Source organism: Chelonia mydas, chromosome 9 (assembly GCF_015237465.2).
Source record: "Chelonia mydas isolate rCheMyd1 chromosome 9, rCheMyd1.pri.v2, whole genome shotgun sequence".
Classification (NCBI taxonomy): Eukaryota; Metazoa; Chordata; order Testudines; family Cheloniidae; genus Chelonia; species Chelonia mydas.
In genome coordinates, this window is record NC_057855.1 from 2508138 (window position 1) to 2634515 (window position 126378).

Consider the following 126378-nt stretch of genomic DNA (forward strand, 5'->3'; position numbering starts at 1 on the left):
GGTTCTGCCCACTTACACCAACAATTAATTTGGCCCCAGATGCCCACCAAAGGCAGGATTCCTGTTAGAGCCCATCTTTGGAAGCTATCTAACCTAACTTCCACATAAACACCTTACTCCTCCTGCTGCCATCACTCGTTATTATATTGGGAGACAGAGGAAGGGTGGTAGGAGGACAGAGTGAGTAACCAGCAAAAATAAATCTCCTGATATGTGTATCTATTGCACAGTGATCCCAGCTTTAATCATAAGGTGCGGAAGGACCGGCTATAGGAGACACTGGGATTTGTGCCCAGGTGTGTCTCGGATTGACTTCTGCATCCTTTAATAAGTCACTTAAACTGATCCAGGGAAATGTTTTCTCCCATCTGTAGAATGGGATCATCTCACCCCACTCCTAGGCTTGGTTTATCCCACTCTGCTGGTTAGAGAGAACTAGAAGTTACAGAGCTGCCGGAAGGGACAGCTGGCAGTCACCGCAGCCCCTCACCAGTGGGGTGCTGCCTGCTGCTGTGGGGCGCGGGGCTCTTTATAGCTGATACAGAGGGTGTTTTCTGTCTGCCTCTCTTTCACTTCATTGCTGTATATGGGGGGAGGGATAGCTCAGTGGTTTGAGCACTGGCCTGCTAAACCCAGGGTTGTGAGTTCAATCCTTGAGGGGGCCATTTACGGATCTGGGGCAAAAATTGGGGATTGGTCCTGCTTTGAGCAGCGGGTTGGACTAAATGACCTCCTGAGGTCCCTTCCAACCCTGATATTCTATGATTCTATATGGAACTTAGTTCCCCCTTTGTTAAGATGTTAACGATAAATAAAATGAAAAAAATGCTGCTGGATAAAAGGGGGGTCTAAGGGGTAAGGCTTAGCAAGGCAGGAAGGAGACGTGGTCTTGAGACAAAGACAGAAGATTGGGCCTCTGGAGACCTGGGCTTAGTTCCTGGCTGTTATAGGCTCTCTGAGCAGTCAAAGAGAGACCGAATTCTAATGTTGACCTGCCCAAGTTCAGACAGTGGCAGAGAAAGTATTTCTAAGTCTCATTTTTCCCCCCTCCCCATTTGTAAAACGGAGATAATTACATTTATCTACTTCATAGGGGATGTTGTGAGGCCTAACGAAATAATGGGCCTGATTCGCCTCTTATTTATACTGGTGCAGGTCAGGAGTTACACCCCTGAAGCTAGCATAATTACTGCAGTGAAAATGAGAGCAGAATCAGGCCCAGCATCTCAGAGGTGGGAACAGAATTTAGCGATTCTTGGTTACAAGTTCTGTTCTAATTCTTCTAGAATAGCAGGTTGGCCTTTTCTTCACAAGAAGGTCTGCTGGGAACTTCCAAAAGCTGTTTTAAAGTTTGGCAAACTTTAGCAGTCCTGGCAAGTTTGGATTAAGTTAAAGCACTTCCCAATGCCTCTAGTTTTCTAAAATAATTCTAACACCAAACCCTTTCAAATGCTTTCAGTACCCAAAAATTTTGAACTACTCAATCAAGTTCTTTCAAACTTGGCTTGTGCTGTAAATCCCAATGAGATCCAAAAAATAAGCAAAGTTTGAGAAAAGTCATTTCACGAGTTAAGAGTTAAGGTTGTGTATACAAAATTTCTGATCAAAACATAAGGAAAGTATGTGAGAGTATACAGGTATTTCATAGATTCCAAGGCTAGAAGAGACCACCATGATTGCCTAGTTTGACCTCCTATATAACATGAGCCAGGGAATAATTAATAGGCAGATTTTTTAGAAAAACATCCAAACTTGATTTTAAAAATGATCAATGATGGAAAATCCACTAGAAACCTTGGCAAGTCATGTCAATGGTAAATAACTGTCACTGTGGCATTGACATCACACACTGGGAAACAGCAGCCCAGGACAGGGATAACTGGTGAAGACTTGTCAGAGAGGGAACATCCACTTTTGCAGAAAATCGCCTTGCCCTGGTTGAGGAAAAACATCAGAAAAGAAAGAAAAGACAATCAGGCAGCAATCATGGCCCAGCCCTGTCTTCCAACACCACCTGCAATGTCTGCCAATGAGCCTGTGGCTCAGGGATTGGACTCCTCAGTCATCAAAGAACCTCTGAACAATAAAACCTGTGAAAGATGATCCTCGACCTCGAGGAAGCGCCAGTGGTGACTGTCCCTGTTAAAAATGTCCAGTCTGAATTTGTCTAGCAGCCACCCTAGTCCCAGCTGGGCATTGACCTGCTCAGCCCCTGCCGCTGCTTTTATTTGAGCCAGCTGGGCTCTGATTGGCTGCTTCCATGTGGCCTTTCTAGGCAAGACCTGGAGAAGCCACCTTCTGGACTCTTTTTCTGGGGCAGGGAGGACCACAGGCCCTCCAGCAGGGGGCCACGATGGGCCAGGTACATCCCATCACAACCCATGTGACCTTCCTTGACTGCAAGATTGTGGCTTTGGGGGCTTCTCACAAAGTGTTCTTAATCAATTCCCAATTACCTTTCACATTTTTCTGATTAAATTCTTTCTCCCAGCTGATTTGGCTCATTGTTTTCAGCTGTATGAAACTGGCCTTTTTAAAGTACCAAGTATATGTATCACTGGTCTGGGAGTTATTCTGTTTGCATATTATAAATGTGATCAAGTCATGATCATTTGTACCTAAGGTACCATTCATTTTTAATTTGGTGACCAGTTCCTCTTCATTTGTCAAGCCAGGGTCCAATATAGAATTCTCCTGCGTTGGATGCAACGCTTTTTGAGTTAGGAAATTCTCATCTATAATATTGAGAAATCCCAAAGATGTTTTAGTACTGGCAGTGTGAGACCTCCTGCATATGTCTCAGATTGAAGTCCCCCACAATCACAGTTTTTCTTCCTACGCATTATAGATAGATGCAAAAGGAACCAATCTTCCTGTTCCTTTGTGTGATTTGGTGGTTTGTAGCAGCCACACACTAAAACCACATCTTGTGTTTTGCAGCAAAGAGTCCGGTGGCACCTTATAGGTGAACAGACGTATCGGAGCATAAGCTTTCGTGGGTGAATACCCACTTCGTCGGATGCATGTCAACTAGATCAAATGTAGCTACAAAAGTAGAACTCAGAAACGTATGAAGCAATTTTTCTCAAGCTTTCCTTAAAGCTTGAGAAAAATACATCACATAAATACATCACAGCTGGCATGGGGAAAAAAGCAGACAGGCAAGATTTCAGCCCAAAAGAAATTAATTTGCCATAACTATGAACAGAAGAATAAAGGCAGTTGGAATTAAACTTCTGCTACTGTACCTGGTATAATAAACACATTCTGGGTCAATATAATTATATACAATAAGTTTGGCTGTAAACACTGCTTGTGTTTCTTGCCTGTATTCTTCTTCATTAGCTATTTGCATTGCATGTCATATTTTAAAGCATAATACATAGCCAGGTTTGGACTTAATGACATTTGGCAACCAGCTGTAAGCAGGTCTGAGCAGTCATTTGCACTCTATCTGAATGATCACTCAATAGGTTAAGAAGTTTCCCAGGCTGAATGTCCTGTAAGCCCAGCAGTTCTCTTGGCAGCCTCCCTAGCCATGAAATCCATCATAGTCACAAATAGAAAATAACAGGTTATGGAATATCACAATCTCATTATGGGATGTCATCCAACAGTGCAAATGCATTGTTCCTGGTGAATTTCCAGAGAGCACAGCCCACATGGCCACTCGCATGTGATAGATGTACAGGGTCTGGATTTATAGTGAAACATGATTTACACTTGTCAGGACAGTGGCAAGAACAGACTGCAGAGAACACGAGAAATACTGTTGAGAGAGTTTCTCCTTCATGGTCTCTTAGGCACAATAATCTCTGTTCTGAAGCAGGAGTGGAAACTGTTCTCTACTGTTATTCTGACACAGCAGAATCTGTGGAATAATGATTGCCCTTTGTATTTCATTTTTGGTGAGCTCTCAGCTTTGTCTTCCAGCCAGGAAATGAAAAGAGTGTTACCAACATTCATTGAGTGAGCCTTGCAAAATACTTGTGAGCCAGGTCTGTGGCTTTGGGGAGTGTGTGAGTGGCCACCAGGCTGAAGCCTGGGGTCTCTGAGACGTGTTTATTTCACTGCCAACTGGGAAAGGACTGATAACCTCATGAACACAGTCTCAGCAGTCAGCTCCAGCTATGCTGGGAGAAATCCATTCCCAGGAGGTATTGGCTCCTACAGTCCAATACTGCATTCCCTGCACACCCAGGAATTTCAGTCCAAAAATTGGCTTCAGCCCTGCCCCTTGGGGACTTGGAGTGTGCAAAAATGCAGGATGAGGGGCTGCTCTGATCTTTGCTGATGGCTGTCTGTTCTCTGTTAGCTGGAGTGCCCTGGAATGTAAAATACTCTAGCCACACCTTCCCCAGGCTCCAACATATCCCCTCTGCCAGAGCTTCTGGGAGTGTGGTGGAGGAGCGGGGTATGCCAGCTGAGAAGGGCACAGCGTGGCTTTCTGCTTTCTTCATGCGGTGGTGCAAAGGGAGCCGAACGGGCTAAAGGATTAGCCAAAGTGCTGGCGGAGACACCTGCGCCCTGTGAGCTAAAATAACTAACAGGTGCTAGTGAGGAAACAGGCACCAAAACAATGATTTGTACCTGGGCTGGCACTTTCCTGGCACAATAACAACTTTGTTTAGTACTTTGTCTCTCTGCTAGTCAGAGCCCCAAGCCCTGTACCGAGGTAACTAATATAGCTGTGGGGTTAATACCTAACTAAATAGCAGCGCTGGGTGACAGAGCAGGCGTAGGCGGTGGAGAACAGGTTTCTTCTGATATATGATTTCAAAACAGCGTGAGAGTGGAAGCAGTGAGGGGCTCTGGGGAAGCTGCTCCATGTGATAGGCGGTGCAGAGGAGAAGGCTCTTTTACCAAGGCCGGGGGAGTGTGTGAAGGGTCTGGGGGGGGCAGAGGTAGGTGAGCAGAGAGAGCTGAAAGGGCAGAGAGCCAGAGACGCAGCAACCCCTTTGATTGCTTGTAAGGAGTTATTTTATTAGACTGGAGAGGGAAGGTGCAAAAACAAAGCTCCAATAACTGGAGGGGATGACTCAAACCCAGGAGGAGACCAGTTTGTTAGGGTACACCCCTCAGCAGGCGATTCCCCTCTCCTGGCCTCCCCGCTGTATCCAGCTTGCCCCCAGCTTTGCGGGGGCTGGAGTGGTCTCCTGGTTGAAGGCTAGTGGAAAGGGTCTCTCAGGCACCCAGCTGCCAACCCACGCTGGGTTTTTACAAGTTAGAGCCCGCACCTGAAGCCCCACCTGGAAACTCCCCAGCATCCAGGGCCGCTCCTGGGGGTCAGCACGGCGCGCGCTCGCTGGGAGGACTCCATTTCCGGAGGTGCTGCAGTTGCAGAGATGCTGAGAGCACTTGGCAGTTTACCAGAGGGTTACACAGCACAGGCCCCACATTTGGCTTGGTTCATGTGCTAAGCCAGCACCAGCGAAAATCCCCAAACCACGGGAAAATAACATCTCCCCCTTGACAGAGGGTGGGTGAGCGCAGCAACGTCAGCTGTCTAACACAGTCAGCACCTTTCACCCAAGCTGGTGCAGGAGGATGCCGTTACAACCTTCCCACGCTGACTCTGTCCCCTGCACACCAGGGGCATCCACCTCCAGGGAAGGCAGGAGCACAGCTTCCCAGAGAATCCCTGCTGAGGGAGGGAACGTTTCCTGGCTGTATCGGTCACTGCCTCTTCTGAGCCAGTGCCAGATAGTCTTTGGGCCAGTGCTGGTCCTCCTTCAGGCTAGTCAAAGCTGCTTTTCAATGCCAAATCCTCTGCTCTGGCAGATTCTCCACTGGCTGCTAGGGCTCTGCTCTGGGTGGGTTCCCAACAGTGGAAACCAGCAATGCCTGGCTCAGTGACAAATAAACAAAGAGGAACAACCTTCCATAGAAAAGGCCAGAGCTAAATGGGTAGCGTTAAATCCCCCGAGAGAGAAAACACAACAAAACAATGCCCAAGGAAACCCAGCTCCACCCGGTGCCCAAAATAAAAGAGAACAGAGCTCCAGGGGTCTGCCGATGGTAGGGAAATGATCTACACCGGCTGGAGGAGTACAGCTTAGCTCAGCAGAGGGCATGGCTGTCCCTCCAGGGAAAGTTCTCAAAGCATCTGGGGAACATTCACCCGCTGGGTGAGCAGAATCTATGGTGCTGTTGCATGGTGACTGCAGCGGAGGGAATAACGGTGTTTTTGGTGCTCTGGCAATTCCAGACAATCCAAAAGAGTTTCACTTTGGGTCGAACTGAAACCAAAACTTCTTGAAATGTTCAGCGAACCCCAACGCCAGAGAACATTTAGAGTCAGGGAACAAAACGCTTCATTCGACCTGTCTCAGAAATGTCCTTTCGATGATGGGCATTTTAACAAAAGCGAAGGAGGATGAGAGTCACGAGAGGGCTGCGAAGGAGGAGGCCGTGATGGTGGCGGTGCTTAGGGGAAACAGGTTAGGGTCTTGAAAAATGTTTCGGTTGTGACAGATTGACATTTGCAGATGAAAACCTGTGTAGGCAGCTCCTGGCAGGTGTGCGCTTTGTTGTTGGGAAGAGACACCTGCAGCTCACGTTGAAGCAGTGGGTGCGTCGCCACTGCAATAAAAGACCCACTGCTCGGGCTGCGGGGCTAGAGAATTGCAGTGTAGATGTTTGAGCTCGGGCTGGAGCCGGAGCTCTGGGACCTTTGCCCCTCGCAGGGCTGTATCGCAGCCCGAGACAGTGGAGCTAGGCCAGCCCCAGGTCTCTCGTTGCAGTATAGACATACCCAATGAGAGCAGTGGGGCCTACAGCTGTCCAGCAGTGAGGGATATGGGCGGGGAAGGGAGCTTGGTCAAGGTGGGGGTAGAATTCAAGGGGAATGACACAAGACCTGGAATAGCTTCTAAGGGGCATTAGGGCCCCCCCTACAGCCCTGCCATCCCGTGGGGAACCTGCAGGAGCGGTGTGCTGAGTTCTAACTGAAAACAGTAGGCACCCCCTGTGATGGGATCCTGGGGGTGCAGCCTGGGACTGTGGGACCGCTGTGCCCCCTAACTCTCTCCAGCCTGGGCTGTCTCTCTCAGCGCCTTGCTAGTGACCAGCAGCAAACCCCTCCACTCAGCACAACCACATGTGGAGCCCCACACCCAGCTAGTTTACATGAACGCTCCCAGAGCCACTCCTGAATCACACAGAGAAAGGCACCAGAGCCAGATCCCTCCAGATCCCAGCTCTGTACCCCAGTAACATACCCTCTTGCACTGCTCAAGATGAGCGGGGCAAATTTATTAATTGGTTCCCCACTTCATCAGTGGAAAGTGGATATACACTAGCCTTTGCAAAACCTGAGTAGATTTGCCACACACTTCATACAAACTCACTGGTAAAGATAACCAGTAAAACTAGTTTATTGGCTACAAAAGATAGGTTTTAAGTGATAGCAAGTGAGAGGCAAAAAATCAGAGTTAGTTACCAAAAGAAATAAAATATAAGCACATAGTCTAAAGTCTCAACCCTATTAGACTGGGCAACAACTAGACTAAGCAGTGTTTCTTACCCCACTGGATATTGCAGTCCTTAATATGCAGATTTCACCCTTGAAATCTGGACCAGTCCCTTCAGTTGGAGTCTTCAGAGTGTCATAGAATATCAGGGTTGGAAGGGACCTCAGGAAGTCATCTAGTGCAACCCCTGCTCAAAGCAGGACCAATCCCCAATTTTTGCCCCAGATCCCTAAATGGCCCCCTCAAGGATTGAACCCTGGGGTTAGCAGGCCAATTCTCAAACCGCTGAGCTATCCCTCCCCCCTTTGTTGCTTGCAGCATAGGTGGGTGAAGGAGAAAGGCCCCGCATGTGCCCACTGTGTCTGTTTTATACCCTCAGTCCATGTGCTTGGAAAACACAAGTCCAGGCCTGTCTGGGTGGGCATTGCTCAGCCTCCAGACAAGGTTAAGCAATTCCCCTGGTGTGGCCTCATGCAGGTGAGTCATTGAATTGTAACTCCCTTGCTGGACAATGGCTATTGATGGATTGTTTCACACGACCCTGAGAGTTGGTGACTTTCCTTGCTGCTGCCTCCGGGGAGCTAATATCTGTCTGATTCCCCAACTCACAGCATGTTTTAGTGATAACCACACAACACAATTATCATAACTTCATATACATTAATTATATACATCTATGGATAGAGAAATGACCTTCAGCAGATCTTAATCTTTCCCTGACACCTTACAAGGCATGCTTTATATGTAATATCACAATTATATACAGATGAGGAATGGGGGGGTTGCATGGTGCTTCCCCAAGGTACAGAATGTCACACACCCCAACTCCAGACCCCTACATGCACTCTGGCCAGGGTCCCCAGAGCGCAGGGCTTTTACATCTTGGTGACGTATCTCAACACAGACTCCAACCCAACCCAGCTCAGGGAAATCAAAGGATGTCTTTGGCAAACTAGGGCACAGCTGGCTCTAGGACAGTCCTCCTCATCCTCCAGCCAATTGCCACTTCAAAACCCTGGCCATTTCAAGCAAAAATTAGTCCTTTCCGGCATTCCAGAACAAAGCATCCATGAAAGTCAGGGCTTTTCCGATTCAGAGAGCTAGCTTGTGCCAAGGCTGGAGTGAGCCTCAAGCTGTTTCCAGGCCAGTTTATGCATTTTTGATAGGCAACCTCAATGGTTCTGCATGATTTTATCTTGAACTCAAGCACCCCCTAGTTTTTGGCTGAGTTTCCTTTGAATTCTAGGGATCACGCAAACCCTACACTCAGTCAAGCACTGTGGGTCGGGGGTAGGGGGCAGAAGAGTGAACCCACATGAACTGGGCCTGGAAAAAGGGTTGGGTGAGAAGTGAAAACCCTGAGTTTGGTCAGTGCTGCGGCTCCCCACCCCACCCCATCGCCTGTATGAATGGTATTGTCCCTGGGGTATAATGCTGTTAGGGAGCCAACTGACCTTCACTTTCCATTTCAGTTATTGGCATTTTCTTTGCAGACAAGTCTTACTTGAGTGCTGCTTTGGTCTGGTTATTAAGGGGACATAAAATCAGTGAAGGGCGTGAGAGAAGAACTACTGAAACACTGAAGAAAAATTTGTGGAGAGGGGAAATCGATAGCATTGCTTAAGCCACTGTCATCTGACAGCTGTTTATTAATTATAGGTATCACGCACCAATAAATTGCTCCCCGTTTTTACAGCAGGGCAGGCTCAAGTTCACTGTATAATCCAATTGATTTCCTGTCCCAGGGAGACAAAGTCACATGATCACACAGCTAATGCCAGAGCATCACTAATGCCGAGGAAGCTGCAGGTCACATAAGAGAGAGCCCGCAGACATGGCTACCCCTTGTGAGATGTCAAGGAGAACCTCGCACATTCTTAGGGGTGCCCAAATTTTGCAAGACGATGTGCCCTGTCAGCACTTTGCAGGAGCTCAAGAGCCACACCTAATTTTATATCAATGTGCATAATTTGTAGCAAAACAAAAATTGACCCACACAGCCATGTGACGGAGCTGTAACCCATCTAGTAGAATACACACATACAAAGCATCCCCGAGAACTGTGCTGTTCGTACTTCACCTCAGTATCTAATCTTCTTGAGAGAGAGAAGTGAGTCCTGAGCTTTGATCATGGGCTTGAAATACGGGCCTTTCGAGTCCAATCCACACTTTACCACTGGCTCCCTCTGCGAGTGCTCGGCCCTTTTGAAATTCAGACCATTTACTGAGGTACCCAAACAAGAGCCTAATTTTATTTTATTTTTATTTATTCAGAGTCAATAAAAAAGAGACCTATCCAAGGCTCTTGGTGTGTCCTTAACATAACAACAAACCCCAGCAGCAGGAACTCCTCCAGTGACTTACAGGAAAGCTCCTTTCCAACCTGCACCGTTCCGGGAATAGGCCAGCAACCCACTCCAAAATCCCTGCTCAAACACACGTCTCTTGCAGCACTCCTGGAAGATCACCACATTCAGGCTATTTCGGAGCACAGGGCCTAATTTCTGGAAAGCGTGGTCTTACCACAGAAGCTTCCATCTGATCGTGTTGACAGTGGGGATGTTATTACCTCCCTCCCTGGGCAGGGTGTTGAAAGGGGAACTTAGCCAGAGCAAAGTATTTTTCTCTTAGATACTGAGAGAGATTTTACGACTCCCCCGACTATCCTGTTTTATTACAGCACTGCACTTAACACCTCAGATAAACCATTGAATGTGACACTGCATAAAGCCATTTATAAATTACTTCAGTGTCCGAGCCCCCTGGGAAGGAGGCAGATCTTACATTTTACAGCTGGGGAGTCTGAGAGGTTTGATCAGACTTGGTGCAGAATGCCCTCAATTCCCACTGACTTCAGTGAGAGCCCAGGGGGACTGAGCTCAAAGTGACACCTGTTAAATCCACAGCAGAAGAGAGTGCAGACATCCCGCCCCTCGGCCCTGTGTTTTGTTCACAAGACCATTCTGCTGGGCCTTTTTATTTGGTTTCTTTGATGTAGCACTGCTAATTTCTGGTCCTGCCTCATGGCACCTCATCCAAAGCAAACTGAAGTCAGTGGGTTTTGGATCAGGCCCTAAATATGCTAGAGACTGTTCCTGAATAGCTTTCAGGGTAGCAGCCGTGTTAGTCTGTATCCGCAAAAAGAACAGGAGTACTTGTGACACCTTAGAGCTTATGCTCAAATAAATTTGTTAGTCTCTAAGGTGCCACAAGTACTCCTTTTCTTTTTGGGGATACAGACTAACACGGCTGCTACTCTGAAACCTGTAAATATGGTCAGTAACTTTCATAACGCTGTCACTTTTTTCTGCTCTGCAATAACAACAAAACCTTTTGTGTCCATCTGAAATATGGCCAGGGATATATCGGCCTTACGAGACCCTGGAAGGCTTCCAGTGTTTTTCCAGTGTGAGAGTATTTTCATTGTCGAAGGCCAGACATCTGCATGGTGACTGTAAGTTTACATTAGACAAATGTTTGCAGTGATGCCCAGTCTGTCAAATGGGGCTGATATTACTACCCCACAGAGAAGCTGGGAAGTTGAATTGTGACGTGCCATGGAAGGAGCTCAGATACTGTGGGGCGGGGGTGAGAGAGATTTGTTTAAGGCTTCACTAGGATTGCAAACCTTTCTGCTAAGCCTGGGGACAACGTATGGTCTCACGTCCACATTATGTGAAACTCAAGAGACCAAGATAATCCTGGTGGGTTTGGCTGAATTTCACCTCCTGAAAACACTCCTTTTCCGTGATGCCAAAAACATAACGGCTAGGCTGCTGGTATCCCGCGAACACAGTCTGTCATTCTGACCAACGCTGTTTCAGGGTTTCCTTGTGTTCCCCTGTCTGTCTGTCTCCATCTGGTGTCTCTTGTCTTATGCTTGCAGTCAACGTTCCCTCTAATTTTTTACATCCGTGTGCGGAATGAATTTTGTTATGTGCACCAATATGGCGGTGATGTGTGGCGGGGGTGGGGCCGAGGGGTTTGGGGTATGCGAGGGGGCTCAGAGCCAGAGGGTTAGTGTGTGTGGGGGGTGAGGGCTCTGGCTGGCTCTGGGATGGGCCTGGGGCAGAGGGGTTTGGGGTGCGGGAGGGGCCTCGGGGCTGGGGGTGCGGGGCTCTGGGGCGGGGCTGGGGATGTGGGGTTTGGAATGCAGGCTGTGTGGTCTGCAGTGGGGAGAGAGGACTCTCCCCAGCCCTCTCTCGCTGCAGCATCCCAGGGCAGGTGGAGAGGTGCCTCTCCCCGGCTGCGGCAGCTCCGGGGCTGGGGCCAGGGCGCCTCTCCCCGGCAGCTCTGAGGCTGGGATGCGGGACAGGCACCTCTCCCCATCTGCATGGCCCTTGATAGTCTGCTGCATGCTTTACACTTAGTTTGCAGTGTAAGCTCCTTGAAACAGGGACCATCTTTTGTTCTTTTGTTCAGCACGTAGGTCTTGGGACTCTTAGGCACTACAGTTATACAAATAATTAATCTCCCACTTAGATCTCAAAATACAGCTTAAGTGGAACTCAAGTGGTGCCTGGGTATTGTGCTAGACCTCTGCATAGGAGTGATTTCACCCTTGGATTGATTTGATCTTTGTTCACATAGTCTCCCCCAACCCACTCCTACCACCCAGTCAAAGCAATCTTTGAGCAGCACCCTTGTCTCTCAGGAGGAATAGCAGGAGATCATAGAATCATCACAGAATCATAGACAATCAGGGTTGGAAGGGACCTCAGGAGGTCATCTAGTCCAACCCCCTGCTCAAAGCAGGACCAATCCCCAACTAAATCATCCCAGCCAGGCCTTTGTCAAGCCAGGCCTTAAAAACCTCAAAGGAAGGAGATTCCACCACCTCCCTAGGTAACGCACTCCAGTGCTTCACCACCCTCCTAGTGAAATAGTTTTTCCTAATATCCAACCCAGACCTCCCACACTGCAACTTGTCCAAGTTTCCACTTCTTGTAAGCTTCCTTTATGTGTTTAAGCTCACTGTAGATTTCTCTGTTAAGCCAAGCTGGTCGCCTGCCATATTTGCTATTCTTTCTGCACATTGGGATGGTTTGTTTGTGCGCGCTCAATGAGGCGTCTTTAAAATAAAGCCAGCTCTCCTGGACTCCTTTCCCCCCTCATATTAGCCTCCGATGCCACCGGTGAGCGGTGGGCTGCACTGGCAGAGCAGTGTGGGGATCCGAGCTGGAAGAGCAGGGAGCGCGGGAGTTGAGGAGTGAGGTGTATTAACAGAGCACAGGCTGGAGTGGTGCTGCAGAACTCCTAGTTCCAATCCCCGCAGTTAGCCTCGCTCTTTCAGGGGCGCTAAATTCCCGCACTTCCCCACCCCCAAGCCACCTCAGTGAGAATCCAGAGTCCGGGGGGGTCCCACTTTAACCCTTCTGAGGATGATGGCTCCTGTTCTGCTCGTATCTGTGGCCAAAGAATCAGTCACTTGAGGTAACACTCTGACGTGTACTTTGCCCCACAGCATCTCAGTCAGATCCGCGGGAGAGGCTGAGTAGCTTTTATTCTGCCACCCTTGAGAGGAGAATTCTCACGTATCGTTAAGAGGCCTACCTAAAAGCCTACGGGTCGAATCCTTCTCTCATTTACACCAGGATAAATCCAAAGCAACTCTGTTGAAGCAAATGGAATTTTCACCAGCGTGAGCGAGCGCAGAATCAGGCCTTACGATCTGTATGTCACGGGCAGCAAAATTAATTTCTTTTAACACTGGCATTATTGAAATGAGCCACATTAGCATTCAACCAGCATCACCAAAGTGTTGATACCAGGTCTGACAGCCGCATCCTCCCCTGCCTTCCTCTTCTGCTGCTGCCCTGCCTTGATCTGGGCATAGCTGACATCAGTCCTGGAGAGATTTCAGCAAGTTTAAGTGCTTGTGACAGAAAGAGGAAATTGCAGGAGTCCCTGGCAAAGCTGCCATGGAAGAGGGAGCAGAGCGCTGCCAGTATCTGGCCCGGGAGAGAACATGCACATCCTCAAATCCAGGGAAACAAAAGGAGACGGATGTGTTGCTGCTTTTGCAATTAAAGAGACATTGCAATCATTTAGGCCCCAGTTGGATTGATCTTAACACTCTAACAGTCCGGTAGGGAAGCATCTCGAGACTCCAAGGCCTCCAATTTCAGGCACACCTCAACTCAGCTGCCACTTTTACACCACACAGGTTTTCAGGCTGAAATAATTGCAGGTGCATCTTATTGGACTTATGGGTTTAAACCAGTGATTTGCCGGTACAGTTAGGGAGGTAGTTGTCTGCCAGAGCTATCTAGCTCAGCTTGCCTGCTATGCTCATCACCGTGGTACCTGAGCACCTTCCAAGTGCTCTAAAATTCTCCTGCAAGAATTTGAACCCACAAAAGGTTGCCCTTGAAAAATCTTCCTGAGACTGCCAAGAAGGTTGCTAATTGTGCTCCCCACTGAGCTGAGAGAATCCCCAGGTAGCCAGAAAAACCACCTTAAAACCTGCTTTGCACTTCTGGGGAGCCAGAGATCAGTCTTAATGGCCCAAACTGTGATGCGGTCCTCTGGCCAAAGAGGTGAAAAGAAGACCATTGCCCTACAGTCCTCTTGCCAATGAGGTTTGTTTCATTTTCGAGTCAATAGAAGGCTAATAAATACCAATGCAAGCCCCACAGAGTGGGCAGTTTTCTGTTACCACTGAAGTCTGGAAGCACACATCTCATGATGGACCTGGACAACACTTCAGGACTGAAGAATGATGCATTTGCTATTTCTTTACTTGAGAGTCTTGTCTCAGGATCCTGTCTCTAGCAGTTTCCAACCTTTCACAACTAACCTACGTCCTATGTTTGTGCGACGTGCCACCCCTGTCACGGAGCCTGATCATATGCATCTACTGTCTGATGATGATAAGACCCAAGGAGGGTGAAGTCTCTACGATTGATATTCGGCCTGAAATCCCCAGTGGTTTTTGCTTGGGATACAGTCGGGCTGGCCTTGCTGAAAGCCTGATTTATTATAACATTGTCAGTAACATTTTACAGTGGATTCCTGGTTTCCTTGATTTATTCTTCTGCCCATGGATGATAGAGTGTCTTTCTTCATGTAGTGGTTCTGTTCTTATGCACTGGCAGCAAGCACCTTGTTCACAAGATCCGGGTAGAAGAATTTGAGAGCTGGCTGATTCAGGCTGAGTTTGACTTCTGCTCTTGGCACCTGCCAGGCTCTCTCTTTAAATCTGGCCAGAAATTTGCCCAGGCCTTTTAAAATCCACCCCTGGCAGTGCTCTGCCACTTGGCAGGATCAGATCAGGATGCAACCTGGGACCTCGAGGGCCAGAGCCTCTGCTAGTGAAAATTGGCATCACCCCACTGAAGTCAATGTAGTTGATTTACACCAGCTGACAATGTAGCCTATAGTCCCTATGGGCCCACAGACAGACAGACAGACAAAGAGACAGGCTCATCCCCTCCAGCAGGCGGCAGCAGGCACACAGAGAGACAGACAGACAGACAGAGCCCTAAGGGATAGTGTCAGCCCATGACCTGTTTCCCTCCCCTTTACCCTGCTCTGGCAATGTACATAGAGACACCCTCCACCCCCGCGAGAGCTCCCCCGGCACAGGGGTCTCCCCAGCAGGTATCAGTGCTCTGCACTAGCCCTGCTTCCACCTGAGGAGCACAGAGTGGATGGCTAGACTCTGCTTTCCTGTGGGGGGCCATAGCAGGCCTCTGGATGGCCCCAGGGTATGGGAATCACAACGGTGGCTCAAAAATTGCTTTAACGCCCCTCCGCTGCATCCCTGCCCCAAGTACAGGGAGACTCAGGCCCCTGGGGTCTGATGATTTTCAGGGGTGCTGAGCACCCGCAGCTCCACTAGCAACCCAGCAGGCGGGACGCACACCTGAAAATCAGGCCTTAAATATCTGCGGTTGGGCACCCCCCCCCCAAGGAACACCCCAAACCAGTGGGATTTGGGGGTAAAAGACACGTCTCAGGCTTCAGAGGGGATGAGTGTCAGAGCCAGGGCTAGAACTCAGTAGTCTTGGCCTGCCCTCCGGTCGCTGGACCATGCCTGGGAGCGTTCAGCCATTCCGAGCGATGGATTGAAAACTTGGCCTTGATTTCAACGAAACTCCCCTCTGGCTTCTTCACGATTGGCCGACTGAGACCCAGAGAGGCCACCAAACGGCCACGGGGGATCACTGGGCTAGGTTCAAACTGACAATCTAGAGGTGAAAGGTTCCTCTGCCAGTTACCAACACCTGCCCCCCCATCCCTTCCCTGGTGGCTGACGTGCTATTTCCCTGCCAGTGCCCACAAGGGGCACAGAGCACTCATTCGAGGAGAGCGCTTGCATGCTGTGGAGCAGAAGGGCTTCCCTCTGCGCAGGGCGAGGGGTCAGCACAGGGAATGCACTTGCAGAAACAGTGACGTTTAGCAGCAGTACAATGGAAGCCTGTTTGCTAAAGATTTAGCTAAGGATTTAATGCTGCTTGTGGGTGCCATGGTGCTTCTCAGATGAGGAAGGGGGAAGGTCTAGCTAGCAGTTAGATTTGTTCAAACCCATGTGCCGGCCTCTTGCCTTCCTACCCCTCTACAACCAGCATGATTTTATGATTTTCTCCAGTGTGGTCCAGCAAACATAATCTGAATGCCGACAGACCGACAGCCTTGGAGAATGAACCCCCTCTCCAGAGAACTGGCGGGAGTGGTGCGAGACAGCTTGGCTCTCTTTTTTCTGTCCACTGGGCTTTCTGGACACTTCTGTCTCAGACACAAAACAGTCCCACCATTCCAAGCCCCAGTCCCTGCGTTTGAAACCCCTTGGACCGTAGTGTTCAGCTTCCCCTCGTGCCTGTGTTTTGGATGCTACTGCTGTTGTTTCTGCCACTTCTGTACATTTACACTGAATGAGAGGTTACACCCAGCCCATAACAAGGAGGTTTAGCCCAACCCACAATAGTATGTAGTGTGAGGAGAGGTTCCTTCGGCTGTTGATGAGTCTCACCGGAGAGACAGCAGAAGTCCAGGCACACCAGACATTTATATCTAGCCTGTTCAAAGCACTGGAAAGCATGTTGCAGGAAAGAGGCTGTGGAGGGGTAAGAGGATGGGCGAGTGCTCGCCCCGCTCTGTGTCCTAGCTTTCTGTGAATACTAATAAAGGAAAAGGCCACGTATTTCCAAAGACTGGGGTGAAATTCACCCCAGCACAGAGGGCCAGCCCATGTCCTACCACCCTTTCCCACCTGCCCTGTCCCTCCACTAACTCACTGCATGGGGTGAATCTCACAACCTTGTGTACAACATTGACATCTCACCTGCAAAAAAGAGCTCATCCTTCCAGTGCAAGAATGGGTCCAAAAGCAAGAAAGAACTGCCACAGCCCTGCCCAGGACAATGGCAGTCCCCTCCTCACCCCCCCCCCACCCCAAAACCTGCCCCTTCTCAAATGACAATGATTCCTAAATTAACACCAGGAAAGGAAAATATTCACATGTCTTTGGGGTCTCAGCCAAAGCCCACTGAAGTCAAGGGGAGTCTTTAAATGGGTACCCTTAAAGAGCTTGCAGTGTCGTGCAGTAGCCTGAGGGATCAGAGCATTCTTCCGAGAAGGGTTTCACTCTAACAAGGCACTGCTCTCTGGTGCTGATGTGATGGAATAGGGGGGAAGCACACAAATAAAAGGGTTTCCGTTAAATGTGGCGTGCAAACAGTCCCTGCGAGAACAATCGTGTCATCTCTTCTGTGCTATTGTTACAGGGCAGCCCACAATCATTTAAGGAACAGTCCGCATCATCTTGAAATGAATTGTGATGCAGGCACTGAGGTGGAGTGGGCGAGGGGGGGGCCCGCGCTGGGATGTAAAACAGCCTGCTTTCCAGATAGTATTTTGTAAATTAAAATAACTGAATGGAAGACACGTATTAAAAAAAATCTATTGTACTCAGTGTACTAGAGCAAAACTTCCACCCTTTAACGCTCATTAAAATGCAGCCAGAATTAATAGGTTGACTATGGAGAAAGGGGAGAGATGTGAGTCCTCCTCTTCTGACAATGAAATATTAGATGATTGTGATAATACTACTTGCCTCCTCAGCACCTTTCATCTGGACATCCCCAAGTGCCTTACGGGTGAAGTTCGTTCCTGGGCCGACGCAAGACTTGCGTGCCACAAAGATGGAACTTAAGTCTTCAAACCAAGGCTTAAGTCTGACTCTTCTGGAGCCTCACCTTTGATCTGGCGTTCTGTGCTGGTGGGAAACTTCATCCTTAGGTTACTAAGGCTCCTGTTTAACCAAGCGCTTAAGTACGTTCTTATGTCCTCCGCAGGCTTTACGCATGGGTTTAAAGTTAGGCATAGGCTTAAGTATTTTTCTGAATCAGGGCCAATGCCTCTCACTGCCTCCTCAAGCCCATAAAATCTTGTTTTGTAGGTGGGGAAACTGAGGCACAGAGCAGTACAGTGACTTGCCCAGGGGCACACAGCAAGTGAGGGTGGAACATAGACTAGAACAAAGATCTCCTGACTCCTAGCCCCCTGCTCTAGCCGAACAGGCAGCACTGTCAGAGTCTCCCTGACCTTTTTGGTCTATGAAAAGAGTTCTGCTAATTTCATAATGCATTCAAAAAAGTCTTTAAATGAACAGAAGCAGAACTGCAATACTCCAAATGAGCTCCAGTCTTCCTAGGATTTTGGAGCATTATGCTGGGCCTGGATTTATGGCCTTACTCCCTTATACAGAGCTATCATTCATGCTTTGCAGCAAAGATTTAGCTTTGTAAGCCATTTGTTTCTGAACTCCTTGTGACCTACTTACTTTAAGTTTCTGTTGCTAAGTGGCTGGGATTAAAGATGGTTGGAGCAATGATGTAACCAATGTCAGACTTTGAGGCTTTGTGGCAAAATGGGACACCAATATCAGCTGTAGGTCAGGGCATTTTGCAATGAACCGCCAGGTTAAATCAATCACTTTGCAATAAAGATGACGAGGAGCCAGCAGGCAAGTATTTTTCACATGGCTAATTGATGCAGTAATTCTAGCAGGAAGCCTTGCCGTTGATGAGCATAAACTACACCTCTCCATAACAACTGGAGACACAGCAGTAACAAGCGTCTATGACAGCACATTATCTGCAGCCTTCACTTCTTCAGTAGTGCAAGAAAGTGCTTCTTGAAGATAGTCCAGTTACTAATTAGCTTCACATAGCATCAGGTGGATTTTACTTCCACATGACTGGTAGGACCAGGAAGCTTCCAGTGGGAGAGGTGTCCTAGCAGGAGGTAAATGAACTGGGCAAAAATATGTACACAAAACAGCACAGAGAGTTATGGAGTCAGGACTCCTGGGTTCTCTTCCCAACTCTGCCACTGGCTTTCTCAAGCTAGTTACTTAGGTCCAGCACCTCACGAGGCCTTCGGCACTGAACTGCCATTGACATAAATGCGAGCTAGGCCCTAAATCCCTTTGAGTACCTGGACCTTAGCTTTCCTGGGTCTCTGCGAAACTGGGGCGAGAATGTTTAGTCACAGGCTTACGGGTCTGCAGATGGAAAGTGCTACACGATGTAAACTGTTGTTAATATACTATGGATAATGCTCAGTCCAGGCTCTAGGATAGGACGAGGCTGAAGGGGCAGGCATGACAAAGCACACAAGGCAAATGTTTCTAGTAACAGAACTAGGACACCTGCATCTGGCAGTTCTAGTGAGTAATCAGATTTAGAACAGAACTCGGTAACGTATGGAGGTGCCCTCCATAGTCGGTAGTAATGCTTTGTGCTTTTAGATCACAACCTCTTTACTTCCCCAGGGAGATAGAAGTCACAACTCCAGTTTTCTAGCTGGGAAGTGTAAACCCAGAGGGTTTGTCTACTCTGCAGTGTAAGCACTGAGAGGCTGAGTGACCTGCCCCATTTCACACAACAGGTTGGCAGTAGAGCCAGGAACAGAATCCAAGGGTGAAATTCTGGCCTCCATGACGTCAGGGAGAGAACTCCCATTGACTTTAATGGGGTCAGGATTTCACCCCAAGAGTCCCGACTCCCAGGTCTAATCTCAACTTGCTAGCCAAGTGTTTAGGTCCCATTCCTCCCAGGTGTAAGCCGTGGAATCACTGGACCATCCTTGGGGCTGTAACTCCAGGGATGAACTTTGCCCTGTGTTGCTAAGAACGTTATAGATGTTATGTCGATGTTTTTATGAGGCTCTGTTTATTTTTCATCCCTCATTTGTCCTCTCCCTAAGGCTACACATCAGGTTCCCTTCAGTGTCTATCACATGGGTCAGCACGTGTGGAGCTCAAGGATACGGCAGCATTTGCTCCCTGCAGGGGTTGAGTGCAGTGGACTGGAAATAGCCGCTCTGCATTGTGGGCGAGGTGTTCAGAACACCTGGAGCCGGGATGGCTCTCGGAAGGGTCCTCCCAATGCATGCTGGGACAGGACGCCTCAGGTGTTTCGATTAGTATTCTGGAGGCAAGCCAAACGAAGTTCCCTTTAATTCTGAGCAGTCCCGTGTATTAGCAAACAGGGCCTCCACAAAGCTCAGTCAGTGGAGTCACTGAGGTTGCACACGGCTCTACCGGAGGGCAAAGTTTGGGATCTTGCTCTAAAAATCACAAACACTGGACCTAGTCCTGGGGCCCACACTCTGAGTCAAGCTAGAGTCTGGCTAGAAGCCAGGGGAGCTTTGCTAAAGGGAAGACTCCTGCAGTCAGCTTTACGGTTTGAAAGTAACGAAGATGAATTTAAATGGCTTGGTTTTCCCCGTTTGAAAAAGTCCTGTGGAATGTAAGAAAGGAGACACTGACTGGGTTCTAGAGCAATTACACAGTGCGTAATAGAGAATGAGATTTTTGGAACAACCCTATGGGATTTGATAGCAGGGAGCGAATCCTCTATTGAATTCTGTAGAATGCGCATGGGGGGAGCCAATAGACAGTGGTCACTTTCTACTAAAGTCTAGAGGGCTTGTCCATAAAAGGTATTTTAAAAGCTATTTACTTACAAATACTTGCAGGATTCTCTCTTGTAATTAATCCAAAACTCTATTGATAATGGGTGTTAACTAGGGTACGTAAAGCAAAACTAGAAAGGGAAGAACAATGGTCAGGTTTCAATGCTATGTGAGAAAGTCCCCACTTACTCAGGACCAGCATGGAAACTACGAGAGCCCATGTCCATATCCCTGTACATAATCCCATCCTATGGGGCCAGGCTAAACAGAAATAAACTAAGTCTCCAGTGGTGCAGGGGGGCTCTGTGCAGGCAGACCCCTGTACCCACCCAAGCCCCACGGCTCTGAGCAGGCGTAGGGGACCTCCTTGGCATCACACCTTGCCCGATTGGGATGTAAATGGATAATATTGAGCCACATTGCTCCTGTGCATGTGTGTGTGGAGGAGCCCTCCTTGCAGGCTTTCCTCCACACCTGTGAGGGAGAGGGCTCAGACTCACGCTCTGAGGCGGTTCCGTGTGAGCCCCATTGTTCTTCACATTGCTATTATTAGTACCAAGCATTATTAATCGCAGCAATTAAAACTCTGCATTCCCATGGCACTTTTTATCTATGGATCTCAAAGCGTTTTACAAAGGAAGGGAAGAGTATCCACAGCTCGGAGATGACTAAGTGACTCTCCCAAGCACAGGCTGTGTTTCAGTGGCAGGACTGGGAATAGAACCTGGTTCTCCGCAAAACCACTGTCCTGGACTATCCTTAGAATCACACACAGTCTCCAGCAGAGCCTGGGCCCAGGCCATGGCATCAGAACCTGCAGCCCTTCCTTTGCTTCTGATAATCTTAAATGTTTAGAGCCAAATTCTTCCCTCAGGTACATGGGTGTAATCAAGTAGCAATCTGCCACCCAGTCAAGAATGGACAACGACACATGGATGCAGGGGACCAGACTCCAAATACAGGGTAGAGTCTGGCTCAAACCATAAACCCTTAGGGACATGGACCATCTCCTTATAAAGCTTCTAAAACAATGGGGCTTTGGTCTCTAGGTGCTATAAACAATAAAACCCCCCACTGGGGCAGGTTGTATCTGCCTCTGGCAGATAACTGCAGGGTCTGTTTCTATTTTACACTTTAGTCATGCTAATAACATCTCATTGAATTGGAGCCCCCATAAAAAGGAAAGCAATGTTGCTGTGTAACTAACATATCCCCCCTTAACGGTCTCTTTTCTAAGCTGAACCTCCTGTGGAAGCTCTTCCATACCCCTACCTTTTCCAGTGGATCTTTTCTGGGATGGGGCAACCAGGACTGCACACAGTATTCAAGGTGTGGGTGTACTATGGATTTATATAGCGGCATTATGTATTTTCTATCTTATTATCCATCCCTTTTCTGGGAGCAGAATTTGGCCCTTATTTGTGCAATGATTTGCTATCTATTCAATATTAAGAGCGAGGTTCTCTCCAAGTGAGGCATTTGGAAACTGTTTAGCACTATCCAATTCCTAACTGAACCCCCTGCATCTTCCCCTCCCTTTCTGGGGAATTTGTTCTGTAGCGAACACTTTTCCTACCAGCATGGAGCATACATAGAATCACAGAATATCAGGGTTGGAAGGGACCTCAGGAGGTCATCTAGTCCAACCCCCTGCTCAAAGCAGGGCCAATCCCCAACTAAATATGCAGTACTCAGCCCTCCAGATCAGATCCCACCATTATGAGTTCCTGGTGCCTTAATGACCTTAGTGCTTCAGGGCATGGCACTTCTGATGGTGAATACTTTGAAATGTCACTTCTTCAGCTAAATGAGTGACAGCAACATCGTATCTCCAGGGCTTTCTGCTCTGTTTTAGCTTCCTGGGCTTTTCTAGGGGTTTCTTGCATTCAGTAGTGTCACAGGGGTGCAAGAGCACAGCCAGGTCCCAGTGCCATAAGGGGTTAAGTTCAGCACCTCTTCCTGCTCCCCTGGCAGGAATGCTCAGAGCAAGGGCTATAAAGTGTCTGCCTGATGACGTACAGGAGGGTCAGGCTTGACAGCTAGGCTCACATGCCCTGGGTCAGGTGATATTTCTGTTCCCTTTTCTGCATATGTTCATTTATTTTGCTTGCTTGTTACAAATATTATCCCTTGAGGAAAACACCTTGCTGACTGCAGCTGTTTTCTTTTCAGCTGGCTCATCATTCCACCGGCTGCGGGGGCCACACTGAAACAAGTCTCCACACTCCTGTGTTCTGCCAGAGCTTCTCTGTTTGTTTAGAAATGGCAGCTAATGCCAGCAACAGAACCTGGACGTGCTGGAAACATTCAGAACAATGCAGCTGCCAGTAAACTTCCAGCCCTCTTCCCTGCGGCTACAGGAGGGGCTGAAGAGGAAGGGGGAAAGCTGAATTTGTGTGTCGGGAGCTGAGGTTTGGGCTCTTCCAGCCAGGTAAAGTCCACATGCCACGGTGGGAGAACAGCAACAGCTGGATGCACCTGGCCTGTCAGCTCACTTCTAACATCATGGGACAGTCTGTTTTTTTAAAGATAATTAAACCAGGGAAAATGCTACAAAGTTCATGTTGAACTTCTCCTGACATTCTGTTCCTGTACACTGAAAACCAGTGTGTCACAAACACCTGGCCTTGGATTACAATAGCTTGGAACATCTCTTGTTCCCAGAGGGACTCTTCCAGACGTAGGGAGCTCACCTACCCAACTGCTTCCAGAGACCCAGCACATTCCACAGCCCCTTCTACAGGGCAACACAGCAACGTACATGTAATGGCATGGCACCCGCCTTCTGGCCAGGTGTGTCTGCACTTCTCTCCGTTTACGGTGACCCCTTCTGGCAGTTTCTAGTGACTCAGCCCTCTGGCCAAGTCACACACAGTCTGTACAAAGCAGAACTCAAACAGACCCCTTCAGGGGGATTAGTCTACCAAAGTCTTTAAGCACTCCCGGCCTGGGTAGGGGGCTGTGCCCCCAGTGCTTCCTTCTCGGAGGCTCTTCACCCACTCTGGTCTGTTCTGGCCCCTGCTCTTCAGCTGGGCCTCTTAACAGTTCAGATCCAGCACAGTGGGGGAAAAACCTAGGCCCAACCACTATTCTGGGTCACTGCCCAGGGAAAACAGGAATAGTAGCCACACACCACCACGTCCCTGTAACAAAATTGCTTTCAATTCCCTGGGCCGCTTCCCCAGAGCCCCAGCCTTCACCCTTTCCTCAGGGCTCTCTTATGTTCAGGCCCAGCAGCCAGCCAGGAGCTCCTTCTCACTCCCCCAGTCCCTGCCAGCACTTAGCTGTCCATAGTGCTGCAGTTCCTTTTAGCCAGCCAGGAGCACTCTCTACACTCCTCTGGCTCCAGCAAGGAAATTACTCTGGGCTGCACTGCAGCTCATTTTATACTAGCCTGCAACCCTCTGATTGGCTAGCCCCTTGCAGTCTCCCCTCCCGATTGGCTGCTTCCTGCGCAGTCTCTCTAGGCTGCTTGGAGGACTTAGTTCCAGTGCTCCTTTCCTGCGGTGGCTGTGACAGAACCCTGAGGCCTCCAGCAGAGGCTCTCTGGGCCTGGTCCACCCCATCACAATATACAATACTTTAGTAAAGGAAGTGGAAAAGATTCCCTTACATCATTGGAGTTATAGTATAAACTGAATTGAAGTACACAGAATGTAACCATACAAATTAGAATTTTGGCCAGGATCTGGGCTCTATAGGCCTACTGTTATGAAAGCATTATGGGCTGGGTATTCCCCTGCTTCGCACCTCATGTCTTCATTCACCCCAGTGCAAAGTGAGTGTGAACTGCTCCCAAACCAGAATTTGTCACCCACACAGAGGTCATGCTTGGCACATGCTTTGAACAGGCATGAATAGGGGTAATAACAGGAAGAACTGGAAGTCTTGATACACAAGCTAAATTATTACTTAATTGGCATCGCTGATGGTGGGATAAAGCGCATGACTGGAATCTCGGAGTAGGGAAGTTCAGCTTGTTCAGGAAGAGCTGGCAGGGAAAAAAGGGAGGAGATGTTATAATATACCTCATAAGAACACAAGAACGGCCATACAGGGTCAGACCAATGGTCCATCTAGCTAGTACCCTGTCTTCCAATGCCAGGTTCTTCTGAGGGAATGAACAGAACAGGACAATTATCAAGTGATCCATCCCCTATTGCCCACTCCCAGGTTTGAGCAGTCAGATGCTTAGGGACACCTAGAGCATGGCATTGCAACCCTGACCATATTGGCTAGTAAACATGCACAGAGCTATCCTCCAGGACTTACCTAATTCTTTGTTTAACCCAGTTATAGTTTTTGCCTTCACAACATCCCCTGGCAACAAGTTTCACAAGGTGGCTGTGCACTGTGTGAAGAAGTACTTCCTTATGTTTGTTTTAAACCTGCTGCCTATTAATTTCATTGGCTGACCCCTAGTTCTTGTGTTATGAGAAGGAGTAAATAACACTTCCTTTCTTACTTTCTCCTCACAAGTCATGATTTTAGAGACCTCAATCATCTCTCCCTTTAGTTGTCTCTTTTTAAAGATGAACAGTCCTGGTCTTTTTAATCTCTCCTCATATGGAAGCTGTCCATACCCCTAATGATTTTTGTTGCTCTTCTCTGTATCTTTTCCAATTCTAATCTATCTTTTCTGAGATGGGGTGACCACAACTGCACGCAGTATTCAAGGTGCGGGCGTACCATGGATTTATATAGTGGCATTACGGAATTTTCTGTCTTGTTATCTGTCCCTTTCCAAATGGTTCCTAATGTTCTGGTAGCTTTTTTGACTGCCACTGCACACTGAGAAGATGGTTTGGAAAACTATCCACAATGACTGCAAGATCTCTTTCTTGAGTGGTAACAACTAATTTAGAACCCATCATTGTGTATATATGGTTGGGATTATGTTTTCCAGTGTCCATTACTTTGCATTTATCAACAATGAATTTCATCTGCCATTTTGTTGCCAAGTCACCCAGTTTTGTGAGATCCCTTGGTAACTATTTGCAGTCAGCTTTGGACTTAACTGTCTTGTGTAATGTTGCATTGTCTGCAAACTTTGCCACCTCACTGTTTACCCCTTTTTCCAGACCATTAATCAATATGTTGAACAGCACTGGTCCCAGTACAGATCCCCAGGCCCACCGACAGGAGGGGGCTAAGGGGACAATTGCCCTTGGGCCCAAGCAATTTAAAAGGGCCTGGGGGTCCCCAGCTGCCGCCAGCACAGAGGGGCTAAGGCAGGCTTCCTGCCCACCCTTGCTCCGTGCCACTCCTGGAAGCAGCCGGCATGTCCCTGCGGCCCTTGGGGAGACTTGATTGTGACCATCATGGAAGAATTGGCTGCAAATCTGAAGGTGGGAATGGAATTTGGATGACTGTGAGCATGAAACGATAGATTTCATGATTCTAAGGAAAGGAAGGAGTGAGAAGAGCAGAATAAGGACAATGGACTTCGAAAAAGTGAGCACTGACAATCTCAGAGAACTGATAGGTAGGTCCCATGAGAAGAAAATGTAAGGGAAAAACGAGTTCAGGAGAGCTGGCAGTTTCTCAAGTAGAAAATATTAAAGGCACAACTGCAAACTATCCTGATGTGAAGGACTGAGAAGAAGAACAGTAAGAGGCCAATATGGCTCTCTGAGGAGCTCTTTAACGACCTCAAAATCAAAAAGGAATCCTACATAAGAGCGGCCAGACTGGGTCAGACCAAAGGTCCATCCGGCCCAGTATCCTGTCTACCGACAGTGTCCAATGCCAGGTGCCCCAGAGGGAGTGAACCTAACAGGTAATGATCAAGTGATCTCTCTCCTGCCATCCATCTCCACCCTCTGACAGACAGAGGCTAGGGACACCATTCCTTACCCATCCTGGCTAATAGCCATTAATGGACTTAACCTCCATGAATTTATCCAGTTCTCTTTTAAACCCTGTTATAGTCCTAGCCTTCACAACCTCCTCAGGCAAGGAGTTCCACAGGTTGACTGTGCGCTGAGTGAAGAAGAACTTCCTTTTATTTGTTTTAAACCTGCTACCCATTAATTTCATTTGGTGGCCCCTAGTTCTTATATTACGGGAACAAGTAAATAACTTTTCCTTATTCACTTTCTCCACACCACTCATGATTTTATAGACCTCTATCACATCCCCCCTTAGTCTCCTCTTTTCCAAGCTGAAAAGTCCTAGCCTCTTTAATCTCTCCTCATATGGAACCCGTTCTAAACCCCAAAAAGTGGAAGCATGGACAAAGTGCTACCAAGGAGTACAGAACAATAGCCCAAATGTGTAGGAACAAAATCAGAAAGGCTAAGGCACAAAATGAGTTATACCTGGCAAGGGACATAAATGCCAATAAGGAGAGGTTCCTTAAATGCATTAGGAGGAAGAGAAAGACAAAGGAAAGTGTAGGTGTAGGTCATTTACTTAGTGGGGAAAGAGAGCTAATAATGGATGACATCGAAGAAGACTGAGATGTTTATTGCCCATTTTGTTTTAATCTTCATTGGTTAATGGTTAGCGGATACGCCACATGATTAATATTAACAAGGAGGAAGAAACTGCAAGCCAAAATAGGGACAGAATGGGTTAAAGAATAGTGAAATAAGTTAGATGTATGGAGTCAGGAGGGTCTGATGAAATTCATCGGCGGGTACCAGAGGAACTAGCTGAAACAATCTTGGAACTGTTAGCAATTATCTTCAAGAACTCAAGGAGGACTGGAGAAGGGCAAACATAGTACTATCTTTACAAAGGGAAACAAAGAGAACCCATGGAATTATAGACCAGTCAGCCTAACTCCTATGCCTAAAAAGATAGTGGAACAAATTATTAAACAATCAGTTTGTAAGCACCTAGAGGATAATAGGGTTATAAGGAGCAGCCAGCATGGATTTGTCAAGAACAAATCCTGCTGACCCAACCCAATTTCCTTCTCTGACAGGATTACTGGCCTAGTACATGGGGGAAGCAGTACATGTGATATATCTTGATTTTAGTAGGGCTTCTGACATAGTCCCACATGACATACTCAGGAGCACTCTAAGGTGCTTTTTGTTTTTATTCATCTCTGAGGCCACCTTCCTGGAGTCTGAACCCCCCTGCTGGGCAATGCCATACTGAATGCAGCCTCTCATTTACCCAAAGCCACAGGCTCTGAGCAGATGTCTGCCTAGAGACATGCTGGAGTGGTCCAGGGATGCATCTTGTGCCATCAGAGACTGACAGGTTCTTGGAGAAACAGGGCATTTAAATGCACTAGAGCACTCTTGCAAGTGGATTGCTTTTCTTTTTGTGTTTGAAAGCAAAGATACCCAGAGAGCTCTTAGATTTTCATGCTATTAAAGGGGAAACAAATACAAAAGTCAATGGCTTTACAAGCAATCTGTCACAGGCTAGACAATTTTGAACAGAAGACACATTGGGGAGGGTTTTGCTAGACACATACTGGGGAGAAGGTAGAGCTTACAGCCTTTTAGCATTGAAAGCACAATGGAGAAACAATGTTTTATTGCAGTGCCCATGGATGCTGTTAGAATTCCTGGAATGTCAGCACTTCCCTAACCACTCTCCCCCCTTTCCACACCTTTAGAGCACTGTGTTTTGCAAGGAACACATTCAGGATTTCAGGAGACTGGAACATTTTTTTAAAACTTTGTATATCCATGCATCTCCTGTGGTTACACCCCATTACACAACAATTAGGAGAAGAAGCCGGGTCCCCTATTAACCTGATGCTGGATTTTATGTAACTAACGATGCAGGGATTATTATTTTACAAGGCACTGAAGAAATAGCAGATATGGCTAAATCACAGGAAAAGTTACCAGCTGCCAGGAGAATGACGTGTATCGTTTAAAAATCTGTGCCAGGGCCAAGCACTGCAGAATGATACCTGGAGACTAGGGGCCATTAACAAGCCTGGGACAGAGCCTGCCATATGGATGTCTCCCTGATTCCATACAGAGCCCATGAGAGCCCATTTGTAGGCTCTGGCTCTTGGATAGACATTTATCATAGCCTGGGACTTGAGAGAGGATCTTGGTGGCATTTGGCCTTTGTTCCTAGATTTGCTAATATAAATTAGAAATGCTAATGACAGGCTTTCATTATGTGTCTATACAACACCTAGCACAGCAGGGTCCCAATCCTTGACTGAGTCCTCTGTGTTACCACTATACAAATGAATAATAATATTAATAAAACTCTCCAGCTATGCATACATGTACTGCTGTAAGAGAGCTCATATTGCTGATTGTAGACCCTCCCGTATGCTACTAGAGTTGTTTTATTATTCCGTAACATGGGTGCATACCTAAATACTGGGTCCAAAGCCCTTCTGATCTGCGGGAAGTTAGGAGATGGATCTAGGTCAGGATTTGAATTTCACACTGCAGACCCAACTCTGAACCAGAAGATCAGCTCCAAAGTGCCTTCAAACCCTGGCAGAGCTCAGGTCTGGATTCAAACTTTGCAGCTTGAGTCATCACAACAGTCAAATAAACATAAAAATGTACTCAAGTCACAGAAAAGAAACTGAGCAGCAGAAATACTTCCTGACATCATTCACTGAGGCCCTGCCCCAGCTCCCATTGAAGTGCACAAGATTCCGGCTCATGCTGACCGCAATAAGAGTTGGATCAGGCCCTAACTACTCCTTGCAACACCCCAAAGAGGTAGGCAAGGGAGTAGTATAATTTGCACTTCCCAGAGAGGGAAACTGAGGCAGAGAGATGAAGTGCCTTGTCTGGGGTCATGCAGTGAGTCATGGTCAGAACTGGTCTATTGGGAAGACACCAAGCACATTTTTAAATGTGTCTGAATACCGAGGTGTGAGCCGGAGGCGAATGGCTCCAGCTCGAGCCTTTGTGTGCACCAAAGGAATGGGTAACGATGGTCTAAAGGTGCATGTGCGCAGGCTAATGGAGAAGAAGGATGTTCTGGTGGCTAAGGCACTAGAGTGGGGAGTAGGCTGTGGGGAAGTCTACTCCTGACTCTGCCATGGACTTGGGCAAGTCTCTTTGGCTCTTTCCCTGCGTTTCCCCTTGGATCAGGCCTTAGTCTCTCTGGCCCTGATTCTCCAAGGTCTTTAGGAGCCTAACTCCCATGGAAACCAATGAGAGTTAGGTGCCTAAAGGCCTTTGAGGATCTGGGCCTCAGTTTCCCAGGTGTAAAATGAGGATGATGGTATGTCCCTGCCTCACACACGTGCTGTGAGAATAAGCTAGCTGCTGGCTGAGGAGTGCTCAGAGAAGATGCAAACTGATGCTGTCCTTGCTTGCCAGTTCCTACATCTTCTAGCACCCCCAGCACTGGGATGTCTGACCCCTTACAGACATAGGCAAGCTACGCTACTGAGTGTGCTACTCTGTCCCCCTCGACTTGAGTGGTGGCTAGGCCAACACAAGCACAATGAGCTTGCTACAGCCTTGGCTGAGTGAGACAGGTCTTCTAGCTCGGACAGCAGATTAAGATCCGGAGATCCTATGGTCAAGCCCCACTGCCGACAGCCTTCCCAGGGGTGTCAGCTTAACATATATCAAAGGAACATGGGTCTATATGTGTGTCTCTCTGCTCTCTAGGGAGCGTTGTGGTGTCTCTTCAGTATGTGATGTAGGGACATCGGGAAAGGTTGGTAGAAGCAGGGGATTTTGCCAAAGGCACTGAAGTTTGCAGGCACTCTCCTCTCTTCCAGGTGAGAGTTCCAGTGATGGGACAGTTGCTGTGTCCTGTGCATACAACTCTCATTCCTGAAGCTGACATCCTCATGGTTCCAGGGGAACACAGTGGTGCAAGAGGTCAGGATTATGCAGAATGGGCCAGTGCCAGGGAAGGGAATACCTGGACTTGGTATTCAGCAGCTCGAGACAGCAGAGTACTGGGGTGATGGGCTGCTTTATGGGGGAGAGGCAATGTGGTCCAATGGCCTGGGAGTCAGAGAACTGGCTACTATTCCTAGTTCTCCTGTATGACCTTGGGCCAGTCAATTCAATTCTCTGAGTCTGTTTCATCTCCCACCCTTTGTCTGTTTAGACAACAAGTTCTCTGTGGCAGGGCCGATCCCTCACTTACATGTTTGCACAGTGCCTGACACAATGGACCCTGATTTCGGTTGCTAGGCGCTATTATAATATAAATAATAATTCGCAGGCACTGTGTTTGGAACCAACGGCAGCATTTGCGGTCAGTAGTTTAATTCCTAGGAACAGAGCACTGCAGTATCACAAACGCATTAACAAGAGGAGCTCAGTGTGAGTCCGACAGGAGGGGGCGCAGTCTGCTAGCCTGCTCCATTTGGGCTGTGGGCTGCGTTGGTGGTGAAGGGCACAGGCCCTCCATGTTAGGGTGGTGGTAAACAGGTTCTCCGAAGCATGCTTCTCTTCCCACCGGTATCACAGTGGTTCCTAGATTCAGCTTCAGCCAGGCCCTGGGATAGCTGGGGATGCTGCTGCTTCTGTCTGTTGTGAAGATTAGAGCTGGCCAGGAATTAAATGCTGATTTCTCCAAACCCGAACCATTCACAGGAAAGGACCGGCTCCAAACCTGAACCGTTCACAGGCAAAGACCGGTCCCAAACCCAAACTGTTTACGGGAAAGGGCCGGGCAGGCTCCAAACCTGAACCGTTCATGGGAAAGGGCCGGTTCCGACAAATGTTTCAAGCACCAACCTCACCTGAACAACCCAGCAGCCTGGCATGGGACTGGATGGCCCTCAGGCCAGATTCACTCATGTTGGTGCCAGGAGATTCAGGTTGCAGCTTCTTCCTTGAGCTTGGCCAGCTGTGCCACAGGGAGTGGGATTCACCTGCGGGCAAGCAGGGACCTAGAGCGCAGATCCTGGAGTTAACCTAGCCCTCTGGCTGTTGTACCCAGGCAGGGCACTGGGCCAAATGCATCCTTGGAGGGACTCCAGTTACTTCAGCTGGTACCAGTGCATTGCGCCAGGGATGAATGTGACTCAGCCTGTGTCTCTGATAATGATCTCAAGGGCTGTGCAGCACTTTCCTGGCACATCACGGTGTGCTGAGCCAGTTCACCTCAGAGGCCCAGCAATACTTCCTCATCGTGCTCCATTCGCTGCAGTCAAACAGGGCGTTAGACTGTGAGGGGAGTATGCAGGGAGCCAGAACCCCTTAGGCCAGAAGCACCTCTCGTTGCCACTGGTGTAAAGCAGGAGTAACTCCATTTTAGTTAGTGGAGTGACAGTGGTAGAACACTAGAACAAGAGGAGACTTAGGCTCCTGGATCATCCAGTCTGACTCCAGTATGCTGGAATTATTTATTGTTTGTAGCTAAAAGAAAAGGAGTACTTGTGGCACCTTAGAGACTAACCAATTTATTTGAGCATGAGCTTTCGTGAGCTACAGCAGCTGTCATCCTCAGTTTCCCCATCTGCAAAATGGGGACGGGGAATTAATACTCACCTGCCACACGTGAGGTTCCAAGGTTTAGCCTATCCAAGTAAGACAAGCACTTTGAGATCAGGTAATGCTATGTAAATACAAAGAGCTATTTTCTTTAGCATCAGTGTTCTGTGGTTCATTATATTACTAACTGCTCCAGTCTCATTTTTGTTTATTTGCTCAGATAATCCCCACTGCTTGGGTTTATGTAAGGGTTGAATTAACAGCGTATTTATTTAGAGATCTAAAATTGCGCTGATGTGATGAGATAAGAATTGCAGAGGGGATTAACATATACAAGGTGGTGGTGTAACTACTCCATGCCTGACAGTATGGTACACCCCATGGCCACTCGGAACTTTGAAGTGCAAGTGGAAACAGGATGTGGTTCTCTTGCAAAAGCCCAGTCTGCTACTCCTTGAGCTGAAGGAAAATCTGTGTTAGTAGTGCAGGGCGGGCATTTCTGATTGAGAAATTGTAAATGTATAAAATGTATGAGCAGGGGGTTGGACTAGATGACCTCCTGAGGTCCCTTCCAACCCTGATATTCTATGATTCTATGATTCTATGAAACTAGAGATGGGCCAAAGCCAAAACCACAAATCAAACCCGTTTGAATATTTTGGGTTTCCAATTCCTGGATCCAAACCCACCTCTGACTTTAATTCTGGTTCCAGATCAAATCCCAAAGGAAATAGGACCTGTGTCTCAGTTCTAATTAAGCTGAGACCTGAAACGCCAGCATTGTTACAAGATCAGCTGTACTTGAGAAATGCTCCCCAATTTAGGCAGAAATCTTGCAAGAATGGCATATGGGATTTCAGTGCCACTGAACCCAAACCTGAGTCCTGGTTCTGCTTTGACCCCTAACCTAAACATAATCCAGATCTAAATGCCATCTCCTACTCCTCCACCCATCGCTGGTGTATATTGGGAAAATCACCTTGACTACCTTTCTAGGTTTAGCTTAGTTCCACTTTCCTGCTTTTCACTGACTCCCTCAATCATTGACTTCAATGAGATGCATCTGCTCAGCCGGGGACTGAATTTGGCCCTTTGCTTTCAGTCAGTATCCTTGGTGATATAATTTATTAAGTGTTTTATGTCAGGGCTGTAAGAATAAAGGTGCAGTTTAACTGAATACAATGTCATATATTTCTGAATTTCCCAGACAGGAAGCACAATCCTCCCAATGGGTGGACCAAGGTAAACAGCACAGTGTACGTGGCAGATGATCATACAACCCCCAGGACAGCAGACTGAGCAATACATCCTCAGGCTGAAAAATTAGGCATTAAAAATATATATTGAGAAGAGAAGCAGTTAGGTCTAGTGGACAGAGCACTGGACAGGGAGCCAGGAGGCTGGGATTTTATTCTCAGTTTGGCCACAGACCTGCTATGTGACCTAGGATCAGTCACTTCCCCTTTCTGTGTCTCTCTCCTTTTATCTTGTCCTTTCACCTGTGTCTCCCACCTTTCACCGTGCCTGTTTAGATTGTAAGCATGGCACAATGGGGCCGTGAGCTCAGTTGTCCTTCTAGGCACTATCGCAATACAAATAATCACTAATGTCCTATAGAACAGCAGTTCTCAACCAGTGGTCGGAGTCTGCGGACTATGTCTAAGGCAGTGGTGCCCACACTTTTCCTCTCGCGCCCCCCCTTACCTGTAATGGAATGTGTCTGTGTCCCCACCCCTCCCCAGCTGGGAGCGGAGTCATGGCTGGGCCCAGGCCAGGAGCGGAGACACAGAAAGGGGCTGGGGCTGGAGCAGAGTTGGGGGCAGAGTGGGACTGGGTGGTGCTCCTTCTCTGCGGGGGCTGGCCCAGGCCCCACCACACCCCCAAAACATTCCTCCATAGGGAGGCATGCTCCACAGTTTGGGGATCACTGGTCTAAGGGGTCCGCAAAAAATATTAATTCTTTTCAGTCTCTCTCTATATACCGGGGTGGCCAAACTGGCTCGTGAGCCATGTGCAGCTCTTTTACCACTAAAGTGCAGATCACGGAGCCCTTCACCCCCCACATTGTGCAATGCTGTTGCAAAAAAAGTGAACATCATTCTGGGCTGTATTAGCAGGAGTGTTGTTAGCAAGACCCGGAAGTAATTCTTCTGCTCTACTCTGTGCTGATTAGGCCTCAACTGGAGTATTGTGTCCAGTTCTGGACGCCACATTTCAGGAAAGATGTGGACAAATTGTAGAGTCCAGAGAAGAGCATCAAAAATGATTAAAGGTCTAGAAAGCATGACTGTGAGGGAAGATTGAAAAAACTGGGTTTGTTTAGTGTGCAGAAGAGAAGACTGAGAGGGGACATGATAACAGTTTTGAAGTGCAGAAAAGGTTGTTACAAGGAGGAAGGGAAAAAAATGTTTTTCTTAAACTCTGAGGATAGGACGAGAAGCAATGGGCTTAAATTGCAGCAATTCCTAACTGTCAGGGTGGTTAAACACTGGAATAAATTGCCCAGGGAGGCTGTGGAATCTCAAACATTGGAGATTTTTAAGAGCAGGTTAGACAAACACCTGTCAGGCCTGGTCTAGATAATACTTAGTTCTACCATGAGTGCTGGGGACTAGACTAGATGACCTCTCGATGTCCCTTCCAGTTCTATGATTTTCCACCTACCGGACTTGGGCGGGGAGGAGCTTGGGGTTTCTGCCCTACAGTATGACAGGGTGGTAGGGCCCACAGGAGCAGCCTTGCCAGGGCTCGTGGCTTCAGCCCCACTCTTGATGAAGCCCTGAGCTCCAGCAGCTGCCTCCCCCGAGTCTGAAGCCTTGCCCACCACCCTGCCGCAGGGCAGAAGCCCGGAGCCCGGTATAGATGCGCCCAGCTCTGGAACTTCTGAAGATTATCTCATGCGACTCGGAGGGGCAGTACGTCTGGCCACCCCGGATACATACAGCACACAGATTTCCCAAGGGGCTGGTGCCTCCCCTGGGAATTTCCAAAGGGTCCACAGTGAGAAGCGGGTGAGCCCCCGGCTATCGGCCCGACTAGCAGGGGGCCTAGTGGCAGGAGGGAGACCCCCTAGAGTGCTGCTCTGGCTGAGGTTTAATTACAAGCCCGAGTCCTGGGGCCCATCTCCGAGTCCCTCGGCCAGGGCTCGTCCCCGGGCGGTGGTGAGCTCGGGGCTCACCCCTCTCCTTGCCAGGGCGGTGCCAGGGATTTCCCTACACCCTTCCCCCCACCCCCGAATTTCCCCAACACCCCCCCCCCCCAGTTTTGTGAACTAGTTACATGCAGTGTTGCCAATGTAGTGATCATTTGGAAATCTGAATTGAAATTGAAACATTAATACACACTTTAAAAGCATATACAGTGTGTGATAAAATATGTGTATCTGAAAAAGTATAATAGATTTTAAAAGTATGAATACAGACTAGCTTCCTTGTACAGCTTTTGTTTTTATGACCATGTCAGTGCATTCATTTCGGTGATGTTGGCCAACCTAATAATTTCAAATGACGATTTGTAAGCAAAGTGTAAATGAGTTCTCCCTGACAGCTAGTGATGAGCTGCGGGGAAAGGCTTCAGGACCAGATTGAATTTACATCCACACCTCATCTACCCAGGTATCCAGCAAACAGAGCTGCCTTGCTCAAGTGATAGATTTTGGCTGGGGTTGGGTTACAAATCACTTGAATGCAGGGGGGGGTGGGGTGAGGGGGGTGGTAATGACATGTTGTTGTTCTTTTTTCAGAGTAACAGCCGTGTTAGTCTGTATTCGCAAAAAGAAAAGGAGTACTTGTGGCACCTTAGAGACTAACCAATTTATTTGAGCATAAGCTTTCGTGAGCTACAGCTCACTGCATCCGATGAAGTGAGCTGTAGCTCACGAAAGCTTATGCTCAAATAAATTGGTTAGTGTCTAAGGTGCCACAAGTACTCCTTTTCTTTTTGTTGTTATTCTTATTGTCTGAGTAAAGGGCAGTAGAACTGTCCTGAGCCTCTGCTGATTGAGGGCATCAAGAGAGAGGGTGGGGACAGGTGTTTTGCTTGATGGTCTGCATGAGTCACAAATACGATTTGACCTGCCCCTCTCCACTGTTTAAAGACAGAGCTGATTAGGGTCCATAGAAAGTCTTTTGTTTTAAGTGATCACTACAGCATCCGATGAAGTGAGCTGTAGCTCACGAAAGCTTATGCTCAAATAAATTTGTTAGTCTCTAACGTGCCACAAGTACTCCTTTTCTTTTTGCGAATACAGACTAACACGGCTGCTACTCTGAAACACTACAGCTGAAATCACTGATAATCAGGTCTAAGTGCTTAGATCGGCTGTGGGACAGTGTTTCTGTGGCAGAGACGGCCCAGTCTGCACCAGCAGCGCGGTTCCCCCACTGAGAGCTCAGCTGAAATCACGGAGAGCTGGGTGGAACCTCAAGAGACCCACTCGCAGAGGTCACAGTGGCAGGTGGCAGCAGAAGGTGACAGCGCAGGGCCATTGGCAACAGAGCGATGGAGTGAACGGTGGCACAACGAACAACAGTGGCCAGAGCGGACAGTGAGCAGCTGGAGGAATGAGCAAGGTGCCGTCTTGCCCCCGACCTGGGAGGTGAACTCATGTGAAAGCACCTCTGAACTCTGAGTCTCCACTGACCAAGGACAACACCGGTGAGTGTTAATGAGGCTGTTAAGAATGCTGGAGACACAACACAGTTCATGCGAACCAGCATGGCTGTGGCATCCTACACTCTATAAAGCAAGAGATACCACACACTGCAAACTGTTGGCCAATGTTAAGTGCATTGTCACTTGTTCATCCTGAAGTTGAACACTGGTTCCAAACAAGACCAGCAAATGCTCGCTGTCTTTCTGCAAGAAACTCAACTGACTGGCTAGACGCATGTGGTGCAACAGTGAAAGATTCAACAGTTGAAAAAGTGAAGAACTCTCTCACCACATTCAAAAAAATTGCACACATGGCTAATAAATGCACCGATGCAAATGGGCATCAAGTATTAAGTCATTGTGTATGTTATCTTGATGTCAGCGGTAGGCCAGTAGATGCATTTCTAGATGTTCAAATTACAGAAGACACATCGGCTGCATCTGTGACAACCCACATCTTAGAGTTAAATGCTTGTCAATTGGCCCCAAACAGATGGCTGCTTGTGCATTTGATGGAGCTGCAAACTTCTCTGGAAGACATGGTGGAGCACAAGCTTTGCTCAGAGAAAAGCGTAACCCTAGTCTCTCCTATACACACTGCAGAGGCCATCTACTCCAACTAGCACTAGTACGAGCTGCAGACTCTTCAAAAGACATTTTAAAAGCTATAAATTTAATGTCCTCATTATATTCTTTTTTCAGCAAGAGTCCTAAAGAATATCTTGGAAAATATAGAAGATACACTGGGACTGAAGTTCAAATTAGTCCAATCCGGGAAAACCCTCTGGCTTTCTCATGAGCGATCCCTGGCTGTTGTCTTAAAATTACTCCAGCCATTATTACTGACTTTGGAAAGTATCTACCAAGATGGGATGGAGCTAAGTAGTGAGGCTGGTGGATTACTTTTGCTACTACGTTCAGAGAAGACTCTTGCAAGTCTATTCTTGAAACCACTTGGGTCATTAAACAATGCCATCCAGGCATCTGCTACAACAGTAGTAGATCTTTGTTCAGCAATTGAAGCTACATTTGGATCAATCAGAGAGCCATCCATTGAAAAAATACTGGAAGAAGCAAAGACTTCAGTCCAGAAGTTGACGAATGAAGGCATTTATATTGAATCCTTAAGTGAAGAGGACAAGAAGTGTTTGTTAAGACAACTGAAAAAGTACACAGACTTGATTCTTAAAAATCTACAGCAGCGACTTCTAGATTCTGCTCAACTGCTACGTAGCTTTTACAGATCCCTGTCCTATAAAACACCGACAGTTGAGTGGAGTGAGGCTCTACCAGCAACGGGGCTGCCATGTGCTCAGGACGGAATAGAGAATTTGAACACAGAGTGGACGATCATACGACAAATGAATGAAGATTTGACTTCAACCTCTTTTTTATCATCACTAGTGGCTCGACCCGATCTTTGTGCTCTGTTTCCTGGGATGAAAGAAGTAGGAATTCATTTCTTGCTCCTCCCAGTCACAACGGCTACAGTGGAGCGTTCTTTTGCCTCATTGAATAGAATTTTGTGTTCTGAAAGAAGTCGCCTTCTGCCTGATTATGTGAATGAACTAATGAGCATATCACTTGAAGGAATGGAAGTACCAGACACATAAGAAGCCACCAAAGATGAACGCATTTCATTCAAGAAGTTAATTAACAGAGTTGTGCAAAATTATAACAAGAAACCAAGAAGGATGTAGATGTTGTGCTTCATAGAAGGCTTGAGTAGCCAACTTTAATTTGAAAGTAGCTATACTTGAACAAAAAAACTTCAGAAACAGACTTCAAAGAGAAACAGCAGAACTAAAATTCATTTGCAAATTTAACACCATTAATCTGGGCTTGAATAGGGACTGGGAGTGGCTGGCTCATTACAGAAGCAGCCTTGCCTCTCCTGGGATTGACACCTCCTCCTCTGTTATTGGGAGTGGACCACATCCACTGGGATCGCATTGGCCCTGTCAGCACCGGTTCTCCACTTGTGAGGTAACTCCCTTCCCTTCTTGTGTCAGTATATTGATGTCTGCATCTGTAACTTTCACTCCATACAGCTGAAGAAGTGAGGTTTTTGAAAGCTTATGCCCAAATAAATCTGTTCGTCTTTAAGGTGCCACTGGACTCCTTGTTGTTTTTGTGGATACAGACTAACACGGCTATCCCCCCCCCCCCCATATTTAATTTTTGTGAGGCTTTTAAAACATGAGTTAAATCTAATAAAAGGGTTATGAAACATTTTTCAGTTTTTACTAGGGGTGCCATAGAGCCCCCCATTCCCCCTCACAGTCTCACCCCCCCCATCGGCCCTGCCCCCCCATTTCAATTCCTGGGGAAGACACTGGGCGGTGCCCTGGGGCCGGGCCAGGTCTGGGGGCGCCCGCCCCGCTTTTCAGGCCGCACGGAGCCAGCCCGGTCCCGGCGGAGGGCGCGGCTCGGAGCGGCACCGACCAGCGCCTCCAGGAGCCGGAGCCGGAGCCTCCCCGCGGCCGGAGGAGCCGCCCCGCATCCCGCGCCCCGCCCCGGGCTGGATTCGGAGCAGGCGCCGCCGTCCGCACGGGCTCGGCTGGAATTCGCTCCGCGGCGCCGCCGGGCTCGCGTCGGCAGCGGCAGCCGCTTGTTGCTCTGCGCGCTGGTGACTGTCACATTGTTTCCAGCTCGCCCGCTCGCGGGGGGAGGGAGGCTCGGGCTGCCGAGCTCGCCGCCGCCAGGGGAGCCCCGAGCCCGGGCCCGCCGAGAGAGGCTCGCTGCTGCTCCAGCTCCTGCTCCAGCTCCGGTGTCTCCTGTGCACGAAGATGGCGGCGCCGCTCGCCAGCAAGCCCGGACCCCTGGGCGCTCCCTGCAAGCCCGCCGGCCCCGAGCTCGATTTCAGGTCCGGAGCCCGCACGGAGGAATTGAACAGACTCATCCAGGAATTCACCAAGCACGACCAGCGGGAGTACGACGACCAGCGAGCCCTGGAGATCCACACGGCCAAAGACTTCATCTTCTCCATGCTCGGTGAGCGGGGGGCGTGGGGGGCTCCGGACCAGCCTGGGCTGCGGGGATGGGGGTCGGGGGTTGATTTGTGGCAGGTTGAGCCCCCCCCCCCCTTTTTTTTTTAATTAAAACTCTCTTTCCTGTCCCCCGTGCGAGTGCATGACACACCTTCCTTCCTGGCGATAGGTGTGCAAGCCCCGAGCTGGAGTGGGGCTGATTGAGATGCACACTCCTGGCTTCGGGAGGGGAGGGGGTCAGGCGAGGCCACTCTGGCGCTCCCCGGTATTTATTTATTGTTCTTTTCATGTCTGGAGGCTAGTGATATATTTGCAGGTCACGGGTATAGTTGTAGCCAGATGGTTTAGTTGCTAGCACTCTCCCATGAGCTGTGTTTCTAGGCTTGGTTGCAAAACTTGCTAAGGTATAAATTATCCTGTGGAAGGGACTGTGGCTGCGCTGGAGAATTCTAGTTTGCGCGTAACTTTGATTCATCACGGGTGGGGGATCCTTAAATGATACTAAAACAAATGGCAAACCACACCACTGCTTAAATCACCCCTGCTCTTGGATGACAAAAGAGTTAGCACAGATGAAATGCCGAGTGACTAACGTTTTAACTGCACCTGCAGTCACTGATGAATATTTACCCTGCATTGGTTAAAAATTATTCATCTAAACAGAAACCTTTAAAATAGGAAAGGATCCTTTGTAATGGACCTTGAAATCAAGCTTTCAGGTTTACATCAGCGTCACGAGCATTTTTTCATTAAACTGACAGAAGAGTGAAACATATTTGGCAGGTTCAAAGTTTTATCTGATATTTAAGAGTCTGGGGTCAAGCCATTGAAATAGAATGTAGGGTCAATAAATAGCTCTGTGTTTCAAGGTGTGTCTCTTGCTTTCTCTCCAATGCATAATATACGTAACTAAATAGGTAAAGTACATATGCATGTGTGTGGCTGCACAGAATCAATTTATTAATAATTAATCTACTGCATTTGTATATGAAAACATGATGATAGCAAATTCCAGAAATCGCTAACTGATCCCTTCCTCTTTGGTCATAAATGTCCAGTGCTTACATTACACAAGCGACTACCTGCTGAACTCTGGTTATCTAGGATGACGAGCTAATGAGTAAACGCTTGCTTTGGGATTCAGATAGTCAGTGTTATCATAGGGCCTAATCACGTCAGCCACGCTATCAGAGGCTCGTTCACCTGCACATCTACCAATGTGATAGATGCCATCATGTGCCAGCAATGCCCCTCTGCCATGGACATTGGCCAAATCGGACAGTCTCTATGTAAAAGAATAAATGGACACAAATCAGATGTCAAGAATTATAACATTCAAAAACCAAACTCAAAAAAACTTCAGTCTCTCTGGTCACTCGATTAGAGACCTAAAAGTGGCAATTCTTCAACAAAAAAACTTCAAAAACAGACTCCAACGAGAGACTGTTGAATTGGAATTCATTTGCCAACTGGACACAATTAATTTAGGCTTGAATAAGACTGGGAGTGGATGTGTCGTTATGCATCCAATAAAATGAGCTGTAGCTCACGAAAGCTTGTGCTCAAATAAATTTGTGAGTCTCTAAGGTGCCACAAGTCCTCCTTTTCTTTTTGCGGATACAGACTAACACGGCTGCTACTCTGAAACCTACACAAAGTAAAACTATTTCCACGTGTTTATCCCCCCCCCGCCTCCCCCCCACTGTTCCTCAGACGTTCTTGTCAACTGCTGGAAATGGCCCACCTTGATTATCACTACAAAAGGTTCCCCCGCCCAGCCCTCGCTCTCCTGCTGGTAATAGCTCACCTTACCTGATCACTCTCCTTACAGTGTGTATGGTAACACCCATTGTTTCATGTTCTCTGCGTATATAAAATCTCCCCACTGTATTTTCCACTGTATGCATCCGATGAAGTGAGCTGTAGCCCACCAAAGCTTATGCTCTAATCAATGTGTGAGTCTCTAAGGTGCCACAAGTCCTCATATTTTTTTTTCTTTTTCATGTAAGGCTGGAGAGAATGTAACTCACTAATTTTGGCTTGAGAACAAGGGCAAAGCACTGAAATGCTGCCTGGCACGGGTTATAACTGCGGTTTGTGGGTGGGTTTTCTTTTTCCTGCTTCCTTTTTTAAAAAAAAACAAAACAACCCCTCCCTGCATGGAATTCTGGCCCCAGTGAAGTCAATGGGAGTCCTGCCATTCTCGCCAGTGAGGCCAGGGTTCCACCCACTATCGTGATCTGACAAACCTCTCAGCTGGGCTTGTGTGGGGAAAACATCAACAAGTAGAAATGAGCGACCGCCTCACAATAACTTATCGGCAAAGCTCTTTGGTTTGTAAATAGCGACAGCATCTTTCAGAACTGCCAGACCGTGCAGAAGAGAACACTGTAGCCTTTCTTCACCTTTACGTCTCCCCTCCCCCGGGCAGACATTGGGTGTGAGTACAGAAACTCGCGTGGCACCACACCTTCTAGTTCTTCCTAGCCATCCTGACGGCCAGCTGCTCAGGATAGATCAGAAACTCTTGGATATTTGGTGCTTACACAAATTAACAAAGCTTCACTGCCCATATAATGCCCAAGGGGGAACTGCTTCAGCTGTAATTGTGGAGTCTGAAATCTATCCGAATATACATCAATCACTTTCTGTCAGAATGCTGCGTGTACAACTCTGCAGGCTGAAGCATGCTGTTACATACTGACATGGGGTTTTCACAGAAGCTATGTTCTCTCATACGTCATGTCGGGCAGGTTTTGCTTGAGTCCCATCTTCAAAATTAAACCACTTCCAGTGGAAGGAATTTTGCCAGAGAAAGGACTCCAGGCCCAGGCCCCGTGGAAGAATACCCTCTCGCATCGGTATTTAAAAGGTTGAATTTCTTGCTTCCCTGTCCCATACCCTTTTTCTCCATAGCTATTGGACAGCTGAGCTCTGGAAGAGTTAATGAACTGCTGTTCTGCTACCTCAGACCTGGTACCGGGGTCCCAACAGCCCATGTCCCCAAACGCTAGGGAAGATGCTCGTAGCTGCAGCCTTCTGGCTCTGACCTAGATGGAGCAGGCGTTTGGGTTGTGGTAGCACAACTCGACGCTTTCCCAAAGAGCTCGCAGTCCTGTTAATGACGTAGCGCTGAAAGTGTGCGCGCGGGGGAGCCCTACTGGGTAAGTTTCCCTGTTTATGCTGAGCGTCACTTGAGGATTGTTTGAAGTGTAGCTGCATGGTTGTATTTTCTGTCTGTTAAGTGATGGAGATGGGTGGGGCTTGCATAATTAGGGTCCTAAATGGGGAAAATTGGGGAGGAAGAATGGTCTTGTACTATTGGGACTTTGGAGATCAGGGTCTAACTTTTAGCTCTACCACTGACTTCTGTGAGGCCTTGGACAAGACGCTTATACTCGCTCTCAGGTCTCTGTGGATAGGTTTAGGAAAGCAGTGGTTCCCGACCTCACAGTGCTGTTGTGATGATGATTGCTCAGTGCCTGACAAGTGTCCTGGATACTGTTGTGATGGCGACCACTTTAGTATCTAGATAAAATAGTCCTATTGGGGTGTTCATCCAAGGCGGGACTGTTCCCTCCAGGACAGCTGGAGTTGTGGCTATCGCTGCCTCCTACGTTCGCCAGAGCGGTTCAGTTCTTCTTTTGTTGCAGCCCTTTGCGTAGAATCTTCCTTGATCCACAGCTAATTCCTCTCTGGGGCCTGAATAAAAACGTGCCGTGATGCCCAGATGTGAACTGTTAAAACCATACGCTGAGCTCTTGGGAATAGGAGCCCTGAGTACGAAACCGAGCTCCGAAGTTCCTAGCACTGCGGCTGCTGCCTCAGACTAGACTGTGGTTTGTTTCTTAAGGGTCCTGACTCTTGGATTCTTTTCTTTCTAAGTGTGCTGACAGCCTTAAGTAGATCTGTAACTGTCCCTTTGTTCCAGGTGGGCGTAGGCTTGCTCATAGCCATATAGAGAAGGGGTGCGGGGTTACTCATGTTGATCCTTTAGTGAGGCCATTTTCACAAACCTTGACTGTTTTGCTTGTTGCCTAAATAGGTCTAGTCTCCACAGGAGGGAAGGGACAAAACCTCAGCTCCACACAGCTTTGGGGTGGGAGGGGTGTGTGTGTGTGTGTGTGTGTGTGTGTGTGCGTGTGCAAGTCCAAACGTTGCAGCCTGAGTCTACTGACAATCTCATGGGCGTTCGAAAGGGTGGTGGTTGTTCTGCCCTCTGACACAGGGCAGGTGGTCTGGCGGGTAAGATTTTCCAAAGCAGTTCATATGAGTTTGCAGGTTGAGTCCCAGTGACTTTCTGTGAGCCCTTTGGCCTTGTCTACCTTTACAAGGGCTTGCTGGGATAGATGTACTGGGGGAGCTATACCAGAAAACCTCCCCCGGGGAGAGACAGCTTATCCAAGTGAAAGGACACTCCTGCTGGTGTGACTGCAGCTACACCAGGGCTTTTGTTGGCATAGCTATATTGGTTGGAATGGTGTTCTTGCCACACCCTGTGGTCCCGTCCCCCCACTCACTTCTAACAAGTACAGCTAGGCCAGTAAAATTGTCTCATGTAGATCCTGCCTTAGGCTCAAAGATACTTCTGTTAAGCACTCTCGGAAACGTTACCCACTGTCTATTGTAGGTGAGAGAGAGACTTTGATTCTGGTCCTGTACTGAGGAGCAGAAATAGCTACCAGAGTGGAATGATCTCTCTGGAGTCAAGATTTTGTTCCTCCCTCTTTTGCAAGAGAGGCCAATCACGATAGGAGCCTACCGTACTCTGAGGTCTGTATTACTAAACACCCCTTGCTGATGTGCCTCTGTGCTATTGCATACATACCGCACAGCTGTTAAAAATAACCTTCTTCTGCATCACAGTATCCTTCATCTCTGGCTTTTGCTGGGTCCCTCTCCTTGCAGGCCCTGAGTGTCTGGGTTTATATTTAAGGCTGTCCCTTGGGTGCAGAAAATGGTAGCTATCTCCAATACAAAATCCTGATGGAAACAAGGCATAGGTAGCTCGTACCTCGATGTAGCTAGTTGAAGTCAACCCTATCCTTATGCTGCCTCCCCCCCCCCCCCCCGGGGGAATACTGGGATGTGGCTAGTCAAGATTTAAAAGACGTGGCTTGTCTCTTTTATCTCAATATAAAAACCCTGCACCTTTTGTGCAGTGAAGTCAGCTTGAGAAGCTTTATCCTACCTGCCTCTGAGACAGGTGAGCGAATGAGCTGGAGAAGTCACTCGGCTACTATTTTGAAACGTTAGGTGGTGGTGCAGACGGTTTAGTTTAATAGCGAAGAACGTGTCTTCCGGGCACAAAAATTCTCAAGGCAGGATTGTCAAGAACTTGCCCAACACCCGTTCTTAAAGGCCGGGGAAATATTTGTAAAGGATTTTGGGAATTCTTGCCAAGCCCAATTATGCTTTAAAGGCAATTGATAATTATGTTCCTACAGAAGGATGGTAACTAGGGTACGTGAATTGTTTTGTTTTTTTTCTCTTCCACGTGACTTTGCATGAACACCTAGCGCGAACGCAGCATAAACAAGACAGATGCGATTAGCAGACTTAGAATATTTCTAGCCTGGAAACAAGTTGTTCCACTTGCTCTTAGCCAGCTGGTTAGTTTTATTTAGTAGATCCAAATCAAAGGGGCAGCAGAAATAAGGAACATTGACACAAGTGGTGGAGTTGCTTAGGAAGGTGGGTGGGTGGGGGGTTAAACTTTGCAATTCTAGGAAACACTTCCCCCGGAAGATTTTTTCTCTAGTATGCAAAAATGTCTCTCTAGGAAAGCTATTGGTGGCAGCTCTGAAGCTTAATGGGCATTTCTGGGGGCTCTACTCTGCAGCTTGGCCATCATTTCTCTTGTTAATCACTGCAGAGGACACGTTTGATTTAATTCTAGCTTTGAAGGTTTTCTTTTCACACATTCAGACCCATGCAGTGTCTCTGCCAGTCCATACAAGATCTGTCCATGTGCAGGGTTTCCTTCGGGGTCCATGGCTATAATCGCACCCCACTTCAAAACTATTTTACAATTGGAAAACAGGGCTCTAGCCAAATTGCAGCTTGTTTGTCACAGAATCGTAGGACTGGAAGGGACTTCGAGAGGTCATCTAGTCCAGTCCCCTGCACTCATGGCAGGACTAAGTCATCATAGTTATCAAGTGACCACAACCAGAATTGTCTGTCCCTCCTCAGACTCTCAAGCCCGCAAACACCGGGGAGACCTGGGTAGTATGGAAGACAGATTTGAACAACACTTACTTTTGACTTTGCAGACACCAAACCTCTTCTTGTTTTCCCTATCACTGAACCCTGTATCAAGTCCAAGGACAAGTGGTATCTAAGTTGTGTCTAAATCTTGCCAATTCTGTCTGCATAATGTCTCTGGGGTCTTGTCTACACTACAGAGAAAAGTTGATCTAAACTACGCAATTTGAGTTACAGGAATAGCGTAACTCAAGTCAACATAGCTTAGATCTATTTACCGCGGGGTCCACACTACATGATACTGACGGGAGACACTCTCCCGTTGACTCCCCTTACTCTTCTTGATCCGGTGGAGTACAGGAGTCGACGGAAGAGCTATCTGCGGTCAATTTAGCGGGTCCTCACGAGCCCCACTAAATCGACCACTGATGCATCGATCGCTGCATGTCAATCCTCCAGTAAGCGTAGACAAGCCCTAAGATACAGCCTTTACTGTCCACCCACACAGCTCAAACTCCTTGTCCAGGCTCTCGTCTCCTGTCTCAATTACCACGACATCCTTTTCTCTGGCCTTGACAAATGCAGTCTTGCCCCGCTCATCCATTCAGAATGCAGCTGCGAAGATCGCTTACGTAGCTTATGGCTTTGAGCATATCACCCTCTCTGCATCCCTCCACTGGCTCCCTCTTTCTCGCAGTAAACACAGATTACTTCTGTTCACTTTCAAGGCTCTTCACGGGCTGTCCTCACCCCACCCATCATCGCTCGTTCAGTATTGAGATGTCTACTCTTGCCTCTGATCGGCCCATGATCTCAGCCTCCGTCACTCACTTGTTAAATTTTCAAGCAAGCACCATCATGCTTTCTCCCATGTTGACCTGCAAGCTGGTGAGGAGCTCCCTGTAGGCATCCACGAAGCTACCTTGTTATCCTCCTTCAGATTCCTCCTGGAAACTCTCCGTTTCCGGGATGCCTCCAAACAACACGACAGTGGCTAGGCTCTTGGTGTGCCGAGGCCACTGCGTCATATGCTGACCAATGCTGTCCCATGTGCGCCTCCATCCATCTGAACCCATCTGTTGTCTCCTTTTACTTAGGTTATAAGCTTTGGGAGAGGAGACCGTTTTTTTTTCTTCTGTTTGGACAGTGCCTAGCACAGTGGGGTCCTGGGCCATGACGAGGGCTCCTATGTAGTAGAATAATACAAATAAACAGTGACAGCATGTCCACTTGGAACTTCATGGCGGCAGCAGCAGGGATAGAATCCAGATCCCACTGTTTTTCAAGCACCATACCTACCCCTTGACCTAAGGAAAATTACTGTTGGCAGTATAGGGCCTATGCCCCAGAGTTGAGTGATTCTGATTGCGTCCAGGAGACGGCAGCGATAGATGCTAGCCTGTTCATTGAAATACATAGCTGACATTAAAACAAATCGTGGAACTACCAAAATGAGATTAATGGTTTGGGAAGGAAAGAACCATATCCTTTGCAATTCTTCAGCCCTTCTTTTCAAGCAGGAGTTCCTTCCTGAGCTAAACTCCCCTTGATCTGAATTGGGAAGGGGGCGGGGGGAGGGGAATCATGTTGCGCACTTTGGAAAAAACCCTCCTTAATTCTGCCCCACTCTTCACCACCAATTGCCTACCATTCATCTAGTAAGGAGATACATCTCTCTCTCTGGGCAACGTTTTTTTAAATAGCCTCTGATTATAAATGAAAATGTAATAATCTTCTGTTTGGTAAAGAAGTTATGTGCTACCTTAGTTGAATTATTGGGGCACTGTGCGATTTGTGGTTTGTAGGTGTACGGGGCCGTGTGGCTGGAGTGGATTGGGAGGGATGGAGCCAGGCGGCTGCTCATTCTGAGGCAGAACTGGGGAGCTGTGATGGGCACTGTCGCACGGGGGCTGTCTTGCAGCGTGGATGTGCGCACACCAGAGCTTACTTACTGAGGGAGGATGAATTGTCCCAGCTGGCTGGTGGATGGGAAATGACTCTTGGGCAGATGTATCAAACCGCCAGCCCCAGGACTCTGATCTGCGGGTCTGTACGTGCAGCGATCTTGAGCTTACCTGGCCTGATCCCTACGATGCGTGTACTCCTTTTAGATACATCCTCTCTCATTTTCAAAGACCTGTTTCAGTGGATCTCCTCTCTGTCTTCTGCAGTAGCTTAAATTAGAAGGAACAAACCTTCCTTGAACTGATTTGTTAAACACACACGTCAAAGGTACCCTTGATGCTAAGTAAAGTACAGTGGTCTTATTAATGTGCTGTCTTTCATCTGTCAGACAGTATGATTTAGTCTAATTTAGAGCATTAATTAAAGTACAGTTCATGCACTTTGTGCTGATTGGGTTGGTGCGGAAAGTACAATGCTCTGAATGAGGAGCGATTACTTAATGCTAAGATGCAGAAACCACGAGGCGGGGATCTGGACTAGCTTTTCTTCCCTCCTGCTCCTTTCCAGGCCTCTTTGGAGAGGAGGCTGCTAATAGTGCTGTGCTGCCTGGCTTCCGGGCACAGAACAATGGAGACTGATGACACCAACTTGAATCACTGCCTCATAGACTGTAGTTAAGCCCTTGGACTGGGAATCCTCAAACCTGAGTTCGGTTCCCAGCCCTACCCTAGTTGGGCAAGTGCCTGAGTCTATTGACTTTCAATGGGATTGGGGCATTTTTGGAAACTTTACCTGTCTGTGCCTCAGTTGCCCGTCTGTAAAATGGGGATAACAATTCTTCCTCTACTTGTGCAGCCTGTTCGGCTTGGTAGTGTCGGGCTGGCTTGGTGTGTCTGTGTATGGCCTACTGCAAGGGGCTGTCATCTTGGTTGGGGTCTCTACAGGCTGTTGTAATGTCAGAAATGAGGTGTAGCTGCAGGAGTGTGACAGCTGTGGCCCAGAACTGCTAGCGACCGTGTTCCAGGCAATGTTGAAGGGGAATAACATTTTGAAGACTAAGATCATGACCTTTAAGAAGAATACTTCAGTTTGCTGTACTATTAGTCTAAAATACAGCAACTCCGCATTGCATTGCTGCAGGTCTTGAGCAGTAGATCACTGTAGGGCAGTTCTTTCTGCTAAGGCTGTGGTGAGGCCATATCTGGCTTAGGGCATGCATTACTGACCAGCAAGCTCCAGAAAGTATTCAAAGAAACACTGGAGGAAGGCACTGATGCGCCCTTCTTGTGTGCTGATCAAGTGGCTTGGCCTCAGAGAGAGGTTACAAAGTGACCTACTTACTAAGGTCTAGCAAATAATCTTAGGTCTTATGCAGTAGGTTCCCAAAGCTCCTTACAAACTGCAGTTAAAAGTACAGTCCTGGCTTCAGCTGGAGCTGGTGTGGGTCCAAGCTCACAGAGCAGCAGGGAACAGCAATCTGGGACAGAAAGTGATAACTATCATATATTGTTGAAACCACGGATACTGGTGTGGGTAACCACAAGGACCCAGGAAAGAGTGTGATCACACTGTGTGACAAACACTCAGCCTGCGGCTGTGATTTGTGTTATGAAAAGTAGAAGTGGTTGAATGTAGGGTTTTTCCTTTTCCAAGCGCATCATGCTATGTGGAATACTCCCACCTCTCGGCACTGTGGGTGCTCATTAATGAAAGTTAGCTTGTCCAGAATTGCTGAGTACGCACAGAACTACTGAGAAGTACAACCTAGGTTCCTGCCACAAAGCAGGAGAGCTTGGCCTGAGATACTAGCCCATGTGCTTTCATTCTAAAACGTCTCTTGTCTGAGGCCATCACCAGCACTCTTAGAGTGGCACAGCTGTACCGATGCAGCTGAGCCACTGTAGGATCGCTCGCGTAGCCGCTCCATGCTGGCGGGAGAGCTCTCCCACCAACGTAGTGCTGTCTGCACCAATGCTTCTGTCAGTGGAACTTTTACCTTCCTCTGGGGGGTGTTCTGTTCACACCCCCGAGCGATATAAGTTATACTGACAAAAGTGGTAGTGTAGACATGGCCTTAGCTTTTCCACGCATATGGTGGGACCTTTTGAGATTGTGCTAAGAACCGGCCTTGAGGGAAGGAGGTTAGTCAGTGTGCCCCTGTACAGAAAGCTTGTGATTGTAAGGATTATGTTTCCTTACTAATCATTCCTTCATAGTCTCAAAGGTTCAGACAAACGCAATTAACTTCTCTGCTTCTCTTCTGCCCATTAAATCACTGCTTCTTGGGGCGGCGAGTCCTGGAACCCACAAGAGGAGAGGCAATTCTTGATTTAGTCCTATGTGGAGCACAGGATCTGGTCCAAGAGGTTAATAGAGCTGGACCGTGTGGTAATAGTGACCATAATATAATTATTTAACATCTCTGTGATGGGGAAAACACCACAGCAGCCCAACACTGTAGCATTTAATTTCAGAAAGGGGGACTACACAAAAATGAGGAAGTTAGTTTAACAAAAATTAAAAGGTACAGGGCCAAAAGTGAAATCCCTGCAAGCTGCGTGGAAACTTTTTAAAGACACCATAATAGAGGCTCAACTTAAATGTATACCCCACATTAAAAAACACCATAAGAGAACCAAAAAAGTGCCACCGTGGTTAAACAACAAAGTAAAAGAAGCAGTGAGAGACAAAAAGTGCAAGTTTAAATCCTAGTGAGGAAAATAGAAAGGAGCATAAACACTGGCAAATGAAGTGTAAAAATATAATTAGGAAGGCCAATAAAGAATTTGAGGAACAGCTCGCCAAAGACTCAAAAAAATTAATAGCAATTTTTTTTTTACGTACATCAGAAGCAGGAAGCCTGCTAAGCAACCAGTGGGGCCACTGGACGATCGAGATGCTAAATGATCACTCAAGGACGATAAGGCCATTGCGGAGAAACTACATGAATTCTTTGCATCAGTCTTCGTGGTTGAGGATGTGAGGGAGATTCCCAAACCTGAGTCTTTTTAGGTGACAAATCTGAGGAACTGTCCCAGATTGAGGTGTCATTAGAGAAGGTTTTGGAACAAATTGACAAACTAAACAGTAATAAGTCACCAGGACCATATGGTCTTCACCCAAGAATTCTGAAGGAACTCAAATGTGAAATTGCAGAATTACTAACTATAGTCTGTAACCTATCATTTAAATCAGCTTCTGTACCAAATGACTGGAAGATAGCTAATGTGACACCAATTTTTAAAAGTGCTCCAGAGGTGATCCTGGCAATTACAGGCCTGTACGCCTGACTTTAGTACTGGGCAAACTGGTTGAAACTATAGTAAAGAAGAGAATTGTCATACACATAGATGAACATAATTAGCTGGGGAAGAGTCAACATGGTTTTTGTAAAGGGAAATCATGCCTCACCAATCTACTAGAATTCTTTGAGGGGATCAACAAGCATGTGGACAAGGGGGATCCAGTGGAGATAGTGTACTTAGATTTTCAGAAAGTCATTGAGAAGGTCCCTCACCAAAGGCTCTTAAGCAAAGTGAGCTGTCATGGGATAAGAGGGAAGGTCCTCTCATGGACTGGTAACTGGTTAGAAGATAGGAAACAAATGGTAGGAATAAATGGTCAGTTTTCAGAATGTAGAGAGGTAAATAGTGGTGTCCCCCAGAGGTCTGTACTAGGACCAGTCCTATTCAACATATTCATAAATGATCTGGAAAAAGGGGTAAACAGTGAAGTGGCAAAATTTTCAGATGATACAAAACTACTCAAGATAGGTAAATCCAAGGCAGACTACGAAGAGCTACAAAAGGATCTCTCAAAATTGGGTGACTGGGTAACAAAATAGCAGGTGAAATTCAGTGTTGATAAAGTAATGCACATTGGCAAACACAACCCCAACTATACATATAAAATGATGGGGTCTAAATTAGCTGTTACCACTCAAGAAAGAGATCTTGAAGTCATTGTGGATAGTTCTATGAAAACAGCCGAGCTCCATCCTCTTTGGAACCCCCCTTCAGGTAGTTAAAGGCTGTGATCAAATCCCCCTCACTCTTCTTTTCTGCAGACTAAATAAACCCAGTTCCGTCAGCCTCTTCCCATAAGTCATGTGCCCCAGCCCCCGATCATTTTCATTGCCCTCTGCTGGACTCTCTCCAATTTGTCCACATCCTTTCTGTAGTGGGGGACCCAAAACTGGACGCAGTACTCCAGGTGTGGCCTCACCAGTGCCGAATAGAGGGGAATAATCACTTCCCTCCATCTTCTGGCAATGCTCCTACTACTGCAGCCCAATATGCCGTTAGCCTTCTTGGCAACAAGGGCACGCTGCTGACTCATATCCAGTTTCTCATCCACTGTAATCTCCAAGTCCTTTTCTGCAGAACTGCCGCTTAGCCAGTCGGTCCCCATCCTGTAGTGGTACATGGGATTCTTCTGTCCTAAGTGCAGGACTCTGCACTTGTCCTTGCTGAACTTCATCAGATTTCTTTTGGCCTGATCCTCCAATTTGTGTAGGTCACTCTGGACCCTATCCCTACCCTCCAGTGTATCTACCTCTCCCCAGAGCTTAGTGTCATCCACGAACTAGCTGTGGGTGCAATCCATCCCATCATCCAGATCATTAATGAAGATGTTGAACAATGTTGGGAATCATTAAGAAAGAGATAGATAATAAGACAGAAAATATCATATTGCCTCTATATAAATCCATAGTACGCCCACATCTTGAATACTGTGTGCAGATGTCACCGCATCTCAAAAAAGATATATTGGAAAAGGTTCAGAAGAGGACAACAAAAATGATTAGGGGTATGGAACAACTGCCATATGAGGAGAGATTAATAAGGCTGGGACTTTTCAGCTTGGAAAAGAGACGACTAAGGGGGGATGTGATAGAGGTCTATAAAATCATGACTGGTGTGGAGAAAGTATTTAAGGAAGTGTTATGTACTCCTTCTCATGACACAAGAACTTAGGGTCATCAAATGAATTTAATAGGCAGTAGGTTTAAAACAAATGGAAGTATTTTTTCACACGACACACAGTCAGACTGTGGAACTCCTTGCCAGAGGATGTTGTGAAGGCCAGGACTATAACATGATTCCAAAAAGAACTAGAGAAGTTTGTGGAGGAGAGGTCCATCAATGGCTGTTAGCCAGGATGGACAGGGGTGGTGTCCCTAGCCTCTGTTTGCCAGAAGCTGGGAGTGGGCGACAGGGGATGGATCACTTGATGATTATCTGTTCTGTTCCTTCCCTCTGGGGCACATCGCACTGGCCACTATCGGAAGACAGGATACTGGGCTAGATGGACCTTTGGTCTGACCCAGTTTGGCCGTTCTTAGGTTTGTATGTAAAACCTGCATTTACAGCTGCATTTGGCTCTAATACATGAGGCAGGAGATGCTTCAGGTTTATTTTTTTTAATTCTTTTAGTAAATCTGTAACTTAGCACAGATGGAGGGCTGCATTTGCAGTCATTTCATGATGTAATCATTTAATCCTTTGTGACACGTTACTGATGAGTGTCAAAGTGGATCACTCTAATCTCCATCCTTGGCTCAGTGTGGCCGAACCTGAACTGCAGGGCATTTTTCAGGAATCTGCAAACTCTCATGTGTGCGGGGAGATGGATGTCCATAAGCTTGTTTTGCTGCTGCTGAATGAGTTTCTCTGCAACACAGTCCAGTGCATTGAAGAATCTGGAGTTTACAGCAAAGAAGAAAGAAGCAATGGAGTGCAAATTAAGGCATTTCCTGAATACAAAGTCCTACTTAATCTCCTTTTAGATGCACTTGTTTTGCCCACAGTCAGAGTTATACCGTTTCTGTGGCTCAAAGGTGTCTGAATTCACCTCTCTTCCTTTCTTACAACCACCTCTACTCGACCTGCACGTTGGGATAATTATTGTGCAGCTTCCAATTTTTCAGCTGCTGAAATATTAGAACTCCGACGCACTCTACTGCCTGTACAGCTCGTCCGTGAGTGGTGACTCACTGCCATTCAAGACTCCGGTAGTGTTTAGTAACGTCATATTGTTTGCCACGCACAACGAGGTGTTTGCATTTCTATGGGGAGACAGGTAAGGACTGGCATTCCAACAGCTCTTCAGTCCTCTTTCCCAACTGAGCAGTAGTCTACTTCCCAAATCTTCCTTTTGTTCGCTGCACACAGTGCAGTTTTTAAAGATTGTAGGTATCCCCCAGCTCGCTGGGCCAAACCTGAAGTTGACGGGGGAGGCGCTGCCTGCAGACGTCTTCTAGCCACATGCTAAATGGCTTCTAGATTAGAGACAATAACAAGAAAGAACACAAGTCTGAGTGCAGATTGTACAAGCTGCAGCAGCTCGGAGAACTAAACGACTGCTTTCTCTGCATGCAGAGGTCTCAGAAACTTAACGGGGCAGTACACAGAAAACAAAGGCATGAGGATTTCATAGCATTCATCTGTCGGAGGGAAGAATTTCGCTTGATTACATTTTTTTAGAAAACAGAAAAGGAGGACTTGTGGCACCTTAGAGACTAACGAATTTATTTGAGCATAAGCTTTCGTGAGCTACAGCTCACTTCATAGATTCATAGATATTTAGGTCAGAAGGGACCATTATGATCATCTAGTCTGACCTCCTGCACAATGCAGGCCACAGAATTTCACCCACCACTCCTGCAAAAAACCTCACACCTATATCTGTGCTATTGAACTCCTCAAATCGTAGTTTAAAGACTTAAAGGAGCAGAGAATCCTCCAGCAAGTGACCTGTGCCCCATGCTAAAGAGGAAGGCGAAAAACCTCCAGGGCCTCTTCCAATGTGCCCTGGAGGAAAATTCCTTCCCGACCCTAAATATGGCGATCAGCTAAACCCTGAGCATATGGGCAAGATTCACCAGCCAGATACTACAGAAAATTCTTTCCTGGGTAACTCAGATCCCACCCCATCTAATATCCCATCACAGGCCATTGGGCCTATTTACCATGAATATTTAATTACCAAAACCATGTTATCCCATCATACCATCTCCTCCATAAACTTATCGAGTTTAATCTTAAAGCCAGATAGATCTTTTGCCCCCACTGCTTCCCTTGGAAGGCTATTCCAAAACTTCACTCCTCTGATGGTTAGAAACACTCTTCTAATTTCAAGTCTAAATTTCCTGGTGGCCAGTTTATATCCATTTGTTCTTGTGTCCACATTAGTACTGAGCTTAAATAATTCCTCTCCCTCTCTGGTATTTATCCCTCTGATATATTTATAGAGAGCAATCATATCTCCCCTCAACCTTCTTTTAGTTAGGCTAAACAAACCAAGTTCCTTGAGTCTCCTTTCATAAGACAAGTTTTCCATTCCTCGGATCATCCTAGTAGCCCTTCTCTGTACCTGTTCCAGTTTGAATTCATCCTTCTTAAACATGGGAGACCAGAACTGCACCCAGTATTCCAGGTGAGTTCTCACCAGTGCCTTGTATAACGGTACTAAAACCTCCTTATCCCTACTGGAAATACCTCTCCTGATGCATCCCAAGACCGCATTAGCTTTTTTCACGGCCATATCACATTGGCGACTCATAGTCATCCTATGATCAACCAATACTCCAAGGTCCTTCTCCTCCTCTGTTACTTCTAATTGATGCGTCCCTAGCTTATAACTAAAATTCTATTGGATGCAGCTCACGAAAGCTTTGCTCAAATAAATTTCTTAGTCTCTAAGGTGCCACAAGTACTCCTTTTCTTTTTGCAAATACAGACTAACATGGCTGCTACTCTGAAACCTGTCATTTTTTTAGAGAAACCTGATCAGAATCACTCATTAAAGTGTTCAAGTCCTTGATGCTGCATTTCTAATGCAAGTAAGATTCCCGAATGGCTCTTGTGGATATGTAAAGAATGCAAGGTTTCATAAAACCACACATTCCCACTAAATTTATTGTTTTGGGAATGCGTACACTCTTAGGGTGTCTGTCCCCTGGACATTGCAGCGTTGACAACCTGAAGGCAGCACTGCTGACCCCAAACAGTTACGAATCAGAAGTCAGCCCCCAAAATCATGGGATTTTTTTTCTTTTTTTTTTAAAGGGGGTATCTTATTTGCCTTCTGGCTTTTGAGCTTTTAGGGTATAGTTGGGTCACGTCTTCAAACTTTAGAATTAGCAAATGTGTATTAGAATTGGCTTGTTAAGAGCAGTTTTCAGCTTTAATAATCCTAAGACACTTTATTATGCAGGCAAATAAACTTGCTTCTCTATGATGTATCTATTTTAAGATGACAGTGTTAAGATGGCACTTCTGTATATTGAATTTTGCACAATGAATTCACTTGATCTTTCCTATTTGATTAAACACACATCTTGTATGACTTAAAACCAACAAAAGAAATCATTTATTCAGTTGGGGCCTGATCCTACTCCCACTTGACATGGAGTGGCAACCCCGGATGAGCTCCTCTGGAAAGGGATGTATTTCTTTAATTTGGTGTCTGAGTGGATGGAAGTGCAGCAGTGTTTGTCCTCGAACAGGCTCAGCCCACCCTGGAACATCAGCTCCCCTTTCCGCGGCTGCGTTTGGAGAGAAGAAAATACAGCTTGTCAAGAGACCCCCTGTTGTTCTTAATTTGCCTCTCTAAATAGCACTGCTTCTGCCCTTGCGCACCAAGACAATAATAAATAACGATCCTCAGCATTTATAAAGCACTTTGCCCATTTCAAAGCATTCTAGGTACATTAACGAATTTATCTAAGATGCAAATGCTCCCTCGCTGAAGATACTCTTCCTTCTCCCTAAGGGAATCTGTTATTCGAGCTGGGTCCGGATTCCGCCCCGCCCCCACCTTTCTTTAACTGCAGCTAAGAGGCATCAAAATTCCATTAAATTATGATTGCCACATATGCAGTCCCGTACAGCGGTCTATCAGCATATCTTCATTTTACTGCTGGGTAAAGCAAGGTGCAGCAGTTGAATGTGCGTGGAGTCAAGGGCACCATTCAGAGTACAACTCAGGCATCCAACTCCCAGCCCCACAGCTCTAAGCACTGTTACACCACTCAGTAAATCTGTAAGTGTCTGGTGGGGAGCTGCCAGGGAGAGGCACTGATGAGGGCCTCTGTTTGTTCATGCCCAACACCATCTGCCTTTGAAGCCCCGTGGAGCCGGAGGGGATGAGTGTTGGGCACCGGTGTGGGGCCTCCAACTTGTGCCACGTGGGTCACTCGTGAACCAGGCAGCAGTGACTGTGCTCATTACCGTCTTGTGCTGTGAACAGCTCCTGTAACTCATCAGCCCACCCGGCAGCCATAGGGTCACCAGTGTTCGCAAGACCATCACCCACTGGGCGTGGCGGTGCTATGTGCAGATCTTGAGCCTTTAGCAGTTTGGGAGTGGTACCATAATAAACCAACCCCATTTAAAAAAAAAAAAAAAAGTCTGTCCCAGTAGGAGAATAAGGGATCGACTTTATCCCTACTTTTGTAGCAGACAAGCCAGGTCCCCAGCAGGACAGAGGTGGTTCTGTCACAGGCGAGGTGGGGTATAACTTTAGGATGCCATAGTGTTAAAAAACTTTGGTTTTTTTCCTCCATCAGGCACAGCTCAGTGGGGGCTCACTGCACCCTAGCACATGAGTGGGGCGGGGTAGGGTGCTTGGGAAGGAGACACATGGACCAGTGGGTCCATAGCTAATGTAAGCTGGTCATTTCCTCACCCGGGGCTGGGGGTGGGGTGCGGTGCATGTTGGAGCCGCAGTAGTGTCTGCAGTGCTAAGCTGCAGACCACGGCTTGGGATTACTTCCCTTCCCAGCTTGGTGCAGAGAATAGACGTGTCCCTGAATGCACAGAAATCCTGCATTTACATGCATGTCGGGATGGATGCTTCCGGCTCTAGCCACTTGCCTAGTTTGTCCTTTGTTCTACCACCAGCTTTTTAATAGCTTTAAATAACATTGTTAACTAAAGTGAGGGGTTAAATGCCGACGTTCATATGAATTGTGTGCCTGCAGACCTGCAGTGACATTCCCAGGTACGCTACTGGACCCCAGCTAGCATGCCCTCTCATGGGCCAGTGCACTGTGCAGAGGCTACAATTAAAAACCCACAATTGCTGCATCAGCATGTTTCTAACACACAGGGAGAGGGACCAAGGAGAAAGTGGACAGACTTTCCGCAGCATTTCCCCATCTGCCAGAGGTACAGAGTGCTCCCCCTCATGGGCCAGGGGCATAGAGACAGCCAGCTGACGGCTATGAACAGGGAAATGAGGTGGGGGAGGGAATATCTTTCTGTTAATTGGACCAGCTTCTGGTGGTGGGAGAGACAAGGTTTCGAGCCTCACAGAGCTCTTCTTCAGGCCTGGGAAAGGAACTCCCAGTGTCACTGCAAATTGCAAGGTGGAATGGATTGTAGGTAGCACATATTGTAAGGGACTATTCAAGGCAGGGAGGCCCGTTAACACGTCTGCAGTCATAAGACAAAAAGAGAAGGTTAGTTAGTGGGTTACAGATTGTTGTAATGTGCCATAAATCCAGTGTCTGTTCAGTCTGTGATTTTTGGTGCCTGGAAGGGTAATGAATTTAAACTCCCAGGCTTGTCTTTTGGGGTGTTTGTGCTGGTTTCCTTTGAGGATGAGGACTGATAGGTCAGGTATAGAGTGATGGCTTTGTGAAAAGTGTTCACCCATGGGTGATAGGGTGTTTTTGTCTTTCTATCATTTTCCTGTGCGAGTTCATCCGAGAGCGCAGTGATTGTCTGGTTGTACCCACATACTTCTTGTTGGGGCATTTAGTGCACTGGATGAGGAACACCACCCATTGTTGTGATAGGCACGTGTGGGATGCCTGGATCTTGAAAGATGTGTTTTGGGGGGTGTTGATCATTGTAGCAGTGGAGAGCTGTCTGCAGGGTTTGAGCACAAAAGGCCTTGAACAGAGACCACCATCGCGAGCCGCCCGCTCCCTTCAGCCGGTGGCAGAACTTCCATCAATGTGAACAGGTCCAGTCGGAGCAGCTAGAAGCCGTCCCAGAGTTAAGCAAGACAAACTGAGATTAGAGGGCTATGGAGGGAGGGAACAGGGGGAGGATGCCAGTTTGTCTCCACCTTTCCTGCTCCTTTTTCCCCACAGACCCCTTTTACCTCCTTGGACAGAACAGTGTGACCAATCCCCAGTTTAATTACCCCTGTGATTTTTGGCGTTAAAATGTTAACTGCAGCCTCTTCACTAATCCGCAGTCACTGACGTCTGAAAGCTTCTAAAACGAGGGGTGCGGGGAAAGAATCTACTTTGTGCTAGGGATGACGGAGAGGCCTCTGAACCAGGCCTTTGATGCTGGGCTCCTGCTGTTCCAATGCAACTTTCACAGGCAAATAAATCTTCCATTAAATAACGCTGTAAACAATTACAATGGGACTGGAGCACCAAGATCGCTGCCCCATCGAAGCTTTTTACATTTTTCAGTCAGAACGGAGAGACTGGAGGCAGCCCAGGCCACATTCCTCAGATACCGCCCCAGAGGAGCTGTGCTTAGAGCAGACCATTCCTGGGGCTGTGCTCAGAGCCCACGTTCCCGGGGCTGGCGGAGAGTGGGGTGTGGGTTTTTTTAACCCCCTGTTTGTGAGGTAGGACCCCACAAGATGATGGGTTAGTGTGCACATGCAGGCAAGCTATTTGTCTATAGCCTACGGCACAAAGCCTGCTGAGCCTGATGCCACAGGGCTCGGCGCGCTCTCTGGCGCCCATAAGCTTGGTTCGCGGGCTCTAGAAGTGGGAGCCATCCTTGGTAGATTCATTTGCAGGCCTGAGTTTGAGCCTCCAGAGGGAACAGGCAGTGCGGAGGGAGATTCCCTGGCCACTTTGGCTGAGAGGCCAGCTGGTGTTTCCCAGGAGGCCCATTTCATGGACACGGAACAAGCCAGGGTTCACAAACACATTGTCCCTCACACTCGGTCTGGGTGACTTTGATGGGAACATTTTGCACAGGGCAAGAGACTAACCACTTTTCCCAAGACAACTGCTATATCAAAAAGAGCTGAAGGGTTCTGCTCCACACGGAGCTAGGTCAACATAACTTACGGCCCTATTTTAAACTGATTGAAAAGGGCTGCGTGGAGGTTTTTTATTTCAGTGTAAACCAGGTTTATTTCTGTTTAGCTGGAGTCAGCTAGGAACAGGTGTAAGCTAAACCAAAATAAGATTTCCACACAGGGGCCTGCACTGGTTTAACTGAACTGCTGCAAATGCATGTATGTAGACAAGAATGAAATTGCATTATTCATGGGACCATTTCCTGGCCAGTCCAGGCCTGCACATAGCCTCCCTTATCCCATACAGATAACTCTGCTTTGGCAGGGAGGGATTCGGGGAAAGAGAGGACTCAAGTGCTGAGCACCTTCACACTCACTCTCTCCCCTCCTTCCCTGCCCCCCAGGACACTCAGCTCAGCCTTAGAACATTTCTCCTTAGCACCCTCATGAACAGCCTACCAAGCAGTGTCTCCACAGGGATGGCGTCAATACCAACTGGAGCAGAAAACTCCAAGACCACGCCTGTGCATTGTGCCGCTGAAATGTGGTCCATGCAGAATTGCATAGACCACTGCAACGCACTCATAATGGATCAGATTTGGGTTTTTCATTCTTTAAATAATTTTCTAACGTGACTGTGGCCAAGAAAAGTTTGAAAAGTGTGACCTGAGTGCATCCTAAAGGCTTGAAGAAAAGAGGAGACATAGAAGAACAATTTTTTTTTAAATCTCATAATTTTTTGAATTTTTGCTGTTGACCATACTGCTTATCTGATCTTTCAACTTTTTGGGAAGAAATGGGATATGAACCAAGTGGTCAGATAAAGCTATTTGAGTTTTTGGCCCATCTCTGAAGAGGAAATAAACTAACTCCTGATACATTTCAAATCATTCTGCTCTTTGCAGTTTAGACATGAGCACAAGCGATGCAGAGGACTCCAATCTTAAAGTCAAGAAAAAAAAATTCCAAAGTTCCCAATACTCCAAGTCTTTAAAAAAAAAAAAAAAAAAAAAAAAGTGTCTAAGAACTATTTTTAAAAAGGCATGGAATTGAAAGCTGAAACTTGTACAAAATAACTGTGATTAAGAAAGTCTCCAGCAAATTAAATCCCAGCATTGCAGTTCAAATCACTCAATTCTTTCTTTTTCTTTTTAAGTCACGCTGATCCAGTGTTTAATGGGAGCATTTTTCACTGTCTTCGTCTCCAGGCTATATTTGGAAGCTAAAAATCTAATTTAAAAACCTCTTGCTCCTACAGTCGACCATCTCCATTAAATGCCACATGGCAGAAGCAAACTTTCTGTTTGGCCAAGACAAACACATGACACGCAATACATCACATGCAGAGGCAGCTCGGCAATTGTATTGTGTGATCGCCCCTAGCAATCTACACAGGAACCACAAATATACATCTGTTTAGAAGGTTAATGTCCCTGTCAAAACATGTTCTTCTGCCATGTACAGCTGGACAGAGTTCAGGAAAGGCCATAACAAACAGAGTTTTGATCTGTGAAACTTGTTGCCAGGGGCTATTGTGAAGGCCAAAAGTATAATTAGGCTGAAAAAAGAATTTGCTAAGTTCATGGAGGAATAGGTCCATCAACAGGGGGCTGGAACAATTTTTACAGAGGGGGTGCTGAAAACCATTGAACCAAACTATATACCTTGTATCTAATGGAAATCGCTTCAAGCCAGAGGGTGCGGCAGCACCCCTAGTTCCCGCACCTATGTCCATCAATGACTATTATCCAAGATAATCAGGGATGCAGCCCCATGATCTGGGTGTCCTAAACCTCTGACTGCCAGAAGCTGGGAGTGGATGACATGGGATGAATCACTTGATAATTGCCCTGTTCCCTCTGAGGCATCTCTCTCTGACACTGTTGGATGAGAGGATACTGGTTAGATGGACCATTGGTCTGACCCAGTATGGCTGTTCCTATGTTCTTATCAAGGCTGGTGGTTGGTGGATTGAGGCAGTTCAGCTTTATGACCTGTGTTGGGGGAAACTTAGTTATCAGATGGAGATTCAACCAACACCCCCACATGTTTGCCGATGTCTCCTCTGCTTGGGGAATGTTTGAAATCTGGATCCAAATGCTGCATCTTGGGCAAATGTCTAATTATTGTTGGTATTTAGAGATCCAACTGAGATTGTAAACTCTTTAGGACAGGGCCCATCTTTCACTGTGTTTTGAATCCCATTGTGCTGGGAGCTGTACAATCTAATGAGACGGGGGAGACAAAAGTGTGTAGGGGACACAGGTGCAGAGAGGGGAAGAGACTTACCCGGGGTCACATAGCAGGTCAGTGGTAGAGGCAGGCATAGAATCCAGGTGTTCTGAGTCGTCTTGCCGTGCCATAACCACTGCAGCACAATGCCTCCCAACGCTAAATGCTCTGCGTAGCATTCTTCAGCTTCCCAGAGGTGATTGTACAGAGCTTTTCAGTGAGTAAGTCAATATTGCTGTCCCCATTTCCTGTGTGGGGAGACTTAGGGAGAGATTAATTGATCTGCCCAGCGCTCTCAAAAGTGGGGCACCTGTCGCTTGTTTCTGTGTAGCTGTTAGATGAATGGAGCTGGAGAGATAATAGAACTTTCCGTGAGTGTGAGAGCACAGTGGTTAGGGTTACCATATTTGAACATTCAAAAAAGAGGACACTCCACCGGGGGGAGTGGCGGGGGGGTAATTTGCTAGCGCCCCCCCCGGCCCCACCCCTTCCCCAAAGTCTCCGCCCCCTCCCTGCCCCATTGGACCGCTTCCCCAAATCCCTGCCCTGGCCCCGCCTCCTCCCCTGAGTGTGCCGTATTCCCCCTCCTGCCCCCTCCCTCCGAGCCACACAAAACAGCCATTTCGTGGCGCAAGCGTTGGGAGCTAGGGGGGGAAAGTGGGCACTCTCTCGAGTGATCAACATTCATTCTCTTTCTTGAATGATCAGTTCTTCTTTGGGGAAAAATAATAATGGCAAAACCCGGACGTTATTAGATATTTAAAAATTCCTCCGGACAGCGATTTAAGAACCAAAAAGCCAGACATGTCCGGGAAAATACAGAGGTATGGTAACCCTAACAGTGGTGTTATTCCTAATAGGCATTTGACTTGCAGCTCTGCCTCCTCATCCGCCCAAAACACGGACAGGCAGGGAAACCGCATTGAAAGGCGTCGGGGAGAGAGAGAGAACTGAAGTGTAAGGGGAGGGGAGAAATGACACCACTGCATATTAAGTGTCAAAGCAAGGATTAGAACTCGGGAGTCCCTAGCTCCTACTCCTGTGCTTAAACCACAGTTCCCTTTACTGAAGCGTATGGGACAGACCCCTTGTATATTGACAGAAGAACTGGAGAAGAGCAAATGTAGTACCTGCCTTTAAAATGGGTGACAAAGACGATCCCGGAGAATTATAGACCAGTCAGCCTAACTTCGATACCTGGGAAGATTGTTTAATAAATTCCACTATCAATTTGCAAGCACCTAGAGGATAATAGATAGAAGAATAGCAAGTATGAATTTGTCAAGAACAAAAGTATGCCAAACCAACCTAATTTCCTTCTTTGATGAAGTTACTGGCCTAGTGGATGGGGGGAAGCAGTAGACGTGATATATCTTGCTGGGTTTTTTTGTTTGGTGGGTTTTTTTGGTGTTTGTCGTACTGGTGGTAGTGTTTTGTTGTGTAGTAAGGCTTTTGACTCTATCCCATGTGACATTCTCTCAAACAAACTATGGAAATGTGGTCTAGATAAAATTACTGTAAGGTGGGTACACAACTGGTTGAAAGAATGTACTAAACAGTATTTATCGGCGGCTTGCTCTCAAACTGGGAGGATGTATCTAGTGGGGTCCCGCAAGGGTCAGTGCTGGGTCCGGTACAATTTATATTTTGATTTAATGACTTGGGGAGTATGTAGTTTAGAAAAATCTCAGGATGACACCAAACTTGGAGGCATTGCAAGCACTTTGCAGGGCACGATTCAAATTCAAAATAATCTTGACAAATTGGAGTACTGGTCTGAATTCAGCAAGATGAAATTGAATAAAGACAAGGGCAAAGAACTTCACTTAGGAAGGAAACATCAAATGCACAGCTCCAAAATGGGGAATGACTGGCTAGGTGATAGTACTGCTGAAAAGGTTCTGGGGGTTGTAGTGCATCACAAACTGAACATGAGCCAACCATGTGATGCAGTTGCAAAAAGGCCTACTATCATGGCGGGGAGGGGGCAGTATTAACAGGACCGTCATCTGTAAGACACCAGAAGTAATTGTCCTGCTCTACTAGGTGCTGGTGAGGCCCCAGCTAGAGTACGGTCTCCAATTCTGGGCACTGCACTTTAGGTAGGATGTGGATAAATTGTAGAGAATCCAGAAGAGAGGAAGAAAAATGGTAAGTTTTAGAAAACCTGACCTATGAGGAAAGATTAAAAAACCTGGGGATGGTTAGTCTTGAGATAAGCAGACTCTGAAGGGGACCTGATGAGCCTTCACCTATGGCAAGGTCTGTTATATCGAGGACATTCTATTGATTGTTCTCCATGTCTACTGAAGGTGGGACAAGAAGTACTCGGCAGAAAGGGAGATTGAGGTTAGATGTTAGGAAAAACTTTCTAACTCTAAGGATAGTTAAGCTCTGCAGTAGCCTTCCAAGGGACGTTGTGGAATCCCTGTCACTGGAGGTTTTTAAGAACACGCTGGACAAACACCTGTCAGGGCTGGTCTAGGTTTACTTGGTCCTGCCTCAGCACAGGGGGCTGGACTTGAAAACCACTTGAGGTCCCTTCCAGCCCTACGTTTCTATGGTTCTGTGACAGCCCCAAAAGCCCTACCTCCTTCTTTGGACTTGTCCTTAATGGACTCTTGGAGAGCTGAGTGCATCATTTCCCTCAGTCAGTCGATCTGACTTCAGTCAGCTCAGATAAGCCTAGCATCGGCATTGAGCATCCCCCTTGCTCAATGCACGACAATGGCTCCATTTTCTTAATGGTGGTCAGATAACAAAAATGCACAAGAGAATTGGGCTAACCAGCCAGGGAACCAACTGCTTGGAGAGACCCATCCAATTTTAAGTGTTTCTACTGACTCTCTGATTTTAAACCAGTATGGCGCGTCAGTGATGTTCTTGGCTCTTTCCTCTGTGTGTCTGCTAGCCCACTGCACACCTCAGCATCACTTCATTCACTACCAGGCAATGCTGGCTTTCTGGGCACTTGTCAGTTAAAGGGGCAGGAGGGACTCCAGAGATGCTACTATGGTAACTTTTAAACCGACATAAGTCACATAATTACAGCGAAGATGCTTGCAAGATTAAAGCTACAGGGCTCATTCTGAAATCTATCTAGATTCCCATGTTGCAACTAATTCCATACTGAGCACAGTAAGTTGTAGCGTAGAGCGGGTGAGAACATATTCATGACGGTCTTGTATTAATTTAAATGGAATACATGGGCCAAAAGTGTTAACTTGATAACATGTCACATAACAGCGATAAACAAGGTTCGGGGTTTCACATACAGAGACTTCAGCCTGCTTGGCACCATGGCAAACCCCTATTAAAAATATTTTAAATCTTTTATTAAAGATCCAGAAAAGAAGGGAGAACAGTTAAAGCATATGAAATGTGTAGTATTAAGGCTTTCATTTTAACTGGAGAGACATTTTAACTGTCCCCTTTCCTTTTAGCTGGAGAGTTTTTTTAGAAGGACCTCCCCCCCCCCACCCCCCCGCCCTTGTTTGACAGGCACTTAAATGCTGTCAAAGATTGTAATAATGGTGCTTTGGGGGAGAAGAGCAGTTAGCTGGGATGGGCCAGAGCTGCAGCTGTTGTTGTTAATCTGATCCCATTTCATCTCAGGCAGCGTTTGGCATTCAGCTGGAGCTGGCAGAGGTGGGGATGTCGTCTGGGTACCTCTCTTTTGCCCGTCTGGTCAGGGCACCCCTGGAGATCGGGATGATGAAGGCCCAGGGACTCGGGAGATAGTGAAACGTTCTCCAATAGCCACTTTTTCTCCTCAAAGTCTTTCTTTAAGGATCCCAAAAGGGGGTGATGGGTGCAATTGCCAGTCCCCTCGTTACTTTGTTGATCAATTTGGCCTAGTTTCCAATACACAAGTTTTGGTTCACGGATTTCGGGTCCCACGCTTCTCCTGATTATCAGGCCTGATATTAACACAGCCCTTGAGTTCTATCAGGAGGCATTTTTGTTTGGACTGATTCAGTCTGTCTCATTTTCGTACCTTTTCCCATCAACATTTATTTGTACTGCCTTTGTGACATCTTTTGAACTTTCACTCACTCTTCCCAGTTGAGCTCACAATTAAGGTAAATTTGTAGACCCAATTATTACAAAAGTCCTGCCCTCCTAATGTTAATATCCCAGGGTGACCTGCTTCATCTGCTAAATCCTTAGGTAACAGGAGGAGTTGCCCATTAAAATGGCTTACCAGGTGGAGACCTAGATTTCTTAAAGCACTCAGGAGTTGTGTGCTTGAGAGCAAGGGGTTTAAACCAAGAAGGTGCAGTAGCAAAGACTGTGCAGAACACTTACTCTGGAGCCTCAACTGGGCTTGGCTTTCCCTTCAGGAAGTCCTGTGGAATTTAAGAGAAAAATAAAAACCACCTACAGAATCTTGAAGATGGGCTATAACACGAATAGAATTCTCTTTTTGAATTTATAGGCTCTGGTATATATGGCACCCTACGTAACTTCTGTAGAGTCCGCCTGCTTTCACATTCATAGGACAACTTCATACAAAAAGTCATTATCTGGCTTCAGTGCATACAAAATGTACCTCCTCTGTCAGGATCAGGCCACATACAAGGAGGTGGTAAATGTAGCAAGAGCTAATGCCTAGAATGAGCCTTTGGAAGAGCTGCACCATGCTCCCCATCTTTGTTTAGGAAGGAGTGGGGAGCTTTGTGTGTGTGTGAAGCTAGGCATCGCGAGATGGACACGCTCTGTGTATCTATCTATAAGGTAACATTCTGCTCCACTGAGAGAATCTTCACGCCCATGTGTTACTCCATCGACTCCAATGGGATTGGCCTTGGAATTCATCTGGTGAAGGGAGGAGCTTTAAGGAGAAAAATTGATGGAGATCTTGATCCTACATTAGTTGAGCTTCCTGTCTCTGACTGATGTTAATCAATCTAAATAACATGCATTTTAGAAACCATTGAGTTCTGCTAATTGGCTTTATCCCTGTAAATTAAAATTCTAGAGAATCTACAAAGAAACTGGTTATTTGCCAGTAGATCTCCTGGACACACATTGGTCACTAATATCTGATGCTATTAAGGGTGTGGCTAGAATCCAAGAACTTGCGGCAAATCTTGCAGGAAGTGGACCCCACCTCTCACCAGGAAGAGCAGCAGGCTAGCAGCCAGGAGCTTCTGAGTTCTAAAGCTGGCTAGAACAGTGACTCGCTTTGTGACAGTCTCTCTGCCTCAGTTCCCTGTCCATAGCCTGGGCGGGTGACAGCACTTGGATTAAATTACATCTTCAGGGCCATTTATTCCCTAAAGTGCAGCAGGATCCTATGAGCACCTTGTAACTCTAGGGCCCACCTGAGTCTGGAACCATAGGGTGTTCGGCACTCTGCAAACTCTTCATGAGAGATGGCGCTTTATGCCAGCAGAGGGTCGGAGAAATGAAATGCTCTTCTTCCCTCTGTACAGGCAGGGGACTAAGGCATGGGGAAAGCACAGGACTTAGTCTCTATTGGTGTAAATGAGGGATGCTACGCTTTAACTCCGTGATGCTCAGCTCACGTACAGATCCCAACTTGCTGTTGCTGACAGCCACACGGGGCTTGTGGAACACCTGGGCACTGGACCTGATCGCCCGAGTCCCGGTGTGGAACATCTAACCCAAAGACCACCTTCATAGCAGCCTTTGCACTGACCCCAGAATAACCTCCAGCTGCTAATAGTGTAGGTCGGGAGCTTGAGATCACCTTTTAATTCTGAACAGTTTCCCCCCGCACTCCACCCCTCAGATGCTTTTTTCTTCAGGGTTCTATTTGGACCCTTTTGAACATGGAAGAGGCCCTTGAACTTCAATGGGGAGGGCAAGCTGTGATGCTAGCAGGAGAAGCCACTTCCACTAAAGAAACGTATTTGTAAAACGATTATTATTAGGTCAGGAGAAATAGAGGCTGTCGTACTTTATTGCTTATTTTCACAACCACCATCAAACAGCGGTAGTAGACAGTTCTAATAACCATATTCTATAGCTTAGTCTCTTGGTTGAGAAGGGGGACAGATGACTGTGGATACCATCTGAAGTGCGTGCCTCTGTCTGTCGTCTTGTCCCATCAATTAACCAGCAGCTGACATTAATATTTGAAGGTCAGCAGTTTTATAACCTAATATTACCATATATTTTTTCCCCTGGGCCTATTATCTCCTTCCAACCTGCGGCTCCATGCCATCTGGTGTGAGCACACAAGGGAGAAAGATTAGGGGGGAGTAAAGAGGCTTTGTTCGTTTCCCCTCACTGGTGCTTGGAAGGAGGAAATAGCACTCTTTTATGATACTGAATTTTATGTGGCGGGGAGGGACTGTAGCATTTTACCTGGGGAGGGGGAGTGGGGAATACAGCTAGAGGACCTATCCACAGTTATTAGTGATCTTCCAGAGAGTCTGTCAAGCCCAGTGATTAGGCAGGAGTCTGCCTGTAACCACTGAGCACAATATACAAGCCTTGTTCTGGTGGCCTACTTTACCATAACTGTGTCTCCCTTCTGTCAGTTGCTGAAGCACTTCTAATGATCAGCGCAGTGGGTTAATGATAGCCAGAGCAGACTGCAGTCCTCCTATGACATGCACCTGTGGTCTTTTTAATCCAGTTATTCTGGACAAAATCACCCTGACTGGTTCAGTGTAAATGCATTACATTGCACAGGGACGTCAATGTGCTCCTCCTGATGCTGATCACAGCTAGCCCAAGCTTCTAGGGCCAGACCCTGGGAGACACTGAGCGTCTCGGACAGGCTCTTTGCTTCCCAATTTATGTATGGGTTTGGATCCAGACTCAGGTTTGGGCCTTGGCCATAGAGCCAGCAGCAGGTGGGGATCCTCTACATCCAAACTGGGTGGGGTTATGTAAAAAAAAATGGCTGTTTCCTTATTCCAAGAATAGAGAGGGGTCAGCAGTGCTTGTCTCCCAGACATCTAGCACTAGATTAAGAAAAAAGAATATCCTCAAACTTTGAGACGCTGGGTGGCGAATCCTGTGTTTGATTGCTCTGTTAAATCAAAACATCTCTGGCCATAAATAGCTAACTTACATTTAGATACTTAGAATAGATGATTGCCACATGCATGAAGCCACTGATTTGGAAGTCTATTCTGGTGTCTGCTAGAGGTAGGGGTACAAAGAGAAAACACAAGATCTGAACATCCAAGCCAGGTTTTGAGGACGTGCAGATTGGGGATCTAACTCCAGGATTTGGGGAGAGTTTGGGGGTGTGTGGCAAATAACACACATTCAGACTGTCTCCATTTATCCCTCACTTCAGTATAGCTAAGAGCCATGTTGCCCGCTGTCGTGATTCTATTGTGAGTGGCAGGATATTCGTTTTACATAAATCCCCAGCTCCTAGAGACAAATGCCTACATGAGAATTTCCACGTCCATTTAAAAATAATAAAGTGAGTTTGCAGGGGAAGAAAGCTTGAAAAGGTGACTCAAGTGGAAAAGATTAAAAAACCAGAAGGCAAAGAAAAAGGACTCGACACCACTTTCTTGGGGGTCACACTCCAGATTTTTCAACCTCTGGGGCTAGCAGTGCTGAGAGTTTTTCTCATGTGATCATTGTGACATATGCTTAGCAGATCACAAAATGAAAAGTGTGTTACAGGGAGGGGGAAACAAGTCAATTCTACAGCTGAAGAGAGGTACTTTTAATGTACTTAGACCGTCTCAAATATGGTATCTTGTACATGCCCCCACCCCTCAGCAGAAAGGATCCTTGTGCATGAAGTACAGTAAGGGAATAGGCTAAACTCTTGTTCCAAACAGTCTGCGATTTTTCCATCCGATGTGAATGCTCAGCACCTTTTGCTCCCAGGTATAAATACCTGACGATGGGTTTTCATGCTTAATTACAGCCCTTAAGATGAGGTGACTTGAAAACGAAACTGGTGAATGCATACATAGCCTGCCTTTGGATTTGACTACTCTGACTTGATTGCTTTTTTTAGGTCACTGTCTAAAACTCCGCAAGCTGTGTAATACGAACCAGGATAAGAGTAACCACATAAAGGGCAATATGCCAGTGTGTGTGTATTTTGTCTGCATAACTGTGTGTGGTTCTTCTTATGGAATAAAATTATGTTAAGGAAACTTACACGGTCAGATAGGTAAGCAGTTGAGTCAGGAAATGTCAGAATTCAGGTTTCCATGTACATTCTACATTTTTGTATCCCCCTTTCTGTGTATGCTTTGATACAGCTCCATATGCTGTAATGTTTAATTATCTCCCATTAGTTCCTCTATACAACAATGTAATATACAATGTTTTCTGAATGTTAGATAAATGTGGAGCATACCATGATTTCTGAAGATTGTTTGTATTGAAGATACATGATAAATAAGGCAAGAATTCCTAACCTTCCTTAGGTTTCAGAGTAACAGCCGTGTTAGTCTGTATTCGCAAAAAAAAAAGGAGTACTTGTGGCACCTTAGAGACTAACCAATTTATTTGAGCATAAGCTTCCTTACAAGGTTGTAGGAATAAATTGTGCTTTACCAATGGTATATGGTCACTTACTAGGACTGTCCCATAAATACAAAGGAGCTGAGTTAAGGGTACAAGTGTATGTTGAGCACTTGCATTTTGTGGATTTGATGTGCTTAATCGTGCAGCCATCGCTTTCTAGGAAAGTGAGTGTCTTTTTCTCTTTAAATGGAGAAGAGGGGTTTTGTGTGTGTGTGTTCATTAGATTCCAGTTTGCAGTTTTAAACCAACATGCACAAACTAGCAAGACGCATCAAAATTTTAGAAGAACTGTTTTTTAAATGGTTTTAAAAAGCAACCTTCGGTGGAATTCATTCTCAGGTCTCGCTGCCCACTGTCATCTACATCTGATAGCCCATCCTGTTGATGCTCCGTGGTTCAGTCCTATTTTACATTACTAGTGCAGTATGAGGGAGGGAGTGTACTTACACACAATGGAGAACGCAGGATCAGAAAACAAGACTGCTGAAATATTTGTGTGTGTGAGCATGTGAGTGTTTTAAACAAATCCTGAGAGTTATGCAGGTGTAATTCCTATGGACTGGAATGAAAGTTTTCCATGGGCAAGGACTGGAGAGAGGAAAAACAGAGTCTGGAGCTCAGGACTGGGCCCTTGGATTGGGTTGTAAAACACGCTCTGGTGGTGTCCTTCTGGTAGAACATCGCCGTATAAGAGAAGGATTAAATGTGTCATTGTGGTTCCCGCACCTGTTTTAGCCAGCAAACCCCCTTTTAAAGAGATCCTCTTGTTTCGTACCCCTCTCCTGTAACGAGGGTATCAGATTTTATATTGCTCCTTGCCAGGCATTGGGGAGGTTAACTAGTGCTCTTTCAGCAAAAGTGGATTCAACCCAATGACTTCAACGTATGTCGAATATGCAGTACTTCTCCCCTCCCCGCCCCACACTTCATCTCGCTCTGTGACCGTGAGAGCTTTGCCAGGCCTTTGAAATTGCCATGAGCAGTCTCCCAGTGGCATTACTGATTTGTCTTTCACTTGGAATTCTGTTTCTGTTTAAAATGGTGGTTTGTCCTAGTGCCTAGTTCTTTGCCTCTGCTGAATTCTTGCGTAGCGCGTGGGTAAACTCCTAACTCGGCAACGTTCTACGTTACGATTTCTCAGCAAGGAAACGTTCCTCTTATGATGAGTGATCGGATTAATGGATTTAAATACAACATTAATATTCATCTTGTCTGACTTGTGCTGCTTATATTGTCAGTCAATCCTTTTAGCATATGGTGATTGACATGCTCTGTCTTCAGAAGCAACTGGTTTTGCCTAACTCAAGGCTGTGTTGGCTGCTTGCCATGCCTGACTTGAATAAAATGGACCAGATTGCAGTTACTCTCCACTTCAGCTGAGATGGGTCCAGTTCCAAGCCCTGGATCTGAACTGCCCCCTCATCTCCCCTCCCACCAACCCACCGTCCCAAATTCTGTAGCACTGATGCACCACTTCTAGTAAGACGTATAACTTCTGGGAGCTGGCCCCAAGCCCCAGGTTTAACAGTGGGATTAGCGTTCTTGGACTACAAGCCCCAGGGCGTATTTGAATCCAGAACATGATTCTGTACATGCAGGCAACATAAGCCAGTGGTGAGGAATAGAGCCGGTGGCTCTCAACGCTACAATCCCAAACCTAGTGTGCCTGTACTAAACTTTGTCTCCATTGGTTACGTGGACGTGCCTCTGGAGGGAGGTGAGAATGTGCATCAGGAGTCAGCAGAAGAAAAGACGTATGGTTTTGGCGTGAGGGGATACAGTACCAAGTATACAACAGTCTGCTCTTGGCGATCCTGGGGCCAGGGTGGACCATTATGATCTAGTCTGACTTCCTGCATAGCCACAGGTAGGAGAACCTCACTCTGCAGTTCCTTCATTGAGCCCAGTAACTTATGGCTGAGCTGGAGCAGATCTTTTACAAAGGTCTCTAGTCTTGATTTTAAAGATCCCATGTGAAAGAGAAATGTATCCCATCCCTTGGCAAGTTGTTCCAGTGGTTAATTATCCTCATTTAGATGTGCCCTGTATTGCTAGTATGAACTTTTCTGTCTTCAAATTCTAGACACTGACTCTTGTTCTGTCTTTCCTCACTAGATTAAGGATCTCTCTAGCATCAGATATCTTGCAGACCCCAATCAGGTCACTGAAAGGAGTTGGCTTAGGCAATGGGGTCTCTTAGCTTTTGGTGCTGAAAGTCCCAGGTTCATTCCCTACCAATGCCCATGGCATCAGCTGATGTTTATGCAGCCATGGATTGCTTACGTTTTTAGTTGATCCTATGCATCGGGGGGGATGTTCTGTTATCTGCCGTTTCCTATTCAGTGCTAGATAATGTTCTGGCATATGCCAGCTTCCTTTAGTGATCATCCTGCATTGTCTAAGGCTGCTTTCTATAGAGCAATTGCAGGTTCACTCAGCTGTTTTGTGCTCAGATTAAAAACTACTCATTCTTTCTTTTCGCCTTCTTCAGTTCATAATATGCCTTTCCATCTTGAAATGGCTCTCTGGCTGTTTGGTGGTGGTCTTTCAATTGGTTTTCTCTGAGCAGACCTTCCAGACTCTGTTTCAAGGACCGCAAGAGATGATTCCATGGCTGGGGTCTGTGTGGGAGAGGAGGGTCCCAAAGCTGCTAATTCATGTTTATCTTTTCGATGTCTAGTTTTCCTTTTTTCTGCTTTTGAAAGGACTCCATCAATGTTGATGGGGACAAAACTCAAGCAATAGCTGTGACAGACTGAACAAACTGTATGAAATTAAGTTAAATCTTATTGAACTAGGGTTAATACCTTTGGGGTACACTGTATTAAAAATTCAGTTTGGTATGTGTTTGTGGCATTGTCTGTATCTTTTCTAGTAGGGAGGGGAAGCCAATATATTTCCTCCATTATCAGCCCTTTGAAGCCATCTCCCTTGAGAGGTGTGGATACACTAGTTCAAACTGGATTCTCTAGGGACCAACCAGTACATAGCCTGGTTTTAAATTAGCTTGGGGCCTTCTTCCTGATTGCGCAAATGGACAGGACCCCTGGTCCGCCAAGGGCCCGCTTCCTTAGGGAGTGGTTGGAAGGACTGAGCCCTTTGAGCGCCGTGAGACTTCTGACCTGAAGCGCGGTTGAACTTGGAACCACAAGAAAACCCCTTGGATGGGAATTTGAAGGACAGCTCCTGCCAGAGCCATGTTTAAAGCAGGGGTGAACTCCGGGAAGCTTATTAGCATGTGTGTAGGTTCTCTTACTGTTTTTAATACAGTTTCTCTGTCATGCTTTTTGCCTTAAGGATAAAGTGGGCTTGTGTAGGAAGTGCTGCGTGGTACCGTATAACTGTAGCAATTACACCTGTTATCTGTCTCTGACAAAAAAGCAAGCAGGTGTCCTTGGGCAACCTGTCTGTGGTAGGAATAACACAGTAATGGCAGGGAGCTGTTCAGCTGGGAGAGTCTCTTCTGGGCAGGGAGAGAGATGCAGGTCTCCACCCAAGCGAGGTGAGGGCCAGGGTGCCCTTGCTGGACCTGTGAGGGGAAATTCAGACACAGTTGCCCTGAACTGTGACGGTGTCCAGTTCCCATTCCAATCTCTTCTGTTTTTAATTTAGGAGTGGCTGGGAGCAGGCAACATTTCTAATTTTGTCCCCAGGCAGCCAGAAGGTTTAATCTGCCTTTGATGCGAGGGCAGTGAGGTCACTGCACTGAACGGTGTACTGCATCCCTGGCAGTGCTGATCCTCCTGCAAAGGAAGGGTTCCTGGGCCACTCTTCTCCAGGCTCCACGTTGTTCTTCTGTCCGGATGGGAGGGGAATGGATGTTGACTAAGTGTGGTTCCGCCAAGACCTTCAGCCAGGGTCTGAGCCGCCTGCAGCTGGGGTCTTCATAGACTCCTATGAAGCCCCGGTCCCTGCCCTGAAGATATTTATAGAGTGTTGGTAACAAAGGCATTTTTAAAAAATGGTTTTAACCCTTGTGCCCCTCTGTGAACTCGCTTTTCACTGGTATGGAGCATTAACTCGATGGTTCCTCTTTGCCACTTGCATAAAAATCCCCACTGTTCCATCGTTCCTCTTTGCGTCTCATGTAACACTCCCCACTGTTCCTGTTTCGGGGTCTGTCCTGCTCCTTTCAGGAAGTTCTCCAGTTGTTTTTTGCTGCCTTTAGCAACCACAGTGGTGGCTTTCTGAGTTATGGGAAACAAAGTGAATTGATTTCCCCTTTTCCAACCTGGGATAGAAACTGTGATTTCCTCTGTCTGCTCTGTGCTCGAGGCTACTATCCATTTTACCTTCTCCTCCTGTGCAGCTGCTGTAGAAAAGATGCTTTCCAGATCCTGTGTGTGGAACTAATGTGGTTTGTATTATCAGATGATTTAGATAAACTGGGTGACAAAACATATTCTAGAATTCTTGACTGGCTGCCAGGTTGAGCAACACAGTAATGCGATTAAAATGCTGGCCAATGCTCGGCTCTTGATGTGTCTCTATAACCACATACCTGCCAGTCCCGTTCCCTCTTCTCTCTCCAGTCTAACGAAGATGGAAAGGAGCAGCCAGAATGAGGAACATATGCACACGTGGGCTCTTGGGTAGCTGTGGCTCACAACAAATATTGATCACTTGTTACCGCGAAGCACTCATCAATCTAACCTGTCACTTTTTCTAAGGTGCCTCCTGCTGTCAGTTCTTCAGCACTCTGCAAATGCTGGTCTCATCCTGAAAAGTGCTGAGCACCCTGAGCTCCCACTGAAATCCATTTGGCAGTGTCGGAGGGTGCTCAGCTTCTTGCAGGATCAAGTCCAGTATTAATAAATTCTCATAACGTCTCTGCAAAGCAGGGAAGCGTTATCCCCTCTTTGTACAGCACGAAGAAAATCAAGGTGAAGAGCTGTACTGCCTTGTCAAAAACCAGGGAGGACATCTGTGCTGGAGATGGTGCTCAGCACTTCTGGGCCTCAGTGGCTCAAATAGGATACTCCAAATGAATGGAACTCTTCTGCCTCCATTTCCCCACCTGTGAAATGGGGATAATAGTCCAGCCTCACCACAACCTTGGGAGGAAGCAAAATTAACAAATGTTTGAGGCCCTTGGCTGTCATTTAGTTACAGTATTTTCTGTCGCATATCCGCATAATATCGATGTGTCATTACAAACCCCCTTTGACCGGGCATGTGAGTAATACATGGGAGTGTGCAGGCGCACACACTTCCGTGTCCAGTTCCATACATTGCTTGCCCCTTCCCTCCTCAAAGCATTAATTTATCTGTAAATCTGGGGGAAACCCCAGCACCACAAGGGTTAATCAGGGACTCTCCAGCCTGCTGCATTTCCTTCCAGCTTCTGTTCACATGGAGGAAACTGTTTTCATACATGAAAATTTGATTAGCTCACTTCTTCCTATCAAGCTGGCAGCCTCCCAGACACTAGCTGGCAGAATCGTTTCTTGGCCTGGGCACTTGAACAAGCTCCTGCCGCCGATGTGAATGTGCAGCTGTTCTGAGAGTCCAGTATTAGAGGGAAAGCGGGTGTGGTTCGGTGGTTCCTTTAAAAGCTCTCTGGAGTCTGGGGAATGAGTGGAGGTGCAAAGGTAGGAGGTTTTCTTCTTCACTTTGCTGCTGCTGCTATAAATCAGGGGCGTTTTAACGTCAATCCAGGTTAAGCTTTTACACTGACCTCCAAGGCCTCCCCGTTGCTGTCTGAGGGAGTCCAACTGAATGAACGCTGATTGGCTGCTGGAGCCAGTTAGTGCTAAATATTAAGCTGGGATGCTGTGCTCTGGAATCAGAGCAGTTTCTACAGCACAAAGGGCACTTGTGATGGCTGTGACATTGCAGGGACTTCATTTAGTGTTTGGTTAAAGAGACACTTGCAAGTTTTTCTGTCAGAAATAGTGGGTGTGGAGGATGTGTGCAAAAGGGGTGCAGAGCTATTACTGATTCACCATCCGCCCAGGGAGCCAGGCCCTGTTAGTCTAGCATAGGAGCGTAACAGGGCTTGAGTATCTCTGGGATTGCACAGGGAAATCCATAGGAACAGGCAAGCTGTGGCAAAAGTTTAGACTGAGGTTTTTACATTGTTAATAAAGGAAACCTCACGAAGGGGATAATTTTGGAGCCAGTTACGCATATGAGCATGCTATGTTAGGAGCAGGGTGGGAATGCCACATGTCTGCAATACACAGCCCTTTCCCTCTCCCTCCCCCCCCCCCCTTTTTTTTTTTTAAAGGGATACCATTTGGTTAAAATGAGATGATTGCTCAGCCTCTTGCGGGGCTGGGGCTGGAGCTGGGAGAGGTTTGGCAGTCTGTACATGCCAAGGAACTGTTTTTCTGCTGTCTGCATTGCAACTGTCTCTGGGGTGGAGCATGGTATGTTAGTGCACAGCAACAATAGCCAGGTTGCTAAGGAGTAGTGACTCTTTTCATGAAGCCAGAGAACTGTCTTGCTTTAGAAACCAGAATCACTTCCCACCCCAACCCTCCACTTTCAGCTATGACTGAATGAGGCCAGAGGCATCCTACTCAGTAGAGTGCAGACTGTGTGGCTTCCCTCCAAAGAGCCCAAGGAACAAAGAGCCTGTGATGTGCTGGAAAGAATTATGCGGTATGCCCTCTGCTGTATTCCACTGTGGGTAGTGGTGGCAGGAATTGGCAGTGCCCCCAACTGCTGAGGCTGGCACCTGCTCTTACCCAGTCTTCATCCTGAACTTGCACGGAACAAGAGCTGTGCACTATGATGTCTCTTAGCAGGGCATGTGCTCTCTTGAGCTGGAAACTGGGACCTCTCTGCCACCTTGGCCGACTGACTTAACCTCCTTCTGTCTCCGTGCCTCAGTTTCTCCTTCTGGGAAGAATGGGAAGCATACTGTTGCACCATGTTTGTGCTAATGCCCGCCACCGTGTGGAATTAGAACTGTTTGGTCCTCATAGAGCCTGCGTTGCAGTAGCCATTTAGTTTGTGAGCCCTCTAGCGGTGCTCACTGTGTTCTGGGTTTTAGAAGCCGCCAGGACCCAGCCAGAGTAGCTAGGACTTGCATGAGTGTGTCTGTTAAACACTGTTGGTTGGGACCTAGCTGTGAACCTGTGGCTTCATTGCTTTGCTGTGTAAGGAACAGCAGGTGCACGAAGTGCTAATGGAGTCTCCGTTAGCTCAAGTGACCAGAACTGGTGGCTTGAGAACCGGTGGCTCGGTTCTATCCTTGCTGTCACTGCAGTGTCAAGCTCTGTTGTGTGCAAGTGTAATGACAACAGTGAAGTCCGGGGCCCGGCCTACACTAGGAGTGAGTTCTCCAGGAGACTTCTCTCCCGATCCTACAGTCCACTTGGCTAGCCTCTTACAAAGGGGGAAGAAAGGATGTTACCCAGTAAATGATACAGGCTAACAAGTGAATGTCCTGCACTGAAGCTCTCCTCCTCTACCTCCCCCCCCCACCCCACCCCATCCCCCAAAAAGCACAATGAAGACATCTGTTCCTTTGAACCCACTGCCAGACTCACTGGTAATAAAACGGTGGAGAGGAGAGCCGGTCCTCGTTGTTCAAGTGGCTGTTAATCACAGAAAATGAGTGCCGAGGGGGGTGAGCCGTCATCACAGTGACCCTCTCTGGGGATATTGAAAGAGGCTGGCACCCAGCTAAGATTTAAACCGGGGAAATTGGTCTCTTTTATGCCCTGCCAAAGGGAAGGTCTGGGCACAGCTCTGTTGGAGCAGGAGCACCGAATGGGCGGGCTGCTTCTCTTCGGCTGCGGTGGCTCCGTCGAACTGCTCGGGCAGCGTCTGTCCCTAGTAAATGGCTCGTGCTGGAGCTGGCAGGAGGGCAGTAAACTAGCTGATGGGCTTGCAGAGAGAAGAAGCCTCTTGTCCCCTGGATCAGACACTCGTTGCCTGCGACTTCCTCCAAGGATTTTGAAAGGCTTGTTGTCACAACCGTGGTGTGGTGCCCGCCTCTCCCTCCCCTTTCTCCTCTCAGCACCCTGCATAATCTCATTTCCCTCCTTAGTCACAGGAAAGACAATTCTAATGGGTTTAAGTGCTCCCGCCCCTCCCTGGGGCTTTGTGGGTATATGGGTGCTTTGTTTGGGATGGGATGGCTGGTGTGAGTTTCACACATTTTTGGCTTGAAAGCACTATTGTTGTGTCAGCAGGTGTGTGATGGGTTTCCAGCTTGAGTATCACAATAACAAACCCTAGCAATTTGGGACACGGGCTCCCCACTTGCTGTGGTGATGATACACCGATCTCTTAGCCGATATAATGATGTGACTCTGAACAGTCTGGTGAGTTACCTAATGGGTGCAAATGCAACAGATCTCCCAGATGGGTTTCTGGAGACCACCAGAGCAGACACCGCTCATCGTGGTATTTATTAGTGCCAAAGATGTAGCAGAGAGAACCTGAAAACTAGACGTAAAAGATTGACTCAGCGCTCCTGGGGTAACTTTCTCTGGCATTCTGACGGTGCCACGCACAAGACCCATTAAACAAGGGAAAACTTCGGTCTCAGAAATGGATGAGAAGAGGGGGTAAAGGGAGGCCTTAAGTTCTAGGTGCTGCAATGTTTAGGAATGGGCCCCACCTTTACTGCTCTTCCAAAGGAACCAGGCCCCTGCCACGGAGAACTGAGGCTGCTTTGTGTGATTATTTAAAGGAGGAGCTGGGGGTGAGCTGGCAGGGGTTGAGCACTGAGGTTGGACAAAGGCGTCGCTTCTCTAACAGACAGGAACACCTTTGTGTCACTATCAGAGACAGGCTATGAGCAGAGGCAAATTCTAGCCACGTTCCACAGTATCAAGCTAAGCGGTTAGGCTGGTTTGAAAATGTGACTAAGGCTATGTCTACACTACAGCCCATGTGGGCAAAGCTGATGTCGCTCAGGGTGTGAATATTCCACCACAGCTTATGCCGCTCGCAGAGATGGTTTTTTTACACCGAGGGAAGAGCTCTCTCCCATCAGCATAGAGCGTCTTCACCACATAGACATGACCTTAGCAGCACCAGTCCCATTGAAAGTCCCTGGGACTTGTCACGTAGACTCTTGACCTCTAACCATTAAATAACGATAGGCAAAAGGCCAAAAATGTGTCTGCACCAATGTGAGAATTTCAGAAGCAAAATGAGGTGAACTAGATTGCCTGGCAGTAGAACAGGGCTCTTGACACAGATGTTACTGTGAATGACTAAAATCGATGTGAGTCCTGCAACAGATGGCTATAAACTACACAGGAAGAACATCTTAGGTCGTAAAGGTGAGGGAGTAGCATTATAGCTAAACAGGCTTTCTAGAATCAAATCCTTCCATAATGACAGGTTCCAGAGTAACAGCCGTGTTAGTCTGTATCTGCAAAAAGAAAAGGAGGACTTGTGGCACCTTAGAGACTAACAAATTTATTTGAGCATAAGCTTTCGTGGGCTACAGCTCACTTCATCGGATGCATGCAGTGGAAAATACAGTGGGGAGATTTATATACACAGAGAACATGAAACAGTGGGTGTTACCATACACACTGTAACGAGAGTGATCAGGTAAGGTGAGCTATTACCAGCGGTAGTGATAATCAAGGTGGGCCATTTCCAGCAGTTGACAAGAACGTGTGAGGAACAGTGCAGGGGGGGGAGAGATAAACATGGAGAAATAGTTTTACTTTCTGTAATGACACATCCACTCCCAGTCTTTATTCAAACCCAATATAGTGGTGTCCAGTTTGCAAATTAATTCCAATTCAGCAGTCTCTCCTTGGAGTCTGTTTTTGAAGGTTTTTTTTGTTGAAGAATTGCGACTTTTAGGTCTGTAATCGCGTGACCAAAGAGATTGAAGTGTTCTTCGACTGGTTTTTGAATGTTATAATTCTTGACTTCTGATTTGTGTCCATTTATTCTTTTACGTAGAGACTGTCCGGTTTGACCAATGTACATGGTAGAGGGGCATTGCTGGCACATGATGGCATCTATCACATTGGTAGATGTGCAGGTGAACGAGCCTCTGATAGTGTGGCTGATGTGATTAGGCCCTATGATGGTGTCCTCTGAATAGATGTGTGGACACAGTTGGCAACGGGCTTTGTTGCAAGAATAGGTTTCTGGGTTAGTGCTTTTGTTGTGTGGTGTGTGGTTGCTGGTGAGTATTTGCTTCAGGTTGGGGGGCTGTCTGTAGGCAAGGACTGACCTGTCTCCCAAGATCTGTGAGAGTGATGGGTCATCCTTCCAGATAGGTTGTAGATTCTTGATGATGCATTGGAGAGGTTTTAGTTGGGGGCTGAAGGCGATGGCTAGGGGCGTTCTGTTGATTTCTTTGTTGGGCCTGTCCTGTAGTAGGTAGACTCTGTCTAGTGGCTACTTAGGCAAATCATAAACCTCTCAGAAGGCAGGCCTGCCTGTGAGCAAAAGAAGCAGGAAAACAAGGTTAAAAGCCAGTGTGGCTTAAACTGCAAGGGTTGAGGTCATTTCAGATAGCAGGTACCCTCCAGAAAGTGGAAATTCACAGGACACCAACACAAATAGGGCTTGTCTACGGCTGGAGGCTATCAGCAAAGAGCCAAAGCAGGCAAGAAGATCTATCGTCAGCAGGAGGAAGCCTGCAAAAAACCCGGCGGGTCCACAGGACTAACTGGGGTAAGGCATCAGTTAAGCAGGATAAGGACGCTGCAGAGAGCCCAGCGAGGTCTGATGGCAGTGTTGACCTAATTTCTGGGATGTTGGCTGTACAAACCTGTTGGTTTCGTTTGGTAGGAGGCGGGAAGGAAAAGCAACCGGGAAGGAAACCGTGGCTTGAGATAACTTCCCAACAGTAAAAGCTTGCGCATTGTTCCGGGACAACGGCAGAGCCGTTGGCACTGAGGATTCTGGCTCCACCATCTGCTGAGGCCGTCGGAGATTTGGATGAGTGGGGCCAAGGCCTGGGAACTGACCCGGTGAAAACTGGCTGGATTGTAAGGAGTGTGAATGTGTGTGTGCGCGCGCGCGCGCACTCTCTGTCTCGCGCTGTCTCTGACAGTAGTTGTCAGGGGGGCTGTTCAGTGAAACCAGACTGGCACAGATTCTCCCTGGGTTGTCTGAAGAAACTAGGTCCTAGGTTGCCAGTTAGGTAAGATTGCCATGGGTGTTCACTGTTCGAAAACCCTTTTTTTCCAAATGTTCCTATTGACTAAAATTCAGGGATCTGGTTTAAGGCACCTGCCTGGTCACGCTACTAACCACTGGTCACAGCCCCCAAAGGGAATCATCACCAGTACCAAACCCAGTCCAGCCGGCTGGGTAAGTACAGTTGATCCCCATGGTGCTGTAGGCCAGGGCCTGCCTAAGAGTAGGAGAACTGCGTAATTCCGCCCCCGGAGAGGCACAGGCAGGCGGTCTGGTGCCAGAGGGGTTATGGTGCGCTGAGGACTTACAGGATTCCCAAAACAGAAGCAGTTCTTCCATCCAGGGCACTTCAGGCCCCAGGCTACTGCCCCCTTAGCAAAAAGATCAGAAGAATAGCTTCCAGGGTTTGGCTTTTAGTCACCTATATTGTGCTGGGTTAACGAAATGAAATCTCTTTGCAACCTGGCTTGCCCATGGCCCGCTTCCAGGTGCAATATTGGTGCATGGCCCAGTAGGAGAGAGCAAAGAGAGGATCACGAGCTGCTATATAAACTCTTTTTGCGAATACAGACTCACACGGCTGGTATTCTGAAACCTATATAAACTACTGCCTGGCTGGCTTATCGTGGTGTTCTAAATAGCAGGAGTGATTCTATTAGTTAGCACTCAGCACCCTCTGAGGTGTGAACTTTGCTGTTCACACCAGTGAATGTTGTGAAGAAACCCTTCAACAGCAGTCCCTCTGGTCTGGCTGGGAGAGAATTTTTTCTTTCAGTTTTGTTTAGTCCAGATTATTCAGCGTAACAGGCAACTCTGCAAACTGAAGTGCTACTAAGGGTACGTCTACACTATAGGGCCTATACGGGCATAGTTCTGCCGACACAAACCCACAGTGTAGATGCAGCCTACACCGACTTCCCTCCGTGCGGGAACACCCCCTCCCTGAACAGTGGTAGCTACTTTGCAACTACGCTGACAGAAGAATGATTCTGTCAACATAGTTGCATCGACACTGGGGACTAGGTCGGCTGTGTCAATTGGGGTGGATTTTTCACACCCCTGTCTAGCGTATCTGTGTCAACGTAAATCTTCAGGGTAGACCAGGCCTTGGTAAGTAGTTCAGTGAATTCAGTGTCCTCGTGCTAGGGGGAGGAAGTGCCATGGGCAAGGCTGATAAAACTGGGCCCTGGTGTCCAACTTCACATCTGTGTTTAGTTGTGTGGCTTTAGGCCGCTTTTGAAAATGGTGGTGTGCCTGCAGTTACCACTCTCATTGAACGGCTGGCTCCTGGGGTCCCTTAAGCAGAAGCAAATGGGGCTGCGTGTGAGAGTTAGGCTGACAGGCTGGAGAGAGCGTTTGTGGGCAGGCTGGGTGTCTTTCTGGCTTCCTGACAGCTAGCTCCACCAGGTGTGGATTTGACAGGCTCTGTCTCTGAGTCCTGCAATGGCTTAGACGGTTTTAGGGTGAAATTCTCTGCTCATGCACGCAGCAGTCCCCTCCACAGAACTCTCACTAATTGGGGCGCAATATCCGCCATGGAGAGAAGAGAACACAATGTCTGCTCTTGGAGGTGGGGGGGGGGGGGATTCACCACCCCCAAAGCTACAGTAAATCTGTGGGTAGCGTGTGGGGCAGCTCGCAGACCTCATTCACCCCAAAGGTGGACTAACAGGTGCTGCTCCGGTGGGATCCCAGTAACTAGGTCAGTGTAACCGTGGAGCTAGTGTCCACTGCTTTGGACCACTCACAAGGTGTGGTTAGGGGATATCTTGTATTTAGCCAACTTCCACTGGTGAGAGAGACAAGCTTTGGCGCTGGGGTAGAGCTCACCTGGCAGGGCACAGGGTATGCAGAGCCTGCTTGCCCAGGGATGTGATGGATTTTCTGCAGCCAGGAGGGCAGGCTCTATGCCACCCCACAAGCTTCACGGCATGAGATCAGTCCCCAGAAGTCAGGAAGAAACTTCTTCTGGTGGCCCGGTATTGTTGAAGTAGGTCACCAGGTGGTGTTACGTTCCCTCCTGAAGCATTCAGGTGGCCTGGCTTTGGAGGCAAGGTAACAGGCTCAAAGGGCCATTGCTTCTCTTTTGGTGTGACGGTGCCTATATAGCAACGTGTGGACTGGTGCATCGCCACCAGGGGGCTGACAGGCTTCCACTAATAAACCAGAGTCTCTCCCTCTTCACCCTGCCAGCGTGCTTCTAGTGTAACTTCTCTTACAAATTCTCCAAATATCAGTTTGAATTTAGCAACAAACCAACCCGAGAGGCGAAGTTTCTTTCCCCCGGAGCAGAATTGGATTATCCAGCAGTGCTGCAAGGAACGAGCATGTCACCGTCTCTCGGCGCTTCCCTCTTTCCCGTTAAGCAATGGCTTTGGCTGGATTCGTAATAATGAGATAGTTTACTGGAGCCTTCGGCCTCAAGCGGTCATTGTCTGGTAGAGAAGACATAGGCATTTTACTTTCTGGACTGGATCTTAATATAATCCTGCCTTTTCTTTTAAAGTGTGGGATGGGAAGGACTTTTCCATAAGGATCCTGCTCTACAGAACTGGAAATGGTTTAAAATGCGGAACCTTTGCCCTGTGGCATTCGTTGCAGTGTTCTGGAACAGAACGTCCCTTTCTGCTGATCTCCCTCATCCCTGGAGCCCGAATCGCAACTTTCTCTCATGCCACCGCGCTCTGCCTCACCTTCAGATCTTGCTCGGGCTCCTGTGTCACAGCAACCCCAGTTGGAGACGTCTGCGTGATGCTCCCAAATCGACATCATTAAAGTGAGCCCACAACGAGGACAGTCATTCCAGGGTGGGTTGTGGGGGCGAGGGTCTGGCAAGCAGACATGAGTATCAGGAGCAATAAGTGTGTCTAAAAACCAGTCTCCTCGCACAGGCACAGATAAGCGATCTTGCTTTTTCTCCCTGCTGTGAGCATGTCCAACATGGCCATTGCCGTAGTAGTTAGGAGTCTGACACTCCCCTCGTTTCTCCTATCTGGCTGTCCTTGTCACATCAATGATATCAAAATGCTTTAAAGAGATTAAGCCTCTCCGCAGCCCTCTGGAATAGGGAAGGGTTATTACACCTTAGTTTATAAGTGCGGAAACTCAGGCCACGGAATGGTTGTGAGTTACCCAAGGTCGCCCCCAGAGATGGGTATAGAAAGCCCAGGTCTCAGAGCCCAGTGCAGTCGTAACCAACTGCCCACGTGGCGTTGGCCCGATGCTAGTATCTGAGTGACTGTCTCTTGTGCAGTGGACACAATGCCTGTATTGCATCAGCTAGGGAGGTTTGCATGAAGGCCGGGGCAACAAGCTGTGCAAAAGGTTCACAGCGAAATTCAGTACTTTGCAAAGCTGGCCTGGTTCTGGGCTATGCATGAGCTTTGTGAGCCAACTTGATTAGTTCTGAGCAAACCCTATGGGGGTGGGGAGGAGAGGGGACAGGATGGACACGTTTCTTGGTTTTTTGTTTGTTTTTCGTTAGACTTGAAATGCTGGCTTCACCGCCCTTCACTCTGTTGCTTGGGTCTCTTTGTGGGAACAGCCCCTGTCTGGAAGGAGGATGCTCCACGTTCCATGTCTATCCAGTACTGAGCGGCTCTGAGATTGCCAGTTGTGAACGGCTTGTCGATTGCAGCTGCTAGGAACTGGACTGAATAATCTGGCTAGATTGCTTAGCAGCCACAGGAGGGCAAAGACTTGGTTACTGGAGGTATGAAGTGGCACCTTAGCACTGCTAGATGAGGGATTTCATATCCCAGTATCACAGTGATGAGTCTGACATGGCATGTGATGATTGCAGCTGGATTTTTTGTTTTCAGTTGTCTCTTTATTATTTAATGCTTTTTCCCTTTGCTCTGGGCCACTGTTCACACCCTAGTCCTTTGTGCTTTCTTTGGTGCAAGAATCACTTAGAATTCAAGTAGCAGTTTAGAAAGACTACTGCGTTTATTTGGAAGGTGTTGCCCGCCTGCTCGGGCTGCAGTGGCGAGCTCACATATAGCACCGTGCTGATCTCCAGTACACATTTTTGCAAATCAGAGTCTTTTTCTGTGAGAATAAAGACCACAAACTTTAAAGCTTTTGCTTTGAACTCCTCTTCAAATATTCCATTAAAATGCCACTCTGAGCACACAGTGAGCGTGCTCTCCAAAGCTTCCCACACCACGAGCCCTGACACGCATGACGCAAAAGGGGATGTTAGTAATTGTGCTCTCACCCTTAGCTTGATCCCGATCCTTTCTGTGCAATACCCAACTATGAGAGACTCATCTCTGGTCTTATTACCTCTAGATCGGGGAAAATAAATGCACTCTATATTACTGTGTATGTAGGGTAAACCCCTCCATATATCTATTAACTAGATATAGGCTGTACACCATGTTGTCTTATGTAGTCTGGTATGATTAATTTTTAGGGCCTGATTCAGTTCCCACTAAAGTCATTGGAAAAATCCTATTGACTTCAGTGAAGTTTGGATCAGTCCCCTAATCCTATAAAAGAAAGTGGCTGTATTCTTGTGGTGTTCCTAGCATGACTGCATGCTGCATACCATAATGACTGTTGCGATAATAACCCGAGTATTTTCCATCTGGGTGTGAAATCATCTTGATGTTTGAAACCATTCAGATATTTTTCTAAACCTTTGCTTATCTCAGCATGGGAGTGTTGTCCCATAATAGCCTTGGGGTGATTGAATATTGCATGCCTCACAACCATGAGTTTCCCCCCTAATCCACTGAGTTCCTAAGGTCTTTTTGAAAACTTGGATAAGGAAAGGGGAGGAGGATTGGAACAAGACTTTAAAAAGAATCTGTAATGAACCTTCACAGACAGAGAATTAAGCACTGTAGTAGGTCTGTTAGTGTAGCTTTCGTTCTACATTGACTGATGTCTTACTTTGAAGTTATTCTGTAGATTTCTATCATATTTTTAATCTTTGTAGCATTACTGAAGTGTATCTAAAAACTGTCAAAAGGTCGTCCCTATTCATAGAGCTTTAGGCCTTCATTGGTCATGTTTTAGTAACCATATTTGCATATGTTTTGTCTCATGAAGATGAAAAAACATTTTAAAAACAATTTTCATTAGGTGTGTTAATAATGACCACCTTCGATATTTTTAAAAAACCCTTTCCGTGTGACCAGTCGGAGTTCTCTGCTTCATGTTGGCAGGTTTTACTCTTTGCCCTTCACTCGTCTTGGAGAGCTAAGCACAGGCTGGCCGCTCCCGCTCCTGGTGTAGTCAGTTTCCCTTTCTGGTTTTCATGCAGCTAGCACAAGGGTTACTAACACTACAACTCCTTTAATGAACAGTTTAATAAAAGCAAACAGGCAAATCAAAAAACTTTCTGGAAATGTATTGTTGCCCTCTTATTAAAAATGGGTTTGTTTTTAACCAAGTTTACATCATTAAGTGGACGTACGTTGCTTAGGTGACAGTTGTTACTGACGGGCACAGCTTAACATATGCTTTTGTGAGGGAAAATTCCTTGCAGTATGGTTTTGATGTCATTCAGTTATCAACTGTGTCTGATACCCGTTGGCATGGAAGGGGGACCACTAAATGCCACACACGGAGTGAAGTGCACCGGAGAGCAGTGGGCCACTTAGCAATGGAGCCGCTTCGAGAACTCTGACAGGAAAGCTGGTGTATCCGAGTTGAACTAGATTTTGGTCTTTTTCTCGCTTGCGGGACAGATCCCCCTATCGTCTCAGTGACTGGCAGCATGACAACCAGAATCTCCCCGCACAGACACACCATCTTGGGACAGTTATTTGTATCTGGCACTACTGAAATGCAGCAGCTGTCTGGCACCGCTTGGGCTCCTTGCTCTGCACCGTACGTTTCCTGGTGAACTGAAGTGCAGAGAGCCGTTAGCTGGTATGGAGGGGCTAATGAGTGCCTGACCTCGTCCCGTGACTGCCCGTCCTAGGCAGGCTTGCTCTTTGTGACTCCTGTATCTCCCAGCAGGCCTGAGCTCCAGAGCCGGCTCCTTTCAATGCAGCTTCCAGGGTGCTGGCGGGACAGCTTGGGGAGGTGGCTGAGCTGAAGCCCTGCTGCACTCGTGTTGGTGCCAGATGTCGGCCTGTTTCTGATTATAGGAGCGACACCAGCTCCTGGGGAAGGGATGGGAAAGAAATAGATTTGGAGGGGAGGGGAGAGGCTGCTTGGTGGGGACATGGGTTAGATGGTAGGGGTCAGTCTAGGGCTAAGCTTTGATGCTTTGAGGCAAAATCTAGACTAGCTAGCTACTGAAATGGCAGGTTCTTGGAGCCCAAGTGCTGCTCTCTGCTCCCTTTCCAGTCTCTCCTCAGAGACGCATGAAAGGTTTGCTGGCTTGTCTGCAGCCCCTCAGCAGCCTCTGCGTGAGCAGAGCTGAGCCGTCCCACTGTTTTTAACCCTGGGGCATGTGACTGAGATGAAATCCATGAATTCTGAGGCTCTGCCAGGAATGCCAGCACAGTTGGTGCCAGTCAAATCCAGATCCTGGGGTCGTGCAGTGTAACAATTGGTTCCTCCCTGTCGCACCTTGGAATGGAAGCAGTTGTGGTGATGTCATCCTGCATTCTGATTTCAAGTGGGCGTCAATTAGAGATCCACAAATGTTCCGTCTGGCACTTTAATAGGTCCCTGTAAAACTCCAGCACTCACCCTCTCATTAGTCTGTCTGCTAGGAACCCTCCTTGCTGCCCACCACAAGCCCAGGCTCCGGCTTGCAGGAGGCGTATGAAAAAGCTGACCAGAGTGGCTGAGCTGGTGGCTTTTTCAGAATTAGCCGCCCAGGGTTAAAAACATCCCCTTTCTCTCTGAAACCTTAGACCCTGGAGCCGCGGCGTTGGAGTTGGGGCCGCCTGACCCCCCTCCGCCCCCATTCTATTTCATGCAGTTCTTGCTGGGTTGCTAATAATACCAATAACTTTGCCTGGACTCTCCTCGGAGATGCCCGCCACACAGCTAGTGGCTAGGGGCTTTAAGCCGGCTTCACACTCGGCTGGTGTCGGGGAGCCCCTTCAGCCAGCACCTGGTTTGGTGTAGGAGCTGCTGCAGGGGAATCCACCAGTGGCTGGGGAAGCCAGCGTTGGGGCAGCTGTGCGCTGCCTGAGTGGCCTTCGCATAGGGACCCAGCCCCATGGGCCCTCGCTGGGCTGTCTGGACCTCTGGCTCGGCTGTGTCCGTCGCAGCTCAGGCCTGTCCCTGCTGAATCTGGAGCAAAGGTTTGGGCCTGGTCAGACACGTCAGAAGTAAAGCGGAAGCCGTCCTCTCCCCCAGAGCTCCATGGGGATCTACCCACCATCCCAACAACTAGGCCAAATGAGAGGGGGCAGGACGGGCCTGTGGGGCTGTGGGGTAAGAGAGATGAGAGTAAGAAAGGGCCTGCTGCAGTGTTTGCACTAAAAACCGAGATCTTTCCTGAGTGGTAACAGCTAATTCAGACCCAGTTTTTTGATATGTGTCCTTGGGATTAAGCTTTCCGATGTGCATTACTTTCCACTCATCACCATCAAATTTCATCTGCCGTTTTGTCACGCGGTCACCCAGTTTTGCGAGATCCCTTTGTAACTCTTCACAGTCTGCTTTGGACTTTACTAGCTTGAGTCATTTTTATTGTCTGAAAACGTGGCCAGCTCCTGTTATCTGTAGTGACGCCGGGGACCTCTGGCTGGGTCCCCTCCTCCATGGGAACTGTCAGGGAGCCATAGGGACGCGCCTTTCTTATTGCCCTCCAGTTCCTTTTCCCCACTCGTTTGGGGATTTCCTTCTGGCGAGTGTCGTTAGCAGCTTGCCCCAGGCCTGGCTCCAGCTCGGTCTCCTTTATTTCAAGAGGGCCTGGGCAGCCAGGGCTGGCAGTGGGTGCCTGGCGTTACTGGCCTGGTGCCCTCTCTCGAAGTCTGTCGAATGGGGGTCACTGAGTTGCCTGTCCTCAGTGAGGTCAGGGTGGGGTGGGGACGCACACCACTGCCCCCCGGGTGGTTGGTTGGCTTACAGACAGTAAGAGCTCGCCAGTGCTGCCAGTGGCTAAGAGATTGCCCTCTCAGCCGAGAGAGGCCCCTTTTGTTTTGGAAGCGAAAGGCTGCTCAGGGAGGTGTATTCAGTACCGGATTTGTTTACTCAAAGTACGTTTAAAATGGAGTAGGTCGGCTTTTCCCTTTGGGGTCGTAATAAAATGCAGAGAGGTCAAAGCGATATTGTGATCCTGGTTGGAGACTGGTGCCGCAGTGCTCGGGCCACGTTCTCTAACCCTGCACTTGTCCTGCCGCTGTTGTTGGTGGGAGCCACCTGGGGTCCATCTGAAGTCAGGTTAATTCCTTGAGGCCGGATTCTGTGCTCGCTTGCCCTGATGTCAGCACAGAGCCTCTTGCACTGGACTCAGCAAAATCCCCAGCTTCCCACGACTGTAGCTGGGAGCAGAAGCTGGCTCCATCGTGACAACTCTTCCTACGGTTTAACCTACTTGGGAAGGAGTCGTAATAGCCACGATGTGGGGAGCAGAATGTAAAGTTGGTTTGACAAAGTCTCTCTCTTTACAAGGAACCGCTAGAAATAAAATGGCTTTAAACCGCTCTCAGCTAGTCTGCATTAGGATAGAAACGGACACTTCCTACATTGACGGAAGGTAACCCATCTCCCCGAGCGGCATCAGCTAGGTCTATGGAAGAATTCTTCTATCTATTTAGCCGCGTCTATGCTGGGGGCCAGATCAGTTTACCAAATGACGCACCCCGAATGACGTATCTACGTCAGTCTAAACTCAAAATATAGACCAGGCCTCAGGTGCATTCTCTGTTCAGACACAGGCCAACTGCAGCTCTTGGACTTCAGTGAGGGAGCTGCGTGCAGTTAGCAGAAAAATGTAGAGTTACTCCCCATAACGTAGGTTGGTTCAGTCCAGGCCCCAAAGTCTGCAAACTTTGGCCTAAAGTACCAGTTGTAAAACTAGGGAAGAGTTTGCAAGAACCTCTTACGCAGTTCACTTGACACTGGCTTTATGGTCACAAACTCTGAATTAATTTTAAAAAACACTTGCTGAGAATTCAGATTGCAAACCTAGGAGCACGCTCTGTGCTGGAGCTGGGGATCAAACCCAGATCTCCTGAGTCACCATTCAGTGACTTCACCACCAGACTGTCCTTCCTTTCAAATGTCACGCTCCATGGCTTAATACCTCTTAACTCCATTTGTCTCACCAGCTCCGATTGATTCTTGAATTTTGCACCGCGTTTGGTATGTGCCATTGTCATAAATATAAAGGGAAGGGTAAATACCTTTAAATCCCTCCTGGCCAGAGGAAAAACCCTTTCACCTGTAAAGGGTTAAGAAGCTAGGATAACCTCGCTGGCACCTGACCAGAATGACCAATGAGGAGACAAGATACTTTCAGAGCTGGAGGGGGGGAGAAATAAAGCTTCTCTTGGTCTGTGTGTTGCTTTTGCCGGGACCAGAGCAGGAATGCAAGTCAGAACTCCTGTAAAGGGTTAATAAGCAATCTAGTTATGCGTTAGATTCTGTTTTGTTTAAATGGCTGATAAAATAAGTTGTGCTGAATGGAATGGATATTCCTGTTTTTGTGTCTTTTTGTAACTTAAGGTTTTGCCTAGAGGGATTCGGTATGTTTTGAATCTGATTACCCTGTAAGGTATTTACCATCCTGATTTTACAGAAATGATTCTTTTACCTTTTCTTCAATTAAAATTCTTCTTTTAAGAACCTGATTGTTTTTCCATTGTTCTTAAGATCCAAGGGTTTGGGTCTGTGGTCATCTATGCAAATTGGTGAGGATTTTTATCAAGCCTTCCCCAGGAAAGGGGGTGTAGGGTTTGGGAGGATTTTGGGGGTAAAGACATTTCCAAGCGGCCTCTTTCCCTGTTATATATGTGTTAGACGCGTGGTGGTGTCAACAATAAAGTTCAAGGGCAAAAGGTAAAATAGTTTGTACCTTGGGGAAGTTTTAACCTAAGCTGGTAAAAATAAGCTTAGGGGGTTTTTCATGCAGGTCCCCACACCTGTACCCGAGAGTTCAGAGTGGGGAAGGAACCTTGACAGCTGTATATGAGAGAAACTGCACCAAATAAAGCCGTGTTGTAGTAACTGCCGGTGGCTTTTGAAATGGCTCCTGTGTGTGTGTGTCTCAGAACCACCTGCATTCCCAGCGAAGCTATTCCTTCAGGTCCTCAGCCTTTGACATTCTTCCTGAGAAATGGGAGATTAGCGCTGTGCGGTCAGGTGCTGGGAATTAGAAAGAGATCAGCTGACTCCTGCTAGTTTTGCATAATTGCTTCCTTTGTTGTGGATGCTCTGTTTCTACCTGTGCTCGGAAACGCTTGTGAAATGCCTGTGCAGGCAGCTTTCACTGGGCCCCTACCTGCGCTCTTCCTTTCTCACGCTGTTCATCTTCTGTGCCCAGGAGCCCTTCCCTGCCTGGCAATGCTCTTGGGAGGGGCTGTGTTTGTACTGTACGGGGGTGCAAATGGAAAACAACAGAGGATTCTGCTGTTGCTCTCCTTCACTGAATCCCGTCTGTGTGACTGGCAATGCTAGAAATGCAGAGGAAGGTAGAGAGGAACTGGAGGAGGAGGAGGAGCTATTCCTGCAGGTGAAGGATTTCTCAGGATTCCCTGGGGAAGAAACTCCCTTGCTGTACCTTGGTGAGGTGCTGTCCAATTACAGCACGGCTCTCGTAATGCACCTTCCTTCTGCTCTGTCTTGCACCGGCCAACGTCTGCTTCCAAGCTCGGTGGACCACTGATCGATAGGACCATTCTTGCATTCTCTCCTGATGTGTGGGTCCATTGCTATTAAATTTCATCTGTCCCCGATGTGTGTGGGGACCTGAACAGACCAAGGTGAAGACACAGGCCTTTCCCCAGCTCAGAGTCTGTTTTTACTTAGAAAGTTATAAGCTTATAACACGCGGGAGAGTCAGGAAAGAGAGCAAAGGTCACCGTGAAGAGTAAGATTATGGGATTTTTCTGCACATTATCTGTCTTTCCTGTTGGGAGAGGAACGGGTGTAAGTGGGGATGGCCTTGGCCAGCGAGAGGAAGCAGGGATCATAGAATCATAGAATAACAAGAGTTGGAAGGGACCTCTGGAGGCCATCTAGTCCGACCCCCTACCCAGAGCAGGACCAATCCCAACTAAATCATCCCAGCCAGGGCTTTGTCAAGCCTGACCTTAAAAACTTCAAAGGAAGGGGATTCCACCACCTCCCTAGGTAACGCATTCCAGTGCTTCACCACCCTCCTAGTGTAACCAGAGTGATCACTTAAGGTGCGCTATTACCAGCAGGAGAGCGGGGGGGGCGAACCTTGTGTAGTGATAATCCAGGTGGGCCATTTCCAGCAGTTGACAAGAACATTTGAAGAACGGGGGGGGGGATAAACGTGGGGAAATACTTCTACTTTGTGTAATGACCCATCCACTCCCAGTCTCTATTCAAGCCTAAGTTAATTGTATCCAGTTTGCAAATAGATATTGACGCATCATCAAGAATCTACAACCTATCCTGAAGGACGACCCATCACTCTCACAGATCTTGGGAGACAGGTCAGTCCTTGCTTACAGACAGCCCCCCAACCTGAAGCAAATACTCACCAGCAACCACACACCACACCACAGAACCACTAACCCAGGAACCTATCCTTGCCACAAAGCCCGTTGCCAACTGTGTCCACTTATCTAATCAGGGGACACCATCACAGGGCCTTATCACATCAGCCACACTATCAGAGGCTCGTTCACCTGCACATCTACCAATGTAATAGATGCCATCATGTGCCAGCAATGCCCCGCTGCCATGGACATTGGCCAAATTGGACAGTCTCTTCGTAAAAGAATTAATGGACCCAAATCAGACGTCAATTATAACATTCGAAAATCAATCGGAGAACACTTCAATCTCTTTGGTCACTCGATTACAGACCTAAAAGTGGCCATTCTTCAACAAAAAAACTTCAAAAACAGACTCCAAGGAGAGACTGCTGAATTGGAATTAATTTGCAAACTGGATACAATTAACTTAGGCTTGAATAGAGACTGGGAGTGGATGTGTCATTACACAAAGTAAAACTATTTCTCCATGTTTATCCCCCCACTGTTCCTCACACGTTCTTGTCAACTGCTGGAAATGGCCCACCTTGATTATCACCACAAAAAGTCCCTCCCCCCAGCACTCTCCTACTGGTAATAGCTCACTTAAGTGATCACTCTGGTTACAGTGTGTATGGTAACACCCATTGTTTTATGTTCTCTATGTATATAAATCTCCCCACTGCATTTTCCACTGAATGCATCCGATGAAGTGAGCTGTAACTCACGAAAGCTCATGCTCAAATAAATTTGTTAGCCTCTAAGGTGCCACAAGTCCTCCTTTTCTTTTTGTGGGACTTCAGACTCCCTCATTCCCCCCACCCAAGGAATCGTACCTCTCTCTGTATTGGAAAGAGACATTACAGGCCCTCGGACAAAGTAGAGCTCCCTGTTTCAACATGTGCTCAGCTATTGAATCTAATAAGAGCCTTGGGGATGTTTAAAGGAACTACAGCACATCCTGCTCCCCAAAGGGGGACAGGAAGCTCTCAATCCTAGGAGACCCCTTACCCTCCAGTGGCCGCTCCTAGACTTGCAAGCAGCCCTGGCTGCAGAGGTGGTTGTGCTGCTTGTCACTTGGGGATTGCGGTACGCCAGACTCTGAGCAGCTTCTACAAGGTGGTACCATGGACCCCGCAGCTGTGCTTACGAAGGGTGGCTGCTCTGCACCCTGCTCCACGCCCAGTGAGTCAGGCCTCTTGCGCACTTCGCTGGCCTACACAGTTGCCTTTACCAGATAAATCTGTGGGCATGGATGGGTGTCAGCTGTCCAGAGGGGGAGCGTCATGGGGAATTGGTTAGTGGGTGCAGCGTGACTGACCCCAGGCAACCAGGAGTCCTGAGCTGGGCTCTGGAAATAAAAATACCTCCGGCGTTGTTTATTTCCTTCCTGCTCTCTGAGCTTTCAGGTCTCACTTATGTCGTGTTTTCAGCGTTTCTCTGGTGGTAGGCCTGGTAAATGGAAGCTGAAATTTGCCCATCATCACCTGACTCAAGGAGCTGGGACTTTTGAGCAAAGCACCAAAGACCATGAGACTTGCGAGAGTTGGCAACAGGCTGTGTGTGTGTTAAAGGTAGTCAGTGCACATGCTCACTGGCAAAGGCATACCCTCTCCTAGGGCCAAATCCTGCAGCCCAAGAGAAGGATGTTGCATTTCTTCTGCTCAGGGGTGCAGGAGTCTGCACTCTTCAGAGCACAGTGATGTGGATGGTGGGAGAGGGGAGGGGAAGGACAAAGGTGGCTCTCTAGTTACAGGTGTGCCTTTTGTAAGACCTGACTCAAAACCCAGCCTGGAACGCTCCCACCAAACAGCCACTGTTGTTACAGAACAAACAATGCACCGGCTGACAGACCTGGTCACTGGGGAGCACGAAACATGGCTCCACACCAGGATCTTGGAACCCATCTCTCACTGATGTGCTTTGAGATTCTGAAGCTTGTTCCCTTTCACTCAGCAGATTCAGATGCATGCAGATCAAAGGTGATCAAGGGTGTGTGATACCTGGGAAAGAGAGAGCTGCTTGTTTTATAAGTAGTGAATGCAGAGCCGATGCTGGTTTGACTGTACTGAAGGCAGAAGAAATTTAAACTATATATATGATCTATAAATAAACACTTTCACTTAAAGCTATTTGAAGCCCGAATTTTTCACGTGCCCCTGGGAGCCTGGGATACAGTGGAATGTTACTTATGAAAAACTACTAAAGAGTAAAGATCAGATGGGAGAGGGAGGGTGCGATGCAGTGTAGGCTTGTCACGTGCCTAGATCTCATCCTGCAAACAGTCACACGTGATTTAACTGTCCATGTGAGGTAAGTGCAGTGAGATCAGTGGGGTGCGCATGAGCACGCGTCTGTGGCATCACAGTCCTACTTCAGAGACTCCTCTATCCCTGAAGTTACTGAAATGAGTTGTGCTTGCATTTGCTGCAGCAGAAAGGATTGAACCTCCAGTCTAATGCACTGGCTATGTCCTTGGTACTGTGGGGTTGTCTGTGTGGACATGGTGGTGCACCGGAGGGAACTGCATGCTGGGTTTACTCAGAGGAAACTTCGGCACAGGTCTCTAGAGGTTCCAACGTGTTAGTCATTCAGCTGGGTACGGGGCAAAAAGACATCATCTGACACTGTTGCCATCTCTGGTAATATTGGGTATTTTTCTTAAAGTCCCAGGTCCTGGAGTCCTGGAATTATGTGAGAATCTCAGTTTTCACTTTATCAAAAAAAAAAAAGGGGGGGGGGCAGCAAGTTTGCAGCCCTCATGGTTGCAGAGAAAAGCTTGAAAATGTGACCCAAGTGCATCCTCAGGGCTCAGAAAGCAGCAGACAAATGGCAAGAACCCAACTTTTTTTTGTTTTAATTTGGTAATTAAGCCAGTCTCGTGGTGTTCGGAGGACCCACTCCTGAGGTTTGAATGCTGCGGGTAGGTGATGCTGTTTTTGACTGGAGCCAGCTGTGGCATGCTGGTCTCTGATTGAAGATGCACAGAGTGCGTCAGACTCGCAGCCCGGATAAGAGCACCGAGCTTGTGGTGCAACCTCTGTGGATTCAGGTCACCTTGGTCAAGCAGAAGTAGAAACAAATGCAAAGCTGACCATTGCCTAAGCTATTAATACAGGAATGCGGTGGCTTGGGGCCCGCTAAAGCTGGGGTAACTTTAAATGCTGAGCATAGCAAGCATCCCAGGCAGGTGAAAGACGGCTGTCTCCCAGCCATCTTTGATGGGCTTCCTGGTAATGTTAACTGTGTTTTCTTCCCCGCCTCCTCCATTTCTTGCCTCTAGTGGTTTAAGCCAGTGCTTCTCAAGCTGTCTGAAGTGGAGGACCGGCAATTTTATTTTCTAATGTGTGCGCAGACTGGCAGCTGGTGGCTCGCGGACCGGCAGCGGTCTGCGGATCACCACTTTGAGGAGCACTGGTTTAAGCAATCTGAGCTCCTTCATTTGTTTCCACTTCTGCCTCTTCGTTGTGACCTGGATCTGGATGTTACCCAAGATCTCTGATCTGTGAGCCAAACTGCTGTGTGCTGCGAAGGTCTGGATTCCTAGCCCCGTGGCCAGAGAATACGCAGCTGGCTCCTTTTCCCTTTCTGAGTGTGTTGCAGCTCCACAGTAGGAGACTGAAATGAGGAGCCTAGTCTCTAGCACGATTGTTATAGGCCTAAATCTACCTTGAGAAACCCTAAGAATCTGCTCCCGGACCTGTACGACCCCACTGAGCTCACTGGCAGCTTCACCTGCGGCAGGGCTGCCAGTTTTGTCTCTGTTAACATCTGGTTTACTGTGGCCAGACGCTCTCTCCACCCTTGCAGGTTGCCCTGTGGAACGCCTGTCTCCTGGCTCTAGGGACTTGTGCACGTACTCCAGATGCACAAAGCCAAGGTTGATGGTCCAACCTCTGATGGCTGATCTGGACACACAGGCTCCCACTCACAACATGCAGAGCGTCCTGAGAACAGATCTTGCAACGGTCCCTTCGGCCCGCAGAATACTGGCTCTGCCCCACCACAAGGTTAGGGGAGGGTTCCAGATGCCCTGCTACCTTCCTCCTTATCCTACAGGGCTACTACCATGGGGGGACAGGACGTGGGCACAGGGACCCAACCCAGTTTAGCCTTGCTGTACCCATGCCACATTGCTCACAGTTGAGAGTCTACATTTTGAGTTCCTCTGAAGTCAGACTGGCAAGATTTTAATATAATTTCTTTAACTAAAATGCTAATCCTGGTTCCCAAATGCCTCATTAAATTAGATGCACTTTTAATTAGTTTTAGTTCAGAATCTCCCAAGTAATTGAAAGCTTTATAGACTGCATTCACACATTTACACCCTATTTTACAAGGATGCTGTCAATATCTCTTTTAGTCGTCCCCCCCACACCCTCAATTTGTAGATTATCAATTCAGTGTAGAACCAATGAATTCCAAAATCCCTGCATTTTTCCTCCGATTTATAATCCAAGCCTATGTAATAAGTGACATCTTGCAGTAATTCAACGGAAACAATGTTAAATCTCTCCTTTTTCACTCATTATTAAAGCTGTTTGTTTATTTTGTCTGAAAAAGTGAAATGCAACCGGACTGAAGTGAAAGTGACTGGTGGGTCTATTTCACTTCCTCAGTGTTTGCCTTGCAGTCATTTCTATTTTAAAATAAACAAAATCACCTGCTTCCACTGAAACTTTGAGGATTTCTCCTCCTAGGTTTTTTGTGAATGCTTGACTTTTATTTCTTAAACAACCTATACCCTAACTTTGGATCAAGTTTCACTTGCAATTGCCCCTGTAAAGGTGATGGTTTCTTTTCATAACTTAATATGCATTAGCAATAAATTCTTAACAATGCTGCTATAAACAAAGCCTGTTCTGTTCTCTAGCTCTGATAAACCGTGCCAATTGCCTGTTCACTGCTTGGATTTTATGATGCTATAAAGCACCATAAAGTGGCTACTAAATACTAAAATAAAACCAACACAAAAAGGACCTTGTAAAGGTGGTTTGGCCTAAATACCAGCCTTCCTTGATAGTTATTCCACACAGACATTCTTCACCGTCTCTTCTCATCGCCCTATTCGCGCGCCCCCCACCCTGCCCCCACACACGGTGGTATGGCACTAGCTAGGGCACTCTCATGCTGGGAGAAAACCCATAATGGCGCTTGAGGACCTGACACTGTAGGTGTTTTTCATCTCCACCTGCCATGATTTGGTGCAGCAGAACTGATTTAAAATGCTCCTTAAACCTCCGATAGGTGGGGATCTGTCCTAGCCTTGAACAGCTCCTAGAACTGTGATGCCACATCCTCCCTTGGCAAATGGCCGGTCGGTCAGTTATTCTGTTCTTGTAATTCTAATACATTGCCTTGGGGTTTCACCTGGATTTTCTTGCCATGGCTTCTAACTTCTGTTCTGGGTGATTCCTTTCTGGTGGGGGGAAGGGTGGGCGGCGAGAGAGAGGGAATTTCTCCTTCCTTCCCCAGAGGTGCAATAGGAAAAACCTAAACCCTCTTGTTTTCAGCTCTTCTCCAGCCCCCCCCCTCCACATCTGCTCTCTGCATCCTACAGTAAAACCAATGCGTTTGCTCCATCTGCTGATTGAAGAGGTAATTTCACAGTAAGGAAACTGCTGCCTTCTTGCTGTATCTTTCACAAGTGCTATGGGGATTGTTAGGGGTGGGCGAAGATTAAGAAAGGGCATGGATATTTCCCTTCCTTAAATCCTGGATTTTAAACTGTTTGGATAACAGGTATGAGATCAGCAACTGAGTATGAAACTACATGTTCTGGATGCTTGTAAACTACCCATCAGCCTGGAATGACTTGCAAAATAACTGACAAGTTCTCACATCAGGTACTTGGATGGACAGGGAATGTAGGTGGTATACACACACACACGAGCTCTCTCGCTCTCTACTTTGTGATGTACCCCGAAGGCCAATACGATCCCTCCTTCATCCCATCAGTGGGAGCACGCTCCAACGGCTTTGGACCCCACCGTCTTCCCCTCGGCAGTTCCTCTGAAGTCACCCCTCCCCGTCCCCTGTGATCCTTTTGGGAGGGGAGGGGGCTAGAGAAGGGCACACTTGTGGCTGTGGAACTGGAGTGAAACTTAGACATGGGTTCTAGTCTCAGTTCGTGGCGTGTCAGTCAGGTCGCTGCGTCTCATTTCCCCATCCACGGCACTTCCCTGCTGCTCAGGGTGTTGTGAGGACAGGCCCATTGAAGAGTTTTTGGTGACTAATGATTACACTGATGAGAAGCACAGAAAAGCCTGTGAATGGATAAATAAACAAGCTGCTGTGTTTTATTGTGCACTCTGGCTTTGTTCTCTCTGGTTTGTGCTTTGGCCCTGCTGGTGGCGAGGCCGGCCTTGGAGAGCCGGTGCTTGCAGGGCCGTGGCTGCTGAAGGCACCTGTTCTGTTGAGAGTGTCTCTGCTTGGTGTCGGTGTACCCCAACGCTCTCTGCGTGTGTGCAGAGCAGAAATGAAAGCCTGGGCGTGTACAGCCGCTGTCTGTCACAGCAGGATCTCTTCAGCTAGGCAGAGCGTGGCGCTCAGTACATGACTTGTGTTTGCTAGCTCCTATTTGCACGTCTTTTATTTGTATCCACTAAAAAGCCAGGGCTTCGTTCTCTTCTCAGCCCTTCCCCAAAGCAGCCATGATTGAATAAACAGGATTCTGGACACGATTTGTGCTTCCTCATTTTGATTTTTCTAATACCGTGCCCTTCTTAAGGGGCCAGTCTCCACGGTAGTGCTTCTGGCATACCCAGTTCTGTTGATTGAGATGGTGAATTGGGGGGTCTGTGGTCTTCCTCCCCATGGGGTCCAGCTGTCGGCAGGGGACAGTGAAGTTGCTATTATCTGATGCCGTATATTCAGCAGAATGGCCTGCTGATAGTGTCCCTACTGAGGGACAGCTTCCGTGCTGGGGATGGTGAGTGCTGCAGAAACACAACCTCCGTAAGGGCACTTTCATCACAACAGCTATAAAAACTAGACCTAAAATGTTTGATTTCTTTGAGGTTCCTAATTTTGATTGTACCTGTGAAGATGATCTAGATCTGTCGTATACCTTAAGCCTTTTTCATCCGCCTTCTCCATTGTATGCTTCTTATGAGCAAAGCTTTAATTTGCATTTGTTTAGTTATTAACATAAATCTAGAAACTATTGAGGTTGAATGTCTTGGAGCAACGTATAGTGAAAAAAGATGGTCTTGTGGCTAAGACAAATTAAACTAAATCAGCCAATCTGGCAACATTTGATGCTTTTTCTTGAAGCCCCAGCTTCTGGAGTCAGTGATAGCATGAGAATCTCAACTTTCTTTTTTATAAAAAAGTTTTTTAGCTCTCTTATTTGCAGAGAAAAGCCTGAAAATGTGACCTGAGTGCACATTAAAGGTTAAAAAGCTAGAATCAAATGAAAAGACACCCCCTCCCCCCAAAAAGAAACCCTCATGATGTTTAAAACAATTGTCTGACTTTTTGGGGCCTGACTCTTTTGACCATATGCTGGCTTGGCAGTTCTGCAGCCTGAAACTCAGTGAGCTTGTGAAAAATTATCCCTGTCTCTCTGTGCTTTTCTGGCTTCACGTGGGAACTCTGAGGTATCCAGATTCTGTGAGAGAAGAGAGCATGAACACAGTGTAACCAGCTGGCTCCAAACTTAAATGCACTGGCAATCTGGCAAGGCTTGCAGCTGGATTTCCTGACTAAAGAACTTCTTAAAGAGGAATCCGAGATTGCAGAGGTTTCACAGAATCTCCTTCTTCTCTCGATGGTTGCCCTGCTCTGGCCCCAAACTCGTGTTTTTTGCACAATCAATACTACCGCTGGAGGGGGCAGGAGGGGTCTGGATGCAAAAGGGAATGTGGGAACCAACAGGCTAAAACAAATTCATTCCAGGAATAATTTTTCCTGTGGGTATTTTTGATCTTTCCATCAATGAAGTTACTGGTATCTCACCAGCTCATCAAGGCAGTAGGTGTTCTCTAGCATGATGGTGTGAGCTTGTGCCCGTTCTAGGCTTTGTTCTGGAATAGATCAAGAACGAAGAGATTGGACCTTACAGTGTATTGCAACCAGCCCGCGGCCGCCTTGTATCTCCACTTCCTGCAAAGCCACGCTTAGTGGAAAATGGTTGGTTGCGGGGTGGAGAATCCCCGCGAGCTGACAGCAGCATAGGCCCTGTGCCGCGCAGCTGAGCAATTCCAGCCACATACAACCAGCCCGTTCGTTATAGTGTGGAAGGGATGTGACCAGTGGAAAACAGAGAACCTGGGAAGAGCAGAGTGTGACCAGTGCCAGGATGTTACCGTAACAGCTGGCTAAGCGACTCCTGAGACCGTCTTTATGTTGTGGAGGTATTAAGCCTCTGGCTGCTCCACACCGCTCAGCGATATTGCCACCGTGTTGCAATGCACCTGTCAATGAGGTGGAGGTAGCTGGAGCTGCAGCAGTTACGTTCTCTGTTTTACTGACTCTCTAATTGCTCTTGCTCCTCGGTCAAAGGTTAACGCTGCAGCTGTCAGGCCATTGTTCTCAGGGAGTGATGGACCGCTAGATGGAGCTAGTGAGCGTGATTCCCTCACTAGCTCCTGATAAACTGACATGGCACCTTCTGCCAAATCCTCTAACACAGGGATTCTCAGCCTTCTTCTTTCTGAGCCCCCCCAGACATGCTATAAAAACTCCACTGCCCACCTGTGCACAATAACTGGTTTTCTGCATATCAAAGCCAGGGCCAGCGTTAGGGGGTTGCAAACAGGGCAATTATCTGGGGCCCCACACAACAGGGGCACCCACAAAACTACATTGCTCAGGCCTTGGCTTCAGCTCCTTGTGTCAGGGCTCAGGGCCCAGGGCTTCAGCCCCGTGCGGTGGGGCTTCAGCCTTCTGCCCTGAGCCTCAAGTGAGTCTAATGCTGGTCCAGCTTGGTGGACTCCCTGAAATCTGCTTGGGGCCCCCGGTTGAGAACCACTGCTCACCTCAAGTGATCACTCTCGTCACAGTGTGTATGGTAACACCCATTGTTTCATGTTCTCTGTGTATATAAATCTCCCCACTGTATTTTCCACTGCATGCATCCGATGAAGTGAGCTGTAGCTCACGAAAGCTCATGCTCAAATAAATTTGTTAGTCTCTAAGGTGCCACAAGTCCTCCTTTTCTTTTTGCGGATACAGACTAACACGGCTGCTACTCTGAAACCTGTCACTGCTCTAACAGATGACAACGTTCATTTGCACTTAAACTTCTAAATGACTATAAATGCCGAGAGTGTACCGATGGCAAAACCTCTTAGATTATCCCAGCCATTCCTCTGCTCTTTAATCCGGGGAAGCAGGGCGGGCGTTCCCACAACGTCACAGAACAGGCTGAGTTCATTGGCAGAAGTAGCAACAGCCCCACTTAGTATAACCTCAGTGCGATAAAACTGGAACAACTGCATGTGAGGATGCATGAGACTTGCAGCCACTTCTCAGGGGCTGTCCTCAGGGTAGTAATAAGTTCAGGGTTCGGGGGGGAGAGGGGAATCCACTTAGATCCCCTCCAGTGGCTACATCTGTAATACTGTCTTAAGTGGAGCTGCACCATTTTCCTCTAGCTGAGAGTTTGACCCATTCTTGTTTTCTTCCGTGGCTATGGAATATGCCCATATCCAATATGGGCTCAATGCACTCTGTGTACATCAGAGCTAAGGAGGGTATTTAATAGACCTGATTCTGTAAAAATGTGGCTCTTGCCATTCTCTGCTGTGCTAAATAACCTGAGCACCCCTGTTTGCTCCGCTGGGGAAAGATCCCCCTCTTCAGATCCTGGGGTTGCAGTCACAGTTGTGTTTATTTCTGCCTTGATGCTTTGTATAGGGGTGTGGAGCTAGCTACTGCCTTCTGACCCAGGACCCAGATCACCACCCTCCCCCAACAAAAGTCTTGGGAGGAGATTTTTATTATTAGGAAATCTCTGCCACCCCAAAAGGTGCCCCTGGGTTATCTAATCAGACAGGCCAAGGGGTCACCCGCGCACAAGGTGGATTCTAGAGGATCTGTGGGAGGCCAAGCCCATCCTCCAGGGATGCTCCATTTCCTCCTCCCCCGTTGCTCTGTCCTCTGGAGGCCTTCCCCTAGCGTAGCTCCACTGGACCCCCGTCATGCTGTCTGGAGCGCACTCACAATGGTGAGCACCAGCCTCAGGGCAGACCCCCGAGACTGGCTGCATGCTCTACAATTTGATTTCACCAGCTCGGTAACCGATGTGAACACCTGAAGCAGTGTAACCGTCTTACCAGACAGTCCCCTTGGGCACTCCGCTCTGTCGTGCCACCCAGGCAAACTGGACTTGGTGATGGTTGCTGTGCGCCAAAGGATCACAAAACATTCAGGTTGCTCCCAGTCCCAAGAGACCAGTCACTTACCCCAGGTCAGTTTGTATCTCAGATCTCACACCAAAGACAACACAAATAGTCCTATAGTAAACTAAGAGTCTGTCTACACAGCAAAGAAAAACCCGTGGCTGGCCTGTGCCAGCCATCTCAGGCTTGTAGGGCTGTTTTGTTGCTCTGTAGGCTTCTGGGTTCAGGCTGAAGCCCGTGCTCTAGGGTCCTCCCACCTTGCAGGACTCAGGAGACCTGAGGTCTGTTCTTGGCTCTGCCACTGGCCCACTCTGTGACCTCTGTCAAGTCACTGCACCTCTGTGCCTCAGTTTCCCTGTCTGTAAAAGGGGGAAGAAAGATAACAAACTCATTTTACCCAGGTGTGGGTTTTTCTCTGCTGTGTAGACATGCCCTAGCTAAGGCTTTATTAACTAGGAAAAATAAATGAGTTATTTACAGGTTAAAGCAGACAAACATGTATATACACAAATGAGTTACAAATGGTTCCAAAAGGTAACAGAGTTGCAGTAATCTATTAGCTCTGAATGTCTTTTAGGGCTGTTTTGTAGTTCCAGCCCTGTGACAGTCCAAACAGCCAAACTTGTCATGTCCGCTGTCTTTATTTCCTTCCAGAATTCAAGCCGATGGGACAAGCCCTTGCACGTAGCCTGTGGAGGGGCAAGTAGCAAAGTCTTTGTATTGTGATATTGCACAATGGCCCATTTCATTCTGATAGCCCTTCCTGATGGGCAAGAGGCGATTCCTTTCATAGGGATTGTCAGGGTTCCCTCCCCACTCTGAACGCTAGGGTACAGACATGGGGACCCGCATGAAAGACCCCCTTAAGCTTATTTCTACCAGCTTAGGTTAAAAACTTTACCAAGGCACAAATCTCTATTTGTCCTTGGACTGCGGTATGCTGCCACCACCAAGTGATTTAACAAAGAACCAGGGAAAAGGACCACTTGGAGTTCCTCTTCCCTCAGCAATCCCCCCAAGCCCTTACACCCCCTTTCCTGGGGAGGCTTGAGAATAATATCCTAACCAATTGGTTATAAAATGATCAAAGACCCAAACCCGTGGGTCTTGGAACAATGGAAAAATCAGTCAGGTTCTTAAAAGAAAAGTAAAAAAGGTAAAAATCATCCCTGTAAAATCAGGATGGAAAATACTTTACAGGGTATTCAGATTCAAAACACAGAGGATCCCCCTCTGGGCAAAACCTTAAAGTTACAGAAAACGGGAATAAACCTCCCCTCTTAACACAGGGGGAATTCACAAGAAAGACAATAGATAAACTAATCCGCCTTGCCTGGCTTACCTCTACTGGTTGCAGTATTGGAGACTTGGATTGGGATGGGTTGGAGAAGGTGGATTTCTGTCTGGCCCAAACAAAGAGCACAAACAAAAGCCTTCCCCCCCCACCCCCGCCCCCAAGATTTGAAAGTATCTTTTGTCCCGGTTGGTTCCTTTGGCCAGGTGCCAACCAGGCTATTTGAGCTTCTTAACCCCTTACAGGTAAGGAGGGATTTTAGGCTACCCTTATGGTTATGACAGGGATTTAGCATTTTAAATGAGGTTGTCTTGGCTGGTGAGTTACACTGTTCAGAGCAAACATTTTACAGCCATAGCACAAACGCTTCAGTATTACCGTATGGCTCGGGATACCAGCATTGTAAGTAGGGTTAATACAGGCATCAATTTACAAGCATTCCATGAAGTCTAAACACATTTCTTACGAGTCCACTACCCATCTTAACCATACTGCCACACAGGTGAGCTGGGCTGTTTTCCAGCAGTGAATTTGTCAGTGCTTGGCTGAGGCCTAAAGCCGTGGCAAGAGCTGTCACCTGGTCTGCCAGTGCCGCCCCCCCCCCCCCCCCCCCCCCCCCCCGGATCTGCGGCTTGCCCTGTCCCCTGGGGGTAGATCTGTGAAGCAGCCCCAGCCTGCCGTGCCTACGTTAACTGTTCCTGTTTTCTGAGAAACTCTGTGGTGTTGAGAGAGGATATTCCAGTGTCGTCTCCTCCCCATTCCCAACACAGGCCCCTGCCCCCCCCCCCCCCCCCCATGGCAGCACTCCTGGAAGGTATTCAAGTCCCCTTTGCATGCGGGAGCAATTTGTGTGTGGAGTGCCCTCTCAGTGTGGATCTAACGGGGTTGGTGGAAGGGCGAGCTGGTCCCTGGAGGTGGCTGCATGTTGAGGACCTGTGCTGGTCTGTCGAGCACGTTCAGCTGTTTAGGGAGAACCACGTTCCGGGTGGATCCTAACCCCTTGCTTCCACCTCCTCGATGCCTGCAGGTGCCTTGTGCCTGTTTTGAACCGGTTGTCGAGCCAGGGTTCTAGCTGCCTTCACTCAGTGGTGATGAGCACCATGGAAATGCCTGGAAACAATTTTAGAAGCAGAATGCGTACCTAATATAAAGGTCAACACAGACTATTAAAGGGATCCTCACTGGGTCATCTCTTGAAGTAAAAGATTCTGCGTTGGGACTGTCAGAGATGTCGCAAATAGGAAGACGAGGAGGAAGAGAGATTTTTGGTGGAAGGAAATAATATGGGGGCATCTCTGTCCCTCCCACCCACGTTATAAGGAACCTGTTGCTTTCTCATAAATGCCATTCCTGCTCTCGCAGGCCTCTCCTGTCTGAGGGGGGTAATCTGGGATTCTTATCACATACAGTGGTCTCAGATGTCCAATGGTATACAGCCCAGTAGACTAAACCGTAGGATAATGGAGGGTGTGAGAATGGTTTGGTTGCATATGAGCTGCTGGTTTCATGCTTGAGCAGTTGTTGCAGGATTATCAGAAACTGGACACTGAATACCGAAGGATGTGATCAGGTCTCCCTCTGTTGATTATTGGTTCCATATACAGATGGTGGTGTGGGGGAAGAGGGAGTATAGCAAGTCTTAGGGCTCATCTACACTAGAAAGTCAGGTTGACTCAGGTACTTTGGTCTGGGATGTGAACGATCCACACGCCTGAGTGACGTAGTTGAGCCGACCCAAGCCCCAGTGTAGACCGCGCTCGGGTGATGGAAGAGTTCTTCTAGCTACTGCCTCTTGGGGAAGTGGATTTACTACCACGATTGGAAAAAACTCCTCCCTCTGCCGTAGCGAGCGTCTACACTGCAGCTGAGCCACTGTCGCGTTTCTAGTGCAGACAAAGTTATTCTTGCCAAATGGTTTATGGGAGATTTTGTGAGGGAAGGACTCAGATCCTTGTGTTGCCCAGTAGCCGGGAAGTATCGTTTTAGAACAGGAACGTATCGGTGGTGGGCGTGGCAGGCCCACGTTTCTAGGAGGAGTTTACCCTGTCTGTAAGTAATTGTGATGGGTTCCCCCACCCTGGGGTGCCACCTGGAACGTGAGTACCACTGAGCCCTCTGACTCCCCAGCCTGGGCTCCCTCTCCCCCAAGCTGCAGACCCTCTCCGGGCCTACACTTCCACCAGCATTCACACAGGGAGGGACACAGCCGGCTGCAGTTACATGCAGGCTGACCAGCCAGTGCATGAACCAACAATAGAGAGGCTACAGCCAGGATAATCCCCAACCCCGCAGGCACACACCCAGAGTAAGCCCATTTGAAATACAGATCCCTAGTCAATATTTATAGCTTCAGATACAAAAGTGATACATGCATACAGCAAATCATCACTTTTCCAATGAGACCTCGCAGGACCTGCCTTGTACAAAATGCGTCACAATTATGCCACAATCGTAATAATATTACTGTGACGAATATGGGAGGCAGTGTGTCAGTGGTCTTCATAGAGAACAGCCAGACTCGGGTACGGAAGTGAAATGTCATGGCTGGGTTACTGGAGACAAAAATTATGTGCTAGCTATCCATGTACAGGCCCAGCAGCAGCAAAACAAGGTCTAGTTCTTATATAGACGTTTTCATCAGTGGATCTCGGAGTGTCGTGCAGAGGGAGTCCAGTATCCGTATCCCCATTTTACAGATAGCGAAACTGAGGCACAGAGGTGAAGTGACTTGCCTGAGATCACACAGCAGGCCAATGGCAGAGCCAAGAATAGACCCCGGGTCTCCTGAGTCCCAGTTGGGGGCGCTATCTCTAAGCCCCACTGCCTCCCACATTCGGTGCACCCCTGGTTTCACACCGACTGAAAGGGGGTGGGGGGGAACACTGGGTGTGGATGTGCTTCTGTGAGCACAGCACACGTGAGCTGTCTGCAAACAGGGCTCTGTGGACTCATTTAGCGATTTGTACCTCTAGAGACTAGAAGACAAATAGCAAACTGTATGTACCAAGGGCAGTAAGCCGTCCTGGAGAAACCCCAAGTGCTGTGCGTACTCTGGTCAAAGTCCGACCTGACGGGACTGCGTGCCCCCTCTCCTTGGCGTGACTGGGAGGCTCCCGGGAGCGACTGCGAGCGGAGTTTGTTCCTTGTGTGTGTATAGAATTGCTGGGACCATCACTGGGAGGCAGCCGGACCTGCCAGCAGAGACACCTGGCAGCGACTGGTCAGTTTTGAGCCTGCGCTGGGTTTCCGTTGTGTGAAACACTGAGGGCTTTGAAGTCCGACTTCAGTCTCTTCCCAGGTACGGCCGCGGCAGCCCTCTGTTTCAGTGTCCCGCATGATGCCACAGGAGGGCACCTCTCACCAGTAGCCCATGCTGACCCGGTGGACTTGTTGGGGAAGGCGGAGAGACTGTCCACTAGGTGGGGCTTGGTGCGTGGTAAAAGCTGCGTCCGGGGAGCAGATGAGCTGCAGACCAGGGCTGAGTTGAGGCCACAGTGTCTGTCAGGCCAGATGACTGAGGAGCTGGCCAGGGGTTGGGAAGAGCAGAGATGCTTCTAGCAGTGTGGGGACTGGAAGTATTGAATACAAGTCATAGGGGTTCAAACCTGGCAGGTGCTGCTGGGTCCCTCCTTCAAAGCACTCGGTCACCTTGCAGGACTGGGCCCCAAAAGAGTAAACGCCTTGACTCTCTTCCAAAGCAAAACCTCCTGGGCTGAAGCCTCCCTCTTGGTCACACCTGAGCAGCGCCCCAGGGGTGTAGGGGGGGCAGAACCGGGCTCTCTTTGCCCACCAGGGGCAGGGGTGGGTTCTAGTATTGCTTCTGGAGCTTATTTGGGATGCAATCGCTGCAGCACTGCTGAGAGGCTGGAAAACCCCAAAAAGATAAATGCTGTACTAGGGCACCAGTTAGGTAGTAACTTGGGGTGCAAACATCTGTAGCTTAAAGTAGTTAGTTGGCGGGCACAGTGATTTGGGGTGAATACTACTTATGAGACTTTTTTTTAATGAAAATGCTGCCCAAACTACGTACTAGTGCCATCAGAGATCAATGAAATTCCACTAACTGCTCTTTGTCCTAATCCTAGAGCTGCAGCCTTATTTTGGGGAGGGCGTGTGGGTGCATTGGATGGCTGGTGTCTCCAGCTCTTGGCTCTTTCAGAGTCATCATTTCTTTCCTATTGGCTCATGCTCCTGGCGTTACATTACCCAATTTCCACAAGGTAGCAACCCCTGACTTTCGACATGAGGTTTTAAAGATAGTTTCCCAAAATAATATTTAAAAAAACCAAAATTCTCTTGAGCTCTCCTTCAAAGGGCAGGTTCATTTAGTGACACACACTTTGAAAGAAAGTGGCAGTAAACACTTCCTAAAAAAAGAGATCGAGTGAGATTACCAGAGCCTTGTCTGCAGAAAGCCACTTTTTGACCCATCAAATTCAACAAAGATTTTGCCAGAGACTTCAGTGTTTTAGCCTAGTTTTCTTTAGCTCCTGATGGGGGAGTTCAAGGTGTGTGGGTTTTGTTTTTGTTTTTTTTGTTTGTGCCAAAGCAGCTCACCTCGTTAAGACTCATGTTTCCTGCCCTGTTGGATAAAGGATCCCTTTTGAACTGGGTCACAGAGGTATCCTAAGACAGAATTGTCACCACCTTCTATTTGGTTTGTAATGACGTGTGCAGGTTGTAGAAGGTGCATTTCTTTCAGTGGAACAATGATGACTGAAAATATAACTTGAGTGTTTATGAGAAATCATATTCTGGTTAAATAAACGGAGGCCCAATGTCAAGGAAACAAATTTCAAGGGTAAAATATACAATGCTTTCTAATGTTAAACAGAGCACCATCAAGCTACTTGCTGATTATATCTTTTCTATCCGTTCTCCCCTCTCCCCTGCTTGACTGCTGCCCTCCAAACTCATGGTCCTTATTCAGACCATGATGTCCCTCTGTTCAATTTGTGATCCTCTTTCTGTGCTTTGCTTTCAGGGCCAGATTCTGATCTCAGCTTCCCTGGTGAAAATACGGAGTAACTCCATTGGATGAACAGCGTCGTTCCTGCACCATGAGTTGGTGATCAGAATCTGACTCCCGGAGTCTAATTTACATTTTTCCTATCGCCCTTAGGCCTCAACATACAGGATATCTGCTCGCAGTAGGGATTCTGACAGAGGCATGAAGTTAAAAGAAAGAAGTGTCCCAGTTTCTTCCTGATCTTATAAAGAAAGCATAGAGATAAAAGCTTGACTTTTAAAACAAGAGTGCTAGTCACCTGCCGTGTGTTCTGCAGCCTGCTCACAAAGGATGGCTAAAAGGAGAAAAATCTATAGGGCTCCAGCATAGCAATCCGCAAAGAATTGCTTGCTTGGCTTGCCTCCCATATTGGACTGAATTGGCATCACATGGCTTATTCTTTCCACTTTGACCCCCCCAAGGGTGCTTCTGTCAACACTCCCCTAACATGCGCTTTGTAACTCAAGGCTGTTTTAAAGAGCTCACTCTTCTGTTTGCTCAATAGAATGGGAACTTGCACTGCTCACAAATAGATTTACAATTAGCAAGAGGAATGGAAGAATCTGCGCACACCTTCACCGAGTGCACATCGCTTACATTAAAGCAGACACATCAGCCTCCTTTAATGAAGCCCTTGGAATTAGGTGTGAGTCACTCTAGGGCAGTGGTTCTCAAACTTATTTGATCGGGCCCCACTTCTTTGTGTCTGTAGTCATTTTCGCTGTCCCCTGCCCCACAAGTACTGCCACCCGGCTCCGAAGGCAGGGCGGAGAGCAGCGGCTGGTGGCCGGGCGCCCGCCTCCGAAGGCAGAGCGGGGAGCAGCGGCTGGTGGCCGGGCGCCCGCCTCCGAAGGCAGGGCGGGGAGCAGCGGCTGGTGGCCGGGCGCCCGCCTCCGAAGGCAGGGCGGGGAGCAGCGGCTGGTGGCCGGGCGCCCGCCTCCGAAGGCAGGGCGGGGAGCAGCGGCTGGTGGCCGGGCGCCCGCCTCCGAAGGCAGGGCGGGGAGCAGTGGCAGGCAATATGAAAAGTGTTATCTGTCAATATCGCTTTTCGCAGCAGACTTAGCACCCCATTGCCACCCTTGCTTCTGTGCTGCCGCCACCCTGGAGCTGACAACCAGATTCCCGCTGCCTCCAGGTGAGGGATTGGAGTGGGGAGAGCCTGAGCCAGGGCTGCCTCCCAGTGAGGGATTGAGGATTGGAGAGGGGAGGAGAACCCGGGTGGCGGGGCTCCAGCAGTCCCCTTTATCCCAGCCTCCTGTGTGTGCACGGCCCTTCTGCACGACCCCCAGCCACCCAGGGCTGACAGTCAAGGGGTGGGGGGAAATAACACACAGCTCGCGCCTCCCATGACATGTTCCCACACCTCCCTTCGGGGGCCCGCCCCATCGTTTGAGAACCGCTGCTCTAGGGGAAGGTGGGAGAACTCTGCAGTGGGTTTTCCTTTGCAGAATGTTCCTTCCTGCAACAGGGAGAACAGTCCCCAGGATTTGCTGTTTGCGGTAGGATTCCCAAAGAACTGCAAACCGCCGGCTCTTGCGCTTCTGTAAATGACCCTGGCCGTGCCTATGTAACGAAAGCCGTGCCCCAGCTACCCTGCCTGAGCTAGCTTGAATGCAGCTAGTGCGGGGACCAGTAGCAGTGAGGGTGGTACAGAACAGGCTTCATCGAATCACAGAATATCAGGGTTGGAAGAGACCTCAGGAGGTCACCTAGTCCCCCCCGCTCAAAGCAGGACCGATCCCCAACTAAAACATCCCAGCCAGGGCTTTGTCAAGCCGGGCCGTAAAAACCTCTGAGGAAGGAGATTCCACCACCTCCCTAGGGAACCCATTCCAGTGCTTCACCACCCTCCTAGTGAAATAGTTTTTTCTAATATCCAACCCAGACCTCCCCTGCTGCCACTTGAGACCATTGCTCCTTGTTCTGTCATCTGCCACCACTGAGAACAGCCGAGCTCCATCCTCTTTGTAACCCCCCTTCAGGTAGTTGAAGGCTGCTATCAAATCCCCCCTCACTCTCCTCTTCTGCAGACTAAATAAGCCCGGTTCCCTCAGCCCCTCCTTGTAAGTCATGTGCCCCAGCCCCCTGATCATTTTTGTTGCCCTCCACTGGACTCTCTCCGATTTGTCCACATCACTGCTGCAGTGGGGGGACCAAAACTGGATGCAGTACTCTAGGTGTGGCCTCACCAGTGCCGAATAGAGGGGAATAATCACTTCCCTCGATCTGCTGGCAATGCTCCTACTGATATAGCCCAATATGCCGTTGGCCTTTTTGGCAACGAGGACACACTGCTGACTCATATCCAGCTTCTCGTCCACTGTAATTCAGAGCAGGTTGGCAAGCAGAGTACGTACCTAGGGTCTGTGCTGAGCTGGTACCTGCCTATGCTGCCCGGTCTTCCCTGTTGTTACCTGCCCTGCTGGATTTGAGCGAGCTCAGGAAGGCTGGCCTGGACGCAGCCCTTGCTCTGTAGACAGAGCTGATGTTTTGTTGATTAGTCTGGAATTTCACGGCATTTCCCCCAGCAGCCGAGTGTGAGAATTGCCTGGGGAAGTGAAATGGTTTTATATTAAAGATGTGGGGAGTGAGGCAAGGAGAGGCTATGTGTCGTGCTTGAGGTTACACAGCAAATCCGGCAGAACTGGCGCAGAACCCAAGAGTCTGACTCCCAGTTTCGTGCTGTAACCACTAGGCTGTGCCAGACCATGGCAGTGGGGAGCGAGGGAGGCTCCCCTCTCATCCAAGGTGCAAGAGGCAGCAGCCCAGTGCCCCTTGGTTTCCCAAGGAGCAGCAGCAGCAGCAGGGACCCCCTCCCCATGGGGGCAGCAAGGAAAGATATCTGTAGGGGTCACCTCCTCCCCCAACTGCCTAAAGGGGCCGGGGTGGCAGCAGACAGTTGTCCTAGTTCATACTCCAGCGGCTGGGCTGTACCTGCTGGGTGCAGGGACTGGGCACGCTGCACTTTTCCCCACCTACCACGCGCAGCCTCTGCTGGGGTAGGGTTGGCAGGACACCTGCGTGGCCCTGGGCCTGGGTGTTAACACCCCATTGAGATGCACGAGGCAGTCCCATCTTTTCCCAGTCTGTTCCAGGCTCTGTGCAGACTCAGGCAGGCACCTCTGCCTCTTCCACATCTGGGTCCCATGGCCAAGCTTTTCTTTCCAACAGTGTGGGCTAGAAATGGGCATTTCTGTTTTAAATGGAAGCTGAGCTGTTGCTTTGTGTGACTTCACGAGCAGTGCCTTAGCGCTGTCTCCTGGATGGTTCTGGGAGTGTCCCAGGGTCAGTGAGTCTCCACAGAACACACCCAAATCCTAGGCCAAACCTGGGCAGCCAGTGGGAGTGGTGCTCTGTGCACGCGCCAGGGGGACTGTTTTTTCCAAGCTACACAAGGGCTGAGGGGCAGAAGCTGGGCTATTATCGTGTGGTGCAGCTATTTTTAACAGCTGATGCTGTGTGGCTCTGTGCTTCGCCTCCTGTCCGATTTGATGGAGAAGTCAAGAGGTGACGGGAGAAAGTGCAGTAACAAGGCATAATGGCTGGTTAGCACAGCTTTCTTGTTGAACTCCGGCGCACGGCTGCCAGCAAGCTGCAGGCTCTCCCTTCCCATAAGCTCTCATTCGTTTTCTTCTAGCAAGTGTCCAAGCTCTTCCCTCATGACTAGCCCCCGTCCTCCCTGCAGTCCTGGGTTCGCTGCTGCTGCTTTCGCAGCAATCCTTTACCAGCTCTGGGCCATATGCTCTGTAGCAACTCGGGCTGGCTGGTTTTCAGAGGCTGCAGAGTTCAGTGGACTAGTGCTTGCCCTGTATCCTAGTAGGATATAAAACAGGCAGGGGTGGGGGAAACAATCTGATACGGGACTATGTTAACACCTGGTTTGAGACAGAGCGTGGGGCCCAGCATGCGGGAAGATATGGCAGCTCAAGGTGCATGCTGCCTGGAGGAGATAGTCCAGGCTGAGCAGTGGGTGACACTGGGCTGGGGGGAGCCTGGCCGGGGTACACATTTGCTTGGTATATCCCTTCTGCTGCTTCCACCAGCAGGCCACTAACAATCTGCAAAGCAACTTTCCCTGTCGCCAACCTGGCGGAGATGGAAACATGGCAGATCTAGCCCCTGGAGCTCCAGCTTGTCCCAGAGAAGCAGTGCATATTCTGATGCTTATCCAGAGCACATAAGAGACTGGGCTGTGTGCTTTCTGGGGGGTCTTCCTCTTCCCCATGCAGCAGAAAGATGGCTTTTCTGCTGCATTCTGGGTACTCGGGCTGCACTGGAGGTCACAAGGTTTAACCTGATGAGACCAGGTTGGTCTTATTAGCATAGCCTATCTCCCTTTTTTTCAGGCTGGTGCTTGCTTTCCTTATTCTGTAGCTATAGCTGCTTAAGTAAGACATCAGGACTAGATGAAAGATCAGGAAATGAATGGATGTCTGAGAAGACGGTGGTGTTTCATTTCATGGTCAGTTTCTCTGTAGAGGGAACTGTAAATCTGCTTATTTGCATGAAGTATCTCCTTGGGTGGAAGCAGAGCCCTGCATGCACAGCGGCTGCTGTGAAATCAATTCACATTGAAATACCGTAATGGGCTGAGAGCTTCTCTGCATTACTTAATGTACAGGATACGTTGTGTCTTGTGCCTTGAAGCATCCCAGTTCATTCGAGGATATATCCCAAAAGGAAAAGTTAGGTAAAGCTCCCTCCTCCTCCTCCTCCTTTTGTAATGCTTTGCCCTCCTTTCCCTTGCAGGATGTGGGAATAAAAATAGATCACGTTTCCTGTTATTAAAAGGACAGTGATTTATTTTAACAAAAATAATCTCTCTCGCACACACAGTGTAGCCTAGTGGAATGTGCGCTAAATGACAAGCTCTGTGACTGTGGGCTCTGGTCCCAGAGCTTCCACTGACTGCTGGTTTTAATACTTTTATGTTTAACAATCCTTAAGAGGAGCCAAGATTTCATACCTTGGGGCAGTACTCGCTAATTTCATAGGTAAGAAAACAGAGTTTCTGTGATGTCACCTCAGAGAGAACTGGGGAAAGAATCCAGGTCTCTGAAGCCAAGTAGCTACTTGCCAAACAAGCTTTCAGAGGGAACATGCCAAAACGAAGTACTTCTGTAATCCACTCTGACGACGTATGGCTCTGTGTTACCCTCTAGCAGCAAGGCCATAGGTAGAGGTCTATGACTCCTGTCCTGCCTTAATGTTGAGAGATCAGATCTTTGATCCCAGGTGGTAGAGGCTCAGGCTTTTGCATCCACAGGTCCTGGGTTCAGTCCCTAAAGATGATTCAAACAGGGACCCTGTCATATTTCAGTGTCTGTAACCTCTAAACCACAATCTGCCTCCAGAGCCAAGAGGAGAAACCAAGAGTCCTGATGCCTGGCCTTCCACAGTTGTTTCTCAAATATTAGGACTTTAGTTCACTTGGACCATATCCTGCCTCTTTAATATTCCCAGCCTTGCTAGGCTAGATCGGCCTGAATCAGCTGGGTATACATTTGCTACTTTGGATACAGGTATTTGGCCCAATCAGTTGTGAGGCTTGATGCCAAAATAGGATGCTCAGTTTACTGTTTTCATGTAATATTCCTTTATATATTTTCAAATACTCAATAGAATTGTAAATAAGAGGGCTGGTCTGAGTGCTTAGCAAAGTCCATAGGCCTCCTAAAAACCTCACTGAATTTTGTACGTGACCAGCTCAGCTCTTCACAGAACCTTTCATTTATGTCTTGTGTACATCTTAAATGGAGGAGACCCTGTTTCAAACCCCTACTTTTTGGTCTTCAAATGTAGCAGCATTACTGGTCCTAACCACTCACAGAGATTCCTTCTCTGGCTGCATGCTGGAGCTCCTGCTATTTTTGATCGGCGGTTGCTCATGTTGCAGTGTCTGGAGGGGAAAGGATGCAAGCTTCAGATGGGCTTGGATTTAAAATCTGCAGCTCTCCAAGCAGAGAGATTTTGACAGACCATGGTTCATCGCCTGTAGCCATTGTGTGGACATTAATGCTTCGCAGTTCCCGATGGGCTGGTAGATCCAGATGTCTGCAAGGAAAAGAGTGGCTGGTGATTTATTACACTTTCTCCTTTCAAATTTCTGAGAACTTGCAGACTAGCCTGGTAGTGGAGCTCACACACAGGCTCTTATCTCTAGAAGAGTTGCAGACTGCTTATCAAAAGCATTCTCTGACTGCTGGCATTTCGGATGGCTTTACAATGGGAAACGAACACTTCGAGTTTTGTTTTACCATAGGGGAGCAGAGGGGCCTTGTCAGCTGGGGTGCGAGACGGTCAGGGGTCCTCTAGCTGTACCCAGGGGGCTTCAGCCCTATAAAAGCTGCAACTTCTTATGATCGCACCGCAGCCTGGGCTCAGAAGAGGCTTCTCCCCAGCTGAACCCAATCGCTGCTGCTGCGAGCCCTGCCACATTTGGCTCACAGATGGGTCCATCTTCCCCTGTCCCAGCTGTTGCCCCTACTGAGCCCCACGGGTTTGAAAGTTGGTTGTTTGGGTTCCTCCATCACCTTCCTCTAACATGAGACAAGACAAATGACAGCTTGTAAAGGTTCACAAAGTGTGTGTGTGTCTCTGTCTCTCTTACTCTCTCTCTCTCTCTCTCTCTCTCTCTCTCTCTCACACTCACACACACACACACACTCTCTCTCTCTCTCTTTAATTCTGGATGTCCTGAATATTGGTGGGTTTAAACCTCAGATGGGGCTGGTGTTGTATGTTTTGCTTTTAAAATATTTTTCTGTCTTTGCAGCCAGTTTTCTGTGTTTTTCTACAGAGAAATCGCCAACCCCATTTACATTTATATAGAACTTTCCAAGTGAGTCTGGCTGGTTGCTGTACATCAGACGCAATTAGTGATGCGGAAAGTGCCAAATACGTGTTCCATGCTAACATTCTTAACTGGGCAGAAGTCTTGAATGTAGATTTAAACAGTGAAAGAGTCGTTATGTTTGGAATATTAGATGGAGTGCTATTCTGCCCAGACCAGGGCTGTAACAGCCAGGGACTCTGTGCTCCACAGGACTAAGTTGTAATGCTGTGATCTCTCTTGTACTGTACGTAGGTTTTGGGGGCCATCCTATAGAATTTAATAGATGATTTTTATCCCTCCTGTAGCACACCGCAAAAAGTATTTAGGAAATATATATTTGTCAACTTCTGCAAGTTTTAAGAGTAATTTCCGTAGAATTCTCTTACATCCTGGCCCTGGGAATATCTGAAAACTTACCCATGGGGGCGGGGGAGGGGGAACTTTGTGGTCCTATGTTAGAGGAAGTGTTTGGACCAGCCTACGGGCAGGACTGGTACCTAGCAACTTGTCCTGCATAAGGGGCAGTGTGTAGGGCAGCACAGGTCAGAAGGAACAGAGCAGGGATCCCATTAACTATGCCAGAGTCACAGTTCTGGCCCTGTTCGCTGGGGGGAGTAAGCTTTGCCAAGCTTACACCAGCACAGGTTGCTTCTCCCTCTGCCCTGGCTAGGCACTGCTGGCGGGCGTGTCGTGGGAGCGAAGGAGGAGAGGGTGCATTGGCTGGTGTGTTGGAAGGGGGAGGCTCCCAGCCTGGTGGTGGCTGCTCCCCCTCCTCTCATCATGACCCCAGGGTGTGAGTAGCCCGGGCAGGCGAGTCAGAGGGAGCCTTGTCCCCTTTCCCCCCTGCGTGGCTGCGTAGGCTGGCTGACAACTCCGCCCTAAAAAGCAAGCGTTTGGGGGCAGAGTGTCAGGGCAGCAGGACTCTGCATCGGGTGCACTTTTTTGGACACTAAGTAGGAGTGAGCGACGCTACCTGGTCTCTCCCTGAGGCCAGGACTGTGTGGAGGGAAGAGAACCCCGGCCCTGGCTCTCAGCTGGCAGGAAGGTGACCCTGACTTGGGGCAGGGAGGGTGAAGGGCACTTGCAGGGAGCAACTTCAGTTCTTCAGGAAGAAATTGAAAGCTGAATGGAGATGGAGGCGAAACGTTAGATGAGGGGGAGAATTGTCGGGAATCTGTGTTAAGACCCAGAGCCAGCTCTCTGTCCAGAGGGTGATTAGAGTCTGTCTTCACCGCTGACAGAGACTAGAATCGTACTTGGGGTTGTCCCAACCCCTCTCCGATCCACACACAAAACCCTCTCACCCAGGTGTTGTGGTGCTTTCACCCGGGAGAAACCTTGCAGTGAAGTGTTCCTTTGTGGTTTCTGGCACCATATCGCGTGGTCTTTAGTTAAAGACCAACTGCTTTTCCTCTCTCCACTCCCCCTCCTTGCCAACTTGCTCTCCTTTGTATTCCCGTTTAAGCCTGGTAGTGGAAGGGTTCAATCCGGCATCAGTAATGTAGATGGAAAGAAGCGGGGCACGGAGGCTACTTTATAAAATGTGTGCCAAGAAATAAATCACTCCCAGAGTGACACCTCAAAATGTCTAGTATGTACTGGTGGTCCGGGAGGATAATGCAACTGTCCAGTATCTTATAACTGCAGATCTCAAAGCAAACTAAAACCATTGACAAAGTGGGTGAGTATCGTGATCCTCTGCTCACAAATGGGAAACTGAGGCACGGTCCTGTTAACTGAATTGCCTGAAGTTATACAGGGAGCCTGAGGAAAGCGTAACTCCCAGTCCTGAACCTTTAACAACAAGACCAACTCAAATAGTGACATTGGCTTTCAAACAGTCAAGTGGTCAAAAGGGAGCTAATTTTTAAGCCTAAAATTTTAAGTTGACTTAGAAATCGAGTGCAATGTGGTGTTTTGTTTTGAATGTTGCAGTGGTTAAGTCTCTCCTGTTGTTCTTAATTAAAAGTTTTAAAAACTCAACAAAAATGAAAAATGTTAACTTCTGCACTGTATAGGGGGCAAAAAAGTGGTGTGGTTTGTTTAGCAATGACAGTAGAAGTCCAGTATTCACATTCACCTGGGAGCTAGGGCAAGTCATTAAGGGAATGCCACCTTCCTTGCAACCTGAAGGATTAGTTTCCAAATTAAGTTAATCAGGATGTTCGAGTGGAGTTACTCTGTGAAATTCCCTCCCATAAAGATGGGGAAACAACCACAGACCTCACTGAATTCAGAACTAAATGCAAAGTCCATTTCTCTGGCTTAGCTTTCCCTGTAAGTTCCACAGAGACACTCAAACACAAACCAAAAAACCTACCTGCTAATCCAGCTCTGCCCTTCCCCTGCGGAAACAAGAGAGGTATGGACGGAGAGGGAGGTGGTGTTAACGGGTGTATTTTGAAATTAGTGGGAGGCTCTTGGCTACTCAGCGACGGGAGCCCTACTAGCTAGAAAGCTAAACCTGGTTTTGGCAGGGCTTAACGGGAGTTAAATTTAGGCCTAGAAATAGCCTGACAATTTTTTCAAAAGCCCTTTGCTCTTTCCATCCAGTACTGCTAAGTATGATATTCAGAATCAGCCTGTTTTAACTAGACAACATATCCCTGCATTGAAGAGGGGCCCTGCTGTTGACTTCTGTGGGAGCAGGGACTGGCTTTATCCTTGGCAGAGGCTCACTGTCCAAGGGCTGTCAGGATGGAGCGTTAGTGTGTGGCAGGTGGGCCTGTCAATGTACAGCGCAGTAGTCTGCCACACACTCAGCATCCATGTGGACCTTGCTATCGTGCACTAAAAGTTCACTAGCGTGCATTGACCTGCTGCTGTCCAAGCATGCTGGGGAACTTTTAGTGTGCAGTAGCAGTGTCCACAGGGCCACTTAGCGTGTGGCACGCCCATGCGCTCTAAATTTCCACCCCAGCTTGCTACGCTAACTCTTCTAGACAAGACCTCAGACTCGTGTCTCCTGTAGCATATATGAGCAGTGCTGGATTTCCATGGTGGTTGTATGTCATCTTTGACACACAGTAGCTTTTTTAATGTGAATTAAACATGCAATCCAAAAATCCGTCCCGCTTTCTGACTCTGGCTTCTCTTGCAGGGATGGTGCAGAAGCTGGACCAAAAGCTCCCAGTAGCCAACGAGTACCTGCTCCTTTCAGGCGGGGTCCGGGAAGGTGTGGTGGATCTCGATCTCGACGAATTAAATGTTTACGCTCGAGGAACGGACTATGACATGGACTTCACCCTTCTGGTGCCAGCGCTGAAACTGCACGACCGAAACCAGCCAGTCACGCTGGACATGCGCCACTCGGCTCTGTGTCACTCGTGGCTGAGCCTTCGGCTGTTCGACGAAGGTACCATAAGTAAATGGAAAGACTGCTGCACGATTGTGGACCATATCAATGGGGCCACCAATTATTTCTTCTCTCCTACGAAAGTGGCCGACTGGTTCTATGACTCCATTAGCATCGTCCTGTCTGAGATCCAGAAGAAGCCGCAGCGAGGGATGCCCAAAGTAGAAAAGGTGGAAAAGAACGGAACTATAATATCCACCATCTTGGGAGTGGGCAGCAGCCGCATGCTGTATGATATTGTCCCCGTAGTGTCTTTCAAAGGGTGGCCAGCGGTGGCCCAGAGCTGGCTGATGGAGAACCACTTCTGGGATGGGAAGATCACGGAGGAGGAAGTCATTAGTGGGTTTTACCTAGTGCCTGCCTGTTCCTACAAAGGCAAGAAGGACAATGAGTGGAGGCTGTCGTTCGCCAGAAGCGAAGTGCAGCTGAAGAAGTGCATCTCCAGCAGCCTCATGCAAGCCTACCAGGCCTGCAAAGCGATCATCATCAAACTCCTCTCCCGCCCCAAAGCCATTAGTCCATATCACTTGCGGAGCATGATGCTGTGGGCGTGCGACCGCCTACCAGCCAACTACTTGGCTCAAGAGGATTATGCTGCCCACTTCTTACTGGGGCTCATTGACGACCTGCAACATTGCTTGGTCAATAAGATGTGCCCCAATTACTTCATCCCCCAGTGCAACATGTTGGAGCACCTGTCCGAAGAGACAGTCATGCTGCATGCCCGGAAGCTGTCCTCGGTCCGCTCGGATCCTGCAGAGCACCTCCGAACTGCCATTGAGCACGTCAAAGCTGCTAACCGGCTAACGCTGGAGCTCCAAAGGCGAGGCAGCACCAGCAGCATCCCCTCCCCGCAGTCAGACGGAGGGGACCCCAGCCAGCCTGATGACCGATTAGCCAAAAAACTGCAACAGCTGGTGACTGAGAACCCAGGGAAATCCATCTCCGTCTTCATCAACCCAGACGATGTCACGAGGCCCCACTTCCGAATCGACGACAAATTTTTCTGAGCTTTCGCCAACGCTTGTTTTTACTTTTTTTTTAAAGACTTTCCAAGGTGTAGGTTGTTTTTTGGTGACACGGTCCCTTGTTTTTTACACATCCAGTGTAGATTGGATTTGTCAGGAACAAAACGAACACATGATAATTCCTGGTTCTGCTGGACAGTGCAGACTTTGAAACCGTTTATTACTATTTCATATGCTGCTTTGATTCTCACCCCCCCCCCCCATTGTTTTTGTGTGTGGTTTTTTAAAAGGAGAACTTGAGCCATAAACACACATGCCCACATCATTTCTTTTCAAGCTTCCATAATTATGCACAACTTGTTTGGGTGGGGAGGAGAGAATTCACCTTCCTCTGTGTAAAAACATTCAGTTGTTCTTTTCAGGAGCTTCCATCACCATAAAGAACTTGGGTGAGATTCCAGACTGGGAAGCGCTACTTGGCATTTTTGCTGGCCAAACCCCCACCGCCCGCCATGGTGAATGTACTGTGTATCTGCTCTTCACATGTTTCTCACGCTGAGGGAGCAAGGAGACTTGAAAGAGCCGATGATGCAACAAACAATTAATTGTTTTTTTTCGGAAGCCACCTCTTCTTGAATGTAATTGTTCGTAATTGGACCTTGTAGGGCAGGGAGGGTTTTCTGCCGCTTTTCCATGTGGAATAAGGTTATGGAATGTTAGTTTTAGTGTGTGTAATTATTCAAAGCCTTATTTAAATTCTCTATTAAAGAACATACCATTATAAATGTTAATTGCACTAATGAAATCTTTTGCCATTACCTCAGCACCACTGTTTGTGTTTCTTTTATGATTAGTAGCGATTCTTAAGGCCTTATTCTGCAAGGTGCTGAGCACCCTCAACTCCCGTTGTCTCCAGCGGCACTCCTACGATTCGGCCTTTCGAGAGGGCTCTGGCTTGTCATTAGTCCTGTTACACTCAAGAACACAAACAGGGGCGGGCAAACTTTTTGGCCTGATGGCCACATCAGGTTTCAGAAATTGTACGGAGGGCTGGTTAGGGGAGGCTATGCCGCCCCAAGCAGCCAGGCGTGGCCCGGCCTCCGCCCCTTATCCCCACCCTGCTCCCTGTCCCCTGACCGCCCCTGGACCCCCCACCCCTGACTGCCCCCCGCCGCCCCATCCAACCCCTCCTCTCCTTCCTGACTGCCCCGCCGGGACCCCTTCCTCCATTCAAACCCCCCGTTCCCTGCCCTCTGACCACCCCGACCCCTATCCACACCCCTGCCCCCAACGACCCCCCCACAACTCCCCTGCCCTCTATCCAACTCCCGCATTCCCTGCCCCCTTACCGCGCTGCCTGGAGCACCGGTGGCTGGCAGCGCTGTAGCCGTGCCGCCCGGTTGGAGCCAGCCACCCACCCACCGCGCAGCACAGAGACCGGGTCAGGCCAGGCTCTGCGGCTGCACTGCCCCAGGAGCTCGCAGCCCCCCCGCCCAGAGCATCGTGCCAGCAGCGCAGTGAGCAGAGGCTGTGGGGGCTGGGGGACAGCGGGGGAGGGGCCGGGGGCGAGCCTCCCAGGCCAGGAGCTCAGGGGCCGGGCAGGAGGGGCCCACGGGCCGCTGTGTTCAGAGGTGGGCAGACAAGCCTCCTGCATTGGTGTGGTTCTCCTTTAAATATCGTGTGTCACGAGTCACTTGCGTTTGCTGTCACTGTAAAATATAGGATTAAGTGGTGTCCTATGCAAAGAGAATCATCCAGACCAGGGGAGAAGAGAAGAGTCTTACACCCTGCGTGCTGCTAAGGTAAAACACACCCTGGGCCTGTTTCTCCTCTCACCTGTTTCTGCTCCATTTTGACTTCAGTGGTGCCACTCCTGATTTGCACTCGGGCTGTGAGCTCAGAGTTGGACCCGCTGTGCACCAGGGTTACTTACATTCTATTCCACTGCAGCCTTACATAGGTAACACAGCCATGATGCTCTGCAGAAGAAACCTTGTTCCCTTTTTAGAAAGTAGGTTAAAATATACGGGAATGATGACTGATCTGAACTGAAAATGTGTCCAGTCCGTCCTCGTGCAGCTGGCTTTAGGTTTTCTATCCGGCCAGACCATAACCCGGACCATGATTTTGATCAGCAAATTCAGTTTGCTGATCAGACCAGAACAACTCCTCCAGGATCAATTTTGTGCGCTTTTTAAAATGTGATGATTAGAGCTGGGATTGAGAAGTTTTGAAAACATTTCACAAAAATAGAACACGCTTTTGTGAAAATGTTTGCAAAAAAAACATGTCCCTCTTTTTGACCCCCTCTCATGAATGAGTGACTGGTTTCCTGGCAGAGCAGATATCTTCTTTACAAATTGCCTTTTGTCCGTTAGATGAGAAGGGTAAGATTTTTTCAAAAGTGACTTTAGCGCTTAAGAGCCCAAGTCACTTTTAAAAATGGATTTAGGCTCCCAAGTCACTTTTAAAAATGGATTTAGGCTCCCAAGTCATTTAGGCTTTTTTTGAAGATTTTTACCCTATACCTGCATCAGGTAAAATAAACAAAAACCTTCTGAAACCTGCATTAGATAATTACCTGATGGGAGCGGTTAGCCCTTGCAGGCTCGATATCAGTGTTTAGTTTCAAAGGTGCCAGGTTGATAGGATTAAAAATGAACGTTAGTAGATCCCAACACTGTCTCCCTTGCCGTCAGTAGGAGTAATATGATCCCCAGTGCTCATCGCTAGGGAGCCCCCTCCTGTCCCCCTCCCCCAGGTTCAAGAACGCAGGGATGCGCGAGCGCTCAGACTGCAGATCCCCATAGCACCCATAGATCCTGGGTGGAGACGCGCCCCCGCGTTCCCCAACCTCGGGAAGTTGGGACCCTAACTTTGGGGGGGCCGGGTGGGGGGGCGTGTCAAAATCTGGATTAGATTTTGCTACTTGGCCCAATCTCGGTTTGACCCAGACTGACATAAGCAGAGATCGGTACAAGCTGGAGCCTCTGTAAAGATCAGCTGGTCGTTGCCGACCTCTTCCCTCTCCCTTCCCCCTGGCACGGCTACACTGGGCCAGTTTCTCTGAAGTATTTAAGCACCAAGTGGAGTTTTCCAAAGCACCTAAGCAGGTGATGTGCCCAACTCCCCTGGGTATCTCCCCACACTCCATTGATTTCCGTGGGAATCGGGCACCTTGTCTTTTGGTGTTTTTTGAAACCTCCGCTAAGCACTTACAGGCCTAAAGGACTTGGGAGATTTGGCTCCTCGAGGTGTAAAGGAGTGACTCGGCCTTTGCTGAATATCGGGAGAGAGTTTGTTTGACGTGGGCCCTATTTCGCCCCATGTGCTGACTTTTGGGACCTGATCCTGAGCGTTGCTGAGTTCCTTTGGAGGGAGCCAACCGAAGATGCTCGGCACCCTTCTGGATTGACTACGCTAAGGTGCTGGACTGGACGGGATGGGCTCCCTCCTCCTCGGACACCGGCTCCTCCCTGCCCACTTCCACTTGGCTCCATTCTTGGCTTCAGTGGGACTGAGGTGATGAGGCTGGGACCAGATGCCAGCTGGAGAGGGGGCTGGAGGGTGGTGCTGAGAGCAGGGTTCTCAGCCTCTGCATCGTCACTGCCGTGCCCTTCCCATCGTGCTGCCGGGGCCCTGGTGTGGAACAGATTGAGAGCCACTGGTGGAAAAGAAACCCCCTGCGGTTTCTGCTCGTTGGGTGCTGAGTGGGTCTGTCCCGGCCCTCCGGCCGCGCTCTCTGCCTTCCTGTTCCAACCCGTTGCTCCTCCGGGCCTTTGGCCCATGGCAGCGGGAGGAGCTGCTGCTTTGTCCTTCCATCCCTCACATTTGCCGAGGCATCTCCTTCTGCCCCTGGGAAAACTGGCACTGCGCCAGGAGGGCTGGCCAGTCGATGGAAATCGTAGAGGGGCATGTTTCCCTCCCTCTTATTTTTGAAGCGGCCTCTGGTGCCTTGAGTTAGGAACAGAGCCCAGTGCGCAGAGGCAGCCCGGTGAAAGGCTGCAGCGTTGCAGCTCTCTCATGCTTGAGGTGCGTGAGGCTTAAGGCTGGCTTGGCTGACCGTGGCGAATGGGTTTCTCTGTCTTGCCCCAGTGCCCCTGGCGCATGGCAGCGTCTGTGCCACCTGCAGCCTGCAGAGTGCTAACGAGCTTCTCTGTCTCCTTCAAGAGCTCAAGCAAATGCTGGCAAAATACATGTGGAGGTTTTAACCCTTTCAGTGACTGCAGACTAATACCCTTCCCAAAGGCAATGAAAACAGCAGGTTTTTTTATAAAGAGAAATAAAAGCAGCGTCTCCAACTCAGCCTCGTGTCCGTGTTTGAAATCTCACTTTGTCCAAGGTGCCAGCCCAGCAGTTTCTGACGGTCGCTTGCCTCCACCGGGTCATCGCCGTGCTGTGGCGGGGCAGAGTCACTCAGCCTTCCTGCCCTCTCCTGCTCTCCCTCCTTGACCTCCCTCTGGAGACTACCACCCAGGGGGCTCTGCTGTCATGGTGGTTTGCGGTGTAGACGTCTGCCCGCTAGGAAGTGGACAGAAACCAGTGGCTCACGTGGGCCATTAAACAGCTTTGGGATGGTAACAGCAGTCAGTTCTGGCCTGATGTGGACCTGAGGCATTGCCCTGGAGGGCAGAGGCCGTATCTGCTATGGCTGATTTTTCTGAGGCTGGAAGTCTGCCCCGGCTGTCAGTGGCCTGAGATAATGGACCACAGGAAATCATCCAAAAACTCCATTCTCTGAACGGTGTGTATTGAAATAATTGCAGACCACCTGGTTTTCCAGTCACGGAGTCAGCTTACAAAAACTAGAGGCCTTTAATCTGCTGGTTCAGTTGCCAGTAAGGTGGAGATGGAGATAAAAACAAGTATTAAAAATGCCTTAGAATGATACCGATTCTCAAGGCTCCTCTCCTCCTGCTCTCCAGTGTGCCAAATGGCTGCATCCATCCCAACACTCCCAGCTGCATTCTGCAAAAACCCTTGGATGTCCTCAGTACGCCCTCTGGCGTGTCCTGTGCCCAACGCCGGTCGGAGGTCACTCGCCGTGCCCATGAAGCATTTGGAGGGGTGGGGCGGTTAGTGGGGCTCCACTTTCCAGGACCCAATTAAAGCCTCTTGGAGTTTACTGGGACTTGAACACATGCTTGAAATTGAGTGAGTGCTTTGCTGAATCGAGGCCAGAGTGAGAGGTGATGTTTGGCATGTGGGAATGAACACCTGGGGCACTTGTGCTGGCTGAGATCTGGACCGACGCACAGAGGGTTGGGCAGGGGACCTCACCACCTAAAAGCATGCACTGCTGCAGCTTGCGCTAAAGACCCCCAGCTCTGTAGCTGGGGGCTCTACCAGCTCCCACCCTCGGTGGGTCCGCACCGAGCGGGCCCTGTCACACGCACACGCTCCCCAGTGGGTTGCACACTGAGCTGTGTAGAGCAGCAAGTGCTTTGTAGCACAGCAGCTGCAGCAGCGGGGAGGGGGAGGCGCTTCAGCAATCACGTTGCAGGCGCATTTTTGTACTAGCACAATAAATACTCGGAACGAGTGAAGAATATTCCCTGTGCACCCGGAACACTCAGCACCAAATGTTTTGTCAAGGGGCTTTGTATTATTTTTAAGTGGTTGAAAGGCCATCAGCGGGCTGAGTGCAGTAGAGGTTTAGATTCTCTTGGTGCCATTCAGTG

The 126378-nt window shown here is 48.2% G+C and overlaps 1 protein-coding gene across 2 annotated transcripts; it reads left to right on the forward strand.

Moving 5' to 3' along the window:
• The first annotated feature begins 38777 nt into the window (after positions 1–38777).
• On the forward strand, positions 38778–121520 carry MB21D2 (Mab-21 domain containing 2). Of its 2 annotated transcripts, none has more exons than XM_037909434.2 (2): positions 38778–39397; positions 119475–121520. In XM_037909434.2, exons 1-2 carry the CDS (start codon positions 39193–39195, stop codon positions 120737–120739), a joined length of 1470 nt encoding a protein of 489 aa, XP_037765362.1. In that variant the 5' UTR covers positions 38778–39192; the 3' UTR covers positions 120740–121520. The 2 variants fall into 2 exon arrangements, with proteins under 2 accessions (XP_037765362.1, XP_037765363.1); XM_037909435.2 differs by lacking the exon at positions 38778–39397 and adding an exon at positions 107713–107829.
• The last annotated feature ends 4858 nt before the right edge of the window (positions 121521–126378 follow it).

Excerpts from the sequence above, each read along its gene's own strand:
- MB21D2 (XM_037909434.2), top strand. The coding sequence starts at position 39,193 with ATGGCGGCGCCGCTCGCCAGCAAGCCCGGACCCCTGGGCGCTCCCTGC. Across the intron at positions 39,398-119,474 it reads CTTCATCTTCTCCATGCTCG|GGATGGTGCAGAAGCTGGAC; the intron begins GTGAGCGGGGGG and ends CTTCTCTTGCAG.